General features: G+C 48.7%; 1 non-coding gene and 29 pseudogenes across 1 annotated transcript; 20 read left to right on the top strand and 10 right to left on the bottom strand.

Moving 5' to 3' along the window:
- Nucleotides 1-9513: 9513 nt before the first annotated feature.
- LOC143949747 (5S ribosomal RNA) lies at nt 9514-9632 on the bottom strand (annotated as a pseudogene).
- Nucleotides 9633-10171: 539 nt separating this feature from the next.
- Nucleotides 10172-10290, bottom strand: LOC143946071 (5S ribosomal RNA; annotated as a pseudogene).
- A 100-nt stretch (nt 10291-10390) lies between these two features.
- Nucleotides 10391-10509, bottom strand: LOC143949423 (5S ribosomal RNA; annotated as a pseudogene).
- Nucleotides 10510-14498: 3989 nt separating this feature from the next.
- Nucleotides 14499-14617, bottom strand: LOC143948088 (5S ribosomal RNA; annotated as a pseudogene).
- A 2530-nt stretch (nt 14618-17147) lies between these two features.
- Nucleotides 17148-17266, top strand: LOC143948436 (5S ribosomal RNA; annotated as a pseudogene).
- Nucleotides 17267-17586: 320 nt separating this feature from the next.
- On the top strand, nt 17587-17705 carry LOC143949502 (5S ribosomal RNA; annotated as a pseudogene).
- Nucleotides 17706-17796: 91 nt separating this feature from the next.
- Nucleotides 17797-17915, top strand: LOC143947808 (5S ribosomal RNA; annotated as a pseudogene).
- Nucleotides 17916-20000: 2085 nt separating this feature from the next.
- LOC143949796 (5S ribosomal RNA) lies at nt 20001-20119 on the top strand (annotated as a pseudogene).
- Nucleotides 20120-20279: 160 nt separating this feature from the next.
- LOC143949999 (5S ribosomal RNA) lies at nt 20280-20398 on the top strand (annotated as a pseudogene).
- Nucleotides 20399-24446: 4048 nt separating this feature from the next.
- Nucleotides 24447-24565, top strand: LOC143950064 (5S ribosomal RNA; annotated as a pseudogene).
- Nucleotides 24566-24667: 102 nt separating this feature from the next.
- Nucleotides 24668-24786, top strand: LOC143946870 (5S ribosomal RNA; annotated as a pseudogene).
- A 6363-nt stretch (nt 24787-31149) lies between these two features.
- On the top strand, nt 31150-31268 carry LOC143949324 (5S ribosomal RNA; annotated as a pseudogene).
- Nucleotides 31269-59801: 28533 nt separating this feature from the next.
- Nucleotides 59802-59920, top strand: LOC143948065 (5S ribosomal RNA; annotated as a pseudogene).
- Nucleotides 59921-62016: 2096 nt separating this feature from the next.
- Nucleotides 62017-62135, top strand: LOC143947566 (5S ribosomal RNA; annotated as a pseudogene).
- An 8544-nt stretch (nt 62136-70679) lies between these two features.
- LOC143950091 (5S ribosomal RNA) lies at nt 70680-70798 on the top strand (annotated as a pseudogene).
- A 9748-nt stretch (nt 70799-80546) lies between these two features.
- On the top strand, nt 80547-80665 carry LOC143946601 (5S ribosomal RNA; annotated as a pseudogene).
- A 274-nt stretch (nt 80666-80939) lies between these two features.
- Nucleotides 80940-81058, top strand: LOC143950908 (5S ribosomal RNA). The gene has a single exon (XR_013266230.1). It is a non-coding gene; the product is annotated as a 5S ribosomal RNA (ribosomal RNA).
- Nucleotides 81059-90019: 8961 nt separating this feature from the next.
- LOC143949678 (5S ribosomal RNA) lies at nt 90020-90138 on the bottom strand (annotated as a pseudogene).
- A 109-nt stretch (nt 90139-90247) lies between these two features.
- On the bottom strand, nt 90248-90366 carry LOC143946156 (5S ribosomal RNA; annotated as a pseudogene).
- Nucleotides 90367-102414: 12048 nt separating this feature from the next.
- LOC143949745 (5S ribosomal RNA) lies at nt 102415-102533 on the bottom strand (annotated as a pseudogene).
- Nucleotides 102534-103072: 539 nt separating this feature from the next.
- Nucleotides 103073-103191, bottom strand: LOC143946070 (5S ribosomal RNA; annotated as a pseudogene).
- Nucleotides 103192-103291: 100 nt separating this feature from the next.
- LOC143949841 (5S ribosomal RNA) lies at nt 103292-103410 on the bottom strand (annotated as a pseudogene).
- A 3988-nt stretch (nt 103411-107398) lies between these two features.
- Nucleotides 107399-107517, bottom strand: LOC143948087 (5S ribosomal RNA; annotated as a pseudogene).
- A 2530-nt stretch (nt 107518-110047) lies between these two features.
- LOC143948434 (5S ribosomal RNA) lies at nt 110048-110166 on the top strand (annotated as a pseudogene).
- A 322-nt stretch (nt 110167-110488) lies between these two features.
- On the top strand, nt 110489-110607 carry LOC143949501 (5S ribosomal RNA; annotated as a pseudogene).
- A 91-nt stretch (nt 110608-110698) lies between these two features.
- On the top strand, nt 110699-110817 carry LOC143947807 (5S ribosomal RNA; annotated as a pseudogene).
- Nucleotides 110818-113175: 2358 nt separating this feature from the next.
- LOC143949998 (5S ribosomal RNA) lies at nt 113176-113294 on the top strand (annotated as a pseudogene).
- A 4047-nt stretch (nt 113295-117341) lies between these two features.
- LOC143950063 (5S ribosomal RNA) lies at nt 117342-117460 on the top strand (annotated as a pseudogene).
- A 102-nt stretch (nt 117461-117562) lies between these two features.
- Nucleotides 117563-117681, top strand: LOC143946869 (5S ribosomal RNA; annotated as a pseudogene).
- Nucleotides 117682-124045: 6364 nt separating this feature from the next.
- On the top strand, nt 124046-124164 carry LOC143950047 (5S ribosomal RNA; annotated as a pseudogene).
- The last annotated feature ends 2265 nt before the right edge of the window (nt 124165-126429 follow it).

Genomic DNA, 126429 nt, shown 5'->3' with positions numbered 1-126429 from the left:
CCCTTCTTACGTGGGGACAGGGACCCACACCTCCCCTGGGGACTGGGACCCCTTCTCACCTGGGGGCAGTAACTTCATCTGCCCTGGAGAAAAAGGCCTCATCTCTTCTGGGGACGGGGACCCCATCCTGCCTAGGGACAGTCCCCCAATGGGGCACCTAAAAATTAAAAAAAAATTATAAAAAAAAACTACTGATACCAGTGGTGGAACTACAGGGCTCACAAAGGTCATACCTGTGACCACGCCCTGGAGTTCAACCGCCAGACTCGGAGGGAAGGGCCCTTCATTGTTTCTTGCATCGGGGCCCTGAAGGTTCTAGTTATGCCACTGCAGCAGGCGTCTGCCCGCACTGTTCCCTCACTGACACGGAGCCTGTTGATCCCTCCCTTTCAGAAAATCATAAGCACATCTGCAATTTGCTAGCTGACCCGTGCACACCGATAGGGAGAGATTAACCCATTTGCTAACTCATCACTTACTTCTCTCTAACATTTTATTGTTCACAAGCACCCTTATTCTTTGCAAATACGTTCCATACATCCAAATACTTTTCAGGCACCACACAGTCAATCAAGATCCACATATCTGTATATCTGGCTTGTTGAGTCCTTTCCATCCACATCATTTTCCCATATCATTTCTTAGGACATTTTTCCATATTGGGCAGTTTTGCCACAATTGCTCTTGTCTCACTAGGCTTCCATGGGACATAAACTTGAGCCATATTAGCTACATATTGATCTCCCACTACCCCTCCTGGCAGGGCCACTTCCCTTAGGGGCATCTGCTCTACCGGCTTTTCTACCGGCTTATCCTTTAATTAGGGACCTGACCAATTCCCTTGTTTCTCTTTCCCTATCTGGAGTGTGTAGTATCCCTAAAGCTCTCTGCTTTGCTGCTGCTTTTTGCCTCATAACCACTGGGGTATAAGTCTGGCTTGTCTGTTTTATGGGGGTGTGTAATCTATCTATTTTAGTGAACTTTGCTAAAGCATTTGATTTTGATGGAGTGTACTGCCAAATTTGTCCATCTTTATCAAATATTACCCCCTCACTTTTATCGAATGAAGATCCCAAACTACTCCTCCGCTGAGAAGTCCCTTGGGCTCCCTCTAACATTCGGCTCCTTCCCTCCTGTGAGAAGCTGGAAACAGCTTGCTGCTGCTGAGGGGTAGCCTGGAAAGGCATGTGGGGAGCACTCTGTTCTCCCGTGTCTTCTTTCCTTTCCTCCATAGGATCAACTTCATCTATAGGGGCAGACGCTGCTCTAGATGCTACTGCTAAATCCCTTCTTGCAAACTCATACGGGGATGCCCAAGCATTGGGAAGCTCCTCTTCATCTTCCAGATGCAGAGCAGCTTTTTCAGTACACATTTTATAAGGGGGTGGTTTTAAATTATTTCGGGACTCTTCTTCCCAAGCAGCTAGACATTCAATCCCCCCGCAATCAGACATTTTAAAGAGTAAATTAAATAATGCATCAATCGTTGGGGTATCAAGCGAACCCTCAGGGGGGCCACCATTTCGACGGGTCCTCTTTGTATTCCCTTTTTGTAATTTTACACCATTTTACATGATGCTTTAAAACATCCGGCTCTCCACTTACCATCATCTTTATGATAGGGGCGCTTGGATGCAATTTCGCTACACTTAACCCTGTTTTCTTTGCTATTTTTAATAATTTTATTGCCCTTTCTTTTGTTAACCCAAAAGTATTCATTACCGGTAAAATATTTTTTTCAAGCAAATTTCCCATTTTCTTTATGTTTCCCCTGTTACTCTTTTTCAGAAATGACAATATTTTAGAGCTCCGGGACTGTTTACTTCTCACGGCTGTGTACCAGCAGCCCAGTACATATATTGAGATATCTCACTTCGTTCTACTCTCAGAAGGACGTCTCCTTTCTGAGTGGTAATAGGCTAGTCCCTATCTCGACTCCCTATTCCAGAGAACATACAGCAGGTCATTCACCCATTTGTGGCTATCCGCTGAAGGCAAACCTATCCGCCTTAGGACCACAAACGTTTCTCAAAAAATCACACAAAAAATTCAACATCCACCACCTTCTATTCACTCATAGAAATTGTGGTACCTGCATTTTACACATCCCTTAATAACATGACTATATTCATTGTCATTTCTGAGAGTAAGAAGAAGGGCAAGTAAGTACTTTTGCACGCTTAAGTTGTAACTGGTACCATTAGTATTCTCAGTAATCGTACATAGACAGAATGCAGTAAAATCAAAAAGGAACGTGTTACCTTCTGTATTCCACAAGCCCCACCCGGCTCCTCAAAACCGCACAGAAAGACAGTACTTTCTAATATGAGAAATAAAAGGTTTCTCACCTGAGGCCTCTGTGCTGTCCCTCCTTTTGAGGGTTGAGAGCCGATGGTGGGGGTGCAGATAAGAAGACCGTCCGAGGGTCACCAACTGTTATGATGAGCTTTGAAATAAAGGACATCTACGAAGTAGCATTCGTCTCAATGCATGTTTACTTCAGAAATACTCACTGTACAGAGGACCACACCTTCCAAGGGGTTGTGGTACAGAATACAAACTGTTACAGCTTTTTATAAGAAAATTATAACATTACCGCTTATGGCGGGCACAGAACCAAGTTACAGAGTACGTAATACATTTCATAATAATTGGTCCCACATTACATATGGTCATCTTGACCCAAACACAAAAACAAGATAAACAAGATAAAGGTCAATTTGACAGGATAGTGATTAATTATGATAAGGGTAAAGTTTGTTATAAACAGGGACTTTCCATACCAACATTTTTACAACATTTCTGGGAATAATATCTTTTGTTATCTTACTGGCAGAACATTTCATGTCATCCAGAGAACAGAATACACAAGCAATCATATGTGTGGAAACATTTGACAAATACTCAAAGAATAGAGAAACATTTGAAAAAGAAATTCATTCTTATATTGAAGGGGAACTCTGAGTAACTTATATAGATATGTGTTGCATATGTCTTCATATCTTCACACTAGCCTATCTGTATAAACTAGCCTGTCTTTTGTACACATTAGCCTCTCTGTATAAACTAGCTGGTCTTCTGTATACACTAGTCCGTCTGTATACACTAGCAAGTCTGCATAGCCTCTCTGTGTAACACAGTCTCTCTCTCTGTATACCCTAGCCTCCATCTCTGCATGCCCAGAACGTTCGTCTGTATAATCTAGCCTATCTATATACACTAGCCTGTGTTTTGTACACTTTAGCCTATCTGTATAAACTAGCCGGTCTTCTGCATACATGAGTCTCTCTGTATACCCTTGGATGTCTTTTGTATACACTAGCTGCTCATTATACATTAGCTCTCTGTATACCCAAGCCTCTCTGTATACACTAGTCCGTCTGTATACACTAGCAAGTCTGCATACACCAGCCTCTCTGTGTAACCCAGCCTTTCTCTCTGTATACCCAAGATGTTCTTCTCTATAATCTAGCCTATTTATATACACTAGCCTGTCTTCTGTATACACTAGTCCGTCTGTATACACTAGCAAGTATGCATACTCTAGCCTCTCTCTCTGTATACCCTAGCCTCCATCTCTGCATACCCAGAACGTTCTTCTGTATAATCTAGCCTATCTGTATACACTAGTGTATACAGACGGACTAGTGTATACAGAGGACCGGCTAATGTGTACAAAAGACAGGCTGATGTATACAGATAGGCTAGATTATACAGAAGAACGTCCTGGGTATGCAGAGCGCTCAGCTTCAAGGTATGGCCAACATGAGTAATATGGGGGACACTCCTCACCCCCGCCCCCACCTACCAGATCTGACTTTCATCCCCTTGCCCTCTCTGCCCCGGTCATCTGGTGGCAGTTTTATGCACTCCCTGGCCCCCACCCATTCATAATCCTTACCGACCTTTCCTTCCGCTGCTCACTGGAACACACTGGATGACTTGTCTAATTAACCAACTTGTACAAGACACCGCTATCCTCCTGTCTGACACCGGTCCCCCTTGAAGGCTTTACCCCTCACTGTTTGGGTGGTCCCTGCCTCCCCCTGGATGCTCCACATATACCCTGACGACATTGTCGGAGGGGCACCACTTGACAGGACACGGGGCTGTCATGCCGGTGGCATCTCCCATTGGAGGAAGGGATGATGGCCCCAACCCCTTGGCAGCAGGTTCTTTCATGTACAGACCAGGGCAGCTCATCTTTCCTTCTGGAGTCTTGACCTTAGAGGGGGGAGTTGCACTTTGGGGGGTCTGAGTGATACCTAGTGTGCTGTACTGGAAGGGCTTGACATTCCCGCATATGTGTCCCCTCCCCCTGGTTGCGCCCCTCGCCCCCCCCTCTGGCCCCCACCTACTCTTTGCCGACATTGCCTTCTGCAGCTTTCGGGGACCCTGGACGACTTATTTATTGAGCCTATCGGTACGAGACACTGCTTCCCTCCAGTGTGACTCTGGACCCCCCTGGAGGATTTACCCCTTACTGTTTGGGCTGTCCCAGCCTCCCTCTGGATGCTCTACACAGCCCCCGATGGCGATGCAGGAGAGACACTAATTGGCGGGCCCCAGGACTGTTGCTCGGGTGAAGTTTCCCGTTGGATGGAGGGATGGTGGCCCCAGCCCCTTGCCTGCCGGATTTTCCATGCACCGACCAGGGCTGCTCCTCTTTCATCTTGATGTGGTGACCATGGAGGGGAGGAGTTGAAATTTATGGGGTCCGGGTGGTTGCTGGTGGGAGTGCGCTAAAGGACTTGACATTTCCGCATGTTTGTCCCCTCTCCCCTGTCTCCCCCCTCCCTCCCCCCCCTTCCCACCCTTCCCTTCCCTCCTTTCCCTCCCCCTTTCCCTCCTTCCACCCCCCCTTTTCCCCCCTTCCCTGCCCCTTTTCCCCCCGGGGCGTGGACAGGGGAGAGGGGGTAAGGAGAGGACAATCTGCCAAAGGGAGAAATGCATTTGTTCGGGGACTGCATGTACTTTTGGAGTATGGGACGGGGGGTGGTGGATCCCATTCTGTGATGCCTTTTCTGTTGTGACGGGCTCCCTTGTGCATGCCTACGTTTAGGGCGAGCCGAGGAGACCCCTCAGTGCTGACAGTTATGTGCTCTACCTCTGTTTTGATTATACTATTGTTTTTTGGTTCTATGATGTTACTGATTGTCTTTTATTTGCATACCGGTATCAGACGTGACATTTACCACTGCCGGGACTGGGGGGACTAGGATTCGGGGGCTCCCTCTCCGACCTGTCTACCCACCAACCCAAGTAGGACAGCGCTTTAAACCCAGTGTACATCTGGTAAGCGCTATAGCATAATTGTGCTGTTTTAGTATACCCTTCCTGTACTGTTGAGTGCGGACAACCCTTAATTTCCCTCTCCCCCTGGGGTTGAGGTGCCCGGCCTCTTTTTCCCCTTACCTTTCCTTCCATTTGCCCTTCCTTTCTCCCCCTTACTTCCCGCCATGCATTACCTACCCAAAACCTACCTTAATTAAACTTTCTTTGCTTTTCTCTGACATCCCCCTCCCCCTCCCCGAGGAGTGATGGCAGACTCAGTCAAGGTCACCTCTCTAAACGTTAAAGGACTGAACTCCCCTGAAAAACGGTGGATCCCCCTGTGAGAACTGAAGACTTCCTGTACTGATGTGGCCTTTATACAAGAAACACATTTTAAAAATACTAGCCTCCCCTTTCTATGGTCGAGATCCTTCCCTAAGGTCTACCACTCTACTAACCCCTCCTCTAAGACCAAGAGAGTCTCCATTCTGATCTCTAGCAGGCTCCCCTGGGTTCTCCAGGATTCTCTGGTGGACCCTGGGGGCCGATATCTTTTTCTTAGGGACCACATTGGAGAGTGCCTTTTTACATTTGCCACTGTGTACGCTCCCAATGATCACCAAGACACGTTCCTCAGAACTACCCTGCTCAGATTATGTGACTTTCGGGAGGGCCAGTTGATATTAGATGGGGACTTTAATGTCCCCTTTCGCCATCGGTTGACACTTCTGCCTCTTGCTCCTCGCTCCTCATTTCCTCTAGAAAGTGGATTACTAAGTGTTTACTGAATGACCAATTAGTTGATGTCTGGCGTCTGCAACACTCTGGGGAAAGGGACTACTCTTTTTGCTCTTCCCCTCACAAATCATACTTGAGGATAGACTTCTTCTTGATTCCACATGACCAACTGCACTTGGTGAGCTCTTCCTCCATCGGCCATATTACTTGGTCCGACCATGCTCCTGTAGCCCTTACCTACACCCTCTCTAGGAACCCCTCACCTAGGTCTCTATTCTGGCACCTTAATGAGAGCCTCCTCCAGATACCGGAAGTTTTAGCAGATGTGACCAGGGAATTGGACCTTTATTTCCAAGAAAACTAAACGCAGGACTGCGACCCGGGGATAATTTGGGAGGCTCACAAGTCAGTACTCCGCAGGGTACTTATCAGGCACGGGGCGCGCATCAAACAAACACGGAAGGAACAGCTTGCTAATCTGTTTCGTGAACTTGCCTCTGTGGAAGCGAAACATAAACATGCCCCCTCACGGACCTTAGAGATTGAATAGGGGACACTCCGTACCCAGATTGCTGACCTACTCCATTATAAAGCGAAAGCGGTACTCCAGTTTTGTCGTAAACTGACATAGGAGTCAAGGGACAAATGCAGAAAAATCTTAGCCAGGTCGGTAAAGGTGTTGAAATCTGCCTCTTACATACCACAGTTGATAGATGAGAATGGCCAGAGGGCCTCTACCCCAACCCAAATAGCCGAAGTCTTTGAAAAATGTTACTCTGATCTCTACAACCTGCCCGATTCAGGGTCTGGACAGGACAATATAGACAGATATGTAACCGGTTCTGGTCTACCAACCCTCTCATCAGACTCACGGGAGTACTTGGAGGACCCGATCACACTGGAAGAAGTCCAGACGGCCGTGGGACCTCCGAAAGTGGGTAAGGCTCCGGGCCCTGACGGATATACTGCACAATACTATAAGACCTTCCTCCCTATTCTCGACCCGTGCTTGGTGAATTTATTTAATACTCTGAGCTCGAATGGGGATTTTTCCTGAGGATACCTTTAGAGCCCACATCTCGTTGATACCTAAGGAGGGCAAAGACCCGGGCCTTTGTGAGAGCTACAGACCCATTTCCCTCCTAAATTCGGTCCTAAAACTATTCTCTAAAATCCTCGCCACGTGATTGGCACATCACTTGCAGTCCCTTATACATATTGGCCAGTTAGGTTTTATTCCCACCAGGGAAGATAGGGACAACACCATTAAGGTGCTTACCCTGGTCCATAAAGCAAAGTCATCTGGGACCCCTTGTCTTTTCGTGAGTACTGATGCCAAGAAGCCTTTTGATCGGGTCAAATGGACATTCATGTTCTTGGTCCTTCGCCATATAGGTCTGAGTGAACGGATGCTGGCATGGATAAGTAAGATATACTCACGCCCTTCAGCTCAAGTCAAAGCGAATGGGGTGCTCTCATCTCCCCTTGACATCGGGAATGGGACCAGACAGGGTTTCCCCCTGTCGCCCCTGTCATTGGAACCCTTTCTCTCCACTGACGAATCCCAGAGTTTCCTTTGCGAAATCTCCTTTGGGAATTCCAGATATACGGGATACTTCTTGAAATCAGAGGCCATGGGGGTTGCAGTCCCCCTGCAAACGTTACTAGACTTGCAGTCCAATTTTCGATTTAAATGGACCCATACAGCCCTTAAAACTTCCCCCCACCCCTTGTCACTAATATCCGCAGTTTGCTTCACGGGTGGCATTCTGGCCTCCATTCCTGGTTCAGGAGATGCAATCTCATTAAATGAACATACTCCCTAAATTTACCTATCTTTTCCAAGCTCTCCTGATCCAGATTCCAGTCCCGTTTTTTAAGCAAGCTCAATCCTTGCTCACTCAATTTAACTGGGCCCACGAAAATCCCAGACTTAAGCGGTCACAGCTGACATTGTCTAAACAACAGGGAGGGTTGGTTCTCCCTGACTTGCGACGCTACTACCTGGCCTCCCATCTGGGGCGTGTATTGGACTGGAATCGATACAAACTTTCTAAGCTCACTCCCGAATTCCGGGAGTGAATATACCATGTGGTGCTATAAGGATTTACCCACAGAATTGACGTCACATCCCACTATAGGGGCTTAGTTGAAAGTCAGTCACCTGATCGCTACCCAAAACACACTCACATCTTTGACTTCCCCCCTATTCCCTATACGTGGCCATCCGAACTTTGAACCGGGGACCCACTTAGAAATTCCAACCTAGACAATGCGTCTAAATTCGTCATTGATGGAAAATGGCCTTCTTTCTCAACCCTAACAGATCCGACAGGGCTTTTCCAACTGCCTTTTTGGAGAGCGGCGCAACAACATAATTTTCTCCATTCCATCCCCAATTCTCAAACGTTCGCCCGCCCTCAGACGGAGTTTGAGACTCTATGCAGGAGCGAAGGCCCTTTGGCCCACATTCTCTCTCAAACAGATTACCCACACTTAACCTGTCTGTCCAACTGGGAAAAGGACCTTAATTGCTTGTTTTCCCCAGCACAGAGACAACGCATTATCACTTTGGCTCTCAAAACCTCGCTGTGCACGAAGATACAGGAGACAAATTTTAAACTTCTCACCAGGTGGTATTTGACACCATCAAACATGCATTAATGTTTCCCTCTTCCTCGAACATATGCTGGAGGTGTGGAGAAGAAGAGGGCACGTTGCTCCACATTTTTTGGTCCTGCCCCAGCTTGGTGGACTTCTGGACAGAGGTCCGATGCATAACACAAATATTCACAGACTTCTCCATCCAGGAAGAGGCTGCATTCTTTCTCTTGCACCATTCACAGATTCCCATTAAGAAGTACAAAAAAATCAATTTTACGGCATGTGATAAATGCGGCAAAATCCTGCATCCCTCTCTATTGGAAAAAATGTCCCCCCCCCCTACTCACTGGCTTAGGAAAATAGAGGACATTAAAAAAAATGGAGGACTTGATCCTCACATCACAAGGTAAACAAGAATTTTTTAAACAAACCTGGGACATCTGGAATACCTTTATATTCTCGCTGGAAGGATGTCGCCTGCTATCGCCTTAGTGCTCTGAGCTTTCCAAGACTGGCCCCTTGGACGGTGGCTGCCATCGTGTCTCGTCACCTTTTTTCCTTTCCTGATCTTTCACCCCTTCTCTTTTCTGCCTTCCTCCCCTATCTCTCACCCCCTCCACCCCCTCTCTCTTTTGTAAAAAGTGGAAAATTGGGAATGACGACCCCACACCCCCCTCTGGATGGATTATGCCGGAGGGACCTGGGGTTTGTGTGACCCTTGATCTTGGTACAGTACTTTATTCATTGTGATTGATGGAAGGCAGACTCACAGTTGCGAATATACCTGTAGCAAGTATTGTTCAGCTGCCTTTTGCTCTGTATTTCTCTGTTGCATTATGTACTCGGGGGACCGTCTTCCCCTGTTTGGAGAAAAAATTATATTTGAAAACAAAAAGAAGCCTACGACACCTGGTATTCCCAGGCGGTCTCCCATCCAGGCATTAACCAGGCCCGACCCTGCTTAGCCTCCAAGATCAGATGAGATGGAACAGATTCAGGGTGATGTGGCCATAGCCAAAATCTTCAGGCACTCTCAACTCTCTTGACAAACGCCAAGATGGTCACCTTGGGAACATGCAGAAAAAAATAGGTTAACGGCAACAACATAAGTAGAAGCCTACGGCATCTGGAAATCCCAGGCGGTCTCCCATCCAGGTACTAAACTGGTCCCAACCCTGTTTAGCCTCTGAGATCAGAGGAGATCGGGCGCTTTCAGGGTTATGTGCCCATAGGCAATCTCTTTGGGCACTCTCAACCCTCTTGACAAATGCCATGATAGTCACTTTGAGATACAAGCAAAAAAAAAAACAGGTCAATGTCAACAACATAAAAAGAAGAATACGGTACCTGGTATTCCAACGCCATCTCCCATCCAGGTACTAACTAGGCCCAACCCTTCTTAGCCTCAGAGAAGAGAAGAGATAGGGCTCTGCAGGGTGATGCTGCTGTAAGCGATCTCTTTGGGCACTCTCAACCCTCTTGACAAATGCCAAGATGGTCACCTTGGGAAACAAGCGAAAAAAAAAAACGAATCAACGCCAACAACATAAAAAGAAGCCTACAATAACTGGTATTCCCAGGTGGTCTCCCATCCAGGTACTAACCAGGCCCGACTCTTCTTAGCCTCCAAGATCAGACGAGATTGGGTGCTTTCAGAGTGATGTGGCCATAGGCAATCTCTTCAGGCACTCTCAACCCTCTTGACAAACACCAAGATGGTCACTTTGGGAAACAAGCGAAAAAAAAACAGGTCAACGCCAACAACATAAAAAGAAGTCTACGACACCTGGTATTCCCAGGCGGTCTCCCATCCAGGTACTAACAAGGCCCGACTCTTCTTAGCCTCCAACATCAAACGAGATCGGGTGCTTTCAGGGTGATGTGCCCGTAGGCAATCTCTTCAGGCACTTTCAACCCTCTTGACAAACGCCAAGATGGTCACCTTAGAGACAATACGGTCCGAGTCCTCAATTTAATCCATGCGGCGCATGTACAGGGAAGGCCCTTGCTTATGTTGTCAACGGACGCGGAGAAGGCCTTTGACAGGGTGGCCTGGCACTTTATGCAGGCCACCCTGGAACATATAGATCTTGGCCCCAACATGATGAGCTGGGTAATGTCGCTTTACTCCACGTTGTCGGCAGCGGTATGGGTGAACGAGTGGTGCTCGGACTCTTTCCCCATCACTAATGGGACGAGGCAGGGGTGCCCTCTGTCTCCCCTAATTTTTATTCTGACACTGGAACCACTTATGTGTCACGTTCGGAATGACCCGAATATTACTGGCATATCCAAACCCTCGGCACACCACAATATTGCGGCGTACGCTGACGATCTAATTTTTTCCATCTCCACACATTTTGCTTCCCAATATACTCGCATCTCTCCGGCGATACGGCAGCCTATCAAACTATAAAATCAATTGCGCCAAGTCGGCTGTATTGAATATATCGGTCCCGGATGGTGAGGCCAAGAGGCTCCGCTCCACTTTTCCATTCTACTGGGCTGAAAAATCTATATGTTACCTGGGCGTTGACATCGCAGCGGATTTGGCGCAATTGTACCCGCTTAATTTTGTCCCTCTCCTGAATAGACTGAAATCTGATTTGGGAAACTGGCATGCTTTAACACTGACCTGGATCGGGCGCTGTAATGCATTCAAAATGACGGCCCTCCCCCGGATCTTATACTTGTTCCAGACATTACAGATCCGGTTACCCCCAATTTTTTTCAGACAACTGCAGGTGCTGCTCCGGGACTTTATTTGGGCGTGCAAACCGCCCAGAGCCCGTTTGCAATTGCTTGCCAGACCAAAGGACAAGGGGGGTCTGGGTCTCCCAGATCTGAGACAATACTACAGAGCGACTCTGCTAGCGAGAGTCGTTGATTGGCATTGTAATGGCCCACACAAGCAGTGGGTGGAGATGGAGATTGAGGATGGATCCATTCCCCTATTGACCTCCCCGTGGCTCCTGTCCTCCCTACCAAAAGACCTCAGAGATCACCCCGTAGTGGGAGCTACGTTGGCTGTTGTGCGGAGGTTGTTCCGCTGCACACACATTGCTCCCCTGCCGTCACCAATGACTCCGGTTATAGGTAATCCAGACTTCCCACCGGGATTTACCAACAATATACTGCGACAGTTGACAGTGGTGGGGAAACAGCGTCTGGGAGAGGTGTGGCCCTCGGGAGGGCTCCCGACCACGCAAACTGTCGCCGAGCTTTCTGACCCTCCGCTTGACTTGTTTAGTGCTTATCAACTTCATCACTTTCTTCTGGCCATACAAAGGGCCCTCTACACTCCTAGAGACCTGACGCCCTATGAATCCATCTGTCACAAAAGGGAACCTGTGCGACACACCCTCTCCCTCCTGTACAACCTATTGAGTAGTCAGGAGGAGGAGTCGACCCCACCATTTATCCACAAATGGGAGAGGGACTTAGGCATCACATTTACCCCACAACAGATAGGGAAGATCCTGACCTTAGTACATAAAGCTTCCATCGCAAACCAATATCAAGAATCAGGATACAAGATAGTCTCACGCTGGTATAGAGTCCCATACCTTCTGAATAAAATGAATAGATCGATCCTGGATGTTTGTTGGAGGTGCAATTCAGATACGGGGACCATGGGACACATTTTCTGGGCATGCCCGGCCTTACGGAACTTTTAGGTGGAGGTGACCGGGACGATAAAAACTCTCACAAATGTAGATATCGCAGACAACCAAGCAGCGTGCCTTCTACACTTGACCGAGCAGCCTGTTCGAAAATACAAAAAAACAAAAAAACCCTCACGATGCAACTCCTGAATGCCTCCCGGGCCTGCATTCCCACACTGTGGAGGCAGCCTCAGCCCCCATCCAAGGTGCTGTGGTATTCCAAAGTCAATCATATTCTCCGGATGGAAGAATTGACCGCCACCCTTCACAACACTGTAGAGACATTTAGTGTTACATGGAGGCCCTGGAGGTATTTTACTGGTACTCAAGACTACATTCGGGAGGTGAGCAGCGCCCCTGTCCCAGAAAACGACTGAACATCTAACGTTTACCTACGTAGGCCATGTCTGCCCTGGGTGGCATTCCCCCCCCCCCCTTTTTGTCTTTATTTTATTTTTTTTTCCCTGCCGCCATCCCCCCCCCTCCTCTCTCTCCGTCTTTGCACTCTCTTCTCCCCCCGTCCTCCCTTTTGCCTTGTCTCCTTACTAGCCTTCGGGACCCAGAAGAACCCCAGGGTTCTGGACACGACCGGCTCATATTTTACTCTGGTTCACAGAGGTCATGATAAGCTGGCTCGCTGTGGTCCCAGTTGTTCTCCATGATTAGATTTGTCCGAACGGAGCTGCACTAGTTATACTGTACTACATGTCGGAGATGGGGTTTCTCTCTTTTCTGCATGAAGCTGTAGCACTCCCCTCTGAGAACCCAGAGTTATTTGGCTGCCTATTTTTTGTTACCATGTAATTATGACCCTGGGTCATGCTGTATGGTTGACTGTTATAATTTTGTTGTTCTACTTATACTTAATAAAAGAATAAAAAAAAAAAAAAATAAGTCAATGCCAACAACTTAAAAAAAAAGCCTATGGCATCGAGAAATCCCAGGCGTTCTCCCATCCAGGTCCCAACCCTGCTTAGCCTTTGAGATCAAATGAGATTTGGCTCTTTCAGGGTGATGCAGCCATAGTAGATTTTTTCAGGCACGCTCAACCCTCTTGACAAACGCCAAGATGGTCACCTTGGGAAACAAACAAAAAAAACAAGTCAACGCCAACAACATAAAAAGAAGCCTACAGCACCTAGTATTCAGAGGCGGTCTCCCATCCAGGTATTAACAAGGCGCGACCCTTTCTAGCCTCTGAGATCAGCGGAGATTGGGCCCTTTTTAGGGTGATATGCCCATAGGTAATCTCTTTGGGCACTCTCATCCCTCTTGAAAAATGCCAAGATAGTCAGCCTGGGAAACAAGCGAAAAAGATAGCAGGTCAACGCCAACAACATAAAAAGAAGAATACGGCACCTGGTATTCCAAGGCCGTCTCCCATTCAAGTACTAACTAGGCCCAACCCTTCTTAGCCTCTGAGATCAGAAGAGATAGGGTGCTTTCAGGTTGATGCGGCTGTAAGCGATCTCTTTAGGCACTCTCAACCCTCTTGACAAATGCCAAGATGATCACTTTGGGAAACAAGCGAAAAAAACAGGTCAACACCAACAACATAAAAAGAAGCCTACAGCACCTAGTATTCCCAGGCGGTCTCCCATCCAGGTATTAACAAGGCGCGACCCTTTCTAGCCTCTGAGATCAGCGGAGATTGGGCACTTTCAGGGTGATATGCCCATAGGTAATCTCTTTGGGCACTCTCATCCCTCTTGAAAAATGCCGAGATAGTCAGCCTGGGAAACAAGCGAAAAAAAGCAGGTCAATGCCAACAACATAAAAAGAAGAATACGGCACCTGGTATTCCAAGGCCGTCTCCCATTCAAGTACTAACTAGGCCCAACCCTTCTTAGCCTCTGAGATCAGAAGAGATAGGGTGCTTTCAGGGTGATGCGGCTGTAAGCGATCTCTTTAGGCACTCTCAACCCTCTTGACAAATGCCAAGATGATCACTTTGGGAAACAAGCGAAAAAAACAGGTCAACACCAACAACATAAAAAGAAGCCTGCGGCATCTGGAAAACCCAGGCGGTCTCCCATCCAGGTACAAACCAGGCCCAACCCTGCTTAGCCTCTGAGACCAAACGAGATTGGGCGCTTTCAGGGTGTTGTGCCCATAGGCAATTTCTTTGTGCACTCTCAACCCTCTTGACACATGCCAAGATGGTCACCTTGGGAAACAAGGGAAAAAAAACAGGTCAACGCCGACAACATAATGAGAAGCCTACGGCACCTGGTTTTCCCAGGCTGTCTCCCATCCAGGTACTAACCAGGCCCATCGCTGCTTAGCCTCCGAGATCAGATGAGATTGGGCTCTTTCAGGGTGATTTGGCCGTAGCCACTCTCTTTGGGCACTCTGAAGCCTCTTGACAAAGGCCAAGATGGTCACCTTGGGAAACAAGCTAAAAAAAACAGGTCAAAGCCAACAACATAAAAAGAAGCCTACGGCATCCAGTATTCCCAGGCGATCTCCCAATCAAGACACTAACCAGACCAGATCCTTCTATGGCACCTGGTCTTCCCAGGCAGTCTCCCATCCAGGTATTAACCAGGCCTGACACTGCTTAGCCTCTGAAATCAGACGAGATCGGGTGCTTTCAGGTTGATGTGGCCGTAAGCGTTCTCTTCAAGACACGCCCAACCCTCTTGACAAATGCCAAGATGGTCGCCTTGAGAAACAAGCGAAAAAAACAGGTCAAAGCCAACAACATAAAAAGAAGCCTATGGGCTTACAGCGGACCTTAAAAGATGGGACCCACTAGCTCTGTCATGGTTCGGACGCTGTAATGTGTTGAAGATGAACGCGATGCCACGACTTCTGTATCAACTACAAGCCTTACCTATCAAAATACCCCAGACTTTCTTTCATGCGATTCGCTCAATCTTTATCAAGTTCCTCTGGCGCGGCAAACATACGCGTATTGGTAGGGCAATGCTATTGCGACCGAAATTGCGGGGAGGTATTGGCTTCCCTGACCCTGCTCTATATTACACAGCGACGCACATGACACGGGTGGTTGACTGGTCCCGGCATGGGGAACTGAAGCTATGGGTCAAGCTAGAGCAGGAGATGGCGTGGGTTCCACTGGCTGGTCTGCCTTGGGCGGGGAGGCCATTGGAGCCCTGTGTGACTACTCACCCGTTAATTGGCCCCTCGCTCGCCGAGATGGATCGTTTTTTTCACCTTCCCCACCTGACTAACTTCCCTTCTCCTATGACCCCAATTATTGGACATCCTAGATTCCCTCCGGGCCTGTCTGACCAGGCCTTTACCAGGCAAGCCCCGAAAGAGCTTCTGAGAGCAGCCCTATTTCTTGGACCCGCGGGCTGGATTCCCACGGGGACCATACTGCTAGAGCAAGTACCTGTTGCATTGGATAGCTGGAGAGCGCCCAATCTCGTCTGATCTCGGAGGCTAAACAGTGTCGGGCCTGGTTAGTACCTGGATGGGAGACCGCCTGGGAATACCAGGTGCCATAGGCTTCTTTTTATGTTGTTGGCTTTGACCTGTTTTTTTCGCTTGTTTCTCAAGGCGACCATCTTGGCGTTTGTCAAGAGGGTTGAGAGTGCCTAAAGAGATCGCTTACAGCCGCATCACCCTGAAAGCACCCTATCTCTTCTGATCTCTGAGGCTAAGAAGGGTTGGGCCTAGTTACTACTTGTATGGGAGACGGCCTTGGAATACCAGGTGCCGTATTCTTCTTTTCATGTTGTTGGCATTGACCGTTTTTTTTCCGCTTGTTTCCCAGGGTGACTATCGTGGCATTTTTCCAATGAGAGTGCCCAAAGAGATTGCCTATGGGCACATCACCCTGAAAGTGCCCAATCTCCTCTGATTTCAGAGGCTAGAAAGGGTCGCGCCTTGTTAATACCTGGATGGGAGACCGCCTGGGAATGCCAGATGCTGCAGGCTTCTTTTTATGTTGTTGGTGTTGACCTGTTTTTTTCGCTTGTTTCCCAAAGTAATCATCTTGGCATTTGTCAAGAGGGTTGAGAGTGCCTAAAGAGATCGCTTACAGCCGCATCACCCAGAAAGCACCCTATCTCTTCTGATCTCTGAGGCTAAGAAGGGTTGGGCCTAGTTACTACTTGTATGGGAGATGGCCTTGGAATACCAGGTGCCGTATTCTTCTTTTCATGTTGTTGGCGTTGACCGTTTTTTTTTCGCTTGTTTCCCAGGGTGACTATCTTGGCATTTTTCCAATGAGAGTGCCCAAAGAGATTGCCTATGGGCACATCACCCTGAAAGTGCCCAATCTCCTCTGATTTCAGAGGCTAGAAAGGGTCGCGCCTTGTTAATGCCTGGATGGGAGACCGCCTGGGAATACTAGGTGCTGTAGGCTTCTCTTAATGTTGTTGGCGTTGACTTGTTATTTTTGTTTGTTTCCCAAGGTGACCATCTTGGCGTTTGTCAAGAGGGTTGAGCGTGCCTGAAAAAATCTACTATGGCAGCATCACCCTGAAAGAGCCCAATCTCATTTGATCTCAGAGGCTAAGCAGGGTTGGGACCTGGTTAGTACCTGGATGGGACACCGCCTGGGATTTCTCGATGCCATAGGCTTTTTTTTTAAGTTCTTTTTTTTTTTTGCTTGTTTCCCAAGGTGACCATCTTGGCGTTTGTCAAGAGGGTTGAAAGTGCCTGAAGAGATTGCCTACGGGCACATCACCCTGAAAGCACCCAATCTCGTTTGATGTTGTCGGCTAAGAAGAGTCTGGCCTTGTTAGTACCTGGATGGGAGACCGCCTGGGAATACCAGGTGTCGTAGGCTTCTTTTTATGTTATTGGCGTTGACCTGTTTTTTTTTCCGCTTGTTTCCCAAGGTGACCATCTTGGTGTTTGTCAAGAGGGTTGAGAGTGCCTGAAGAGATTGCCTATGGCCACATCACTCTGAAAGCACCCAATCTCGTCTGATCTTGGAGGCTAAGAAGAGTCAGGCCTGCTTAGTACCTGGATGGGAGACCACCTGGGAATACCAGTTATTGTAGGCTTCTTTTTATGTTGTTGGCGTTGATTCGTTTTTTTTTTCGCTTGTTTCCCAAGGTGACCATCTTGGCATTTGTCAAGAGGGTTGAGAGTGCCTAAATAGATCGCTTACAGCAGCATCACCCTGAAAGAGCCCTATCTCTTCTCTTCTCTGAGGCTAAGAAGGGTTGGGCCTAGTTAGTACCTGGATGGGAGATGGCGTTGGAATACCAGGTGCCGTATTCTTCTTTTTATGTTGTTGACATTGACCTGTTTTTTTTTTGCTTGTTTCCCAAGGTGACTATTTTGGCATTTGTCAAGAGGGTTGAGAATGCCCAAAGAGATTGCCTATGGGCACATAAGCCTGAAAGCGCCTGATCTCCTCTGATCTCAGAAGCTAAACAGGGTTGGGCCTTGCTAGTATCTGGATTGGAGACCACCTGGGAATACTAGGTGCTGTAGGCTTCTTTTTATGTTGTTGGCCTTGACCTGTTTTTTTTTCCCAAGGTGACCATCTTGGTGTTTGTCAAGAGGGTTGAGAGTGCCCGAAGAGATCACCTACGGCCCCATCACCCTGAAAGCGCCCAATCTCATCTGATCTCGGAGGCTAAACAGTGTCGGGCCTGGTTAGTACGTGGATGGGAGACCGCCTGGGAATACCAGGTGCCATAGGCTTCTTTTTCTATTTTTATTTTTATTTTTTTATTTTGTAGTATGCGACATACAATGCAAAGGCAACTTCAAAGAATGTGTGATACAAATAGTTACAAACAAACGATCATATTGCATGGATATCAGAGCCAATGGTAAGAAGTCCGAGGAGAATAGCACGTGTACAGCTTTGCGGTCATATCAAGATGAGATTAAAGCTCCATCTCGTTGGGATCCTCTACCACTTAAAATATTATTGATACTAGCCCTGCTACCCTCGAAGAGTTTCGATATCCATAGATAGGGGAAGAGTATTGTGTAGTAGTCAAATGAGGTCGGAACATACCATTTTCTTTTCCCTTTTTTGAGTTAAGAAGGGAAATAGTAGAACTGAAAGGAGGGAGAAGGGGAAAGAGAAGATTGGGGAAGGAAATGGCAGAAAAGGAAAAGAAGGGGTAAGGGGGTGTCGTGGGTAGAGTGGATAGGGTGGGGTCCCCTCCCAGGGAGCAAGAGACGCCCTCGGTTTACCAGCTCATCAGCTGTCCAACGCTTGGAACAGCGATCTCCAACGATCACCATGAGCTTACTATGTCTCGCGGAGGTATTCTTCCGAAAAGCACAACTGTTCCAGTAGAACCATCTGTTCCCCTGCTCCTCCGTTTTATCCCTCATTGTGGCAGTCAGGTCTTCCATTCGTTCAATATCATTTACCCTTGCGAACCACTGGGTCACCTTTGGAGCAGTTGCTGTTTCCACTGACTTGGAATGCAGGCCCTAGCTGCATTGAGGAGATGTTTAAGTAAGGACTTATGATAACGCTTTCTCGACATAGGAGTTAGATTGAGAAGAACTGCTGTGGGATCATTGGCTAAGGAAATGTCTGTGAACTTGTGGATGAGTCTCAGGACAGGCTGCCAGAATGTTTGTAATTTAGGGCATTCCCAGAAAATGTGGAGAATGGTGCCAGCCTGTTGCTCACAGCGCCAGCAGCGGTCAGATTGACCGGGGAATATTTTGGCCAACACCGCCAGTGTACGATACCAGCATGTGATCAGCTTATATGAGATCTCCTGATATTTACTGCAGAGTGACGACTTATGGGCGAAAAAGAGTATTCTGTCCTTCTGTGGTTTGGAGAATGTAGTTTGTAAGTCCCTTTTCCATTTAGCTAGGAAGGGCGGATCCGTGGAGGATTGTGCGTCTGTCAGGATTTGGTAGGACCTAGAGAGGGAACCACGAATTGGGCCATCATCCAGGCAAAGTTTCTCGAAGGGGTGGAATTGTCTAGAGAAGAACGAATGGTTAGGTAGTGATCCGAGGAAATGGATGAGCTGTCTAGCTCTCCAGCTATCCAATGCAACAGGTACTTGCTCTAGCAGTATGGTCCCCGTGGGAATCCAGCCCGTGGGTCCAAGAAATAGGGCTGCTCTCAGAAGCCCTTTCAGGGCTTGCCTGGTAATGGCCTGGTCAGACAGGCCCTGAGGGAATCTAGGATGTCCAATAATTGGGGTCATAGGAGAAGGGAAGTTAGTCAGGTGGGAAAGGTGAAAAAAACGATCCATCTCGGCGAGCGAGGGGCCAATTAACGGGTGAGTAGTCACACAGGACTCCAATGGCCTCCCCGCCCAAGGCAGACCAGCCAGTGGAACCCGCGCCATCTCCTGCTCTAGCTTGACCCATAGCGTCAGTTCCCCATGCCGGCACCAGTCAACCACCCGTGTCATGTGCGTCGCTGTGTAATATAGAGCAGGGTCCGGGAAGCCAATACCTCCCCGCAATTTCGGTCGCAATAGCATTGCCCTACCAATACGCGTATGTTTGCCACGCCAGAGGAACTTGATAAAGATTGAGCGAACCGCATGAAAGAAAGTCTGGGGTATTTTGATAGGTAAGGCTTGTAGTAGATACAGAAGTCGTGGCATCGCGTTCATCTTCAACACATTACAGCGTCCGAACCATGACAGAGCTAGTGGGTCCCATCTTTTAAGGTCCGCTGTAAGCCCATAGGCTTCTTTTTATGTTGTTGGCTTTGACCTGTTTTTTTCGTTTGTTTCTCAAGGTGACCATCTTGGCGTTTTTGAAGAGGGTTGGGCGTGTCTTGAAGAGAACGCTTACGGCCACATCACCCTGAAAGCACCCGATCTCGTCTGATTTCAGAGGCTAAGCAGTGTCAGGCCTGGTTAGTACTTGGATGGGAGACTGCCTAGGAAGACCAGGTGCCATAGAAGGATCTGATCTGGTTAGTGTCTTGATTGGGAGATCGCCTGGGAATACTGGATGCCGTAGGCTTCTTTTTATGTTGTTGGCTTTGACCTGTTTTTTTTAGCTTGTTTCCCAAGGTGATCATCTTGGCCTTTGTCAAGAGGCTTCAGAGTGCCCAAAGAGAGTGCCTACAGCCAAATCACCCTGAAAGAGCCCAATCTCATCTGATCTCGGAGGCTAAGCAGCGATGGGCCTGGTTAGAACCTGGATGGGAGACAGCCTGGGAATACTAGGTGCCGTAGGCTTCTCATTATGTTATCGGCGTTGACCTGTTTTTTTTCCCTTGTTTCCCAAGGTGACCATCTTGGCATGTGTCAAGAGGGTTGAGAGTGCACAAAGAAATTGCCTACGGACACAACACCCTGAAAGCGCCCAATCTCGTCTGGTCTCAGAGGCTAAGCATGGTTGGGCCTGGTTTGTACCTGGATGGGAGACCGTCTGGGTTTTCCAGATGCCGCAGGCTTCTTTTTATGTTGTTGGTGTTGACCTGTTTTTTTCGCTTGTTTCCCAAAGTGATCATCTTGGCATTTGTCAAGAGGGTTGAAAGTGCCTAAAGAGATCGCTTACAGCCACATCACCCTGAAAACACCCTATCTCTTCTGATCTCAGAGGCTAAGAAGGGTTGGGCCTAGTTAGTACTTGAATGGGAGACAGCCTTGGAATACCAGGTGCCGTATTCTTCTTTTTATGTTGTTGGCGTTGACCTGTTTTTTTCCGCTTGTTTCCCAGGGTGACTATCTTTGCATTTTTCAAGAGGGAAGAGAGTGCCCAAAGAGATTGCCTATGGGCACATCACCCTGAAAGCGCCAAATCTCCGCTGATCTCAGTGGCTAGAAAGGGTCGTGCCTTGTTAATACCTGGATGGGAGACCGCCTGGGAATACTAGGTGCTGTAGGCTTCTTTTTATGTTGTTGGCGTTGACTTGTTTTTTTTGTTTGTTTCCCAAGGTGACCATCTTGGCGTTTGTCAAGAGGGTTGAGCGTGCCTGAAAAAATCTACTATGGCTGCATCACCCTGAAAGAGCCAAATCTCATTTGATCTCAGAGGCTAAGCAGGGTTGGGACCTGGTTAGTACCTGGATGGGAGACCGCCTGGGATTTCTCGATGCCATTGGCTTTTATTTTAAGTTGTTGGCATTGACTTATTTTTATTTATTTTTTTTAATTCTTTTATTAAGTATAAGTAGAACAACATAAATATAACAGTCAACCATACAGCATGACCCAGGGTCACAATTACACGGTAACAAAAAATAGGCAGCCAAATAACTCTGAGTTCTCAGAGGGGAGTCCTACAGTTTCATGCAGAAAAGAGAGAAACCCCACCTCCGACATGTAGTACAGTATAACTAGTGCAGCTCCGTTCGGACAAATGTAATCATGGAGAACAACTGGGACCACAGCGAGCCAGCTTATCATGACCTATGTGAACCAGAGTAAAATATGAGCCGGTCGTGTCCAGAACTCTGGGGTTCTTCTGGGTCCCAAAGGCTAGTAAGGAGACAAGGCATAGTCAAAAGGGAGGACGGGGGGAGAAGAGAGTGCAAAGACGGAGAGAGAGGAGGGGGGGATGGCGGCGGGGAAAAAAATAAAAATAAAGACAAAAAGGGAGGGGGGGGGGAATGCCACCCAGGGCAGACATGGCCTACGTAGGTAAGCGTTAGATGTTCAGTCGTTTTCTGGGACAGGGGCACTGCTCACCACCCGAATGTAGTCTCGAGTACCAGTAAAATACCTCCAGGGCCTCCATGTAACACTAAATGCCTCTTCAGTGTTGTGAAGGGTGGCGGTCAATTTCATCCGGAGAATATGATTGACTTTGGAATACCACAGCACCTTGGATGGGGGCTGAGGCTGCATCCACAGTGTGGGAATGCAGGCCCGGGCGGCATTCAGGAGTTGCATCGTGAGGGTTTTTTTGTATTTTCGAACAGGCTGTTCGGTCAAGTGTAGAAGGCACGCTGCTGGGTTGTCTGCGATATCTACATTTGTGAGAGTTTTTATCATCCCGGTCACCTCCACCCAAAGGTTCCTCAAGGCCGGGCATGCCCAGAAAATGTGTCCCATGGTCCCCGTATCTGAATTGCACCTCCAACAAACATCTGGGATCGATCTATTCATTTTATTCGGAAGGTATGGGACTCTATACCAGTGTGAGACTATCTTGTATCCTGATTCTTGATATTGGTTTGCGATGGAAGCTTTATGTACTAAGGTCAGGATCTTCCCTATCTGTTGTGGGGTAAATGTGATGCCTAAGTCCCCCTCCCATTTGTGGATAAATGGTGGGGTCGACTCCTCCTCCTGACTACTCAATAGGTTGTACAGGAGGGAGAGGGTGTGTCGCACAGGTTCCCTTTTGTGACAGATGGATTCATAGGGCGTCAGGTCTCTAGGAGTGTAGGGGGCCCTTTGTATGGCCAGAAGAAAGTGACAGTTTCCCCACCACTGTCAACTGTCGCAGTTTCTTGTTGGTAAATCCCGGTGGGAAGTCTGGATTACCTATAACCGGAGTCATTGGTGATGGCAGGGGAGCAATGTGTGTGCAGCGGAACAACCTCCGCACAACAGCCAACGTAGCTCCCAGTACGGGGTGATCTCTGAGGTCTTTTGGTAGGGAGGACAGGAAACACGGGGAGGTCAATAGGGGAATGGATCCATCCTCAATCTCCATCTCCACCCACTGCTTGTGTGGGCCATTACAATGCCAATCAACGACTCTCGCTAGCAGAGTCGCTCTGTAGTATTGTCTCAGATCTGGGAGACCCAGACCCCCTTTGTCCTTTGGTCTGGCAAGCAATTGCAAACGGGCTCTGGGCAGTTTGCGCGCCCAAATAAAGTCCCAGAGCAGCACCTGCAGTTGTCTGAAAAAAATTGGGGGTAACCGGATTGGTAATGTCTGGAACAAGTATAAGATCCGCGGGAGGGCTGTCATTTTGAATGCATTACAGTGCCCGAACCAGGTCAGTGTTAAAGCATGCCAGTTTCCCAAATCAGATTTCAGTCTATTCAGGAGAGGGACAAAATTAAGCGGGTACAATTGCGCCAAATCCGCTGCGATGTCAACGCCCACGTAACGTATAGATTTTTCAGCTCAGTAGAACCGATATATTCAATACAGCCGACTTGGCGCAATTGATTTTATAGTTTGATAGGCTGCCGTATCGCCGGAGAGCCGCGAGTATATTGGGAAGGGAAATGTGTGGATTGGAGACGAAAAAAATTAGATCGTCAGCGTACGCCGCAATTTTGTGGTGTGCCGAGGGTTTGGATATGCCAGTAATATTCGGGTCATTCCGAACGTGACACATAAGTGGTTCCAGTCACCCGTACCGCTGCCGACGGCGTGGAGTAAAGCGACATTACCCAGCTCATCATGTTGGGGCCAAGACCTATATGTTCCAGGGTGGCCTGCAAAAAGTGCCAGGCCACCCTGTTAAAGGCCTTCTCCGCATCCGTTGACAACATAAGCAAGGGCCTTCCCTGTACATGCGCTGCATGGATTAAACGGAGGACTCGAGCCGTATTGTCTCTAGCTTCCGACTTATTTTTTATTTTTTTGCTTGTTTCCCAAGGTGACCATCTTTGCCTTTGTCAAGAGGGTTGAAAGTGCCTGAAGAGATTGACTACGGGCACATCAGCCTGAAAGCACCCAATCTCGTTTGATGTTGGAGGCTAAGAAGAGTCAGGCCTTGTTAGTACCTGGATGGGAGACCGCCTGGGAATACCAGGTGTTGTAGACTTCTTTTTAGATTGTTGGCGTTGAGCTGCTTTTTTTCTCGCTTGTTTCCCAAAGTGACCATCTTGGTGTTTGTCAAGAGGGTTGAGAGTGCCTGAAGAGATTGCCTATGGCCACATCACTCTGAAAGCACCCAATCTCGTCTGATCTTGGAGGCTAAGAAGAGTCGGGCCTGGTTAGCACCTGGTTAGCACCTGGATGGGAGACCACCTGAGAATACCAGTTATTGTAGGCTTCTTTTTATGTTGTTGGCATTGATTCATTTTTTTTTTCGCTTGTTTCCCAAGGTGACCATCTTGGCATTTGTCAAGAGGGTTGAGAGTGCCCAAAGAGATCGCTTACAGCAGGATCACCCTGAAAGAGCCCTATCTCTTCTCTTCTCTGAGGCTAAGAAGGGTTGGGCCTAGTTAGTACCTGGATGGGAGATGGCGTTGGAATACCAGGTGCCGTATTCTTCTTTTTATGTTGTTGACATTGACCTGTTTTTTTTTCGCTTGTATCTCAAGGTGACTATCTTGGCATTTGTCAAGAGGGTTGAGAGTGCCCAAAGAGATTGCCTATGGGCACATAACCCTGAAAGCGCCCGATCTTCTCTGATCTCAGAGGCTAAACAGGGTTGGGCCTTGCTAGTACCTGGATTGGAGACCACCTGGGAATACTAGGTGCTGTAGGCTTCTTTTTATGTTGTTGGCCTTGATCTGTTTTTTTTTTTCACTTTTTTCCCAAGGTGACCATCTTTGCGTTTGTCAAGAGGGTTGAGAGTGCCGGAAGAGATCACCTACGGCCCCATCACCCTGAAAGCGCCCAATCTCGTCTGATCTCGGAGGCTAAACAGTGTTGGGCCTGGTTAGTACCTGGATGGGAGACCGCCTGGGAATACCAGGTGCCATAGGCTTCTTTTTATGTTGTTGGCTTTGACCTGTTTTTTTGCTTGTTTCTCAAGGCGACCATCTTGGCGTTTGTCAAGAGGGTTGGGCGTGTTCTTTTGGGGGCGTGGCCTGACACAAATGGCGACAGATGTTAGATTGTAAGCTCCTGATACCTGCGGAGCCATCCACGCGATCCGGTGCCCAATCCCTGCTCAAGCCACCTCGGCCGGCTAGTTGGAGCCCGCAGCGGTGTCCCAGGCCTATATTGCAGCGCTCGGCGGCCCGCTGACTCCGCGGATCCGCCGCATTGCCGTCCGCCGGCCGCCGCCATCTTTCTGCCCCGAGGCCTCCCGGAAAAGCCTTGGCCCTGCTGCCTGCAGAGGTGAGAGACCTCCATCGGTCCCCCCACGTTGTCCACCCTCCTGCCAGGATCCCTCCGGTGGCGTTCCCTGGACTCTGGGGCGCTCGGGGAGGCCGCGGCCGGTTCCGGCCCAGTGAGGCCTACTAAGGCCTACGGATCCCCGGTGTTTCCTGCGGCCCCCACCCGGGATCGTGCTCCGCGGCCGTTCCGGCCTACCACCACGGCCGAGGGTCCTGCAGTTCTACCGGACAGGTGGACTAGAGATGGCTGAGTAGGGGGCACTTTCTTTTTGGAGCGCCCGGTCGCCTCTCGACCACCCCGACCATTTCAGTGCCTTACAGAGCACTATGCACTTCGCTAAGAAGAAGGGAGCCAAGCGGAACAACAAACTGTTCAAATCGGCGCCTCAAACCCCGACCTCCGGAGAGCTTAGCCGGTTATTTCACCGCCAGCAATTTCTATCCCCGGAGGCCAAGATGGCGGCGACTCGCACGGAGGAGGAGAGCGTGTCCCCAGGTCCAGCACCACTCTCGCATACAGAGCATACACCAGCAGATGGCTATCGGGAATTTCCGCCGGACCTCCACCCCATGGACGACGAACTGAGGCGGGCTGCCGTGCCGACAGGCAGAGTGGACGCTGAACTGCGTATGCTGCTCCAAGCGTTGCCGACGAAGGCGGACATAACCGCTCTGATAGGGACTGTGGAGGCGGCTCACCGCAAAGAGATGGCGGCAGTTAAGGCAGACGTATCGGCGCTTAATTCTAGGGTGGAGGCGGGGGAGACCTCTCTGGCTGCTTTTGAACAACGTGTAGTGGCGGTGGATAGACTCCAGGAGGCACACGCAGAGACTCTGGTGGCACAACAACTCCACTTGGAGGAAATGGAGGATAGGAGTCGCAGGAACAACCTGCGACTCCGGGGCTTACCTGAGGCTACAGGCCCTGAAGACTTGCAGGATACCGCTCTTGCTATCTTCCGCGCTATAGAAGGCATCGATCTCCCGGACCGGGTGGAGATCGACCGGATACACAGAGCGCTAGGCCCTAAACCTACGGACCCCCTGCGGCCCCGAGATGTTATCTGCAGGATCCACCACTATCCTCATAAGGAACAGATCCTACGCAAAGCCTGGAACGCCGGGGACCTGGAATTTGATGGGGCCGACCATTAAGATCCTCCCGGACCTTTCCCGCCCCACCCTGCAAAGACGAGCCATGCTGCGGCCGCTGCTTGACCTTGCTCGCAGAAGAAATATAACTTACCGCTGGGGATATCCGCTTTCAGTGACATTTAAGAAAGATCAGAGATCGTTTACTTTGCGGAAACCTGAATCCCTGCCTGCCCTCTTTACCTTTCTTGGTTCAGAGCCGGTGAGGATGCCTGACTGGCTGGCTTTCCTCCCACGACCGCAAGGACAACCGAGTATGTCTGGACAAGGAGCTGCAGTGCCTCCCGGATTACAAAGAGGTCGTCGCCGACCTAGAGCGGTCTCTCAGGAGGATGTCCGTGAATCTTGATCTGGCTCCCGGGTGCTACCGCCCAACCTCGTTTGACCGTAATCGGATGATCCCAACCCCAGGTTCGGAACTCACCTGCTCAGTTAAGTTTTTGTTTCTTATCTTTGCCCCTACATTTCCAGTTACCTTTGCACCTTGACTGCCACCTGGCTCCCTCATGGTCCCCTGGCACCACCCCCCCCCCCTTTTTTTTTTTTTTTTTCTCTTTTTGGTGGGCTACCCGCCCCGAGGTGTTGAATGATCCTACCTGCATTTTATCAGCCCCCCCCCCTCCGGGGAACTGTGAGGAGCTACGCCCCCACCCCTCGGTTGACGTATTTGTCTTGCTGACTCTGCCCTGCCTGTCTGCCGTGGGACATCCCTTCTCAGTTACGGCAGGAACATTCCACGCTCCAGCGCCTAACCGGGGAGGACACCCTTTGCCACCGTTGGATGGGTGGGGATGGCTGCCGTGAAATCCCCCCATTGGCAACGGCCCTGAGAGTTGCAGTCATGTGAACCCCTCGGCTGGACATACGGACGGGTAGCCTGGACGGATGAGGAATGGGTTTGACATGTCTGCGCGCATGGAGCCCTGATGCCATGGGGGTTCTGGGGGCATGGGCATCCACTGGATTACGGACGCATTGAAAGACTCTGTCGCAGGTGTGTGTTTAGTTGGGGGCTCTGGTCGGGCTACCAGGCCGTTGGGCACCATTTGGCTGGCTACTTGTCCTGTATTAGGAGCCGATCTGGCTAACGATCGGCAGGCTCTCAGGGTATATCTGGGGAGGGTTGACAGTCTCCTACATGGCCTGGTAGATACAGGATTAACAGCCCTCTTGCTGCGGCAATTCCTACGTTTGGAGCCAGGTGTCTACCGAAAAGCAGGTACGAGGGGGACGTATACCGTGGGGAATGGGAACACCTGTTTCGTTCACTTTTTTCCGTTTTTATGCATTTGTTGTCTCCTTTTTTCTGGGTTGGGGGTTATCCCTGTTGCAATATTTTTGGAGTGATACATGTTTTTTCATTTTTATGATGTGTCGGGTGGGGAGGTGTGGCTGGGCGCTCTCTTTTTGAGCCCTGTCCTACCTCTCCCCCAAATAGGTTGGTATATGTCGCTGGGTTCTGCCACACGGCTACCAAGCGCCATATGCAAATATTATACTGTGTAAGGGACAAGGTGTTAGACTTTGTCCCATTTTCCTGACTCTTTTTCTCTTTCTTCTTTTAACGTTTTTTCCTTTTCTTTCTGGTATCTGTTTTAACCTTCTGTTTCCTTCCCCTCTCTTCCCTTGCCCTTTCCTTCCCGGCCTCTGGTGACAGCGCCCCAATCAGACATGGAGGAATACGTTGTGACCTCTCACATGCCCTCTCTCTCGCCTGACACGCAGAGGATCTTAGACTCTCCCATAACTTTACCAGAACTCCAAACGGCCATGAAGTCCCTTAAGCCCGGGAAAGCGCCGGGTCCTGACGGCTATACCTTACAATACTACAGAACCCTATTCCCAGTATTAGGCCCCCAACTACTCACGGTCTTTAATGCCATGGGGTCGGGAGAAACGTTCGCCTCCGCTACCCTGGGTGCCCATATCTCCGTGATCCCTAAGGAGGGGAAGGACCCGGCGTCCTGTGGCAGTTATAGACCTATCTCGCTGCTGAACGTAGATCTCAAACTATTCACCAAAATACTGGCTACTCGGCTGGCATCGCATCTCCAGCAACTTATCCATCTGGATCAGGTGGGTTTTGTCCCGTCGAGGGAAGCTAGGGATAGTACCACCAAAGTGCTTAATTTGTTACATATTGTGAAATCAAAGAAGACCCCGTGTCTATTTTTAAACACTGATGCCGAAAAGGCGTTCGACCGGGTTAACTGGTCGTTTATGTTTACAGTACTACGACATATCGGACTGGGGGAGGTGATGCTGAGCCGCATAGCTAGTATATATAGTAGTCCTACAGCCCAGGTGAAGGCCAACGGTATACTATCAGAACCTTTTAAGATCACCAATGGGACGAGACAGGGTTGCCCATTGTCCCCCCTCCTTTTCGCTCTGTCCTTGGAACCGTTTTTAGCCAAGATCAGAATGAACCCCGATATACAAGGGGTGGCAATTGGCCGACTGCACTGTAAGCTGTCAGCCTATGCGGATGATATGCTCTTCTCCATCACTAACCCAATAATTTCCCTTCTGAACCTCCTTAGTTCATTCGAGACTTACGGGAAACTCTCTAACCTTCGAATTAACTTTATTAAATCTGAGGCAATGGGGATATCTATTCCGGCACGTACTCTCTCGATGTTACAATCCACCTTCCGATTTAGATGGACGTCCTCTGCCTTCACTTACCTGGGCACGAAAATCCCAACTGACCTGTCTCGCATCTATGACTATAACTTTCCCCCTTTGTTGATACAGATTAGGGCACTGCTAGACACATGGCATAAGAAAAAAATGAGTGTGCTGCCCAAATTGTTATACCTCTTTCAGGCTCTCCCGATCAGAATACCTCCCACATATTTTAAACAGGTGCAGACCCTGTTTGTCCAATTTGTCTGGGCATACAAGAAACCGTGCATACCACGTGCCCAACTTTCTGCGCCCAAACGATATGGGGGACTGGCACTCCCCGATATTAGGAGATACTACCAAGCAATACACTTAGGCAGAATCGTGGACTGGGGGAGACATCAAGAATTGAAATTATGGGTACAGATAGAACAACGGCAGGTAAACATTCCCCTGCATTCTGCGCTATGGTGTGGTGGCTCCCTCCCCCCTGAGATAAAATCGCATCCCTTGATAGGGAACACTCTGACGCAATGTCTTCAGGTGACACTCCAAAACTCCCTGACTACCAAAACCTCTCCCTTGACCCCGATTCTAGGTAACCACCGGTTCCCCCCCGGGAACTCACCTACACGCTTTCAGGCGCTGAGGGAGTCAGATTGTGTAACGGCTGCACGATTTGTGCGGCGAGATAGGTGGCCCTTGTTAACGGAGCTAACCGACCCAGCGGGCTCCTTCCAGCTCTCCTTCTGGGACGCAGTACAGATACACCATTTTCTTCAAAGCATCCCAAATCCCCAGTCTTATACACGACCGCTGACCCCATACGAGGAATTCCTCACAGGCACGGAACCAGTTTCTCGAGTCCTCTCTAAAATGTACTCGACACTGAATACACCAGCCCACCCGCCGAGCCTGGCGTGCTTGGACAAGTGGGAGGCGGAGCTTCAATGCACCTTTACTGCAGTCCAGAAACAGAATATAATTGACCATTCTCTTAAAACGTCACTGTGCACTAAAATACAAGAGACCAATTATAAAATCATGACCCGGTGGTATCTTACACCTAGTCGCCTACATGCCATTTTCCCAGACACGTCAGCAAGTTGCTGGCGATGTCATGAAGAGAGGGGGTCCATGTTACACATGTTTTGGTCCTGCCCTAAGTTGACGCCTTTCTGGACTGCAGTGCGAACGGTGTCTCAAAATTTTATGGACCTGCTGATTCCCAACGACCCGGCGTTCTTTCTACTCCATGTGTCCACCCTGCCCCCCCGAAGATACAAGAGATCTATACTGCGACACTTGACTAACGCTGCCAAATCCTGTATCCCCCTACTTTGGAAACAAGACTGTCCTCCGACCGTAGCAATGTGGTTGAGGAGGGTAGAAGACATGAATAAAATGGAGGACTTGGTGTTGACAGCGCAACACAGACAGGACACCTACAGGAAAACCTGGTCTCTCTGGAATATGTTCATACTTTCAGATGAAGGAAAGTCGCTGCTTGCGACTTGAGCTGTTGTGATTACATGGACACTAGGCAGTACACGGAGGTTCCAACCCCATGGACAGGTATCTCAGTCGCACGCCTCCCATTGTCCCTCCATGCCCCCCTTCTCTCCGATCCTCCCCCCTCTCCCCTGTAACTTACCTTTCTTTCTTCTCTCATTCTTTTCTGGTAGCGATATGTCGGCCTATATTGTTTAGATTTTGGCTATACCAACAAACTGGACCTCGGGGACATATGGACCCTGGTTATATTCTCTTTCTTGTGCTGTTGGAATATGCACTGTATTTTATATCTTGTCAAGATGAGTGACTTGGAGGCTGCGACCTCCATTTTTTTGCTACCGCTGTATGTTAAACGGGCCCTTGTCCCATTGTTGAAAACTAATAAAATATATATTTGAAAAAAAAAAGAGGGTTGGGCGTGTCTTGAAGAGAACGCTTACGGCCACATCACCCTGAAAGCACCCGATCTCCTCTGATTTCAGAGGCTAAGCAGCGTCAGGCCTGGTTAGTACCTGGATGGGAGACTGCCTGGGAAGACCAGCTGCCATAGAAGGATCTGGCCTGGTTAGTGTCATGATTGGGAGATCGCCTGGGAATACCGGGTGCCGTAGGCTTCTTTTTATGTTGTTGGCTTTGACCTGTTTTTTTTAGCTTGTTTCCCAAGGTGACCATCTCTGCCTTTGTCAAGAGGCTTCAGAGTGCCCAAAGAGAGTGCCTACGGCCAAATCAACCTGAAAGAGCCCAATCTTATCTGATCTTGGAGGCTAAGCAGCGATGGGCCTGGTCAGTACCTGGATGGGAGACAGCCTGGGAATACCAGGTGCCGTAGACTTCTCATTATGTTGTCGGCGTTGACCTGTTTTTTTTTCCTTGTTTCCCAAGGTGACCATCTTGGCATTTATCAAGAGGGTTGAGAGTGCACAAAGAAATTGCCTACGGGCACAACACCCTGAAAGTTCCCAATCTCGTCTGGTCTCAGAGGCTAAGCAGGGTTGGGCCTGGTTTGTACCTGGATGGGAGACCACCTGGGTTTTCCAGATGCCGCAGGCTTCTTTTTATGTTGTTGGTGTTGACCTGTTTTTTTCGCTTGTTTCCCAAAGTGATCATCTTGGCATTTGTCAAGAGGGTTGAGAGTGCCTAAAGAGATCGCTTACAGCCGCATCACCCTGAAAGCACCCTATCTCTTCTGATCTCTGAGGCTAAGAAGGGTTGGGCCTAGTTAGTACTTGTATGGGAGACGGCCTTGGAATACCAGGTGCCGTATTCTTCTTTTTATGTTGTTGGCGTTGACCTGTTTTTTTTCGCTTGTTTCCCAGGGTGACTATCTTGGCATTTTTCAAGAGGGATGAGAGTGCCCAAAGAGATTGCCTATGGGCACATCACCCTGAAAGTGCCCGATCTCCTCTGATCTCTAAACAGGGTTGGGCCTTGGGAATACTAGGTGCTGTAGGCTTCTTTTTATGTTGTTGGTGTTGACTTGTTTATTTTTTTTTGTTTACCAAAGGTGACCATCTTGGTGTTTGTCAAGAGGGTTGAGAGTGCCCGAAGAAATCTGCTATGGCCACATCACCCTGAAAGAGCCCAATCTCATCTGATCTCAGAGGCTAAGCAGGGTTGGGATCAGTTTAGTACCTGGATGGGAGACCGCCTGGGATTTCCAGGTGCCGTAGGCTTCTTTTTATGTTGTTGCCGTTGACCTATTTTTTTCTGCTTGTTCCCAAGGTGACCATCTTGGCGTTTGTCAAGAGAGTTGAGAGTGCCTGAAGATATTGGCTGTGGCCACATCACCCTGAATCTGTTCCATCTCGTCTGATCTTGGAGGCTAAGCAGGGTCGGGCCTGGTTAATGCCAGGATGGGAGACCGCCTGGAAATACCAGGTGTCGTAGGCTTCTTTTTTTTTTCAAATATAATTTTTTCTCCAAACAGGGGAAGATGGTCCCCCGAGTACATAATGCAACAGAGAAATACAGAGCAAAAAGCAGCTGAACAATACTTGATACAGGTATATTCGCAACTGTGAGTCTGCCTTCCATCAATCACAATGATTCGAGGCACGAATAAAGTACTGTACCAAGATCCAGGGTCACACAAACCCCAGGTCCCCCCTGCATAATCCATCCAGAGGGGGGTGTGGGGCCGTAATTCCCAATTTTCCACTTTTTCCAGAAGAGAGAGGGGGTGGAGGGGGTGATAGATAGGGGAGGAAGGCAGAAAAGAGAAGGGGTGAAAGATCAGGAAAGGAGAAGAGGGGACGAGACACGATGGCAGCCACTGTCCAAGGGGCCAGTCAAGGAAAGCTCAGAGCACTAAGGCGATAGCAGGCGACATCCTTCCAGCGAGAATATAAAGGTATTCCAGATGTCCCAGGTTTGTTTAAAAAATTCTTGTTTACCTTGTGATGTGAGGATCAAGTCCTCCATTTTTTTTAATGTCCTCTATTTTCCTAAGCCAGTAAGTAATGAAAGGGGGGGGACATTTTTTCCAATAGAGAGGGATGCAGGATTTCGCCGCATTTATCACATGCCGTAAAATTGTTTTTTTTGTACTTCTTATTGGGAATCTGTTAATGATGCAAGAGAAAGAATGCAGCCTCTTCCTGGATGGAGAAGTCTGTGAATTTTTGTGTTATGCATCGGATCTCTGTCCAGAAGTCCACCAAGCTAGGACAGGACCAAAAAATGTGGAGCAACGTGCCCTCTTCTTCTCCACCAGGGGTCAAGTCCTGGGGAAAAAAGTGTGGGAACTCCCACCCAAGATCCACTCCCCCCACCAAAAAAAAAAAATGATACGCTCATATGCATATTTATATTTCACATAAAATACAGTGACTGCAAATGCAACATGCTACAAGAGATGACCAGACTGCGAATGCTACTACAGGAGATGACCAGACTGCAAATGCGTCATAGTACAGGAGTTGACCAGACTGCAAATGCGACATAGTACAGGAGATTACCAGACTGCAAATGCGACTACAGGAGATGACCAGACTGCGAATGCGACTACAGGAGATGACCAGACTGCGAATGCGACTACAGGAGATGACCAGACTGAAAATGCGACTACAGGAGATGACCAGACTGTGAATGCGACATACTACAGGAGATGACCAGACTGCAAATGCGACTACAGGAGATGACCGGACTGCAAATGCGACTACAGGAGATGACCAGACTGAAAATGTGACATAGTACAGGAGATGACCAGACTGCGAATGCAACATACTACAGGAGATGACCAGTCTGCGAATGCGACTACAGGAGATGACCAGACTGCGAATGCGACTACAGGAGATGACCAGACTGTGAATGCGACATACTACAGGAGATGACCAGACTGCGAATGCGACATACCACAGAAGATGACCAGACTGCGAATGTGACTACAGGAGATGACCAGACTGCGAATGCGACATACTACAGAAGATGACCAGACTGCAAATGCGACTACAGGAGATGACCAGACTGCAAATGCGACTACAGGAGATGACCAGACTGCAAATGCGACTACAGGAGATGACCAGACTGAAAATGTGACATAGTACAGGAGATGACCAGACTGCAAATGCAACTACAGGAGATGACCAGACTGCGAATGCGACATACTACAGGAGATGACCAGACTGCGAATGTGACTACAGGAGATGACCAGACTGTGAATGCGACATACTACAGGAGATGACCAGATTGCAAATGTGACTACAGGAGATGACCAGACTGCAAATGCGACTACAGGAGATGACCAGACTGAAAATGTGACATAGTACAGGAGATGACCAGACTGCGAATGCAACATACTACAGGAGATGACCAGACTGCGAATGCGACTACAGGAGATGACCAGACTGCGAATGCGACTACAGGAGATGACCAGACTGTGAATGCGACATACTACAGGAGATGACCAGACTGCGAATGCGACATACCACAGAAGATGACCAGACTGCGAATGTGACTACAGGAGATGACCAGACTGCGAATGCGACATACTACAGAAGATGACCAGACTGCAAATGCGACTACAGGAGATGACCTGACTGCAAATGCGACTACAGGAGATGACCAGACTGCAAATGCGACTACAGGAGATGACCAGACTGCAAATGCGACTACAGGAGATGACCAGACTGCAAATGCGACTACAGGAGATGACCAGACTGAAAATGTGACATAGTACAGGAGATGACCGGACTGCAAATGCGACTACAGGAGATGACCAGACTGCGAATGCGACATACTACAGGAGATGACCAGACTGCGAATGCGACTACAGGAGATGACCAAACTGTGAATGCGACATACTACAGGAGATGACCAGATTGCAAATGTGACTACAGGAGATGACCAGACTGCAAATGCGACTACAGGAGATGACCTGACTGAAAATGTGACATAGTACAGGAGATGACCAGACTGCGAATGCGACATACTACAGGAGATGACCAAACTGCGAATGCGACTACAGGAGATGACCAGACTGCGAATGAGACATACTACAGAAAATGACCAGACTGCGAATGCGACTACAGGAGATGACCAGACTGCAAATGCGACTACAGGAGATGACCAGACTGTGAATGCGACATACTACAGGAGATGACCAAGTAGCCAGTTTTAAAATTTAAACCTGTCCTCAGCCCCTTTATAGCACCCTTCTTCACATTCCTGTCCTCACCCCCTTTGTAGAACCCCCCTTCACATTCCTGCCCTGCCTCCCTTTTATATCACCCCTCCTCATTCCTTTCAGTTTCTGATACTTTCCCCCTCCCTCCTTCATAACAGTGCCGTCTTCCCTTTCTTACCTTACTCAGGATACAGCAGATGACATCGGAGGCACAGAGCTGACATCGGAAGTGCAGCAAAGGGATAGACAGAGGGCGGGACCGGCCCCAGTTAACTGATTGGTGGATAGAATGCAGAGCGGTTCTATTAACCAGTCAGTTAACTGGGCCAGCCCCTGCCCTCCGTGCATCGCTGTGCTGCTCTTCCGATGTCAGCTATGTGAAGACAATACAGCTAGCAGGCTGTGCTAGAGCCTCGGGCGGCTCCGGTCCTGCAAATGGGAACGGCGTTCCTGCTGTGAAAAAAGTGCAGGGACGCCGTTCCCACGCGTTCCCGCAGGACTCGAGCCCTGTTCTCCACACCTCCAGCATATGTTCGAGGAAGAGGGGAAACATTTATGCAGCTTTGATGGTGTCAAATACCACCTGGTGAGAAGTTTAAAATTAGTCTCCTGTATCTTCGTGCACAGCCAGGTTTTGAGAGCCAAAGTGATAATGCGTTGTCTCTGTGCTGGGGAAAACTAGCAATTAAGGTCCTTTTCCCAGTTGGACAGACAGGTTAAGTGTGGGTAATCTGTTTGAGAGAGAATGTGTGCCAAAGGGCCTTCGCTCCTGCATAGAGTCTCAAACTCCGTCTGAGGATTGGCGAACGTTTGAGGATTGGGGATGGAATGGAGAAAATTATGTCGTTGCGCCGCTCTCCAAAAAGGCAGTTGGAAAAGCCCTGTCGGATCTGTTAGGGTTGAGAAAGAAGGCCATTTTCCATCAATGATGAATTTAGACGCATTGTCTAGGTTGGAATTTCTAAGTGGGTCCCCGGTTTAAAGTTCGGATGGCCACGTATAGGGAATAGGGGGGAAGTCAAAGACGTGAGTGTGTTTTGGGTAGCGATCAGGTGACTGACTTTCAACTAAGCCCCTATAGTGGGATGTGACGTCAATTCTGTGGGTAAACCCTTATAGCACCACATGGCGCTTCTTAGCAGAATTCGGGAGTGAGCTTAGAAAGTTTGTTTGGATTCCAGTCCAATACACACCCCAGATGGGAGGCCAGGTAGTAGCGACACAAGTCAGGGAGAACCAACCCTCCCTGTTGTTTAGACAATGTCAGCTGTGACCGCTTAAGTCTGGGATTTTCGTGGGCCCAGTTAAATTGAGTGAGCAAGGATTGAGCTTGCTTAAAAAACGGGACTGGAATCTGGATCAGGAGAGCTTGGAAAAGATAGGTAAATTTAGGGAGTATGTTCATTTTAATGAGATTGCATCTCCTGAACCAGGAATGGAGGCCAGAATGCCACCCGTGAAGCAAACTGCGGATCTTAGTGACAAAGGGTGGGGGAAGTTTTAAGGGCTGTACGGGTCAATTTAAATCGAAAATTGGACTGCAAGTCTAGTAACGTTTGCGGGGGGACTGCAACCCCCATGGCCTCTGATTTCAAGAAGTATCCCGTATATCTGGAATTCCCGAAGGAGATTTTGCAAGGAAACTCTGGGATTCGTCAGCGAGAACAGCATGTCATCCACGTAGGCAGATATCTTGCACTCAGTAGTACCCATTTGGAGTCCCGTTATGTCTGAGTTTTGTTGAATTGTGGAGAGAAAGGGTTCCAATGACAGGGGCAACAGGGGGCAACCCTGTCTGGTCCCATTCCCGATGTCAAGGGGAGATGAGAGCACCCCATTCGCTTTGACTTGAGCTGAAGGGCGTGAGTATATTTTACTTATCCATGCCAGCATCCGTTCACTCAGACCTATATGGCGAAGGACCAAGAACATGAATGTCCATTTGACCCGATCAAAAGCCTTCTCGGTATCAGTACTCACGAGAAGACAAGGGGTCCCAGATGACTTTGCTTTATGGACCACGGTAAGCACCTTAATGGTGTTGTCCCTATCTTCCCTGGTGGAAATAAAACCTAACTGGTCAATATGTATATGGGACTGCAAGTGATGTGCCAATCACATGGCAAGGATTTTAGACAATAGTTTTAGGACCGAATTTAGGAGGGAAATGGGTCTGTAGCTCCCACATAGGCCCAGGTCTTTGCCCTCCTTAGGTATCAACGAGATGTGGACTCTAAGGGTATCCTCAGGAAAATCCCCATTTGAGCTCAGAGTATTAAATAAATTCACCAAGCGCGGGCCGAGAATAGGGAGGAAGGTCTTATAGTATTGTGCGGTATATCCGTCAGGGCCCGGAGCCTTACCCACCTTCGGAGGTCCCACGGCCGTCTGGACTTCTTCCAGTGTGATCGGGTCCTCCAAGTACTCCCGTGAGTCCGATGAGAGGGTTGGTAGACCAGAACCGGTTACATATCTGTCTATATTGTCCTGTCCGGACCCTGAATCAGGCAGGTTGTAGAGATCAGAGTAACATTTTTCAAAGACTTTGGCTATTTGGGTTGGGGTAGAGGCCCTCTGGCCATTCTCATCTATCAACTGGGGTATGTAAGAGGCAGATTTAAACTCCTTTACCGACCTGGCTAAGATTTTTCTGCATTTGTCCCCTGACTCCTACGTCAATTTACGACAAAACTGGAGTGTCGCTTTCGCTTTATAATGGAGTAGGTCAGCAATCTGGGTGCAGAGTGTCCCCAATTCAATCTCTAAGGTCCGTGAGGGGGCATGTTTATGTTTGGCTTCCACAGAGGCAAGTTCACGAAACAGATTAGCAAGCTGTTCCTTCCATGTTCGTTTGATGCCTGCCCCGTGCCTGATAAGTACCCTGCGGAGTACTGACTTGTGAGCCTCCCAAATTATCCTCGGGTCGCAGTCCTGCGTTTAGTTTTCTTGGAAATAAAGGTCCAATTCCCTGGTCCATCTGCTAAAACTTCCGGTATCTGGAGGAGGCTCTCATTAAGGTGCCAGAATAGAGACCTACGTGAGGGGTTCCTAGAGAGGGTGTAGGTAAGGGCTACAGGAGCGTGGTCAGACCAAGTAATATGGCCGATGGAGGAAAAGCTCACCAAGTGCAGTTGGTCATGTGGAATCAAGAAGAAGTCTATCCTCAAGTATGATTTGTGAGGGGAAGAGCAAAAAGAGTTGTCCCTTTCCCCAGAGTGTTGCAGACGCCAGACATCAACTAATTGGTCATTCAGTAAACACTTAGTAAATGAGGAGCGAGGAGCAAGAGGCAGAAGTTTCAACCGATGGCGAAAGGGGACATTAAAGTCCCCACCTAATATCAACTGGCCCTCCCGAAAGTCACATAATCTGTGCAGGGTAGTTCTGAGGAACGTATCTTGGTGATCATTGGGAGCGTACACAGTGGCAAATGTAAAAAGGCGCTCTCCAATGTGGCCCCTAAGAAAAAGATATCGGCCCCCAGGGTCCACCAGAGAATCCTGGAGAACCCAGGGGAGCCTGCTAGAGATCAGAATGAAGACTCCCTTGGTCTTAGAGGAGGGGTTAGTAAAGTGGTAGACCTTAGGGAAAGATCTCGACCATAGAAAGGGGAGACTAGTATTTTTAAAATGTGTTTCTTGTATAAAGGCCACATCAGTACAAGAAGTCTTCAGTTCTCACAGGAGGATCCACCGTTTTTCAGGGGAGTTCAGTCCCTTAACGTTTAGAGAGGTGACCTTGACTGAGTCTGCCATCGCTCCTCGGGGAGGGGGAGGGGGACGTCAGAGAAAAGCAAAGAAAGTTGAACCAAGGTAGGTTTTGGGTAGGTAATGGATGGGGGGAACTAAGGGGGAGAAAGGAAGGGCAAATGGAAGGAAAGGTAAGGGGAAAAAGAGGCCGGGCACCTCAACCCCAGGGGGAGAGGGAAATTAAGGGTTGTCCGCACTCAACAGTACAGAAAGGGTATACTAAAACAGCACAATTATGCTATAGCACTTACCAGATGTACACTGGGTTTAAAGCGCTGTCCTGCGTGGGTTGGTGGGTAGACAGGTCGGAGAGGGAGCCCCCAAATCCTAGTCCCCCCAGTCCCGGCAGTGGTAAATGTCACGTCTGATACCGGTATGCAAATAAAAGACAATCAGTAACATCATAGAACCAAAAAACAATAGTATAATCAAAACAGAGGTAGAGCATATAACTGTCAGCACTGAGGGGTCTCCTCAGCTCACCCTAAACGTAGGCATGCACGAGGGAGCCCATCACAACAGAAAAGGCATCACAAAATGGAATCCACCACCCCCCGTCCCATACCCCAAAAGTACATGCAGCCCCCGAACAAATGCATTTCTCCCTTTGGCAGATTGTCCTCTCCTTACCCCCTCTCCCCCGTCCACACCCCGGGGGAGAAGGGGCAGGGAAGAGGGGAAAAGGGGGGTGGAAGGGGGGAAGGGGGAGGGAAAGGGGGAGGGAAGAGGGAAAGGGGGAGTGAAGGGGGAAAGGGGGGAGGAAAGGGAAGGAGGGAAGGGGGAAGGAGGGAGGGAAAGGGGCAGCAAGGGAGAGGGGACAAACATGCGGAAATGTCAAGTCCTTTAGCGCACTCACACCAGCAACCACCCGGACGCCATAAATTTCAACTCCTGCCCTCTATGGTCACCACATCAAGATGAAAGAGGAGCAGCCCTGGTCGGTGCATGGAGAATCCGGCAGGCAAGGGGCTGGGGCCACCATCCCTCCATCCAACGGGAGACTTCACCCGAGCAGCAGTCCTGGGGCCCGCCAATTAGTGTCTCTCCTGCATCACCATCGGGGGCTGTGTAGAGCATCCAGAGGGAGGCTGGGACCGCCCAAACAGTAAGGGGTTAATCCTCCATGGGGGTCCAGAGTCACACTGGAGGGAAGCAGTGTCTCGTACCAATAGGCTCAATAAATGAGTCATTCAGGGTGTCCCCGAAAGTTGCAGAAGGCAATGTCGGCAAAGAGTAGGTGGGGGCCAGAGAGGGGGGACGAGGGGCGCAACCAGGGGGAGGGGACACATATGCGGGAATGTCAAGCCCTTCCAGTACAGCGCACTAGGTATCACTCAGACCCCCCAAAGTGCAACTCCCCCCTCTAAGGTCAAGACGCCAGAAGGGAAGATGAGCCGCCCTGGTCTGTACATGAAAGAACCTGCTGCCAAGGGGTTTGTTGCCATCATCCCTTCCTTCAATGGGAGATGCCATCGGCATGACAGCCCCATGTCCTGTCAAGTGGTGCCCCTCCGACAATGTCGTCGGGGTATATGTGGAGCATTCAGGGGGAGGCAGGGACCACCCAAACAGTGAGGTGTAAAGCCTCCAAGGGGGACCGGTGTCAGACAGGAGGATAGCGGTGTGTTCCTGTGAGCAGTGGAAGGAAAGGTCGGTAAGGATTATGAATGGGTGGGGGCCAGGGAGTGCATAAAACTGCCACCAGATGACCAGGGCAGAGAGGGCAAGGAGATGAAAGTCAGATCTGGTAGGTGGGGGCGGGGTTGAGGAGTGTCCCTCATATTACTCACGATGGCCATCCCTTGAAGCTGAGCGCTCTGCATACACAGGACGTTCTTCTGTATAATCTAGCCTATCTATATACATTGGCCTGTCTTTTGTACACATTAGCCTGTCTGTATCAACTAGCCGGTCCTCTGTATACACTAGTCCGTCTGTATACACTAGTGTATACAGATAGGCTAGATTATACAGAAGAATGTCCTGGGTATGCAGAGATGGAGGCTAGGGTATACAGAGAGAGAGGCTAGAGTATGCATACTTGCTAGTGTATACAGACGGACTAGTGTATACAGAAGACCAACTAGTTTATATAGAGAGGCTAATGTGGGCAAAAGACAGGCTAGTGTATACAAATAGGCTAGATTATTGAGAAGAACATCTTGGGTATGCAGAGATGGAGGCTAGGGTATACAGAGAGAGAGGCTGGTGTATGCAGACTTGCTAGTGTATACAGACGGACTAGTGTATACAAGGAGGCTTGGGTATACAAAGAGCTAATGTATAAAGAGCAGCTAGTGTATACAAAAGACTTCCAAGGGTATACAGAGAGACTCGTGTATGCAGAAGACCGGCTAGTTTATACAGAGAGGCTAAAGTGTACAAAACACAGGCTAGTGTATATAGATAGGCTAGATTATACAGAAGAACGTCCTGGGTTGCCGAGATGGAGGCTGGGGTATACAGAGAGAGAGAGACTGTGTTACACAGAGAGGCTAGAGTATGCAGACGTGCTAGGGTATACAGACGGACTAGTGTATACAGAATATCAGCTGGTTTATACAGAGAGGCTAATGTGTACAAATGACAGGCTAGTTTATACAGATAGGCTAGATTATACAGAAGAATGTCCTGGGTATGCAGAGATGTAGGCTAGAGAGAGAGAGGCTGGGTTACACAGAGAGGCTTGGTTACACAGACTTGCTAGTGTATACAGACGGACCAGTGTATACAGAGGACCGGCTAGTTTATACAGAGAGGCTAATGTGTACAAAAGACAGGCTAGTTCATACAGATAGGCTAGATTATACAGAAGAACGTCCTGGGTATACAGAGAGAGAGGCTGGGTTACACAGAGAGGCTAGTGTATGCAGACTTGCTAGTGTATACAGACGGACTAGTGTATACAGTAGACCAGCAAGTTTATACAGGGAGGCTAATGTCTACAGAAGACCGGCTAGTGTATACAGATAGGCTAGATTATAGAGAAGAACGTCCTGGGTAGGCAGAGATGGAGGCTAGGGTATACAGAGAGAGAGGATGGGTTACTAAGAGAGGCTAGTGTATGCAGACTTGCTAGTGTATACAGGCGGACTAGTGTATACAGAGAGGCTTGGGTATACAGAGAGATAATGTATAAAGAGATGCTAGTGTATACAAAAGACAACCAAGAGTAGACAGTGAGGCTCGTGTATACAGAAGACCGGCTACAGAGAGGCTAATTTGTACAAAAGACAGGCTAGTGTATACAGATAGGCTAGATTATACAGAGGAAGGTCCTGCGTATGCAGAGATGGAGGCTAGGGAAGCCAAAGTTAGACTGTGTTACACAGAGAGGCTAGAGTATGCAGAAGACTGGCTAGTTTATACAGAGAGGCTAATGAGTAAAAAAGGCAGGCTATTTTTTACAGATAGGCTTGTGTATACAGAAGATAGTCTGGGGAATTCAGTGAGGCTAGTGTATGCCAAGAGAATGGGACACCGAGATTATTGTAAAAAGAAGGCAGGCTAGTGAATATAGATTACGGGCACGTGTATACAGAAGACAGAGAGGCTAGTCTATATAGAGTGGCTGGTGTACACAGAGAGATTAATGTATACAGAAAGGCTAGCGTGTAAAGAAGACAGGACTTTATTTTTTGCTAATAAAGTAGTTACTTCTGAAACATGTAAAGAGTTACAGTGCTTTTTTCATATTTTGGTGCTTTTAAAAAGTGGTGTGTTGTCAGTGGTGATATCAATGTGACAGTTAATGTGGAGAACTACAAATATACAAAATAGAGCAAAAGAGTGCTAAGTGTATTTTGTTAAGTCATTGACTGATAGACGTTAAGTAATTGGCCGTTATTGGTTTGGCAGTACATGGTTTATTTTGATAAATATATTCTCTAATTATAGCCGAGTTTTAGGCGACTTTATTATTAGCATTATTCGCATTATTCATATTTATTATGCAGAGTGTAAGTATTACAGTGAGACGATATTGCTTTTGAAAGTTTTGTATTATTATACATAGCATTGTTAAGAGACCAATTTTACATTGCTTAATATTGCAGAGCGTAATTTAACAGGAAAGAAAACCAAAACGTTAGTTGTAGTAGCTTCATAAAACTGAGAAATCGTTGCATTACTCTAAATTTAAAAGTTGTTGCGGTAGCGCTGAGAAGACGATATTAGATGAGTGATCTACACATTTCGTTTACTATTGCAGAGAGATACCGGCTAAATGTTAATATCTTAATATGTGCTGCGTGTAAGGTAGAAATAAGATGGTTTTGTGTGAGTTGGTTTACCAGGATTTAGAGATAGTAATCTGTTTATTCTAATAATAAATATAGCAAAATAACTCCGATTAATATTGAGACAGTATATACAGGTTGGGTTTAAGTGGAAATACACGAAATAACAGCAACGACGTGTGTCAATCATTACGTGTCTTTAATCATGTAGTGAATATACCCCAAATATAGCATAAGGATGAGAAAAGATAATAACTGGCAGAGGATGACATGGCAAAAAGACAAACTGCATTAGAAATGTGAAAATGAATTAGAGATGAAATGTCAATCCCCATTGGTTACTTGCAGGTATTAATACTGTTAACACGGCTACGTACAGCAAAGTATGAGCTAAGCAGCTAAATATTCTGCAATAGCAAAGATTAAGTATTGCAGTTGAAAAGAGATCGGAAGCGTTAGTTGCAGTAGCTTCAAAATGACTGAGAAATCATTTCATTACTCTAAATGTAAAAGTTATCCCGTTAGCACTGAGTGGACTGATATTAGATGAGTGATCGTTGTAGTACAAATTCAGTTTCCTATAGCAGAGAGATACCAGCTAAATGTGAGAAGAGCAATTAAACTGTACACGGTAGCATTGCATTACTCTTAATATGTGCAGCGTGTAAAGAAGCAATAAGATGATTTTGTATTATCCTAAAATTAGCCGTATACGTGATTAAGGTGAGTAGGTAACCTGGATTTAGACATAGCAAACTCTACAATCTAATTTAGCAAAATTAGAACGGATAATATTGAGACGGTATATACAAGTCGAGTTTAAGTGGAAATACACAAAATATCTAGCTTACCTTTACATTGTTCAATAGAGCGTTGCAAAATAATACCAGGGCAGAATGTCGGAATAGCAATTAGATGAGATGATTGCTGTAATCATGAAATATCAGCAACGACCTGACTAGGTTTTTATCGTTCTTCAGGATCATTACGTGTCTTTAAGGATGAGAAAGTATAATAACTTGCAAAGTATGACATGACAAAGAGACAAATTGCATTAGAGATGTGAGATAGACATAAAATGTCAATCCCCATTGGTTATTTACATGTAGCCATTAATACAGTTAACGCGGCTACATACAGCAAAGTGTGAGCTAAGCAGCTAAAGGGTTTACATTATTACAGAGTAAATTGACGTAGCTTGAAAATTCCAACGTGTAAATAGTTCCATTAATTTTGTTACGCACGAAGATGGCTTTCACTGACTGTTTTCCGATTCCACTGGAAAGAGAATCCTATTGCATAGAGGTAGCGAGAGATGGTTGCATTACCCTTAATGTGTAAAGGTTTTAAAGACATGGTTTTGTGTGAATTTTGCTTTAACGTAAAATTAGCTGTAGACATTATAACTATGGTTAGGTTTACAATGATTTAGAGATAGTTATCTCTATAATATAATAATAATAACTATAGCAAAACAAATTAGGAAAATATTGAAGCAGTATATATAGGTCGAGATAAAGTGAATACACAAAAGGGATCAAGTGATAGTTGCAAAGTAATATCCTCATTAAGGCAGAATGTCGGAATAGCAATGAGATTCGATGGTTGCAAATTAAATAACTCTGAGCTGATGATTAATTTCCCACTGGTATAGTCATAATGTAATATCAGTAATTGCTATCAATAAATGTTAAAATTGTAAGACGGTTCACGGTTCTGTGGAATTGATATGGATTTAAAAGCGGTACATTAATTTTCTGAAGCATATGGCAGAAAGACGGCTTACACTGCTTTTCTTACATTTTGCTGCGGTAAAAAGAAATGTTTTGTCACTGTGTTTTAACTGTGACAGTTAAGGTGGAGAAAAATAAGTAATACAGAAAAAGAGTCAAACAGTGGAAACGTTTATTTGCTTATGTTCTGAGATACTGGTTGAGCAAAAAAACTGTTTTATTAAGATGTAAGACTAGTTTAATTGTCTACATATATGCTTTTCAGAGAGTTGTATAATATAGGCGACAAATAGGACATTTAAATGGCATAATATTGCAGGGAGGAAGTATCGCTGTTCAACGGTAAGAGATTGAAAGTTTAGCTTGAAAATGGCAGAGAAATAGTTGCGTTAGTCTAAATTTAAAGGATATGCAGGTACCAATGAGAAAGCTTATATTAGACTAGTTAATCTTTGCATTACACAATCCTATTATTATTATTATTATTATTATTAAGATCATAGTGCAGAGAGATACTCAGTTAATGTCAGAGATACTCGGTTAATGTCAGAAAAGCAATAAAACGGTTTACATCGTTAGCGAGCGATAGTTACATTACTCTTAGTATGTGCAGCATGTCTAGTAGCAAATGAATGGTTTTGTGAACATTACCGTACAATTAGCGGTATAACTCATCGAAGTGAATAATTTTAACCGGATTTTGAGGTAGTAAAAAGAAATAAAGCAAAATAAGTCAGGATGGTGTGTCAGGACTGTCACATACTCAATGTGACAGTTGATGTGGAGAATTACAAATATGCAAAATAGAGCAAAAGAGTACATGATTCATTTTGATGTATGATAGTTTTATTGCATGCTTGATGTGGATGATTAAAATCGTGTAGTGAGTATAATCTATATTTAGCATAAGAATGAAAAGACATAACATGGCAATGAGACAAACTCCATTAGAGATGTGAGCTAGATGAAATGATGAAATGTCTCTGTATAGCCCAGATTGTCTTCTGTTATCACTTAGCCTACCCTCTAAATTCACTAGCCTCTCTATATACAACAGCATGTTTACACTAGCCGGTCTTCTGCATACAATAGCCTGTCTTCGATAGACACTTGCCTAGGTCTGAATACACTAGCCCGTCTTCTGTATGCCCTAGCCTCTCTTCTGTATACATTAGTCTCTCTGTAAAAACTAGCATCTCTGTATACCCCAAACTGTCTTCTGTAAACACTTATCTCTCTTTATAGCCTGTCTAGCCTTTCTTCTGTACACACTAGCTTCTCTGTATACACTAACCAGGCTTTTATATACAATAGCTTCACTCTATGCACTAGCCTCTCTGTATAATCTAGCCTCTCTGTATACCCTAGATAGTGTTCTGAAAAAACTAGCCTCTCCGCAAAAGCCAGCCTTTATTCTGTATTCACTAGCCTTTCTTCTGTATGCTGTAGTCTTCTATATATACTAGCTTCTCTGTAAACCTTTGCATCTCTGTAAACACTGTGTAAACTAGCCAGTCTTATGTATACACTCGCCAACTGTATACACTAGACTCTCTGAATACACTAAATCTCTGAGTAACACAGCCTGTCTTCTGTAGTGTCCACTAGACTATCTGTATGCACTACCCAGTCTTCTGTATACACTGTCAGCTTTGATGTATACCCAAGCCTGTCTTCTGTATACACTAGTTTCTCTATATGCACTGTCCTTTCTGTATACACTCGACTCTCTCTATACACTAACCTCTCTATATACACTAACATCTTTTTATATACTAGCCTCTCTTTACACTAGCCTCTCTGTGTACCCCAGCCTCACTGTTTACTCTAGCATCTCTGTATACTCAAGCTTATCTGCATACACGAGTCTGTATTCTGTATTCACTAGCCTTTCTTCTGTATGCTGTAGTCTTCTATATATACTAGCTTTTCTGTACACCCTTGCATCTCTGTCAACACTGTGTAAACTAGCCAGTCTTATGTATACACTCGCCGTCTGTAAACACTAGACTCTCTGAATACACTAAACCCTCTGTATACCACAGCCTGTCTTCTGTATACACTAGACTGTAAAAACTAGCTAGAATACACCAGCCTGTCTTCTGTACCCACTAGACTCTCTGTATACACTACCCAGTCTTCTGTATACACTGTCAGCTTGGATGTATACCCAAGCCTGTCTTCTGTATACACTAGTCTCTCTATATGCACTGTCCTATCTGTATACACTCGACTCTCTCTATACACTAACCTCTCTATATACACTAACATCTTTGTATATACTAGCCTCTCTTTAAACTAGCCTCTCTGTGTACCCCAGCCTCACTGTTTACTCTAGCATCTCTGTATACTCAAGCTTATCTGCATACACGAGTCTGTATTCTGTATTCACTAGCCTTTCTTCTGTATTCTGTAGTCTTCTATATATACTAGCTTTTCTGTACACCCTTGCATCTCTGTCAACACTGTGTAAACTAGCCAGTCTTATGTATACACTCGCCGTCTGTATACACTAGACTCTCTGAATACACTAAACCCTCTGTATACCACAGCCTGTCTTCTGTATACACTAGACTGTAAAAACTAGCTAGAATACACCAGCCTGTCTTCTTTACCCACTAGACTATCTGTATGCACTACCCAGTCTTCTGTATACACTGTCAGCTTTGATGTATACCCAAGCCTGTCTTCTGTATACACTAGTTTCTCTATATGCACTGTCCTTTCTGTATACACTCTAACCTCTCTATATACACTAACATCTTTGTATATATTAGCCTCTCTTTAAACTAGCCTCTCTGTATACCCCAGCCTCACTGTTTACTCTAGCATCTCTTCTGTATGCTGTAGTCTTCTATATATACCAGCTTCTCTGTACACCCTAGGTACAGTGCTAGGTTCCTGTATTACAGAAACAGAACACCAGCAATAAGGTGTATACTGTGTAGGAGGCACACAACACCCACTCTAACTTCTGCACTGCAGATGCGTGTATTGCAGAAATTGAACACCAGTAATAAAGGGAAGCTTCAGGTGTGTACTGTGCAGGAGGCACATAACACCCACTGTAATAGTGCTAGGTTCCCAAGCAGTAAAGACACTGTCCCTGCCTATCGTCCTCTTTCCCTGACCACCGCAACACACTATGCAAGGCCGCCGCGCTGGCGGCCTTATATAGTGTGGGGTGTGTACTAAACCCCCCTGAGCTATAATTGGCCACAGGAATCCTGCCTGTGGTGAATTGTGGCTCTCCTCACAGAGGATGTCACATCTGTTCTTATTATATAGAACCTATTATGCTCCTCGTAAACTTTTTCAATTTGGCCAAACGGCAGGACGCAAGTTGCCCCCGGTGCGGGAACATGGGGGGATACATGATGCACATGTTTTGGAGATGCCCGAAGTTGATCCGCTACTGGACGGAGGTGACAGGAACCATTGATCGGGTGTTTGGAACCTCCACCAGGATGGAGGTGAAGTATTGTCTCCTGGGATTAGTTGAAGGAGTCGGAAACCCGGGAAGCAGCCAGATGGCAGTTCTGAGATGCCTATTTCAGGCAAGGAAACTGATTGCCCAACCCTGTTAGCTTCCAATGTTGGCAATGACTTGGTTTTTTTCGCTTGTTTCCAAAGATGACCATGTTGGCGTTTGTCAAGATGGTTGAGAGTGCCCGCAAAGATCGCCTATGGCTCCATCACCTTGAAAGTGCCTGATCTTGTCTGATCTCGGAGGCTAAGCATTGTCGGGATTGATTAGTAACTGTTGGCGTTGACATGTTTTTTTTTCCGCTTGTTTCCCAAGGTGATCATCTTGGCATTTGTCAAGAGGGTTGAGAGTGCACAAAGAAATTGCCTATGGGAACAACACCCTGAAAGCGCCCAATCTCGTTTGGTCTCAGAAGCTAAGCAGGGTTGGGCCTGGTTTGTACCTGGATGGGAGACCGCCTGGGTTTTCCAGATGCTGCAGGCTTTTTTTTATGTTGTTGGCGTTGACTTGTTTTTTTTGTTTGTTTCCCAAGGTGACCATCTTGGCGTTTGTCAAGAGGGTTGAGCGTGCCTGAAAAAATCTACTATGGCCGCATCACCCTGAAAGAGCCCAATCTCATTTGATCTCAGAGGCTAAGCAGGGTTGGGACTTGGTTAGTACCTGGATGGGAGACCGCCTGGGATTTCTCGATGCCATAGGCTTTAGTTTTAAGTTGTTGGCATTGACTTATTTTTTTTTTTTTTTATTCTTTTATTAAGTATAAGTAGAACAACATAAATATAACAGTCAGCCATACAGCATGACCCAGGGTCACAATTACATGGTAACAAAAAATAGGCAGCCAAATAACTCTGGGTTCTCAGAGGGGAGTCCTACAGTTTCATGCAGAAAAGAGAGAAACTCCACCTCCGACATGTAGTACAGTATAACTAGTGCAGCTCCGTTCGGACAAATGTAATCATGGAGAACAACTGGGACCACAGCGAGCCAGCTTATCATGACCTATGTGAAGCAGAGTAAAAGATGGGCCGGTCGTGTCCAGAACCCTGGGGTTCTTCTGGGCCTCGAAGGCTAGTAAGGAGACAAGGCATAGTCAAAAGGGAGGACGGGGGGAGAAGAGAGTGCAAAGACGGAGAGAGAGAGTGGTGGCGGCGGGGAAAAAAAGAAAAATAAAGACAAAAAGGGAGGGGGGGGAATGCCACCCGCCCTAGACATGGCCTACGTAGGTAAACGTTAGATGTTCAGTCATTTTCTGGGACAGGGGCACTGCTCACCTCCCGAATGTAGTCTCGAGTACCAGTAAAATACCTCCAGGGCCTCCATGTAACACTAAATGCCTCTTCAGTGTTGTGAAGGGTGGCGGTCAATTCTTCCATCCGGAGAATATGATTGACTTTGAAATACCACAGCACCTTGGATGGGGGCTGAGGCTGCCTCCACAGTGCGGGACTGCAGGCCCGGGCGGCGTTCAGGAGTTGCATCGTGAGGGTTATTTTGTATTTTCGAACAGGCTGTTCGGTCAAGTGTAGAAGGCATGCTGCTGGGAACCGAAAAGTTCCTCAAGGCCGGGCATGCCCAGAAAAGGTGTCCCATGGTCCCCGTATCTGAATTGCACCTCCAACAAACATCCGGGATCGAGCTATTCATTTTAATCAGAAGGTATGGGACTCTATACCAGCATGAGACTATCTTGTATCCTGATTCTTGATATTGGTTTGCGATGGAAGCTTTATGTACTAAGGTCAGGATCTTCCCTATTTGTTGTGGGGTAAATGTGATGCTTAAGTCCCTCTCCCATTTGTGGATAAATGGTGGGGTCGACTGCTCCTCCTGACTACTCAATAGGTTGTACAGGAGGGAGAGGGTGTGTCGCACAGGTTCCCTTTTGTGACAGATGGATTCATAGGATGTCAGGACTCTAGGAGTGTAGGGGGCCCTTTGTATGGCCAGAAGAAAGTGACGAAGTTGATAAGCACTAAACAAGTCAAGCGGAGGGTCAGAAAGCTCGGCGACATTTTGCGTGGTCGGGAGCCCTCCCGAGGGCCACACCTTTCCCAGACGCTGTTTCCCCACCACTGTCAACTGTCGCAGTTTCTTGTTGGTAAATCCCGGTGGGAAGTCTGGATTACCTATAACCGGAGTCATTGGTGACGGCAGGGGAGCAATATGTGTGCAGCGGAACAACCTCCGCACAACAGCCAATGTAGCTCCCACTACAGGGTGATTTCTGAGGTCTTTTGGTAGGGAGGACAGGAGGTCAATAGGGGAATGGATCCATCCTCAATCTCCATCTCCACCCACTGCTTGTGTGGGACATTACAATGCCAATCAACGACTCTCACTAGCAGAGTCGCTCTGTAGTATTGTCTCAGATCTGGGAGACCCAGACCCCCCTTGTCCTTTGGTCTGGCAAGCAATTGCAAACGGGCTCTGGGTGGTAAAGGCCTCTCCACGGGCTGGTCCTCCATGAAGGCCGATTCAATCGGTGTTAAATCAGCCAGTGAGCGCAATGGTTTCAGCAGGGAGTGTACAAAGGCAGCCAATTGATGGTAGGTCCAGTGATCCATGGGCGTTGCCCGTGAGGGAGGAATTAGTTGAGATAAAGGCACAATGCCATCCTGGTTGGCGACGTGGTGTAGCAGGGGTGTATTACTCAGATTCCAGGAATGAATTCTGGGGTCAATGTTTCCTGGTGGGAAGTAATTATGACCCGTCAGAGGCATAATGGGAGAGTGATATAACCACTTGTGCTGTTTACATATCGAGTCCCAGATCTGTAGAGTAGAATAGGTGAGAGGAGAGGAGCTAGGTGCTAACGACCTATGTTTCCTGGGAATCCACACTTGGGTGTAGAGGTCCGTGCCACTGAGCGCCAATTCAAGGGCAACCCATAGTTTAGAATGTTTGTGATATTTCCAGTCTGATATCCTGTTGAAAACAACGGCTAAAAAGTAAAGTTTCACGTTAGGTAAAGCCAGGCCCCCCAGCCGTTTAGGTCTGGTTAGAAGGCCTTGGGACAGTCTCGGACGCTTTCTGTTCCAAACATATCTGCAGATCAGTGAATCTATGAGTGTTAAGAAACTAGCTGGAATACCCACTGGAATCATCTGGAATAAAAACAGAATCCGGGGTAGGATATTCATCTTAATCACACTAATTTTCCCTAACCACGAATGTGCGACTTGGGACCATCTTTGTAAGTCCATTCGAATTGCATTAAGAAGGGGTATATAGTTAACGCGAAATAGAGTCTGGGGTTTAGGTGTGAGGTAGATGCCTAAATATTTCATTTTGTGTGTTTGCCAGCTAAAAGGGAAGGAGTCTCTAAGATGAACCACAGTTTCCCCGGGGATAGAGACGTTAAGAATCTCCGATTTGGACATGTTCATTTTAAAATTAGATATGAGACCGAATTGTGAGAAGGCAGACATCAGATTGGGAAGGGAAATCAGGGGTTGTTGTATGTAGAACAGAATATCATCCGCATAAGCAGCGTATTTGTGTTCTCGATCACCAACAGTGATCCCATGGATGTTTGGATTGTGTCTAACTGTAGAGAGGAAGGGTTCCAGGGATAGAGCGAGAGGGGGCAGCCCTGACGTGTACCATTATAGAGTGTAAATGATTCACTTAGGGTACCATTAACACGAATTTGAGCTGTAGGGGAATGGTATAGTGCTGAAATGTGAGATAGAAAAGTTTGGCTGATTCCCAAGTGAGACGGGGTCGCCATGAGATACTCCCAGTCCACCCTGTCAAACGCCTTTTCCGCGTCTGTAGAAAGTAACAGGGTGGGCTGGGCGGACCCCCTAGCACAAGCCATCAGGGACAGGGTGCGGAGAGCATTGTCGCATGCCTCCCTACCCGGGATAAACCCAGTCTGATCACTGGAAACCCAGCGTGGAAGTAGGGGTAGAAGCCTGTTTGCTATACCTTTGGCATACAGTTTAGCGTCTAGATTCAAGAGAGATATAGGTCAATAACTCCCGCATAAACTAGGGTCCTTCCCTGACTTAGGAATCACCGAGATATGTGCACGCAGCGTCTCCGGACGGGGTGTCCCCCCCTGTGAGATCGTGTTAGCATAAGAGGTGAGGCGCGGCAGCAGGGTCTCCGCAAAGGCCTTATAGTAAAAGGCCGTAAAGCCATCCGGTCCAGGGGCCTTGCCACTCGCCATAGCCTTCAGTGCTACTTTGAACTCCTGGACAGAAAACTCTCCGTCCAATGAGGCGAGGGCGTCAGAGTTCAGTTTGGGCAAGTTGGCCTGCTGTAGATATTCTTGGATCAGAGTTCTCCTAACCACCAAGTCCGGCACAGCGTGAGGGACATGGTATAGGCGTTTTTAATAAGCATGAAATTCCTTGGCTATAGTTGTGGTCTCATGCGTGAGAGCGTCAGAAGCTGTCTTAATTTTATCAATGAAAGCCCTGGTTTTTGCCTGTTGTAGGGAGCGAGCCAAAAGCCTCCCCGGTTTATTACCCCATTCATGGAATTTTTGTGACACCCTACGGGCTTCCCGTTTCCATTGCTCATGGTACATGGCCTTCAACTCCTCCCTCTTCATTGTTAGGTTATGTAGTGTGGCTTGAGCGAGACTGGCCTTGTGTTTTGACTCAAGGGCGCTAATTTCTAACAATAGTTTAGATTGTTGCTGCTCAAATTCCTTTTTCCTTCTGGAGCCCAACTCCATGAATTTACCTTGCATATGGGCCTTATGGGCTTCCCACAGTACTCCTGGGGAAATGTCTGGGTGGGTATTATCTTTGAAATACTGATTTAGTTCCTCTTGCATGTGTATTTTGTCTGCCTCCTCACTAATAAGGTTCTCATTTAATTTCCAATTGGCTGGTTTTCGGGGCAACAAAGAGATATTAATGGTAAGCAAAATGGGGGCATGATCAGATATGGTTGATGAAGCAATTAATGAATTTGTCAATAGGGAAAGGTGGTGGTGATCAAGAAAAAAAAATCAATCCTGGAATAGGATTGGTGGGCGCTCGAGTAATACGTATAGTCTCTTGCTCGCGGATGCATTATCCTCCATGTGTCCATTAACTGGGTGTCACACAAGCGTTTACGAATGTATGCAAGACGCTTACGAGGAACCGAAGACCTGCCCACGGACGTATCAAACACTGGTTCCAAGGGGACATTAAAGTCTCCAGCCAGGATAACACATCCACTAGCAAAGTCCCTCAATTTCGCAAGCGTAGTGGCAATAAAAGTGGCCTGATCTCGATTAGGAGCATAGAGGGTCGACAACGTACATGGCATCCCGACCAGGCTGCCCCTGAGGAACAGAAAGCGTCCGTGAGGGTCACTCAACATCTCTAGCATGTTAAAAGGGGTACCTCCACGGAACCCAATGGCCACACCCTTTGCCTTATGCACATCAGAGAGACTATAATACCAGACTGGGTATTGCGGGGAGAATAATTTCACCGAAGTGGTGTGGGTAAGATGGGTCTCTTGCAAGAAGACAATGTCCCCCCGCAGGCGACCCAGTTCCCGGTATAGACTATGACGTTTACCAGGGGCATGGAGGCCCCTCACGTTTAACGATAACAATTCCACCGCGGCCATGGGGATCCGTCAGAGAACTCCAAATACAGCCCGTTACCAGGAAACAGGACCAGAGGCAGGGGAAGTAAAGGGCAGGGGGATGAAAGAAAAAGTGTGAAAAGGAGAGGAAAGAGAAGGAGAGTAGTGAGAAGGTAAGTATTACAGGTTATGACCTGCAACCCCTGCAGCACACACAACCCAGACCCAATTGGGTCTACCGCGGCATGCGCACACAGCAGATTGCAGTGCAGTAAAGGAGCAATTGACCGGGCCACCCCCCCCCCCGGAGCCCCAGCCATCGAAACGGCCGGAGCCCGGGGGCCAAGATCCGCCCAACACCCCCCGGAGGGAAAACACATGTGGCCAGGCAGCAGCAACCCGCAACAGTCTAAAACAGAAGTCGCAGGCCGCAGCTCCGGCTCCAACCCCAAATTACAAATTATATAATAACACATAAATGAAAGAAATAGCACAGAGTTCATGTACACTTAGGGAAACACAAGAACCGAGAACACCAGCCAACAACGTTCACAATAGGGGATCCAAGTGTCATGAGGTAGAGACAGTCAGAGGCATGTCCCAAGTGTCCCCGGTGCAGGACCACCCGTAGGCACTCCAACACTTCGTTCCCATTAAATTAGACACCCCGTAGGCAGCTGAGAGAGTATGACGTTAAACACCAAAACAGAAATAAAAATGAAAGGTAACATAAACAACTTCTTATACTTGCGGGACCAGGGAAGCCGCGCCATCAGTGCGGAATACTGGACAGAAGAGCGCCATCAGACGTGCCATCTATGCATGCATATTAGCTGGGCTAAAAGAGGGGACGCGTTGCTTGCGGGACACTCTCTGCCATGGCTCCTCAGGATTATTCGGTAGGGGTGGGATGCCTTCCTGCCAACCCGGTAAATCCGGCGGGGATATGCTCACATCCATGCAGAATTTTTCCAGATCTTCTGGGAACCGCAGAACCGCCGTCTTCCCATCTCTGTGTGCGATCAGGGCGGCAGGGAAACTCCACCGGTAGTTGATGGAGGACAAGCGCAGTTTCTCAGTTAGGGGACGCAGGGCCCTGCGTCTCTCCAGAGTCTCCCTGGCCAAATCAGGAAAAAAAGAGAGTGACGCCCCATAAAAGTCCAGGACTCGGGTCCCCTTGAGTTTTTTCATGATGCGTTCCTTCTCTTCAAAATAGTGCACTCTGCAGATCACATCACGCGGAGTCTCCGCCGCCAGGTTACGAGGGCGGAGGGCCCTGTGAACTTGGTCAATTTTCAAAGGATGGTCAGCCGCATTCCCCAATAGGCCGTTAAAGATGCCTCTTACCATTGGGAGGAGGTCCTCGTCCCCGGTCGCCTCCGGGAGCCCCTGGATCCGGATGTTGTTCCGTCTGTTACGGTTCTCTGGTCCTCGATCTTATAGAGGGAAGACCGATGAGCGATAGCGAGAGAGCGGGTAGTTGCTTACAGAGACCTAATGGCGGTAGCATGCCTGTCCAGCCTCTGCTCGGTCTCCTCTACGCGGTCCAAAACTTGCGCGAGATCCGAACGGACAGCGGACACTTCTCTCTTGATGGATTTCTCTAGCCCCAAGAGCATCGATGCCAGTTCAGACTTAGTAGGAAGTCCGCTCACCAGCGCTGCCACTTCCGATCGGCTTGTCTCACTCTCTTCCCCGTCAGAACCCGCTGACGAGGCCGGGGATTGAGATCTGCATTCAGGCCTGGGGCGGGGGCGGGGCCTGCGGGGGGCGGGGCCTGTGGCCGCGTTTGTGGTAAGCAGAGAGCGGCCTAGGCCATCCATGTCCCCCACCTCATCAGGCTCCGCCAGGAACCGTTTGATCGATCCCTCGGGCGCGCCCTTCTTCGGCAGGGACTTGCCGGTTCTCCTACCCATCGTTCCCAGGCATGTGGAGTAGTTCATGCGGCGAATAAGTGCTAAAATACCGGGGTCAGCGCCGGAGCTCAGGGACAGTGCGTCCTCACCGCTACATGCCGAGACCACGCCCCGAGGAAATCCTTTGATTACGTGAAAGCGGCTTTGAGAGCACGTTACATCCGCTATAGTGTTCTTTTTCCGGCCCGGATGGAGAGACGACCCGCTTCTTTAACACCCCCGGAGAGGCATCCGCCTGGATTGATTCGCTGGCGCCAGCCCGCTGATCGACTAACTACCTCTTCGGAATTGTTTACAACCCATTCTACTGTTGGGATGCCCACGGCCTTTGTTGCACCTGTTGTGCCCTGTTTGCACCGATGGTGGGCTCACCTTTAATGCTGGCAGCAACCTCCCCGGTAGCGGGAGTTCAAGTTGATACCCCTGACCTGAGATACGGTCGGGAGAAGGCTGTGACATGCCGCTCCTCTTTGCCCTTTCCTGCTCCCTCCTGGAGCATGGGGGCTCATACCATATGTTCCTTCTTCCCCTTTTTGGATCATTTTCACTGATGGGACAAACTGCAATTTTTCTTTATCCTCCCAGATCCATGTCCCTGTCAGCCTCCTTCATAGAGCAGGCGGTTGCCTCACGCCTAGTGAGCCGCTCACTTGGTTACCTAAACCCCCCCAGGATGTCTGGGGGGGTGGAACTTGCCTCCTGCACGGACCCCCAGTTACAGCAGGCGAGCTGATACACTTTGGGATGAATACCCTCCTCAGTTTAAGGGGGTTGGGTGGGGTGGGGAGTGGGGACTGTTCCCCTAACGGGGCCAGGGACTTTTGTTTCCCTTTTTCTTTTTTCATGTATGGTTATTGGGGTTATCTGTTTGTTCTCTGTTTAGTTTTGTTGTACTTGTTTACTAAAAATATTGATATTTCAGTGTTGCATTGTCCTCGGATATGTATGTCCCGGGTCCAGCGGTCCAATCCGGGAGCAGGGTTCCACAATGATCCTGATCCTTCCACTGCCCCCAGAATCCATGTCTACACTTAACATTGTATCCTGGAACACCAGGGGATTGAACTCCCCGGTTAAGCGATCCCTGGTGTTTCAATTTCTTCAAAGTTATAACCCACACATATGCGTACTCCAGGAAACGCACCTCATCGGCAGTAGACTTCTTTCCCTCAAAAAACCCTGGGTGGGGTACCATTACCACTCCACCCACTCTAGTTTTGCCAGGGGGGTAAGTGTCCTAGTATTGAAGTCCCTCCCCTTTCGGCTCCTGGATCTGGCCTTGGACCCGGACGGCAGGTATGTCATTATTCATGCGACAATTTACTCAATGACCTGGACCATTGTGGGATTATACTTACCCCCGCCGGCCTCATTGCTGGTGCTGAACCAAATCACTAGCAAGATGGCCGAGTTTGCCTCTGATAATGCTCTTATCCTGGGTGATTTTAATCTAGTTCCTGACCCAGACATGGACAGACTGACTCCGGGGGGACACCATGGACCTGGGCTGGCTGCCTGGGCAGACACATATGGCCCCGACGGATGTCTGGAGGTGGAGACACCCCGGGTCTCGGGCATTTACATGTCACTCTGCCACCCATAAAACATTCTCCCGCATTGACTTGGTCTTTGCGCGGAGCCCAGTCCTCCCAAGGGTCGTAGACATACAAATATTGCCCAGGGGGATATCGGACCATGCACCTCTGTTTCTGACATTGGATCTTTCCCTGGGACCAGCGGTTAGACTATGGAGGCTTTCCAGGTTCTGGATCTCAGATGCCGCTGTGGATGCTCATTTTAGGACCGAATTGAACAGCTATTGGGAGGAGAATGCAGGTTCGGCTGGGGCCACGGTAGTCTGGGATGCCTTTAAGGCTACCACGAGGGGGCACTATCAGACTATCATTGGCAAAATACGCAGGGAACGTAGAGCAGAGCTAAAAAAAGCTGAGGGAGAGGCGGTCTGCGCGGAGGCTCTTTTTGTCCGCACTCGGGACCCCCAACATTATTGGCAACTGCAAATCCTGACCAGAGAGGCTGTTGATCTTCATACCTCTCTCACCCAGAAGAGAATGCTAGCTCAGTCCCAGCGGATCTTTGAGCAGGGGGAGAGGTCGGGGAGGATGCTGGCCTGGCTCTCCAGGGAACAGGCAGGGGGGTTGAGCATTTCACATATCAGGGACAAATCCGGTCAGTTGCTTCACACCCCAGACGGGATTAATAACTGTTTTGCGGAGTTTTATACATCTCTCTACACCTCTAGGTCGGATTACAGTAAGGAAGAACTAACGACCTACTTGGCCGACATAGATATACCAATCCTCACGGAAACGTACCGAAATAGGCTGGACGCCCCTATCACGGTTCTGGAGATTCTCCAGGCGGTTAAATCTATGCAGGCGGGTAAGATGTCGGGACCGGACGGAATCCCGGCGGAATTCTATAAGCACTACGCTACGGAGCTCTCTGAAAGACTCCACCATCTATTCTCTGCGTCGTCGCATATTGATAAACTTCCCGACACCATGAGCGAGGCGATCATAGTGGTGATCCCCAAGCCGGGGAAAGACCCCACCTTGTGTTCGTCATACCGCCCTATATCACTGTTAAATGTGGACGCGAAAATACTGGCCAAAATCCTGGCCAACAGACTAACTTAGTCATCACGGCCCTTGTCCATAGTGACCAAACAGGTTTTATGCCAGGCAGAGGCACAGACATTAATATCAGACGCCTACTCACGCACATAGATAGCGGCCGGGGGGAGACGGGTGTAGTGGCCTCGCTCGACGTGGAGAAGGCTTTCGACTCTGTTGAGTGGGGTTACCTATGGGAGGCGCTCTCGCAATTCAGATTTGGCCCAGGATTTAAGAATTGGATCCGCATGCTGTACCACAGCCCCTCTGCTAGAATCCGTACCAATGGCTGTCTCTCCGGGCAGTTTCAGCTGGCACGGGGTACGAGACAGGGGCACCCCCTCTGACCAGCCTTATTTGTCCTTGCGATGGAGCCCTTGGCTATTTTGCTGAGAGCGGATACTGGGATAAAGGGGATACAAGTAGGGCCCATCGAGGAAAAGCTGTCCTTGTATGCAGATGATGCTCTGCTTTATTTAGTGGACGCGTCGTCTTCTTTGGGCACTGCACTGGAACTGATTAATCGATTCGGTCAGTACTCAGGTATCCGCATCAATTGGGACAAACCGGTTGTTTTCCCACTCCACTCCTCGACCCCTCGCATGCCTCATCCACAGCTTAAATGAGTGGAAAGTTTTATATACCTGGGGATTAAGGTCAGTGGTAGAGTTCAGAGCTATCTGGAGGACAATATACAGCCACTCATGACACAATTAGGGGCTAGGTGCGCGGCATGGCGATCTCTCCCTTTATCCCCAGTGGGCAGAGTCAATTTGTTAAAAATTAACAAAAAATTACTTCTTTCGTAATACCCCCATCCACATTCCCAGGACTTTTTTCCAGAGACTGGAGAGTCTGTTTATATCCTTTGTCTGGGCTGGGAGACCCCCCAGGGTAGCTAAGCAGATACTATATCTCCCACTATCGGGGGGGGGGGGGGCCTGGCGCTCCCAAACTTTCAGATCTACTACTGGGCGGCCGTTTTGGTCACAATTCGGTGGTGGTTCTCCCAGCCCACACAAAACCCGGCGGTCACCCTGGAGGCAGCCATCCTTGGCTCCTATGCAGCTCTGAGTAACCTACCATTTCGGGGGCTTAGGGCGAGCTCCTCCATGACGGGCTTGATGCGTACCACGGTGAGGGTCTGGCGGGAGACAAGGAGGAGCTATGGAAAGCCCAACCACATCTCCCCACATATGCCCCTATGGGGCAACCCCATGCTCCCTCACCTGAATAGTATCCCAGACCCTTCTCTGTGGGCGAAAAGAGGAATCGTCACTTTAAAGCACATAGTTTATCAGGGTAGGCTAATGATCGCCTGGGAATACTGGATGCCGTAGGCTTCTTTTTATGTTGTTGGCTTTGACCTTTTTTTTTAGCTTGTTTCCCAAGGTGACCATCTTGGCCTTTGTCAAGAGGCTTCAGAGTGCCCAAAGAGAGTGCCTACGGCCAAATCACCCTGAAAGAGCCCAATCTCATCTGATCTCGGAGGCTAAGCAGCGATGGGCCTGGTTAGTACCTGGATGGGAGACAGCCTGGGAATACCAGGTGCCATAGGCTTCTTTTTTTATTTTTATTTTTATTTTTTTATTTTGTAGTATGCGACATACAATGCAAAGGCAACTTCAAAGAATGTGTGATACAAATAGTTACAAACAAACGATCATATTGCATGGATATCAGAGCCAATGGTAAGAAGTCCGAGGAGAATAGCACGTGTACAGCTTTGCGGTCATATCAAGATGAGATTAAAGCTCCATCTCGTTGGGATCCTCTACCACTTAAAATATTATTGATACTAGCCCTGCTACCCTCGAAGAGTTTCGATATCCATAGATAGGGGAAGAGTATTGTGTAGTAGTCAAATGAGGTCGGAACATACCATTTTCTTTTCCCTTTTTTTGAGTTAAGAAGGGAAATAGTAGAACTGAAAGGAGGGAGAAGGGGAAAGAGAAGATTGGGGAAGGAAATGGCAGAAAAGGAAAAGAAGGGGTAAGGGGGTGTCGTGGGTAGAGTGGATAGGGTGGGGTCCCCTGCGGTCCCCTCCCTGGGAGCAAGAGACGCCCTCGGTTTACCAGCTTATCAGCTGTCCAACGTTTGGAACAGCGATCTCCAACGATCACCATGAGCTTACTATGTCTCGCGGAGGTATTCTTCCGAAAAGCACAACTGTTCCAGTAGAACCATCTGTTCCCCTGCTCCTCCATTTTATCCTTCATTGTGGCAGTCAGGTCTTCCATTCGTTCAATATCATTTACCCTTGCGAACCACTGGGTCACCGTTGGAGCAGTTGCTGTTTCCACTGACTTGGAATGCAGGCCCTAGCTGCATTGAGGAGATGTTTAAGTAAGGACTTATGATAACGCTTTCTCGACATAGGAGTTAGATTGAGAAGAACTGCTGTGGGATCATTGGCTAAGGAAATGTCTGTGAACTTGTGGATGAGTCTCAGGACAGGCTGCCAGAATGTTTGTAATTTAGGGCATTCCCAGAAAATGTGGAGAATGGTGCCAGCCTGTTGCTCACAGCGCCAGCAGCGGTCAGATTGACCGGGGAATATTTTGGCCAACACCGCCAGTGTACGATACCAGCGTGTGATCACCTTATATGAGATCTCCTGATATTTACTGCAGAGTGACGTCTTATGGGCGAAAAAGAGTATTCTGTCCCTCTGTGGTTTGGAGAATGTCGTTTGTAAGTCCCTTTTCCATGTAGCTAGGAAGGGCGGATCCGTGGAGGATTGTGCGTCTGTCAGGATTTGGTAGGACCTAGAGAGGGAACCACGAATTGGGCCATCATCCAGGCAAAGTTTCTCGAAGGGGTGGAATTGTCTAGAGAAGAACGAATGGTTAGGTAGTGATCCGAGGAAATGGATGAGCTGTCTAGCTCTCCAGCTATCCATTGCAACAGGTACTTGCTCTAGCAGTATGGTCCCCGTGGGAATCCAGCCCGTGGGTCCAAGAAATAGGGCTGCTCTCAGAAGCCCTTTCAGGGCTTGCCTGGTAATGGCCTGGTCAGACAGGCCCGGAGGGAATCTAGGATGTCCAATAATTGGGGTCATAGGAGAAGGGAAGTTAGTCAGGTGGGAAAGGTGAAAAAAACGATCCATCTCGGCGAGCGAGGGGCAAATTAACGGGTGAGTAGTCACACAGGACTCCAATGGCCTCCCCGCCCAAGGCAGACCAGCCAGTGGAACCCGCGCCATCTCCTGCTCTAGGTTGACCCATAGCGTCAGTTCCCCATGTCGGCACCAGTCAACCACCCGTGTCATGTGCGTCGCTGTGTAATATAGAGCAGGCTCCGGGAAGCCAATACCTCCCCGCAATTTCGGTCGCAATAGCATTGCCCTACCAATACGCGTATGTTTGCCACGCCAGAGGAACTTGATAAAGATTGAGCGAACCACATGAAAGAAAGTCTGGGGTATTTTGATAGGTAAGGCTTGTAGTAGATACAGAAGTCGTGGCATCGCGTTCATCTTCAACACATTACAGCGTCCGAACCATGTCAGAGCTAGTGGGTCCCATCTTTTAAGGTCCGCTGTAAGCCCATAGGCTTCTTTTTATGTTGTTGGCTTTGACCTGTTTTTTTCGTTTGTTTCTCAAGGCGACCATCTTGGCGTTTTTGAAGAGGGTTGGGCGTGTCTTGAAGAGAACGCTTACGGCCACATCACCCTGAAAGCTCCCGATCTCGTCTGATTTCAGAGGCTAAGCAGTGTCAGGCCTGGTTAGTACCTGGATGGGAGACCGCCTGGGAATACCAGGTGCCATAGGCTTCTTTTTATGTTGTTGGCTTTGACCTGTTTTTTTGCTTTTTTCTCAAGGCGACCATCTTGGCGTTTGTCAAGAGGGTTGGGCGTGTTCTTTTGGGGGCGTGGCCTGACACGAATGGCGACGGATGTTAGATTGTAAGCTCCTGATACCTGCGGAGCTATCCGTCGCCATCCACACGATCCGGTGCCCAATCCCTGCTCAAGCCACCTCGGCCGGCTAGTTGGAGCCTGCAGCGGTGTCCCAGGCCTATATTGCAGCGCTCGGCGGCCCGCTGACTCCGCGGATCCGCCGCATTGCCGTCCGCCGGCCGCCGCCATCTTTCTGCCCCGAGGCCTCCCGGAAAAGCCTTGGCCCTGCTGCCTGCAGAGGTGAGAGACCTCCATCGGTCCCCCCACGTTGTCCACCCTCCTGCCAGGATCCCTCCGGTGGCGTTCCCTGGACTCTGGGGCGCTCGGGGAGGCCGCGGCCGGTTCCGGCCCAGTGAGGCCTACTAAGGCCTACGGATCCCCGGTGTTTCCTGCGGCCGCCACCCGAGATCGTGCTCCGCGGCCGTTCCGGCCTACCACCACGGCTGAGGGTCCTGCAGTTCTACCGGACAGGTGGACTAGAGATGGCTGAGTAGGTGGCACTTTCTTTTTGGAGCGCCCGGTCGCCTCTCGACCACCCCGACCATTTCAGTGCCTTACAGAGCACTATGCACTCCGCTAAGAAGAAGGGAGCCAAGCGGAACAACAAACTGTTCAAATCGGCGCCTCAAACCCGACCTCCGGAGAGCTTAGCCGGTTATTTCACCGCCAGCAATTTCTATCCCCGGAGGCCAAGATGGCGGCGACTCGCACGGAGGAGGAGAGCGTGTCCCCAGGTCCAGCACCACTCTCGCATACAGAGCATACACCAGCAGATGGCTATCGGGAATTTCCGCCGGACCTCCACCCCATGGACGACGAACTGAGGCGGGCTGCCGTGCCGACAGGCGGAGTGGATGCTGAACTGCGTATGCTGCTCCAAGCGTTGCCGACGAAGGCGGACATAACCGCTCTGATAGGGACTGTGGAGGCGGCTCACCGCAAAGAGATGGCGGCAGTTAAGGCAGACGTATCGGCGCTTAATTCTAGGGTGGAGGCGGGGGAGACCTCTCTGGCTGCTTTTGAACAACGTGTAGCGGCGGTGGATAGACTCCAGGAGGCACACGCAGAGACTCTGGTGGCACAACAACTCCACTTGGAGGAAATAGAGGATAGGAATCGCAGGAACAACCTGCGACTCCGGGGCTTACCTGAGGCTACAGGCCCTGAAGACTTGCAGGATACCGCTCTTGCTATCTTCCGCGCTATAGAAGGCATCGAGCTCCCGGACCGGGTGGAGATCGACCGGATACACAGAGCGCTAGGCCCTAAACCTACGGACCCCCTGCGGCCCCGAGATGTTATTTGCAGGATCCACCACTATCCTCATAAGGAACAGATCCTATGCAAAGCCTGGAACGCCGGGGACCTGGAATTTGATGGGGCGACCATTAAGATCCTCCCGGACCTTTCCCGCCCCACCCTGCAAAGACGAGCCATGCTGCGGCCGCTGCTTGACCTTGCTCGCAGAAGAAATATAACTTACCGCTGGGGATATCCGCTTTCAGTGACATTTAAGAAAGATCAGAGATCGTTTACTTTGCGGAAACCTGAATCCCTGCCTGCCCTCTTTACCTTTCTTGGTTCAGAGCCGGTGAGGATGCCTGACTGGCTGGCTTTCCTCCCACGACCGCAAGGACAACCGAGTAAGTCTGGACAAGGAGCTGCAGTGCCTCCCGGATTACAAAGAGGTCGTCGCCGACCTAGAGCGGTCTCTCAGGAGGATGTCCGTGAATCTTGATCTGGCTCCCGGGTGCTACCGCCCAACCTCGTTTGACCGTAATCGGATGATCCCAACCCCAGGTTCGGAACTCACCTGCTCAGTTAAGTTTTTGTTTCTTATCTTTGCCCCTACATTTCCAGTTACCTTTGCACCTTGACTGCCACCTGGCTCCCTCATGGTCCCCTGGCACCACCCCCCCCCCCTTTTTTTTTTTCTCTTTTTGGTGGGCTACCCGCCCCGAGGTGTTGAATGATCCTACCTGCATTTTACCAGCCCCCCCCCCTCCGGGGAACTGTGAGGAGCTACGCCCCCACCCCTCGGTTGACGTATTTGACTTGCTGACTCTGCCCTGCCCGTCTGCCGTGGGACATCCCTTCTCAGTTACGGCAGGAACATTCCACGCTCCAGCGCCTAACCGGGGAGGACACCCTTTGCCACCGTTGGATGGGTGGGGATGGCTGCCGAGAAATCCCCCCATTGGCAACGGCCCTGAGAGTTGCAGTCATGTGAACCCCTCGGCTGGACATACGGACAGGTAGCCTGGACGGATGAGGAATGGGTTTGACATGTCTGCGCGCATGGAGCCCTGATGCCATGGGGGTTCTGGGGGCATGGGCATCCACTGGATTACGGACGCATTGAAAGATTCTGTCGCAGGTGTGTGTTTAGTTGGGGGCTCAGGTCGGGCTACCAGGCCGTTGGGCACCATTTGGCTGGCTACTTGTCCTGTATTAGGAGCCGATCTGGCTGACGATCGGCAGGCTATCTGGGGAGGGTTGACAGTCTCCTACATGGCCTGGTAGATACAGGATTAACAGCCCTCTTGCTGCGGCAATTCCTACGTTTGGGGCCAGGTGTCTACCGAAAAGCAGGTACGAGGGGGACGTATACCGTGGGGAATGGGAACACCTGTTTCGTTCACTTTTTTCAGTTTTTATGCATTTGTTGTCTCCTTTTTTCTGGGTTGGGGGTTATCCCTGTTGCAATATTTTTGGAGTGATACATGTTTTTTCATTTTTATGATGTGTCGGGTGGGGAGGTGTGGCTGGGCGCTCTCTTTTTGAGCCCTGTCCTACCTCTCCCCCAAATAGGTTGGTATATGTCACTGGGTTCTGCCACACGGCTCCCAAGCGCCATATGCAAATATTATACTGTGTAAGGGACAAGGTGTTAGACTTTGTCCCATTTTCCTGACTCTTTTTCTCTTTCTTCTTTTAACGTTTTTTCCTTTTCTTTCTGGTATCTGTTTTAACCTTCTGTTTCCTTCCCCTCTCTTCCCTTGCCCTTTCCTTCCCGGTCCTTTCCGCCACCCGCCCAACCCCCCCCCCCCCCCCCCGGGTCCCCTATGGCATTCGACAGACTTACAGTGATGTCCCTGAACGTTAAGGGTCTTAACACGCCGGAGAAGAGGCGTATTTTGTTAGATGATTTAAAACGGTCCCAGGTAGACGTAGCTTTTCTCCAGGAGACCCACTTTAAGGATAATAAGCTACCTTATTTACGAAATAAGCTTTTCCCGATTGCCTATCATTCCACAAACCCAACGGCTAAGTCCAAGGGAGTCTCCATACTGATATCCAGTAGGGTTCCCTGGAACTGCCAGAGCTACAATCTGGACCCCTCAGGACGGTTTGTCTTCCTTAAGGGTACGGTAGGCCTCACGCAGCTTACACTGGCAGCGATATATGCCCCTAATGACCACCAGGCCACCTTTCTGGAAGAGACTTTAGAACGTCTCCAAGACTTCAGAGAGGGCCAGTTGATTATAGGGGGAGACTTTAATGCCCCATTGACTCCCTCAGTGGACACTTCCTCCGGAAGGACCTCCATCCCCATAGGCCAACTCAAACGTATGTCTAAGACGTTCCATAAATCACAGCTGATAGACGTTTGGCGTCTGCAGCATTCGGGAGAGCGTGACTATACCTACTATTCCTCTGTACACCAGGTATACACTAGGATAGACTACTTCCTGATCCCCCATGCGCACCTACATGCCATTGAACACACGTCTATTGGACTTAGGACCTGGTCTGACCATGCACCTATATTTTTGACATACCGTATATCTGATCACGCCTCTTCCAGACACCGATTCTGGCGTCTGAACGAGAGCCTCCTGCAGGCACCGGAGGTGCTGGCGGAGGTGTCTAGGGAGCTGCATTGTTACTTCCAGGAGAATGCCCGACCTGGTTGTACGCCTGGGATTTTGTGGGAGGCTCACAAACCAGTGATTAGGGGGATCCTTATTAAGCATGGGGCCCGCATTAAACGGGAGCGTACCCAACAACTTACCCAACTCTTACAGAAACTTGCTGTTGCTGAGGGCAAACATAAGCATAATCCCACACTGTCCTCGGAGTCTGACTTGACAACCTTACGGAAACAGATCAACGATCTCCTCCACTACAGAGCTAAGGCACATTTACAGATCTGCCGTAGAACGACATATGAATCAGGGGACAAATGCGGGAAATTGTTGGCAAGAATGGTCAGAGACTTAAAACTTTCCACATACGTCCCTCATATTAACAAGGCAGGGGGCGAAAGGGCAATCCTGCCCACACATATTACACGGGAGTTTCACTCTTTCTACTCCACCCTGTACAACCTGCCTCTGGTGACAGCGCCCCAATCAGACATGGACGAATACGTTGCGACCTCTCACATGCCCTCTCTCTCGCCTGACACGCAGAGGATCTTAGACTCTCCCATAACTTTACCAGAACTCCAAACGGCCATGAAGTCCCTGAAGCCCGGGAAAGCGCCGGGTCCTGACGGCTATACCTTACAATACTACAGAACCCTATTCCCAGTATTAGGCCCCCAACTACTCACGGTCTTTAATGCCATGGGGTCGGGAGAAACGTTCGCCTCCGCTACCCTGGGTGCCCATATCTCCGTGATCCCTAAGGAGGGGAAGGACCCGGCGTCCTGTGGCAGTTATAGACCTATCTCGCTGCTGAACGTAGATCTCAAACTATTCACCAAAATACTGGCTACTCGGCTGGCATTGCATCTCCAGCAACTTATCCATCTGGATCAGGTGGGTTTTGTCCCGTCGAGGGAAGCTAGGGATAGTACCACCAAAGTGCTTAATTTGTTACATATTGTGAAATCAAAGAAGACCCCGTGTCTATTTTTAAACACTGAAGCCGAAAAGGCGTTCGACCGGGTTAACTGGTCGTTTATGTTTACAGTACTACGACATATCGGACTGGGGGAGGTGATGCTGAGCCGCATAGCTAGTATATATAGTAGTCCTACAGCCCAGGTGAAGGCCAACGGTATACTATCAGAACCTTTTAAGATCACCAATGGGACGAGACAGGGTTGCCCATTGTCCCCCCTCCTTTTCGCTCTGTCCTTGGAACCGTTTTTAGCCAAGATCAGAATGAACCCCGATATACAAGGGGTGGCAATTGGCCGACTGCACTGTAAGCTGTCAGCCTATGCGGATGATATGCTCTTCTCCATCACTAACCCAATAATTTCCCTTCCGAACCTCCTTAGTTCATTCGAGACTTACGGGAAACTCTCTAACCTTCGAATTAACTTTATTAAATCTGAGGCAATGGGGATATCTATTCCGGCACGTACTCTCTCGATGTTACAATCCACCTTCCGATTTAGATGGACGTCCTCTGCCTTGACTTACCTGGGCACGAAAATCCCAACTGACCTGTCTCGCATCTATGACTATAACTTTCCCCCTTTGTTGATACAGATTAGGGCACTGCTAGACACATGGCATAAGGGACTACACTCATGGTTTGGGAGATGCAATCTACTAAAAATGAGTGTGCTGCCCAAATTGTTATACCTCTTTCAGGCTCTCCCGATCAGAATACCTCCCACATATTTTAAACAGGTGCAGACCCTGTTTGTCCAATTTGTCTGGGCATACAAGAAACCGCGCATACCACGTGCCCAACTTTCTGCGCCCAAACGATATGGGGGACTGGCACTCCCCGATATTAGGAGATACTACCAAGCAATACACTTAGGCAGAATCGTGGACTGGGGGAGACATCAAGAATTGAAATTATGGGTACAGATAGAACAACGGCAGGTAAACATTCCCCTGCGTTCTGCGCTATGGTGTGGTGGCTCCCTCCCCCCTGAGATAAAATCGCATCCCTTGATAGCAATGACTTCAGGCGACACTCCAAAACTCCCTGACTACCAAAACCTCTCCCTTGACCCCGATTCTAGGTAACCATCGGTTCCCCCCCGGGAACTCACCTACACGCTTTCAGGCGCTGAGGGAGTCAGATTGTGTAACGGCTGCACGATTTGTGCGGCGAGATAGGTGGCCCTTGTTAACGGAGCTAACCGACCCAGCGGGCTCCTTCCAGCTCTCCTTCTGGGACGCAGTACAGATACACCATTTTCTTCAAAGCATCCCAAATCCCCAGTCTTACACACGACCGCTGACCCCATACGAGGAATTCCTCACAGGCACGGAACCAGTTTCTCGAGTCCTCTCTAAAATGTACTCGACACTGAATACACCAGCCCACTCACCGAGCCTGGCGTGCTTGGACAAGTGGGAGGCGGAGCTTCAATGCACCTTTACTGCAGTCCAGAAACAGAATATAATTGACCATTCTCTTAAAACGTCACTGTGCACTAAAATACAAGAGACCAATTATAAAATCATGACCAGGTGGTATCTTACACCTAGTCGCCTACATGCCATTTTCCCAGACACGTCAGCAAGTTGCTGGCGATGTCATGAAGAGAGGGGGTCCATGTTACACATGTTTTGGTCCTGCCCTAAGTTGGCGCCTTTCTGGACTGCAGTGCGAACGGTGTCTCAAAAATTTACGGACCTGCTGATTCCCAACGACCCGGCGTTCTTTCTACTTCATGTGTCCACCCTGCCCCCGCCGAAGATACAAGAGATCTATACTGCGACACTTGACTAACGCTGCCAAATCCTGTATCCCCCTACTTTGGAAACAAGACTGTCCTCCGACCGTAGCAATGTGGTTGAGGAGGGTAGAAGACATGAATAAAATGGAGGACTTGGTGTTGACAGCGCAACACAGACAGGACACCTACAGGAAAACCTGGTCTCTCTGGAATATGTTCATACTTTCAGATGAAGGAAAGTCGCTGCTTGCGACTTGAGCTGTTGTGATTACATGGACACTAGGCAGTACACGGAGGTTCCAACCCCATGGACAGGTATCTCAGTCGCACGCCTCCCATTGTCCCTCCATGCCCCCCTTCTCTCCCGATCCTCCCCCCTCTCCCCTGTAACTTACCTTTCTTTCTTCTCTCATTCTTTTCTGGTAGCGATATGTCGGCCTATATTGTTTAGATTTTGGCTATACCAACAAACTGGACCTCGGGGACATATGGACCCTGGTTATATTCTCTTTCTTGTGCTGTTGGAATATGCACTGTATTTTATATCTTGTCAAGATGAGTGACTTGGAGGCTGCGACCTCCATTTTTTTGCTACCGCTGTATGTTAAACGGGCCCTTATCCCATTGATGAAAACTAATAAAATATATATTTGAAGAAAAAAAAAGGGTTGGGCGTGTCTTGAAGAGAACGCTTACAGCCACATCACCCTGAAAGCACCCGATCTCCTCTGATTTCAGAGGCTAAGCAGCGTCAGGCCTGGTTAGTACCTGGATGGGAGACTGCCTGGGAAGACCAGCTGCCATAGAAGGATCTGGCCTGGTTAGTGTCATGATTGGGAGATCGCCTGGGAATACCGGATGCCGTAGGCTTCTTTTTATGTTGTTGGCTTTGACCTGTTTTTTTTAGCTTGTTTCCCAAGGTGACCATCTCTGCCTTTGTCAAGAGGCTTCAGAGTGCCCAAAGAGAGTGCCTACGGCCAAATCAACCTGAAAGAGCCCAATCTTATCTGATCTCGGAGGCTAAGCAGCAATGGGCCTGGTCAGTATCTGGATGGGAGACAGCCTGGGAATACCAGGTGCTGTAGACTTCTCATTATGTTGTCGGCGTTGACCTGTTTTTTTTCCTTTTTTCCCTTGGCATTTATCAAGAGGGTTGAGAGTGCACAAAGAAATTGCCTATGGGCACAACACCCTGAAAGTTCCCAATCTCGTCTGGTCTCAGAGGCTAAGCAGGGTTGGGCCTGGTTTGTACCTGGATGGGAGACCACCTGGTTTTTCCAGATGCCGCAGGCTTCTTTTTATGTTGTTGGTGTTGACCTGTTTTTTTCGCTTGTTTCCCAAAGTGATCATCTTGGCATTTGTCAAGAGGGTTGAGAGTGCCTAAAGAGATCGCTTACAGCCGCATCACCCTGAAAGCACCCTATCTCTTCTGATCTCAGAGGCTAAGAAGGGTTGGGCCTAGTTAGTACTTGTATGGGAGACGGCCTTGGAATACCAGGTGCCGTATTCTTCGTTTTATGTTGTTGGCGTTGACCTGTTTTTTTTCGCTTGTTTCCCAGGGTGACTATCTTGGCATTTTTCAAGAGGGATGAGAGTGCCCAAAGAGATTGCCTATGGGCACATCACCCTGAAAGTGCCCGATCTCCTCTGATCTCTAAACAGGGTTGGGCCTTGCTAGTACCTGGATTGGAGACCACCTGGGAATACTAGGTGCTGTAGGCTTCTTTTTATGTTGTTGCCGTTGACCTATTTTTTTCTGCTTGTTCCCAAGGTGACCATCTTGGCGTTTGTCAAGAGAGTTGAGAGTGCCTGAAGATATTGGCTGTGGCCACATCACCCTGAATCTGTTCCATCTCGTCTGATCTTGGAGGCTAAGCAGGGTCGGGCCTGGTTAATGCCAGGATGGGAGACCGCCTGGGAATACCAGGTGTCGTAGGCTTCTTTTTTTTTTCAAATATAATTTTTTCTCCAAACAGGGGAAGATGGTCCCCCGAGTACATAATGCAACAGAGAAATACAGAGCAAAAAGCAGCTGAACAATACTTGATACAGGTATATTCGCAACGGTGAGTCTGCCTTCCATCAATCACAATGATTCGAGGCACGAATAAAGTACTGTACCAAGATCCAGGGTCACACAAACCCCAGGTCCCTCCTGCATAATCCATCCAGAGGGGGGTGTGGGGCCGTAATTCCCAATTTTCCACTTTTTCCAGAAGAGAGAGGGGGTGGAGGGGGTGAGAGATAGGAGAGGAAGGCAGAAAAGAGAAGGGGTGAAAGATCATGAAAGGAGAAGAGGGGACGAGACACGATGGCAGCCACTGTCCAAGGGGCCAGTCAAGGAAAGCTCAGAGCACTAATGCGATAGCAGGCGACATCCTTCCAGCGAGAATATAATGGTATTCCAGATGTCCCAGGTTTGTTTAAAAAATTCTTGTTTACCTTGTGATGTGAGGATCAAGTCCTCCATTTTTTTTAATGTCCTCTATTTTCCTAAGCCAGTGAGTAATGAAAGGGGGGGGACATTTTTTCCAATAGAGAGGGATGCAGGATTTCACCGCATTTATCACATGCCGTAAAATTGATTTTTTTGTACTTCTTAATGGGAATCTGTTAATGATGCAAGAGAAAGAATGCAGCCTCTTCCTGGATGGAGAAGTCTGTGAATTTTTGTGTTATGCATCGGATCTCTGTCCAGAAGTCCACCAAGCTGGGACAGGACCAAAAAATGTGGAGCAACGTGCCCTCTTCTTCTCCACACCTCCAGCATATGTTCGAGGAAGAGGGGAAACATTTATGCAGCTTTGATGGTGTCAAATACCACCTGGTGAGAAGTTTAAAATTAGTCTCCTGTATCTTCGTGCACAGCCAGGTTTTGAGAGCCAAAGTGATAATGCATTGTCTCTGTGCTGGGGAAAACTAGCAATTAAGGTCCTTTTCCCAGTTGGACAGACAGGTTAAGTGTGGGTAATCTGTTTGAGAGAGAATGTGTGCCAAAGGGCCTTCGCTCCTACATAGAGTCTCAAACTCCATCTGAGGATTGGTGAACGTTTGAGGATTGGGGATGGAATGGAGAAAATTATGTCGTTGCGCCGCTCTCCAAAAAGGCAGTTGGAAAAGCCCTGTCGGATCTGTTAGGGTTGAGAAAGAAGGCCATTTTCCATCAATGACGAATTTAGACGCATTGTCTAGGTTGGAATTTCTAAGTGGGTCCCCGGTTTAAAGTTCCGATGGCCACGTATAGGGAATAGGGGGGAAGTCAAAGACGTGAGTGTGTTTTGGGTAGCGATCAGGTGACTGACTTTCAACTAAGCCCCTATAGTGGGATGTGACGTCAATTCTGTGGGTAAACCCTTATAGCGCCACATGGCGCTTCTTAGCGGAATTCGGGAGTGAGCTTAGAAAGTTTGTTTCGATTCCAGTCCAATACACACCCCAGATGGGAGGCCAGGTAGTAGCGACACAAGTCAGGGAGAACCAACCCTCCCTGTTGTTTAGACAATGTCAGCTGTGACCGCTTAAGTCTTGGATTTTCGTGGGCCCAGTTAGATTGAGTGAGCAAGGATTAAGCTTGCTTAAAAAACGGGACTGGAATCTGGATCAGGAGAGCTTGGAAAAGATAGGTAAATTTAGGGAGTATGTTCATTTTAATGAGATTGCATCTCCTGAACCAGGAATGGAGGCCAGAATGCCACCCGTGAAGCAAACTGCGGATCTTAGTGACAAAGGGTGGGGGGAAGTTTTAAGGGCTGTACGGGTCAATTTAAATCGAAAATTGGACTGCAAGTCTAGTAACGTTTGCGGGGGGACTGCAACCCCCATGGCCTCTGATTTCAAGAAGTATCCCGTATATCTGGAATTCCCGAAGGAGATTTTGCAAGGAAACTCTGGGATTCGTCAGCGAGAACAGCATGTCATCCACGTAGGCAGATATCTTGCAATCAGTAGTACCCATTTGGAGTCCCGTTATGTCTGAGTTTTGTTGAATTGTGGAGAGAAAGGGTTCCAATGACAGGGGCGACAGGGGGCAACCCTGTCTGGTCCCATTCCCGATGTCAAGGGGAGATGAGAGCACCCCATTCGCTTTGACTTGAGCTGAAGGGCGTGAGTATATTTTACTTATCCATGCCAGCATCCGTTCACTCAGACCTATATGGCGAAGGACCAAGAACATGAATGTCCATTTGACCCGATCAAAAGCCTTCTCGGTATCAGTACTCACGAGAAGACAAGGGGTCCCAGATGACTTTGCTTTATGGACCAGGGTAAGCACCTTAATGGTGTTGTCCCTATCTTCCCTGGTGGGAATAAAACCTAACTGGTCAATATGTATAAGGGACTGCAAGTGATGTGCCAATCACGTGGCGAGGATTTTAGAGAATAGTTTTAGGACCGAATTTAGGAGGGAAATGGGTCTGTAGCTCCCACATAGGCCCAGGTCTTTGCCCTCCTTAGGTATCAACGAGATGTGGACTCTAAGGGTATCCTCAGGAAAATCCCCATTTGAGCTCAGAGTATTAAATAAATTCACCAAGCGCGGGCCGAGAATAGGGAGGAAGGTCTTATAGTATTGTGCGGTATATCCGTCAGGGCCCGGAGCCTTACCCACCTTCGGAGGTCCCACGGCCGTCTGGACTTCTTCCAGTGTGATCGGGTCCTCCAAGTACTCCCGTGAGTCCGATGAGAGGGTTGGTAGACCAGAACCGGTTACATATCTGTCTATATTGTCCTGTCCGGACCCTGAATCAGGCAGGTTGTAGAGATCAGAGTAACATTTTTCAAAGACTTTGGCTATTTGGGTTGGGGTAGAGGCCCTCTGGCCATTCTCATCTATCAACTGGGGTATGTAAGAGGCAGATTTAAACTCCTTTACCGACCTGGCTAAGATTTTTCTGCATTTGTCCCCTGACTCCTACGTCAATTTACGACAAAACTGGAGTGTCGCTTTCGCTTTATAATGGAGTAGGTCAGCAATCTGGGTGCAGAGTGTCCCCAATTCAATCTCTAAGGTCCGTGAGGGGGCATGTTTATGTTTGGCTTCCACAGAGGCAAGTTCACGAAACAGATTAGCAAGCTGTTCCTTCCATGTTCGTTTGATGCCTGCCCCGTGCCTGATAAGTACCCTGCGGAGTACTGACTTGTGAGCCTCCCAAATTATCCTCGGGTCGCAGTCCTGCGTTTAGTTTTCTTGGAAATAAAGGTCCAATTCCCTGGTCCATCTGCTAAAACTTCCGGTATCTGGAGGAGGCTCTCATTAAGGTGCCAGAATAGAGACCTACGTGAGGGGTTCCTAGAGAGGGTGTAGGTAAGGGCTACAGGAGCGTGGTCAGACCAAGTAATATGGCCGATGGAGGAAGAGCTCACCAAGTGCAGTTGGTCATGTGGAATCAAGAAGAAGTCTATCCTCAAGTATGATTTGTGAGGGGAAGAGCAAAAAGAGTTGTCCCTTTCCCCAGAGTGTTGCAGACGCCAGACATCAACTAATTGGTCATTCAGTAAACACTTAGTAAATGAGGAGCGAGGAGCAAGAGGCAGAAGTTTCAACCGATGGCGAAAGGGGACATTAAAGTCCCCACCTAATATCAACTGGCCCTCCCGAAAGTCACATAATCTGTGCAGGGTAGTTCTGAGGAACGTATCTTGGTGATCATTGGGAGCGTACACAGTGGCAAATGTAAAAAGGCGCTCTCCAATGTGGCCCCTAAGAAAAAGATATCGGCCCCCAGGGTCCACCAGAGAATCCTGGAGAACCCAGGGGAGCCTGCTAGAGATCAGAATGAAGACTCCCTTGGTCTTAGAGGAGGGGTTAGTAAAGTGGTAGACCTTAGGGAAAGATCTCGACCATAGAAAGGGGAGACTAGTATTTTTAAAATGTGTTTCTTGTATAAAGGCCACATCAGTACAAGAAGTCTTCAGTTCTCACAGGAGGATCCACCGTTTTTCAGGGGAGTTCAGTCCCTTAACGTTTAGAGAGGTGACCTTGACTGAGTCTGCCATCGCTCCTCTGGGAGGGGGAGGGGGACGTCAGAGAAAAGCAAAGAAAGTTGAACCAAGGTAGGTTTTGGGTAGGTAATGGATGGCGGGAACTAAGGGGGAGAAAGGAAGGGCAAATGGAAGGAAAGGTAAGGGGAAAAAGAGGCCGGACACCTCAACCCCAGGGGGAGAGGGAAATTAAGGGTTGTCCGCACTCAACAGTACAGGAAGGGTATACTAAAACAGCACAATTATGCTATAGCACTTACCAGATGTACACTGGGTTTAAAGCGCTGTCCTACGTGGGTTGGTGGGTAGACAGGTCGGAGAGGGAGCCCCCAAATCCTAGTCCCCCCAGTCCCGGCAGTGGTAAATGTCACGTCTGATACCGGTATGCAAATAAAAGACAATCAGTAACATCATAGAACCAAAAAACAATAGTATAATCAAAACAGAGGTAGAGCATATAACTGTCAGCACTGAGGGGTCTCCTCAGCTCGCCCTAAACGTAGGCATGCACGAGGGAGCCCATCACAACAGAAAAGGCATCACAAAATGGAATCCACCACCCCCCGTCCCATACCCCAAAAGTACATGCAGTCCCCGAACAAATGCATTTCTCCCTTTGGCAGATTGTCCTCTCCTTACCCCCTCTCCCCCGTCCACACCCCGGGGGAAAAGGGGCAGGGAAGAGGGGAAAAGGGGGGTGGAAGGGGGGAAGGGGGAGGGAAGGGGGAAAGGGGGGAGTGAAGGGGGAAAGGGGCGAGGGAAGGGAAGGAGGGAAAGGGGCAGCAAGGGAGAGGGGACAAACATGCCGAAATGTCAAGTCCTTTAGCGCACTCACACCAGCAACAACCCGGACGCCAAAAATTTTAACTCCTCCCCTCCATGGTCACCACATCAAGATGAAAGAGGAGCAGCCCTGGTCGGTGCATGGAGAATCCGGCAGGCAAGGGGCTGGGGCCACCATCCCTCCATCCAACGGGAGACTTCACCCGAGCAGCAGTCCTGGGGCCCGCCAATTAGTGTCTCTCCTGCATCGCCATCGGGGGCTGTGTAGAGCATCCAGAGGGAGGCTGGGACCGCCCAAACAGTAAGGGGTTAATCTTCCATGGGGGTCCAGAGTCACACTGGAGGGAAGCAGTGGGTGGGTTATGGTGCTGCTTCCCCACCCGTGAATTGCAGGACTACTACCTCCTCTGTCTGCATCGCTGCGCGGGGAGGAAGGCTCGGCGAGGGAGACTAATTAGTATGGCCGTCAGGCTGCTTATATTAAAAAAAAAGGTTTTTAAGGGGGCGGAGCTCCGCGGGTGGGCGTTGCTTATACGGGCGGCACGAGATGGCACAAGATGGCGGTGGAAGGACGAGGTTGACCTTCCAGGTCACAGTATGTGAGGGCATTTGTAGAACCATGGCAGGAGGCAGAGCTTCGGGGGTGAGACAGGCACTACAACAGAGGGACTCCACGGCCCCCAGGACCTCTTTGCCTGGGGGGCTGATGACACCACCGGTCCTGGTCTAGGATGACAGGTCAGAAGGCGAGCTGACAGTGTGCGAGGAGGAGGAGCCGCAGGAATGCGAGCCAGCAATGGAGGCAAGCACGGCGGCTGTTGGGGTTCCAGTCAGCCCGGTAAGTCAAATAATGTCTAAATGTTTTTCGTTTAAGTTGCATTACAGGATTTGTTGGGGGGTTGGAAAGGGGGGTGCAATGTCGGCGGCAGTTGCTCCTCCGGGAACAGAGGTGGTGGATGCTGGCCCACAAATGGCGGGCGGTGCGTCTGCAGTTTGGGGACAGTGGTGCAGTGGTGGGGTTGTCAGGTAATGGTAGGATGGAGATGGTAAGGATTGCAGATGCAAAAAAAATAAATAAATAAAAAAATGTGAGATGTACGGGTGCTTTGAGGGTCCCCTGGGAACACAATTAAATAGGAATTCCGGGATATGATTTGAAAAGGTAAGTGTGTGGAGATCTTCTCGTTATGGCCCCCTTTAAAAAAAATAAAAATAAAAGGGGGGGAATTTACATTTTAAGTGTGTAGGGTCATGCAGGAAGATTAAGGGAAAAGGGATGAAGGTAAGAGGAGGTACCGATTGATTTTGTGGAAGGCGGTCGCCATTATGCGATTGCCATGGGGGGGAAGAACCTGTTGTTCTGTTATATGTAGGCCATTGCACACGTTAAAAAGGGGGATCTGATTGGCTACGGGATGATGAGCAGTTTAGACCGCGCAGGTAGGTATGGCCGCCTCTTAATGGGGATCAAAGGATAGCGGCTTCTGGATGCGGTTTCTGTAGTCGAGGCCCCCGAAGCAGTTCCTTCAGGGGGGTATACCCAGGGCCGTCTTTAATATTGATTGGACGCTGGGCAAACATTTTCTTAGGGCCCCCCCCTCCATGCAATTTCGCTCTCCACCTTCTCTGAGACATACAATAAATAGCAGCAAGACTTAAAATCACTTTACTGTATCAGATCAGGCAGCGATTGTGATTGGTTGCCAGAAGTTACAGCATATTATTACTGCTTACTGACTGGTTGCTAGAGGTTACAGCACTCCTTAAGGCTCACTGATTAGTTGCTAGAGGTTACAGCACATTTCTGCTTGTTGATTCGCTGCTAGAGATTACTGTACAGTAATACTGCTCACTGGTTGCAATAGGTTACAGCACACACACTGCAGTGGGGTATGATATACTTATGAATGCTGCCTTTATTTACATATGAATGCCGTTGGCCTTGGCTATTTACATATGCACGTGACTGATATTTACATATGAATGTCAGTATTTATAGGTAAACACAGGTCTGCAGGTGATGCCTGCCCATAGGTTGCTCAATTTAGTGGGCCATGATTAGATGTTTAGGTAATTACCGGAGTGGGGGGGGGGGGGGGGGGTAGAGACGTGTCGGTCCCTGATTCAATCGTACATGGCTTGGACATTTTTGTGTGTTGGGCCGCCTTCTTCCGATGTTTGTGCGATTATACTTTATACATTGCAGCACATTGCAGGTAGGTTCATTAGTGCCATTGGCTGCAAAACACGGGGGGCCGACGAGGGATATTGTACTATTTTGTTCTGGCATTGTGATTGTTTCAGGGGTTACGGAGGGTCATCTGCCAGTGACCAAGGTGGAGGTACTATAGAAGGGGGTGGGGGAGGCCCAGGGATGGCGTGAGGTACAGTTGAGGACTTTGCATTCGTTGCTGGGTAAGTTCAATTATACCTGCCGGTTTTATTCTGATGAGTGGGTTTTGGCCGACGGCTGCCGTCTGCTACAGTGGGGGTTTCAGGCCCTGGCTAATTTAAACAGTTAAATGTGGAACATAGGGAGGGTTAGAAGGTTTGGTATGAGTTCTTGGCCACATATAACGGACGATAGGTGGATGCCAGGTCAATGGGAAAAGGGGTCACGAACACGGCAGGGTAAACAGGTTTGGGGGAAATTTTTTCTTTCAGGGGCAATAGAGTGAGGAAATTTGGCCCCAATTTTGTTGGGTGGAAGTGGGGTGTTCATTCGTAAACGTGTGCTATTGGAATTTTTCCAGTGGTTCCGGCTATGGAGCTGGGGTAAGGGTCATGCAGGAACCTGACATTGAATTGTGATTATGTGGGTGTGGTTTACGTGGTCAACCACATGTCCGCGTTGTCACAACTGGTCATACGGCAGCTACGCCACTTTGTGGTGCGTTAGGTGCAGTTGAACATTTTCTATATGCTATTCATCTTGCAGGCTTCGGAAACACGGGGGGCTTACTCCTTGCATCTATTTTTGGTGGGAGTTAGCTGGCCACAGAGGGGGAGGAATTCCCTACTCGGGCTGGGTATGGGAGATGGCATTGGAGTGACCACGGGAGGTAACAGGGCGGTCAGCCAGTGAGTCCACATGGGCGGCTTACGTGAAGGTATGAAAAGAAGGGTGGGTTGTTGGGTGCAAGAGTCTGAGGTCAAACATGGCTATGTGGGGGGTAAGTTTGTTGGTGGTACTATGGTTCTAGGAACTTGGTAAACGGGGGTCGGTATCTGCCATTGAGCGGAAACTGGTGGGTTTTTGGCTTTTGTTTAACCTGCGGTGCAGGGTGGATTGAAAAAAAAAGAGTTTGGGTTGGACAATTGAAAAAAAATGAATAAAAAAATGATCAAAGGGTTAGAGGGGTGGAGGTGTTGCTGTTTGTGTTACCAGGATTCAGGGTAAAAAAAAAAAAAAAAAAGAGATAAAACGTTTAGGGAGTTTCTAGGGTTTGGAACAGATGGCATGGGGGGCAGTTCATGTGGCACAAGGCTGAGAAGTATTGGTCGAGATTCCAGTTCGGATCGGCGTTCTGAAAATGCCACTGGGACGCAAGGTTAGATGGTGCAGAATACGCTTCACACTCCTTCCGCATCGGGGCGGCTGTAGAAGATGCCAGATGTGGGTTGGATGAGGCAGCAGTAAGGAGGAATGGTAGGTGGGAAGCAAAGCGATTACGCACTTACCTATGCCTTCATGTGGTGGTGGAATAAATAATAAAAATAAATAAATAAAAATAAAACACGAGTGGGGGAGTAGTCTGTATATACAAGCTGTGTTGTTTGTGGTAAGGGGTACATTGGTTTACTTTAAAGTTGGTGCTGCCTTTGTTTGGCGTTTTTTTTGTCCAGATGGAGGACTTATACGCCTTGTCTGGATTTTCTTTGTTATCTGTATGTTTGTTGGGGGGCCAGGAGAGCAGATGCGAGATCCGTTGGCAGACAGTTGGGTAGTTAGAGGAGGGAGGCATGTGTTCACTGGCTAGGTGTAGGGGGGTTGAGGTGGAGCAAGGTGGTATGGGAAATGGAACGTTAGGCATGGCGGGATAAACCGCCGGCCATCTGGGTTATGCATGCAAGGGGTAATGCTTTTGGGTTCGAATGATCAGGGAGCTGATCTCGGACATTAAGTCAGATATTTTACGACTTCGTACAGTTGTCTAACACTCAGGTGGTGGGGAGGCTGTGGCTCAGAATGGGGTGCCTGGTGATCAGGCAAGTAGAGGGGGAAACTAATTTGGGCCTGTAATTGAGGGTGTTAGAATACACCTCTAGGGAGTGGGGATTGTTTTCTGGGCTCTGGGGCTGCAAGATGGGATCCAGCGGGCCCCCGGGGGTGTGGGGGAGCCCTTAAGGGTAAGGTGTCATCCTTGCAGGCTGTGGCGGTGTTTTGTTGGTCTTTGACGGTGGCAGTAAACATATGTGATGGAAAGGGGAGGGGGGCTCATCGGTAGTATGTGCCCCTCCGGTGTATTCCAGAGAAAGGTTAGCTGGAATACTGTAATAGTTGCACTGCGGGAAGGGGGTTGTCTCCGAGCTGATTATCCGCTGGAGACCTATCGTGTGAATAAAGGTCCCGCTGTGTATTGGTGGAATATGTGTTGGAGTTCGGGGGTGCCCTCAAAGACCAACAGACTGGAGTTAAACAAGTTGTTACGGAGGTGATATTTTGGTATATATTTGATATTGGAGTTATTTATATGGTGTGAATAATAAATAGGCTGCTATGGCCATTTATACTCCAAAATTAAGGTGTGGTCTCATCATTTTAGAAGGGTAAGAAATGGGGATGTTGGAGTACAAGTGGTATAGCAGGTTGGGTACCTCTGAACTACACTGGTTAGTACCTGATGTTTTATTTTTCTGCTTGTTTGCTGAGGTGACCATCTTGGCGTTTGTCAAGAGGATTGAGAGTGGCCAGCAACATCGCCTATGGCCACATTACCCTGAATGCACCCATTCTCGTCTGATCTTGGATGCCAAGCAGGGTCAGGCCTGGTTAGTAAATGGATGGGAGACCGCCTGGGAATACCAGGTGCCGTAGGCTTTTTTTCAATATGTTGTTGGCGTTGACGACCTGTTTTATTTTTCTGCTTGTTTGCCGAGGTGACCATCTTGGCGTTTGTCTCGTCTGATCTCGGATACTAAACACGGTCGGGCCTGGTTAGTACCTGGATGGCAGACCGCCTGGGAATACTAGGTGAAGTAGGCTTTTTTTCAATATGTTGTTGACGTCGACGACCTGTTTTTATTTTTCTGCTTGTTTGCCGAGGTGACCATCTTGGCGTTTGTCAAGAGGGTTGAGAGTGGCCAGCAAGATCGCCTACAGCCATGTCACCCTGAATGCGCCCGATCTCGTCTGATCTCGGCTGCTAAGCAGGGTCGGGCCTGGTTTGTACCTGGATGGGAGACCGCTTGGGAATACCAGGTGCTGTAGGCTTTTTTTTTAATATGTTGGTGGCGTCGACGACCTGTTTTATTTTTTTGCTTTTTTGCCGGGGTGATCATCTTGGCGTTTTTCAAGAGGGTTGAGAGTGGCCAGCAAGATTGCCTATGGCCACATCACCCTGAATGCGCCCAATCTCGTCTGATCTCGGATGCTAAGCAGGGTCGGACCTGGTTAGTACCCGGATGGGAGACCGCCAGGGCCGGACTGGGAATAAAACCAGCCCAACAGCATAACGTCGTTATTTTCTTGTTCATGAAAGGGAAAGCCATACATTTTAAAGAACATTTGATGAAGAGTGTATTATATATAGATATGAAGTCACATAGGGATATATATATATATATATATGCAAATTCCAGTTAAAAGTGGTAAGTGGACAATTATCAAGGGGGACCCCAGGAACTCAGAACGTGGGGGGGGACCACCTTCCACAGAAAGAATACACTAAGGTAAAGGGGACGGGTGCTCACCAAATGCAGCTTTACTCTGCCTGTGAGTGCAGTCTCACTGTGCCCACAAATGCGGCCTCACCGTGCCCACCATTGCAGCCTCACTGTGCCCATTATTGCAGCCTCGCTGTGCCCATCAAATGCAGTTTTACTGTGCCCATGAATGCAGCCTTACTGAGCCCATGAATGCAGCCCCTCCTGTGCCCCATGTCCCAGTCTGCAGTCCCTGTCTGTGGGAAGGTGTGTTGTTGATGCTCAGTACGGTACCTTGCATGCCAGCAGGATATCCATGACGGCCAGCAGCAGGCAGGGTCTGTTCTCGTTTTGGATGGGGACAGTGCTCCTTCCAGAGGATCTGTTTGCTGTGAGATGGAGTGGTCCCTGGATACCTGCACCTTCAGCCGTCCCCATTTTCCAGCCCCAGTCAGCCTGTCCTCTGGTCCTGGGGAAGTGGAGAGTACTGGGTGGGAGGTGGAGAGAAGGAGGAGCAGAGAGTATTGGCGGGGTTGGAGAACACATGGGTGGGGGCAAAGAGCAGGGGGTAGTGGAGATCACAGGGGTGGGGAGCAGAGAGTGCTGGGGGGAACTTGAGAGTACTGGCGGGGCCAAAAAGAACAGGGGTGGAGAGCATGGTGGGCTGAAAGCACTGAGGGGGCTAAGAATGTGGGGTGGCGAAGAGCACTGGGGGGGGGGCAGAAAAACAGGGATGGAGAGCACGGGGCTGGAGAGTACTGGGGGGGTACAAAGAGTAGGGGTGAGAGCTTGAGAGCACCAGTGGGGACCAGAAAGAACAGGGGGAAAAGCACGGGGGATTGGAGAGCATTATGGGAGGTGGAGAGAATTGGCAGGGTTGGAGAGCACATGGGTGGGGGCAAAATGCAGGGGGGAGTGGAGAGTACAGGGGTGAGGAGTGGAAAGTGCTGGGGGAGCCAAAAAGAACAAGAGTAGAGAGCACGGGGGTAGAGAGAACGGGGGGGCTGGAGAGAGATGGGTGGAGCTTGAGAGCACCAGGGGGCCATAATGAACAGGGGTGGGGAGAATGGAGGGATGGAGAGCACTGGGGTGGTGAGAAAGAACAGGGAGGAGAGCACTGGGGGGAGTGGAGAGCACTGAGGGGAGAACAGGGGGGAGAGCACTGGGGGGAGTGGAGAGCACTGGGGAGGAGAACAGGGGGAGAGCACTGGGGGGAGGAAGAACAAGGGGGAGGGGGAAAACAAGGGCAGAGAGCACTGGGGGGAGTGGAGAGCACGGGGGTAGAACAGGGGGGGAGTGAAGAGCACTGGGGGGGAAGAACAGGGGGGAGAGCACTGGGGGGAGTGAAGAGCACTGAGGGGGAAAGAACAGGGGGGAGAGCACTGGGAGGAGTGGAGAGCACTGGGGGGGGGGGGTAGGACAGGGGGGAAGTGAGAGCCTGCAAAGAACTTAACAATTGTGACAGCGAATCACAATTGCAAGACTTTCTCCAAGACGGAGGATGTACATTGGTCTTTAATCCTCCACACTCCTCACATATGGGTGGCATCTGGGAGAGACTTATAGGTATTGCCAGGTCGAATCTTGGATGCTATGTTGCTACAAATCAAACCTGCTCAGTTGACCCATGAGACTTTACGCACCTTTATGGCAGAGGTTACGGCTATTGCCAGGCCTATAGTTCCTGTGTCCTCAGACTCAGATACACCTATGGCCCTTAACCCAGCAATGTTGTTGGCTCAAAAGGTGAACTCTCTGTCTGCTCCATCTGGAACCATAAGTACAACACAATTTCATGCAAAACAATGGAAGTACAATGCTTGGCAGACATATTTTGGAAAAGATGGAAAAGAGTATCTGTCAAATCTGCAACGCCTTAGGAAATGGACTGAGGATCGTCCAAATATAAAAGTGGGTGATGTTATGTTGAAGGACAGCCAAGAGGGCAGGAATGAGTGGCCCGTAGGACTTGTTAATGCTCTAAGCAGGGATGGCAAGGTTAGAAAGGTGGAGGTCAAGATTGTGAAAAATGAGACCGCCAGAATTTATCTCAGACCTGTAACTGACAGTTTTGATCTTGGACTAGCTAGGATTCCATTTTGCTGTTTATATGTTTTTTCTGCATAGCAGTGGTTATTTAGGTAGTGACATAATAAATTATGCCAGACAGAGTGTTCTGCCCATATTTTTTATGTGCTGTTACAGATTATACTGCAATGTTGGTTTCACGTTGCTGCCATCTAGTGGTCAGAGTTAGTAATTATTTTGCCACAGCTTGACAGGAAGTGATATTTTCTTCACAGTGAAAGCTGGAACAGTACTTCCTTAATTTCATGATTGCTCCTTGATCCAAGCTGACTGAATGCAGTAGAGCTCTTAACTATTCTTGGGCTAATGGTGGAATTGTCCGTGAGTACTTTCACTGATAGAGTGAGGCTGCTGTATAATGGTTTTAATGCAATGACACATTTGTTTATGCTTATGTTGTAGTTTTACAAAGTTATTTGGAAAAAAGAATACATACAGATCTGATGTCTCGTGTTTCTTGACTTCAGAGTTATTTTTAATCTGTCTGACTAGTGTTATACAACAGTTTAATAACGCAAAGCAGAACAGTGGGCGTTGCAGCGCGTTTTCAAACCGCACAGCAAACTGCATTTTCTGGGTGGGTTGCGTGTTCAGAAATGTGTAGATGGATTCAGACACTGCCTAAATGGAAGCGCATACGCTATGCACATTTGTTGCCTTTTTGGAAACATGCAGAAAGGTTTTGCTGCCAAAACGCGCAATGCTCCATGACCAAAAAGTTTCTTTAAACTACTTTGGGGCGTTTGTCGCTTATAGGGCAGCCCATTCAAGTGATGCTTGTTTACATGGGAAAAACACAAAAAAAAGTGAAGCAGGAACATGCATTTCCACTATGCTCGGGTGTGGATGGGATGTGCTGGGGAGTAAGCTTTTAGGCAGCAAGGATAACTAGGGAGGAGAGAGGGGTGGGTCAAAAAACAAAAACACTACATCAGAAGTCTCAAAGATTAAGACAAAACGTACCCCTATGTCATCTCAAGCCTTCTCTTCTCTACTCTGCTATTGACAACCTCTACGACAAAATCTCACCCCTATCCTGCACCAACCTAGCCACTTCTGTCTACAACACTTCACTTCTGGCCTCTCTGGACTCACTGGCCCCCCTCACTACACACAGAATCAAGCCCCGACCCCTTCAACCTTGGCAAACAGATGCCACTAGAAGTCTGAAAAAACTTGGTCTTGCGCCACAGGCGCTCATGAGCACGACTAAGTCTCAGAGAGATTTCAACCAATATAAATCTGCCCTCCAAAATTACAATTCTAGCCTCCTCTCTGCCAAGCAGAACTATTTTATCACTCAACAGCAACCTATCATCCCGTCCCCGTCAACTCTTCTCTACTTTCAACTCTCTACTTCGTCCTCCACCGCCTCCACCCGCCAACTCACTCACTGCCCAGGAGATTGCTAATCACTTCAAACAGAAGATTGATACAATTCGCGTGGAGATTTCTACTGTTCTGATACCCTCCACGCTTTACACATCATGCCCACAGGCACAATCATTACTTCCCTCTTTCAACCCCACCGCTATAGACGAAGTTGCTAAACTACTTGGTAATGTCCACCTTACCACCTGCCCTCTGGATCCTGTTCCCTCGCAAATGCTGCGTTCACCCTCTGACTCTATGCTACACTCTCTAACTCACATCTTCAATCTCTCCCTCTCTTCTGGCATCGTCCCCAACTCTCTAAAACATGCACTTGTCAAACCCATACTTAAAAAACCCTCACTGGACCCATCCAATCCAAACAACCTACGCCCCATCTCCTTGCTCCCCTTTTTATCCAAACTACTCGAACGTCTGGTCTACAACCGACTGAGCGTCCACCTCGCTGATAATAGCCTTCTTGATCCCCTTCAGTCTGGATTTCGTCCTCAACACTCCACAGAAACTGCTCTCCTAAAACTAACAAACGATCTACTAACGGCCAAAACCAATCGACATTATTCTGTACTCCTCCTCCTGGACCTCTCTGCTGCCTTTGATACGGTTGACCACCCCCTCCTTCTCAAAAAACTCCACACCTTTGGTCTCCGTGACTGTACTCTACGATGGTTCTCTTCCTACTTATCCAACCGCACCTTTAGCGTTTCTTACAACTCTACTTCCTCCTCTCCTCTTCCTTTCTCTGTTGGGGTCCCCCAAGGTTCTGTTCTTGGACCACTCCTATTTTCAATCTATACCTCCTCCCTGGGTCAACTGATAGCCTCCCACGGCTTCCAATACCACCTCTATGCTGACGACACCCAAATCTATTTCTCTACCCCTCAGCTCACTCCCTCTGTCTCCTCACGTATCACTAATTTACTATCAGATATATCAGTCTGGATGTCACACCACTTCCTCAAAATCAATCTATCCAAAACCAAACTTATAATTTTTCCTCCCCCATATGCCCCTTCCCCTGATCTCACTGTCAAAATTGATGGCACAACCATAAGCCCATCCCCTCATGCCAAGGTTCTAGGTGTAGTACTGGACTCTGAACTCTTCTTCAAGCAACACATCCAATCACTGTCCAAATCCTGCCGCCTCAACCTCCGCAACGTCTCCAAAATACACCCCTTTCTAACCAATGAGACAACAAAGCTCTTAATTCACTCGCTGGTCATCTCTCGCCTCGACTACTGCAACTCCCTTCTCATTGGCTTACCTCTACATAGTCTATCACCTCTTCAATCCATTATGAATGCCGCTGCCAGACTCATCCACCTTACCAATCGCTCGGTGTCTGCTACTCCTCTCTGTCAATCCCTCCACTGGCTTCCACTCAGCCAAAGAATTAAATTCAAAATACTAACAATTACATACAAAGCCATCCACAACTCTGCCCCCAGCTACATCACTAGCTTAGTCTAAATACCAACCTACTCGTCCTCTTCGTTCCTCTCAAGAACTCCTGCTCTCTAGCTCCCTCATCACCTCCTCCCATACTCGCCTCCAGGACTTTTCCAAAGCCTCCCCAATCCTATGGAATGCCCTACCCCAATCTGTCCGCTTATCTCCTACTTTATTAGCTTTTAGACGATCCCTGAATACACTTCTCTTCAGAGAAGCCTACCCCACCCACACCTAACTGTATTTTCATTTTCTCCATCAGCTCACCCCCCACAGTTATTACCTTTTGTTTCAACTTGACTCTCCCTTCTAGATTGTAAGCTCTAACGAGCAGGGCCCTCTGATCCCTCCTGTATTGATTTGTATTGTAAGTGTACTGTCTGCCCTCATATTGTAAAGCGCTGCGCAAACTGTTGGCGCTATATAAATCCTGAATAATAATAATAATAATTCAGACACTGCCTAAATGGAAGCGCACACGCTATGCACATTTGTTGCCTTTTTGGAAACATGCAGAAATGTTTTGCTGCCAAAACGCGCAATGCTCCATGACCAAAAAGTTTCTTTAAACTACTTTGGGGCGTTTGTCGCTTATAGGGCATCCCATTCAAGTGATGCTTGTTTACATGGGAAAAACACAAAAAAAAGTGAAGCAGGAACATGCATTTCCACTATGCTCGGGTGTGGATGGGATGTGCTGGGGAGTAAGCTTTTAGGCAGCAAGGATAACTAGGGAGGAGAGAGGGGTGGGTCAAAAAACAAAAACACTACATCAGAAGTCTCAAAGATTAAGACAAAACGTACCCCTAGCTGGTGATTTTACAATGGGAGTCGTGCTACACCAGAGTCACCAAAAAATACTGCAAGACTCAAGTCACTGAATTTAAGACAGCACCTATTGAAATCTGTGTGTTTTCACTTTACCTGAGTAGCAGGTCACCAATAAATAGTCAATATGTATCAGTTCACAGGAACCATGAGGTAGATCAAAAACAGATTATAGGTGACTCACCTATAATCTGTTTTTGATCTACCTCATGGTTCCTGTGAACTGATACATATTGACTGAGCACATTATTTATATAGCTGGTAGCCTTATTTGGCATATATAAAACAGCTTTGCTTTGCTCAGTTTTTTCCACAGTTTTTTGCATATACATATTTTTTTTTTTTGCATTATTTGCACATATTTTTGGGATTTTTTTTGCACTCTGCACTTTATGGACACAAGAGATATACAGTTTTGCACAATTTTTGGACTTTTATTGATCCTTGATTAACGTTGGATGTTATATACAATATACGATATTTAAGACACTTATATTCTAGTCCACATTAACCACTTGCCACCCGCCCATTGTCAAATGAAGGCGGCAAAGTGGTTTCAAAATCCTGACTGGACGTCATAGACCGTCCTCAGGATTTTGAGCCGCTGCGCGCCCCCGGGGGTGCGCATCACGGCGATCATTGTTGCGGGGTGTCAGTCTGATCCAATGATGGCTGATCACAGTGTAAATAGGAAGAGCCGGTGATTGGCTGTTCCTCACTCGCGTCTGTCAGACGCGAGTAGAGGAAAGCCGATCGGCTGCTCCTCTGAGAGGGGGGTCTGTGCTGCACACTGGACCACCAGGGACTCCACCAGACCACCAGGGATGCCCAGCAGCAGGTATGCCACCCTAGACCACCAGGGATTCCAATCAGTGCCCACGATGTATGCCAATCAGTGCCCACAATGGGCATCACTGATTGGCATGCATTATTATTTTTTTTAACAGAAACATTTTTATTGGTCTCTTAACGGATACAGCAATGCATCACATCATATTTTTTACATATAAAATATAAAATACAATGTAACAAGCACAAAAAAAAAGAAAAAAAAAAAAGGATCAGAGCAGAATCAAGCTATGTAGTATAGCGTACATTCAGATTTAGCAGTCATATTCCACAAAACATATCCGCACTGCACTTATCCCAGTATTCGTAGGGGACAACTCCTTAATTTGGCTGCTATAAAGGGTCAGGCCGTTTGATCATAATACAGCACCTAACCATCTACAGTAGGTCGGGGTGAGGGGACCAACGCATCAATACAGGTCAGCCCTGTGTCTCATAGTGCGCTTCTCTCTTGCACCCAACATCCCCAGATCTTAGTAAACTTTGTACCTTGTACAGCTGGAGGGCAGAATCAATCAGGGATTTCCAGTGGGCTACACTAGGTGGGTCTGATTTCTTCCACTGCATAAGAATAGTCTTTCTGGCATAGAACGCCGTATAAAACACAAACAGCTGTTTATATGTATTTGGCGCCACCCTGTCACACACGCCCAGCAGTAAAACTACCGGATCTAACCCCAACGAGAGGTCCCCAACTTCGTTGATCTCCCGCACCACACCTTCCCAAAATCGTCTTATAACCGGGCACTCCCACACCACATGTATAAAGTGGTACACTTCGGGCATCTATCCGAGTATCCCGGGTATATTCTGGAAAGGCGTTGCGGGGTATAGTATGCCCTATGAATACATTTCAACCGTATGTACCTGTCCTTAGCTGATATCATCAATGGCAAATATTGTTGTATCCCCTCTTCCCAATCATCAGTCGCCAGGATGGGGAGGTCCTCCTGCCATTTCTGGAAGAGGCTAGGCCCCCCCCTGGCCGACCCCGTCGAGATCCTAAGATAAAGAGAGGAGAGGACACGATCCGCCTCCTGGGCCATGAGAAATTTCTCGACAATGTGGGAGTGTAAGATTACTCCTGAAGGAAATTGTGCTCTCAGTGTGTGGCGTAATTGTATGTAGCGAAAAATCATTCTGGAGGGGAATTGGTATTCTTCTCTAAGGGAATCAAAGGGGATAAGGGATCCCCTCGGCATCACCTGTTGCAGAGTTGTGACACCATACCTAGCCCAAAGGGCAGGGTCCGGGACCGAGCTGAGGTGTTTCAACTTTGGGTTTTCCCACAGTGGGGTGTATGGCGACAGTGCGGCGGGCGGGTTCAATCGAGTTGTAACCTGATTCCAAACCCGAAGCATAGTTCGCATAGGGGTAGTGACCTCAGGGTGAGCCTTCGGCCCTCTAAAGACTAAGTTACTCAATGCAGGATAGGAGCCTAAAATTGCCGCCTCCAGATTAACAGACGGGTTGGAGCGGAGCTGCATGAACCACCACCGTAACCAGTACCGCTGCCCAATAATATTCCTTCAGACAGGGAAGGGCTAGACCCCCAAGTGACAGGGGCAATTGGAGGGTAGTTTGTGCTATTCTTGGGGTTGCCCCGGCCCATATAAAGGTGTTCACTATCTGTTCTACCTTCTTAAAAAATGAAGGTATCTGTCATTTGTGGGAGGAGCCTCGCCGTTATAAGACGGCCTCGGTTCCTCCCTGCCCTGTTGGATGTTTCCGGAGGTTGTCCCACCCTCTCGTTCCCCCTTTTTCTTTGTATCCCCTTTTCTTTTTTAGTACTACTTGGGAATGCCCCCTTTTAGGCATACTGACCACGTGACCACGGCACAAATTCAGGTCACTTTCTTTCAGTATCTGTCATTCCCATTTCATCATTGTTATTAGAGTCTCCAAGCACAAATTAAAAAAAAGCCTACGGCACCTGGTATTCCCAGGCACTCTCCCATCCAAGTACTAACCAGGCCTGATCCTGCTTAGCATACAAGATCAGACGAGATCGGGCGCATTTAGGGTGATGTAGCCATAGGCAGTCTTGCTGGCCACTCTCAACCCTCTTGACAAACGCCAAGATGGTCACCTCGGCAAACAAGCAGAAAAATAAAACAGGTCGTCGACGCCAACAACATATTAAAAAAAAAGCCTACGGCACCTGGTATTCCCAGGGGGTCTCCCATCCAGGTACTAACCAGGCCTGACCCTGCTTAGCATTCAAGATCAGACAAGATCGGGTGTATTCAGGATGATGTGGCCATAGGCAATCTTGCTGGCCACTCTCAACCCTCTTGACAAACGCCAAGATGGTCACCTCGGCAAACAAGCAGAAAAATAAAACAGGTCGTCAACGTCAACAACATATTTAAAAAAAAGCCGGGAGGGCGTGGCTTGCCTAGAGAGAGGATGGCTGCTTAAGCTTTTTGCTCCGTCTTACCTCAGCCTAAAAAAGATCGATCACCGAGGATTTTACCTGAAAAACACTTTCACATCATGGGGACCTCCTCAAGTGGACCCTCTGCATCTAGATCCCACTCACCAAGGGACCTGGGATCCCGTATACCAAGAGAATACCGCATCTTTTCAGGAACCAGGGGGCCCACATGGCGGCCTGTTCTCCCACCACCAACCACATCGGGATTACCCTGACGCCGACTGATCCACAGCACACTATGGCAGACAGTCCATCTCCCCATCACCAACAACTAAATATCCACGACCTGAGGACTGTCGCGGCTGATATAAAGAGCACTCTAACCGCCGCCATCTCAGACTTCCGCCACGAGATACAAGCAATCACAGGGAGAGTAAACTCCATGGAGCTAATGGCGGCGCAACAACAGCATTAATTGCAGATGGCTCAAGGCAAAGTCGACACACACACCTGGCAGCTCAGAGACCTCCAGCACCATGTCGAAGATATCGACAATAGGGGACGAAGACACAATCTGAGGTTTAGAGGCCTCCCGGAGTCGATGGAGCCCGAGCAAATCCTCCCAGCGGTCACATCCCTATTCAGCCAGCTGCTAGTCTGAACCTCCGGTACACCTATAGCTATGGAGAGGATACATAGAGCCCTTAGGCCTAAGGGCAAAGATTCTGATCCCCCACGGGAGGTCATCTGTTATGTTAACGACTATACCCTCAAAGAAGAGGTTCTTAAAAAAACTAGGAGCAATCTGAACCTGACATTTGAAGGCCATTTGATCCAGATATATCAGGATCTTTCGGCGATCATGCTGAAACATCGAAGAGACTTGCGCCCATTACTTGACGTGCTGAGGCATAGAGACATCCGCTATCGCTGGAAGTTTCCGTTCGCTCTGCAAGCCTCTTACCAGGGCCGCACTGCAATCTTAAAAGTGCCAGAATATCTAGAAACCTTCTGCAAAACGCTGGACCTGCCACTGGTTGAAATACCTAATTGGTATGCTGATTTTCGGGTCCACATTTCACCCAACACCCGGAGCACTGAAGATCTCATGGAAACTCAACTGTCCAGATATCGCAGACATAGGTTGCCATCCACCTTCAGACCACTTGGGGGACACCGACCCCGCCACACACCGACGAGCCCGACTTCGGTCCCGCTACCTCGCAGAGCATGCAGGGACCGCTAGACCTGTCGCCTCACGAGAGCTCTGGGACACCCATGCGACGGTGGATTAGCCTACATGCTTCATACCCTGCCTAGTGCCGCTCTCCTTTCCTCTGCCATGCATATGGACCATTCCCTTACTTACCTGCCTTGAAAGACTACAGACACTTACACTAGCTTCAATATCCCTGACTCCGGTTACCACCATGATTTCTACCTGGAACAGTCCTGGGCCTCCAACCCATCAGACGAGAGAGCATTCAACGCACGCACTCGACTAGACACCAGACCTGCTCGGATCCCATATAGTTGTAGCCTTTTACTCTCTAACTGAACACTACCATGGCCGAATGAGCGCCCAGAAGAACCCGAGACACCTATCGGTAAAGTATACATCGAACGGAGCACTTGGTATATTTTAGTGACTGATCCGATCTTGTGCCCTGCTGCGACATTTATATTGGCGCTTACCTCTATGCCTTATATGAACTATTCTTCATATTGCAGACCTCATATCATCATAGAGGAGCTAGTAATTCTTTATACTTTACTAAACATCATACTACCCTGAAAGCAGGGGCCCGTTCACTACCTTACAATATTGCAGGCATTGGGTGGTCAATTTATCAAGTGATACCCCCCTTACTAGCCTTATCCCTGATCCAGAATATACAGGAGCCATGATTTATATGATTTTTAGGCCCACCCAAACCTACCCCCCAGTACCCACCTCTTACAACCCTATAACATCTATCAGGTGTAGGGCAGGGGTCAGGGGCGTAACTATAGGGGGTGTAGCAGTCGTGACCGCAACCGGGCCCTGTGATGCAGGGGGCCCATGCAGCCCCCTCTACATATGGCCAGCAGCAGCATAGGCAGCTAGGGGTAAACAAACTTTAAGCACACAGATGCAGTGCAGCCCTATGAGAGCCAGCTCCCCGGAGGACACTGCAGGCTTGTCTGCCAGCCCCCCTCCTCCCCCGTCATACACAGATGATGAAAGGTCTTTCTGGGCGATATGCTGATCGCCCATCCAGCACACTGGATGGAGCCCAGGCCAGCATGGATGAGTGCGTGGCCTACAGCTTGGTCATGGTGAGTGAGAGGACCCCATCCCCCACACACCATTATATACCCCCTCCCTCTCCCCCTGGGGACAGGGACCCCTTCTTACGTGGGGACAGGGACCCACACCTCCCCTGGGGACTGGGACCCCTTCTCACCTGGGGGCAGTAACTTCATCTGCCCTGGAGAAAAAGGCCTCATCTCTTCTGGGGACGGGGACCCCATCCTGCCTAGGGACAGTCCCCCAATGGGGCACCTAAAAATTAAAAAAAAATTATAAAAAAAAACTACTGATACCAGTGGTGGAACTACAGGGCTCACAAAGGTCATACCTGTGACCACGCCCTGGAGTTCAACCGCCAGACTCGGAGGGAAGGGCCCTTCATTGTTTCTTGCATCGGGGCCCTGAAGGTTCTAGTTATGCCACTGCAGCAGGCGTCTGCCCGCACTGTTCCCTCACTGACACGGAGCCTGTTGATCCCTCCCTTTCAGAAAATCATAAGCACATCTGCAATTTGCTAGCTGACCCGTGCACACCGATAGGGAGAGATTAACCCATTTGCTAACTCATCACTTACTTCTCTCTAACATTTTATTGTTCACAAGCACCCTTATTCTTTGCAAATACGTTCCATACATCCAAATACTTTTCAGGCACCACACAGTCAATCAAGATCCACATATCTGTATATCTGGCTTGTTGAGTCCTTTCCATCCACATCATTTTCCCATATCATTTCTTAGGACATTTTTCCATATTGGGCAGTTTTGCCACAATTGCTCTTGTCTCACTAGGCTTCCATGGGACATAAACTTGAGCCATATTAGCTACATATTGATCTCCCACTACCCCTCCTGGCAGGGCCACTTCCCTTAGGGGCATCTGCTCTACCGGCTTTTCTACCGGCTTATCCTTTAATTAGGGACCTGACCAATTCCCTTGTTTCTCTTTCCCTATCTGGAGTGTGTAGTATCCCTAAAGCTCTCTGCTTTGCTGCTGCTTTTTGCCTCATAACCACTGGGGTATAAGTCTGGCTTGTCTGTTTTATGGGGGTGTGTAATCTATCTATTTTAGTGAACTTTGCTAAAGCATTTGATTTTGATGGAGTGTACTGCCAAATTTGTCCATCTTTATCAAATATTACCCCCTCACTTTTATCGAATGAAGATCCCAAATTACTCCTCCGCTGAGAAGTCCCTTGGGCTCCCTCTAACATTCGGCTCCTTCCCTCCTGTGAGAAGCTGGAAACAGCTTGCTGCTGCTGAGGGGTAGCCTGGAAAGGCATGTGGGGAGCACTCTGTTCTCCCGTGTCTTCTTTCCTTTCCTCCATAGGATCAACTTCATCTATAGGGGCAGACGCTGCTCTAGATGCTACTGCTAAATCCCTTCTTGCAAACTCATACGGGGATGCCCAAGCATTGGGAAGCTCCTCTTCATCTTCCAGATGCAGAACAGCTTTTTCAGTACACATTTTATAAGGGGGTGGTTTTAAATTATTTCGGGACTCTTCTTCCCAAGCAGCTAGACATTCAATCCCCCCGCAATCAGACATTTTAAAGAGTAAATTAAATAATGCATCAATTGTTGGGGTATCAAGCGAACCCTCAGGGGGGCCACCATTTCGACGGGTCCTCTTTGTATTCCCTTTTTGTAATTTTACACCATTTTACATGATGCTTTAAAACATCCGGCTCTCCACTTACCATCATCTTTATGATAGGGGCGCTTGGATGCAATTTCGCTACACTTAACCCTGTTTTCTTTGCTATTTTTAATAATTTTATTGCCCTTTCTTTTGTTAACCCAAAAGTATTCATTACCGGTAAAATATTTTTTTCAAGCAAATTTCCCATTTTCTTTATGTTTCCCCTGTTACTCTTTTTCAGAAATGACAATATTTTAGAGCTCCGGGACTGTTTACTTCTCACGGCTGTGTACCAGCAGCCCAGTACATATATTGAGATATCTCACTTCGTTCTACTCTCAGAAGGACGTCTCCTTTCTGAGTGGTAATAGGCTAGTCCCTATCTCGACTCCCTATTCCAGAGAACATACAGCAGGTCATTCACCCATTTGTGGCTATCCGCTGAAGGCAAACCTATCCGCCTTAGGACCACAAACGTTTCTCAAAAAATCACACAAAAAATTCAACATCCACCACCTTCTATTCACTCATAGAAATTGTGGTACCTGCATTTTACACATCCCTTAATAACATGACTATATTCATTGTCATTTCTGAGAGTAAGAAGAAGGGCAAGTAAGTACTTTTGCACGCTTAAGTTGTAACTGGTACCATTAGTATTCTCAGTAATCGTACATAGACAGAATGCAGTAAAATCAAAAAGGAACGTGTTACCTTCTGTATTCCACAAGCCCCACCCGGCTCCTCAAAACCGCACAGAAAGACAGTACTTTCTAATATGAGAAATAAAAGGTTTCTCACCTGAGGCCTCTGTGCTGTCCCTCCTTTTGAGGGTTGAGAGCCGATGGTGGGGGTGCAGATAAGAAGACCGTCCGAGGGTCACCAACTGTTATGATGAGCTTTGAAATAAAGGACATCTACGAAGTAGCATTCGTCTCAATGCATGTTTACTTCAGAAATACTCACTGTACAGAGGACCACACCTTCCAAGGGGTTGTGGTACAGAATACAAACTGTTACAGCTTTTTATAAGAAAATTATAACATTACCGCTTATGGCGGGCACAGAACCAAGTTACAGAGTACGTAATACATTTCATAATAATTGGTCCCACATTACATATGGTCATCTTGACCCAAACACAAAAACAAGATAAACAAGATAAAGGTCAATTTGACAGGATAGTGATTAATTATGATAAGGGTAAAGTTTGTTATAAACAGGGACTTTCCATACCAACATTTTTACAACATTTCTGGGAATAATATCTTTTGTTATCTTACTGGCAGAACATTTCATGTCATCCAGAGAACAGAATACACAAGCAATCATATGTGTGGAAACATTTGACAAATACTCAAAGAATAGAGAAACATTTGAAAAAGAAATTCATTCTTATATTGAAGGGGAACTCTGAGTAACTTATATAGATATGTGTTGCATATGTCTTCATATCTTCACACTAGCCTATCTGTATAAACTAGCCTGTCTTTTGTACACATTAGCCTCTCTGTATAAACTAGCTGGTCTTCTGTATACACTAGTCCGTCTGTATACACTAGCAAGTCTGCATAGCCTCTCTGTGTAACACAGTCTCTCTCTCTGTATACCCTAGCCTCCATCTCTGCATGCCCAGAACGTTCGTCTGTATAATCTAGCCTATCTATATACACTAGCCTGTGTTTTGTACACTTTAGCCTATCTGTATAAACTAGCCGGTCTTCTGCATACATGAGTCTCTCTGTATACCCTTGGATGTCTTTTGTATACACTAGCTGCTCATTATACATTAGCTCTCTGTATACCCAAGCCTCTCTGTATACACTAGTCCGTCTGTATACACTAGCAAGTCTGCATACACCAGCCTCTCTGTGTAACCCAGCCTTTCTCTCTGTATACCCAAGATGTTCTTCTCTATAATCTAGCCTATTTATATACACTAGCCTGTCTTTTGCACACATTAGCCTCTCTATATAAACTAGCCGGTCTTCTGTATACACTAGTCCGTCTGTATACACTAGCAAGTATGCATACTCTAGCCTCTCTCTCTGTATACCCTAGCCTCCATCTCTGCATACCCAGAACGTTCTTCTGTATAATCTAGCCTATCTGTATACACTAGTGTATACAGACGGACTAGTGTATACAGAGGACCGGCTAATGTGTACAAAAGACAGGCTGATGTATACAGATAGGCTAGATTATACAGAAGAACGTCCTGGGTATGCAGAGCGCTCAGCTTCAAGGTATGGCCAACATGAGTAATATGGGGGACACTCCTCACCCCCGCCCCCACCTACCAGATCTGACTTTCATCCCCTTGCCCTCTCTGCCCGGTCATCTGGTGGCAGTTTTATGCACTCCCTGGCCCCCACCCATTCATAATCCTTACCGACCTTTCCTTCCGCTGCTCACTGGAACACACTGGATGACTTGTCTAATTAACCAACTTGTACAAGACACCGCTATCCTCCTGTCTGACACCGGTCCCCCTTGAAGGCTTTACCCCTCACTGTTTGGGTGGTCCCTGCCTCCCCCTGGATGCTCCACATATACCCTGACGACATTGTCGGAGGGGCACCACTTGACAGGACACGGGGCTGTCATGCCGGTGGCATCTCCCATTGGAGGAAGGGATGATGGCCCCAACCCCTTGGCAGCAGGTTCTTTCATGTACAGACCAGGGCAGCTCATCTTTCCTTCTGGAGTCTTGACCTTAGAGGGGGGAGTTGCACTTTGGGGGGTCTGAGTGATACCTAGTGTGCTGTACTGGAAGGGCTTGACATTCCCGCATATGTGTCCCCTCCCCCTGGTTGCGCCCCTCGCCCCCCCCTCTGGCCCCCACCTACTCTTTGCCGACATTGCCTTCTGCAGCTTTCGGGGACCCTGGACGACTTATTTATTGAGCCTATCGGTACGAGACACTGCTTCCCTCCAGTGTGACTCTGGACCCCCCTGGAGGATTTACCCCTTACTGTTTGGGCTGTCCCAGCCTCCCTCTGGATGCTCTACACAGCCCCCGATGGCGATGCAGGAGAGACACTAATTGGCGGGCCCCAGGACTGTTGCTCGGGTGAAGTTTCCCGTTGGATGGAGGGATGGTGGCCCCAGCCCCTTGCCTGCCGGATTTTCCATGCACCGACCAGGGCTGCTCCTCTTTCATCTTGATGTGGTGACCATGGAGGGGAGGAGTTGAAATTTATGGGGTCCGGGTGGTTGCTGGTGGGAGTGCGCTAAAGGACTTGACATTTCCGCATGTTTGTCCCCTCTCCCCTGTCTCCCCCCTCCCTCCCCCCCCTTCCCACCCTTCCCTTCCCTCCTTTCCCTCCCCCTTTCCCTCCTTCCACCCCCCCTTTTCCCCCCTTCCCTGCCCCTTTTCCCCCCGGGGCGTGGACAGGGGAGAGGGGGTAAGGAGAGGACAATCTGCCAAAGGGAGAAATGCATTTGTTCGGGGACTGCATGTACTTTTGGAGTATGGGACGGGGGGTGGTGGATCCCATTCTGTGATGCCTTTTCTGTTGTGACGGGCTCCCTTGTGCATGCCTACGTTTAGGGCGAGCCGAGGAGACCCCTCAGTGCTGACAGTTATGTGCTCTACCTCTGTTTTGATTATACTATTGTTTTTTGGTTCTATGATGTTACTGATTGTCTTTTATTTGCATACCGGTATCAGACGTGACATTTACCACTGCCGGGACTGGGGGGACTAGGATTCGGGGGCTCCCTCTCCGACCTGTCTACCCACCAACCCAAGTAGGACAGCGCTTTAAACCCAGTGTACATCTGGTAAGCGCTATAGCATAATTGTGCTGTTTTAGTATACCCTTCCTGTACTGTTGAGTGCGGACAACCCTTAATTTCCCTCTCCCCCTGGGGTTGAGGTGCCCGGCCTCTTTTTCCCCTTACCTTTCCTTCCATTTGCCCTTCCTTTCTCCCCCTTACTTCCCGCCATGCATTACCTACCCAAAACCTACCTTAATTAAACTTTCTTTGCTTTTCTCTGACATCCCCCTCCCCCTCCCCGAGGAGTGATGGCAGACTCAGTCAAGGTCACCTCTCTAAACGTTAAAGGACTGAACTCCCCTGAAAAACGGTGGATCCCCCTGTGAGAACTGAAGACTTCCTGTACTGATGTGGCCTTTATACAAGAAACACATTTTAAAAATACTAGCCTCCCCTTTCTATGGTCGAGATCCTTCCCTAAGGTCTACCACTCTACTAACCCCTCCTCTAAGACCAAGAGAGTCTCCATTCTGATCTCTAGCAGGCTCCCCTGGGTTCTCCAGGATTCTCTGGTGGACCCTGGGGGCCGATATCTTTTTCTTAGGGACCACATTGGAGAGTGCCTTTTTACATTTGCCACTGTGTACGCTCCCAATGATCACCAAGACACGTTCCTCAGAACTACCCTGCTCAGATTATGTGACTTTCGGGAGGGCCAGTTGATATTAGATGGGGACTTTAATGTCCCCTTTCGCCATCGGTTGACACTTCTGCCTCTTGCTCCTCGCTCCTCATTTCCTCTAGAAAGTGGATTACTAAGTGTTTACTGAATGACCAATTAGTTGATGTCTGGCGTCTGCAACACTCTGGGGAAAGGGACTACTCTTTTTGCTCTTCCCCTCACAAATCATACTTGAGGATAGACTTCTTCTTGATTCCACATGACCAACTGCACTTGGTGAGCTCTTCCTCCATCGGCCATATTACTTGGTCCGACCATGCTCCTGTAGCCCTTACCTACACCCTCTCTAGGAACCCCTCACCTAGGTCTCTATTCTGGCACCTTAATGAGAGCCTCCTCCAGATACCGGAAGTTTTAGCAGATGTGACCAGGGAATTGGACCTTTATTTCCAAGAAAACTAAACGCAGGACTGCGACCCGGGGATAATTTGGGAGGCTCACAAGTCAGTACTCCGCAGGGTACTTATCAGGCACGGGGCGCGCATCAAACAAACACGGAAGGAACAGCTTGCTAATCTGTTTCGTGAACTTGCCTCTGTGGAAGCGAAACATAAACATGCCCCCTCACGGACCTTAGAGATTGAATAGGGGACACTCCGTACCCAGATTGCTGACCTACTCCATTATAAAGCGAAAGCGGTACTCCAGTTTTGTCGTAAACTGACATAGGAGTCAAGGGACAAATGCAGAAAAATCTTAGCCAGGTCGGTAAAGGTGTTGAAATCTGCCTCTTACATACCACAGTTGATAGATGAGAATGGCCAGAGGGCCTCTACCCCAACCCAAATAGCCGAAGTCTTTGAAAAATGTTACTCTGATCTCTACAACCTGCCCGATTCAGGGTCTGGACAGGACAATATAGACAGATATGTAACCGGTTCTGGTCTACCAACCCTCTCATCAGACTCACGGGAGTACTTGGAGGACCCGATCACACTGGAAGAAGTCCAGACGGCCGTGGGACCTCTGAAAGTGGGTAAGGCTCCGGGCCCTGACGGATATACTGCACAATACTATAAGACCTTCCTCCCTATTCTCGACCCGTGCTTGGTGAATTTATTTAATACTCTGAGCTCGAATGGGGATTTTTCCTGAGGATACCTTTAGAGCCCACATCTCGTTGATACCTAAGGAGGGCAAAGACCCGGGCCTTTGTGAGAGCTACAGACCCATTTCCCTCCTAAATTCGGTCCTAAAACTATTCTCTAAAATCCTCGCCACGTGATTGGCACATCACTTGCAGTCCCTTATACATATTGGCCAGTTAGGTTTTATTCCCACCAGGGAAGATAGGGACAACACCATTAAGGTGCTTACCCTGGTCCATAAAGCAAAGTCATCTGGGACCCCTTGTCTTTTCGTGAGTACTGATGCCAAGAAGCCTTTTGATCGGGTCAAATGGACATTCATGTTCTTGGTCCTTCGCCATATAGGTCTGAGTGAACGGATGCTGGCATGGATAAGTAAGATATACTCACGCCCTTCAGCTCAAGTCAAAGCGAATGGGGTGCTCTCATCTCCCCTTGACATCGGGAATGGGACCAGACAGGGTTTCCCCCTGTCGCCCCTGTCATTGGAACCCTTTCTCTCCACTGACGAATCCCAGAGTTTCCTTTGCGAAATCTCCTTTGGGAATTCCAGATATACGGGATACTTCTTGAAATCAGAGGCCATGGGGGTTGCAGTCCCCCTGCAAACGTTACTAGACTTGCAGTCCAATTTTCGATTTAAATGGACCCATACAGCCCTTAAAACTTCCCCCCACCCCTTGTCACTAATATCCGCAGTTTGCTTCACGGGTGGCATTCTGGCCTCCATTCCTGGTTCAGGAGATGCAATCTCATTAAATGAACATACTCCCTAAATTTACCTATCTTTTCCAAGCTCTCCTGATCCAGATTCCAGTCCCGTTTTTTAAGCAAGCTCAATCCTTGCTCACTCAATTTAACTGGGCCCACGAAAATCCCAGACTTAAGCGGTCACAGCTGACATTGTCTAAACAACAGGGAGGGTTGGTTCTCCCTGACTTGCGACGCTACTACCTGGCCTCCCATCTGGGGCGTGTATTGGACTGGAATCGATACAAACTTTCTAAGCTCACTCCCGAATTCCGGGAGTGAATATACCATGTGGTGCTATAAGGATTTACCCACAGAATTGACGTCACATCCCACTATAGGGGCTTAGTTGAAAGTCAGTCACCTGATCGCTACCCAAAACACACTCACATCTTTGACTTCCCCCCTATTCCCTATACGTGGCCATCCGAACTTTGAACCGGGGACCCACTTAGAAATTCCAACCTAGACAATGCGTCTAAATTCGTCATTGATGGAAAATGGCCTTCTTTCTCAACCCTAACAGATCCGACAGGGCTTTTCCAACTGCCTTTTTGGAGAGCGGCGCAACAACATAATTTTCTCCATTCCATCCCCAATTCTCAAACGTTCGCCCGCCCTCAGACGGAGTTTGAGACTCTATGCAGGAGCGAAGGCCCTTTGGCCCACATTCTCTCTCAAACAGATTACCCACACTTAACCTGTCTGTCCAACTGGGAAAAGGACCTTAATTGCTTGTTTTCCCCAGCACAGAGACAACGCATTATCACTTTGGCTCTCAAAACCTCGCTGTGCACGAAGATACAGGAGACAAATTTTAAACTTCTCACCAGGTGGTATTTGACACCATCAAACATGCATTAATGTTTCCCTCTTCCTCGAACATATGCTGGAGGTGTGGAGAAGAAGAGGGCACGTTGCTCCACATTTTTTGGTCCTGCCCCAGCTTGGTGGACTTCTGGACAGAGGTCCGATGCATAACACAAATATTCACAGACTTCTCCATCCAGGAAGAGGCTGCATTCTTTCTCTTGCACCATTCACAGATTCCCATTAAGAAGTACAAAAAAATCAATTTTACGGCATGTGATAAATGCGGCAAAATCCTGCATCCCTCTCTATTGGAAAAAATGTTCCCCCCCCCTACTCACTGGCTTAGGAAAATAGAGGACATTAAAAAAAATGGAGGACTTGATCCTCACATCACAAGGTAAACAAGAATTTTTTAAACAAACCTGGGACATCTGGAATACCTTTATATTCTCGCTGGAAGGATGTCGCCTGCTATCGCCTTAGTGCTCTGAGCTTTCCAAGACTGGCCCCTTGGACGGTGGCTGCCATCGTGTCTCGTCACCTTTTTTCCTTTCCTGATCTTTCACCCCTTCTCTTTTCTGCCTTCCTCCCCTATCTCTCACCCCCTCCACCCCCTCTCTCTTTTGTAAAAAGTGGAAAATTGGGAATGACGACCCCACACCCCCCTCTGGATGGATTATGCCGGAGGGACCTGGGGTTTGTGTGACCCTTGATCTTGGTACAGTACTTTATTCATTGTGATTGATGGAAGGCAGACTCACAGTTGCGAATATACCTGTAGCAAGTATTGTTCAGCTGCCTTTTGCTCTGTATTTCTCTGTTGCATTATGTACTCGGGGGACCGTCTTCCCCTGTTTGGAGAAAAAATTATATTTGAAAACAAAAAGAAGCCTACGACACCTGGTATTCCCAGGCGGTCTCCCATCCAGGCATTAACCAGGCCCGACCCTGCTTAGCCTCCAAGATCAGATGAGATGGAACAGATTCAGGGTGATGTGGCCATAGCCAAAATCTTCAGGCACTCTCAACTCTCTTGACAAACGCCAAGATGGTCACCTTGGGAACATGCAGAAAAAAATAGGTTAACGGCAACAACATAAGTAGAAGCCTACGGCATCTGGAAATCCCAGGCGGTCTCCCATCCAGGTACTAAACTGGTCCCAACCCTGTTTAGCCTCTGAGATCAGAGGAGATCGGGCGCTTTCAGGGTTATGTGCCCATAGGCAATCTCTTTGGGCACTCTCAACCCTCTTGACAAATGCCATGATAGTCACTTTGAGATACAAGCAAAAAAAAAAACAGGTCAATGTCAACAACATAAAAAGAAGAATACGGCACCTGGTATTCCAACGCCATCTCCCATCCAGGTACTAACTAGGCCCAACCCTTCTTAGCCTCAGAGAAGAGAAGAGATAGGGCTCTGCAGGGTGATGCTGCTGTAAGCGATCTCTTTGGGCACTCTCAACCCTCTTGACAAATGCCAAGATGGTCACCTTGGGAAACAAGCGAAAAAAAAAAACGAATCAACGCCAACAACATAAAAAGAAGCCTACAATAACTGGTATTCCCAGGTGGTCTCCCATCCAGGTACTAACCAGGCCCGACTCTTCTTAGCCTCCAAGATCAGACGAGATTGGGTGCTTTCAGAGTGATGTGGCCATAGGCAATCTCTTCAGGCACTCTCAACCCTCTTGACAAACACCAAGATGGTCACTTTGGGAAACAAGCGAAAAAAAAACAGGTCAACGCCAACAACATAAAAAGAAGTCTACGACACCTGGTATTCCCAGGCGGTCTCCCATCCAGGTACTAACAAGGCCCGACTCTTCTTAGCCTCCAACATCAAACGAGATAGGGTGCTTTCAGGGTGATGTGCCCGTAGGCAATCTCTTCAGGCACTTTCAACCCTCTTGACAAACGCCAAGATGGTCACCTTAGAGACAATACGGTCCGAGTCCTCAATTTAATCCATGCGGCGCATGTACAGGGAAGGCCCTTGCTTATGTTGTCAACGGACGCGGAGAAGGCCTTTGACAGGGTGGCCTGGCACTTTATGCAGGCCACCCTGGAACATATAGATCTTGGCCCCAACATGATGAGCTGGGTAATGTCGCTTTACTCCACGCCGTCGGCAGCGGTATGGGTGAACGAGTGGTGCTCGGACTCTTTCCCCATCACTAATGGGACGAGGCAGGGGTGCCCTCTGTCTCCCCTAATTTTTATTCTGACACTGGAACCACTTATGTGTCACGTTCGGAATGACCCGAATATTACTGGCATATCCAAACCCTCGGCACACCACAATATTGCGGCGTACGCTGACGATCTAATTTTTTCCATCTCCACACATTTTGCTTCCCAATATACTCGCATCTCTCCGGCGATACGGCAGCCTATCAAACTATAAAATCAATTGCGCCAAGTCGGCTGTATTGAATATATCGGTCCCGGATGGTGAGGCCAAGAGGCTCCGCTCCACTTTTCCATTCTACTGGGCTGAAAAATCTATATGTTACCTGGGCGTTGACATCGCAGCGGATTTGGCGCAATTGTACCCGCTTAATTTTGTCCCTCTCCTGAATAGACTGAAATCTGATTTGGGAAACTGGCATGCTTTAACACTGACCTGGATCGGGCGCTGTAATGCATTCAAAATGACGGCCCTCCCCCGGATCTTATACTTGTTCCAGACATTACAGATCCGGTTACCCCCAATTTTTTTCAGACAACTGCAGGTGCTGCTCCGGGACTTTATTTGGGCGTGCAAACCGCCCAGAGCCCGTTTGCAATTGCTTGCCAGACCAAAGGACAAGGGGGGTCTGGGTCTCCCAGATCTGAGACAATACTACAGAGCGACTCTGCTAGCGAGAGTCGTTGATTGGCATTGTAATGGCCCACACAAGCAGTGGGTGGAGATGGAGATTGAGGATGGATCCATTCCCCTATTGACCTCCCCGTGGCTCCTGTCCTCCCTACCAAAAGACCTCAGAGATCACCCCGTAGTGGGAGCTACGTTGGCTGTTGTGCGGAGGTTGTTCCGCTGCACACACATTGCTCCCCTGCCGTCACCAATGACTCCGGTTATAGGTAATCCAGACTTCCCACCGGGATTTACCAACAATATACTGCGACAGTTGACAGTGGTGGGGAAACAGCGTCTGGGAGAGGTGTGGCCCTCGGGAGGGCTCCCGACCACGCAAACTGTCGCCGAGCTTTCTGACCCTCCGCTTGACTTGTTTAGTGCTTATCAACTTCATCACTTTCTTCTGGCCATACAAAGGGCCCCCTACACTCCTAGAGACCTGACGCCCTATGAATCCATCTGTCACAAAAGGGAACCTGTGCGACACACCCTCTCCCTCCTGTACAACCTATTGAGTAGTCAGGAGGAGGAGTCGACCCCACCATTTATCCACAAATGGGAGAGGGACTTAGGCATCACATTTACCCCACAACAGATAGGGAAGATCCTGACCTTAGTACATAAAGCTTCCATCGCAAACCAATATCAAGAATCAGGATACAAGATAGTCTCACGCTGGTATAGAGTCCCATACCTTCTGAATAAAATGAATAGATCGATCCTGGATGTTTGTTGGAGGTGCAATTCAGATACGGGGACCATGGGACACATTTTCTGGGCATGCCCGGCCTTACGGAACTTTTAGGTGGAGGTGACCGGGACGATAAAAACTCTCACAAATGTAGATATCGCAGACAACCAAGCAGCGTGCCTTCTACACTTGACCGAGCAGCCTGTTCGAAAATACAAAAAAACAAAAAAACCCTCACGATGCAACTCCTGAATGCCTCCCGGGCCTGCATTCCCACACTGTGGAGGCAGCCTCAGCCCCCATCCAAGGTGCTGTGGTATTCCAAAGTCAATCATATTCTCCGGATGGAAGAATTGACCGCCACCCTTCACAACACTGAAGAGACATTTAGTGTTACATGGAGGCCCTGGAGGTATTTTACTGGTACTCAAGACTACATTCGGGAGGTGAGCAGCGCCCCTGTCCCAGAAAACGACTGAACATCTAACGTTTACCTACGTAGGCCATGTCTGCCCTGGGTGGCATTCCCCCCCCCCCTTTTTGTCTTTATTTTATTTTTTTTTCCCTGCCGCCATCCCCCCCCCTCCTCTCTCTCCGTCTTTGCACTCTCTTCTCCCCCCGTCCTCCCTTTTGCCTTGTCTCCTTACTAGCCTTCGGGACCCAGAAGAACCCCAGGGTTCTGGACACGACCGGCTCATATTTTACTCTGGTTCACAGAGGTCATGATAAGCTGGCTCGCTGTGGTCCCAGTTGTTCTCCATGATTAGATTTGTCCGAACGGAGCTGCACTAGTTATACTGTACTACATGTCGGAGGTGGGGTTTCTCTCTTTTCTGCATGAAGCTGTAGCACTCCCCTCTGAGAACCCAGAGTTATTTGGCTGCCTATTTTTTGTTACCATGTAATTATGACCCTGGGTCATGCTGTATGGTTGACTGTTATAATTTTGTTGTTCTACTTATACTTAATAAAAGAATAAAAAAAAAAAAAAATAAGTCAATGCCAACAACTTAAAAAAAAAGCCTATGGCATCGAGAAATCCCAGGCGTTCTCCCATCCAGGTCCCAACCCTGCTTAGCCTTTGAGATCAAATGAGATTTGGCTCTTTCAGGGTGATGCAGCCATAGTAGATTTTTTCAGGCACGCTCAACCCTCTTGACAAACGCCAAGATGGTCACCTTGGGAAACAAACAAAAAAAACAAGTCAACGCCAACAACATAAAAAGAAGCCTACAGCACCTAGTATTCAGAGGCGGTCTCCCATCCAGGTATTAACAAGGCGCGACCCTTTCTAGCCTCTGAGATCAGCGGAGATTGGGCCCTTTTTAGGGTGATATGCCCATAGGTAATCTCTTTGGGCACTCTCATCCCTCTTGAAAAATGCCAAGATAGTCAGCCTGGGAAACAAGCGAAAAAGATAGCAGGTCAACGCCAACAACATAAAAAGAAGAATACGGCACCTGGTATTCCAAGGCCGTCTCCCATTCAAGTACTAACTAGGCCCAACCCTTCTTAGCCTCTGAGATCAGAAGAGATAGGGTGCTTTCAGGTTGATGCGGCTGTAAGCGATCTCTTTAGGCACTCTCAACCCTCTTGACAAATGCCAAGATGATCACTTTGGGAAACAAGCGAAAAAAACAGGTCAACACCAACAACATAAAAAGAAGCCTACAGCACCTAGTATTCCCAGGCGGTCTCCCATCCAGGTATTAACAAGGCGCGACCCTTTCTAGCCTCTGAGATCAGCGGAGATTGGGCACTTTCAGGGTGATATGCCCATAGGTAATCTCTTTGGGCACTCTCATCCCTCTTGAAAAATGCCGAGATAGTCAGCCTGGGAAACAAGCGAAAAAAAGCAGGTCAATGCCAACAACATAAAAAGAAGAATACGGCACCTGGTATTCCAAGGCCGTCTCCCATTCAAGTACTAACTAGGCCCAACCCTTCTTAGCCTCTGAGATCAGAAGAGATAGGGTGCTTTCAGGGTGATGCGGCTGTAAGCGATCTCTTTAGGCACTCTCAACCCTCTTGACAAATGCCAAGATGATCACTTTGGGAAACAAGCGAAAAAAACAGGTCAACACCAACAACATAAAAAGAAGCCTGCGGCATCTGGAAAACCCAGGCGGTCTCCCATCCAGGTACAAACCAGGCCCAACCCTGCTTAGCCTCTGAGACCAAACAAGATTGGGCGCTTTCAGGGTGTTGTGCCCATAGGCAATTTCTTTGTGCACTCTCAACCCTCTTGACACATGCCAAGATGGTCACCTTGGGAAACAAGGGAAAAAAAACAGGTCAACGCCGACAACATAATGAGAAGCCTACGGCACCTGGTTTTCCCAGGCTGTCTCCCATCCAGGTACTAACCAGGCCCATCGCTGCTTAGCCTCCGAGATCAGATGAGATTGGGCTCTTTCAGGGTGATTTGGCCGTAGCCACTCTCTTTGGGCACTCTGAAGCCTCTTGACAAAGGCCAAGATGGTCACCTTGGGAAACAAGCTAAAAAAAACAGGTCAAAGCCAACAACATAAAAAGATGCCTACGGCATCCAGTATTCCCAGGCGATCTCCCAATCAAGACACTAACCAGACCAGATCCTTCTATGGCACCTGGTCTTCCCAGGCAGTCTCCCATCCAGGTATTAACCAGGCCTGACACTGCTTAGCCTCTGAAATCAGACGAGATCGGGTGCTTTCAGGTTGATGTGGCCGTAAGCGTTCTCTTCAAGAAACGCCCAACCCTCTTGACAAATGCCAAGATGGTCGCCTTGAGAAACAAGCGAAAAAAACAGGTCAAAGCCAACAACATAAAAAGAAGCCTATGGGCTTACAGCGGACCTTAAAAGATGGGACCCACTAGCTCTGTCATGGTTCGGACGCTGTAATGTGTTGAAGATGAACGCGATGCCACGACTTCTGTATCAACTACAAGCCTTACCTATCAAAATACCCCAGACTTTCTTTCATGCGATTCGCTCAATCTTTATCAAGTTCCTCTGGCGCGGCAAACATACGCGTATTGGTAGGGCAATGCTATTGCGACCGAAATTGCGGGGAGGTATTGGCTTCCCTGACCCTGCTCTATATTACACAGCGACGCACATGACACGGGTGGTTGACTGGTCCCGGCATGGGGAACTGAAGCTATGGGTCAAGCTAGAGCAGGAGATGGCGTGGGTTCCACTGGCTGGTCTGCCTTGGGCGGGGAGGCCATTGGAGCCCTGTGTGACTACTCACCCGTTAATTGGCCCCTCGCTCGCCGAGATGGATCGTTTTTTTCACCTTCCCCACCTGACTAACTTCCCTTCTCCTATGACCCCAATTATTGGACATCCTAGATTCCCTCCGGGCCTGTCTGACCAGGCCTTTACCAGGCAAGCCCCGAAAGGGCTTCTGAGAGCAGCCCTATTTCTTGGACCCGCGGGCTGGATTCCCACGGGGACCATACTGCTAGAGCAAGTACCTGTTGCATTGGATAGCTGGAGAGCGCCCAATCTCGTCTGATCTCGGAGGCTAAACAGTGTCGGGCCTGGTTAGTACCTGGATGGGAGACCGCCTGGGAATACCAGGTGCCATAGGCTTCTTTTTATGTTGTTGGCTTTGACCTGTTTTTTTCGCTTGTTTCTCAAGGCGACCATCTTGGCATTTGTCAAGAGGGTTGAGAGTGCCTAAAGAGATCGCTTACAGCCGCATCACCCTGAAAGCACCCTATCTCTTCTGATCTCTGAGGCTAAGAAGGGTTGGGCCTAGTTACTACTTGTATGGGAGACGGCCTTGGAATACCAGGTGCCGTATTCTTCTTTTCATGTTGTTGGCATTGACCGTTTTTTTTCCGCTTGTTTCCCAGGGTGACTATTGTGGCATTTTTCCAATGAGAGTGTCCAAAGAGATTGCCTATGGGCACATCACCCTGAAAGTGCCCAATCTCCTCTGATTTCAGAGGCTAGAAAGGGTCGCGCCTTGTTAATACCTGGATGGGAGACCGCCTGGGAATGCCAGATGCTGCAGGCTTCTTTTTATGTTGTTGGTGTTGACCTGTTTTTTTCGCTTGTTTCCCAAAGTAATCATCTTGGCATTTGTCAAGAGGGTTGAGAGTGCCTAAAGAGATCGCTTACAGCCGCATCACCCAGAAAGCACCCTATCTCTTCTGATCTCTGAGGCTAAGAAGGGTTGGGCCTAGTTACTACTTGTATGGGAGACGGCCTTGGAATACCAGGTGCCGTATTCTTCTTTTCATGTTGTTGGCGTTGACCGTTTTTTTTTCGCTTGTTTCCCAGGGTGACTATCTTGGCATTTTTCCAATGAGAGTGCCCAAAGAGATTGCCTATGGGCACATCACCCTGAAAGTGCCCAATCTCCTCTGATTTCAGAGGCTAGAAAGGGTCGCGCCTTGTTAATACCTGGATGGGAGACCGCCTGGGAATACTAGGTGCTGTAGGCTTCTCTTAATGTTGTTGGCGTTGACTTGTTATTTTTGTTTGTTTCCCAAGGTGACCATCTTGGCGTTTGTCAAGAGGGTTGAGCGTGCCTGAAAAAATCTACTATGGCAGCATCACCCTGAAAGAGCCCAATCTCATTTGATCTCAGAGGCTAAGCAGGGTTGGGACCTGGTTAGTACCTGGATGGGACACCGCCTGGGATTTCTCGATGCCATAGGCTTTTTTTTTAAGTTCTTTTTTTTTTTTGCTTGTTTCCCAAGGTGACCATCTTGGCGTTTGTCAAGAGGGTTGAAAGTGCCTGAAGAGATTGCCTACGGGCACATCACCCTGAAAGCACCCAATCTCGTTTGATGTTGTCGGCTAAGAAGAGTCTGGCCTTGTTAGTACCTGGATGGGAGACCGCCTGGGAATACCAGGTGTCGTAGGCTTCTTTTTATGTTATTGGCGTTGACCTGTTTTTTTTTCCGCTTGTTTCCCAAGGTGACCATCTTGGTGTTTGTCAAGAGGGTTGAGAGTGCCTGAAGAGATTGCCTATGGCCACATCACTCTGAAAGCACCCAATCTCGTCTGATCTTGGAGGCTAAGAAGAGTCAGGCCTGCTTAGTACCTGGATGGGAGACCACCTGGGAATACCAGTTATTGTAGGCTTCTTTTTATGTTGTTGGCGTTGATTCGTTTTTTTTTTTTCGCTTGTTTCCCAAGGTGACCATCTTGGCATTTGTCAAGAGGGTTGAGAGTGCCTAAAGAGATCGCTTACAGCAGCATCACCCTGAAAGAGCCCTATCTCTTCTCTTCTCTGAGGCTAAGAAGGGTTGGGCCTAGTTAGTACCTGGATGGGAGATGGCGTTGGAATACCAGGTGCCGTATTCTTCTTTTTATGTTGTTGACATTGACCTGTTTTTTTTCCGCTTGTTTCCCAAGGTGACTATTTTGGCATTTGTCAAGAGGGTTGAGAATGCCCAAAGAGATTGCCTATGGGCACATAAGCCTGAAAGCGCCTGATCTCCTCTGATCTCAGAAGCTAAACAGGGTTGGGCCTTGCTAGTATCTGGATTGGAGACCACCTGGGAATACTAGGTGCTGTAGGCTTCTTTTTATGTTGTTGGCCTTGACCTGTTTTTTTTCCCCAAGGTGACCATCTTGGTGTTTGTCAAGAGGGTTGAGAGTGCCCGAAGAGATCACCTACGGCCCCATCACCCTGAAAGCGCCCAATCTCATCTGATCTCGGAGGCTAAACAGTGTCGGGCCTGGTTAGTACGTGGATGGGAGACCGCCTGGGAATACCAGGTGCCATAGGCTTCTTTTTCTATTTTTATTTTTTTATTTTGTAGTATGCGACATACAATGCAAAGGCAACTTCAAAGAATGTGTGATACAAATAGTTACAAACAAACGATCATATTGCATGGATATCAGAGCCAATGGTAAGAAGTCCGAGGAGAATAGCACGTGTACAGCTTTGCGGTCATATCAAGATGAGATTAAAGCTCCATCTCGTTGGGATCCTCTACCACTTAAAATATTATTGATACTAGCCCTGCTACCCTCGAAGAGTTTCGATATCCATAGATAGGGGAAGAGTATTGTGTAGTAGTCAAATGAGGTCGGAACATACCATTTTCTTTTCCCTTTTTTGAGTTAAGAAGGGAAATAGTAGAACTGAAAGGAGGGAGAAGGGGAAAGAGAAGATGGGGGAAGGAAATGGCAGAAAAGGAAAAGAAGGGGTAAGGGGGTGTCGTGGGTAGAGTGGATAGGGTGGGGTCCCCTCCCAGGGAGCAAGAGACGCCCTCGGTTTACCAGCTCATCAGCTGTCCAACGCTTGGAACAGCGATCTCCAACGATCACCATGAGCTTACTATGTCTCGCGGAGGTATTCTTCCGAAAAGCACAACTGTTCCAGTAGAACCATCTGTTCCCCTGCTCCTCCGTTTTATCCCTCATTGTGGCAGTCAGGTCTTCCATTCGTTCAATATCATTTACCCTTGCGAACCACTGGGTCACCTTTGGAGCAGTTGCTGTTTCCACTGACTTGGAATGCAGGCCCTAGCTGCATTGAGGAGATGTTTAAGTAAGGACTTATGATAACGCTTTCTCGACATAGGAGTTAGATTGAGAAGAACTGCTGTGGGATCATTGGCTAAGGAAATGTCTGTGAACTTGTGGATGAGTCTCAGGACAGGCTGCCAGAATGTTTGTAATTTAGGGCATTCCCAGAAAATGTGGAGAATGGTGCCAGCCTGTTGCTCACAGCGCCAGCAGCGGTCAGATTGACCGGGGAATATTTTGGCCAACACCGCCAGTGTACGATACCAGCATGTGATCAGCTTATATGAGATCTCCTGATATTTACTGCAGAGTGACGACTTATGGGCGAAAAAGAGTATTCTGTCCTTCTGTGGTTTGGAGAATGTAGTTTGTAAGTCCCTTTTCCATTTAGCTAGGAAGGGCGGATCCGTGGAGGATTGTGCGTCTGTCAGGATTTGGTAGGACCTAGAGAGGGAACCACGAATTGGGCCATCATCCAGGCAAAGTTTCTCGAAGGGGTGGAATTGTCTAGAGAAGAACGAATGGTTAGGTAGTGATCCGAGGAAATGGATGAGCTGTCTAGCTCTCCAGCTATCCAATGCAACAGGTACTTGCTCTAGCAGTATGGTCCCCGTGGGAATCCAGCCCGTGGGTCCAAGAAATAGGGCTGCTCTCAGAAGCCCTTTCAGGGCTTGCCTGGTAATGGCCTGGTCAGACAGGCCCTGAGGGAATCTAGGATGTCCAATAATTGGGGTCATAGGAGAAGGGAAGTTAGTCAGGTGGGAAAGGTGAAAAAAACGATCCATCTCGGCGAGCGAGGGGCCAATTAACGGGTGAGTAGTCACACAGGACTCCAATGGCCTCCCCGCCCAAGGCAGACCAGCCAGTGGAACCCGCGCCATCTCCTGCTCTAGCTTGACCCATAGCGTCAGTTCCCCATGCCGGCACCAGTCAACCACCCGTGTCATGTGCGTCGCTGTGTAATATAGAGCAGGGTCCGGGAAGCCAATACCTCCCCGCAATTTCGGTCGCAATAGCATTGCCCTACCAATACGCGTATGTTTGCCACGCCAGAGGAACTTGATAAAGATTGAGCGAACCGCATGAAAGAAAGTCTGGGGTATTTTGATAGGTAAGGCTTGTAGTAGATACAGAAGTCGTGGCATCGCGTTCATCTTCAACACATTACAGCGTCCGAACCATGACAGAGCTAGTGGGTCCCATCTTTTAAGGTCCGCTGTAAGCCCATAGGCTTCTTTTTATGTTGTTGGCTTTGACCTGTTTTTTTCGTTTGTTTCTCAAGGTGACCATCTTGGCGTTTTTGAAGAGGGTTGGGCGTGTCTTGAAGAGAACGCTTACGGCCACATCACCCTGAAAGCACCCGATCTCGTCTGTTTTCAGAGGCTAAGCAGTGTCAGGCCTGGTTAGTACTTGGATGGGAGACTGCCTAGGAAGACCAGGTGCCATAGAAGGATCTGATCTGGTTAGTGTCTTGATTGGGAGATCGCCTGGGAATACTGGATGCCGTAGGCTTCTTTTTATGTTGTTGGCTTTGACCTGTTTTTTTTAGCTTGTTTCCCAAGGTGATCATCTTGGCCTTTGTCAAGAGGCTTCAGAGTGCCCAAAGAGAGTGCCTACAGCCAAATCACCCTGAAAGAGCCCAATCTCATCTGATCTCGGAGGCTAAGCAGCGATGGGCCTGGTTAGAACCTGGATGGGAGACAGCCTGGGAATACTAGGTGCCGTAGGCTTCTCATTATGTTATCGGCGTTGACCTGTTTTTTTTCCCTTGTTTCCCAAGGTGACCATCTTGGCATGTGTCAAGAGGGTTGAGAGTGCACAAAGAAATTGCCTACGGACACAACACCCTGAAAGCGCCCAATCTCGTCTGGTCTCAGAGGCTAAGCATGGTTGGGCCTGGTTTGTACCTGGATGGGAGACCGTCTGGGTTTTCCAGATGCCGCAGGCTTCTTTTTATGTTGTTGGTGTTGACCTGTTTTTTTCGCTTGTTTCCCAAAGTGATCATCTTGGCATTTGTCAAGAGGGTTGAAAGTGCCTAAAGAGATCGCTTACAGCCACATCACCCTGAAAACACCCTATCTCTTCTGATCTCAGAGGCTAAGAAGGGTTGGGCCTAGTTAGTACTTGAATGGGAGACAGCCTTGGAATACCAGGTGCCGTATTCTTCTTTTTATGTTGTTGGCGTTGACCTGTTTTTTTCCGCTTGTTTCCCAGGGTGACTATCTTTGCATTTTTCAAGAGGGAAGAGAGTGCCCAAAGAGATTGCCTATGGGCACATCACCCTGAAAGCGCCAAATCTCCGCTGATCTCAGTGGCTAGAAAGGGTCGTGCCTTGTTAATACCTGGATGGGAGACCGCCTGGGAATACTAGGTGCTGTAGGCTTCTTTTTATGTTGTTGGCGTTGACTTGTTTTTTTTGTTTGTTTCCCAAGGTGACCATCTTGGCGTTTGTCAAGAGGGTTGAGCGTGCCTGAAAAAATCTACTATGGCTGCATCACCCTGAAAGAGCCAAATCTCATTTGATCTCAGAGGCTAAGCAGGGTTGGGACCTGGTTAGTACCTGGATGGGAGACCGCCTGGGATTTCTCGATGCCATTGGCTTTTATTTTAAGTTGTTGGCATTGACTTATTTTTATTTATTTTTTTTAATTCTTTTATTAAGTATAAGTAGAACAACATAAATATAACAGTCAACCATACAGCATGACCCAGGGTCACAATTACACGGTAACAAAAAATAGGCAGCCAAATAACTCTGAGTTCTCAGAGGGGAGTCCTACAGTTTCATGCAGAAAAGAGAGAAACCCCACCTCCGACATGTAGTACAGTATAACTAGTGCAGCTCCGTTCGGACAAATGTAATCATGGAGAACAACTGGGACCACAGCGAGCCAGCTTATCATGACCTATGTGAACCAGAGTAAAATATGAGCCGGTCGTGTCCAGAACTCTGGGGTTCTTCTGGGTCCCAAAGGCTAGTAAGGAGACAAGGCATAGTCAAAAGGGAGGACGGGGGGAGAAGAGAGTGCAAAGACGGAGAGAGAGGAGGGGGGGATGGCGGCGGGGAAAAAAATAAAAATAAAGACAAAAAGGGAGGGGGGGGGAATGCCACCCAGGGCAGACATGGCCTACGTAGGTAAGCGTTAGATGTTCAGTCGTTTTCTGGGACAGGGGCACTGCTCACCACCCGAATGTAGTCTCGAGTACCAGTAAAATACCTCCAGGGCCTCCATGTAACACTAAATGCCTCTTCAGTGTTGTGAAGGGTGGCGGTCAATTTCATCCGGAGAATATGATTGACTTTGGAATACCACAGCACCTTGGATGGGGGCTGAGGCTGCATCCACAGTGTGGGAATGCAGGCCCGGGCGGCATTCAGGAGTTGCATCGTGAGGGTTTTTTTGTATTTTCGAACAGGCTGTTCGGTCAAGTGTAGAAGGCACGCTGCTGGGTTGTCTGCGATATCTACATTTGTGAGAGTTTTTATCATCCCGGTCACCTCCACCCAAAGGTTCCTCAAGGCCGGGCATGCCCAGAAAATGTGTCCCATGGTCCCCGTATCTGAATTGCACCTCCAACAAACATCTGGGATCGATCTATTCATTTTATTCGGAAGGTATGGGACTCTATACCAGTGTGAGACTATCTTGTATCCTGATTCTTGATATTGGTTTGCGATGGAAGCTTTATGTACTAAGGTCAGGATCTTCCCTATCTGTTGTGGGGTAAATGTGATGCCTAAGTCCCCCTCCCATTTGTGGATAAATGGTGGGGTCGACTCCTCCTCCTGACTACTCAATAGGTTGTACAGGAGGGAGAGGGTGTGTCGCACAGGTTCCCTTTTGTGACAGATGGATTCATAGGGCGTCAGGTCTCTAGGAGTGTAGGGGGCCCTTTGTATGGCCAGAAGAAAGTGACAGTTTCCCCACCACTGTCAACTGTCGCAGTTTCTTGTTGGTAAATCCCGGTGGGAAGTCTGGATTACCTATAACCGGAGTCATTGGTGATGGCAGGGGAGCAATGTGTGTGCAGCGGAACAACCTCCGCACAACAGCCAACGTAGCTCCCAGTACGGGGTGATCTCTGAGGTCTTTTGGTAGGGAGGACAGGAAACACGGGGAGGTCAATAGGGGAATGGATCCATCCTCAATCTCCATCTCCACCCACTGCTTGTGTGGGCCATTACAATGCCAATCAACGACTCTCGCTAGCAGAGTCGCTCTGTAGTATTGTCTCAGATCTGGGAGACCCAGACCCCCTTTGTCCTTTGGTCTGGCAAGCAATTGCAAACGGGCTCTGGGCAGTTTGCGCGCCCAAATAAAGTCCCAGAGCAGCACCTGCAGTTGTCTGAAAAAAATTGGGGGTAACCGGATTGGTAATGTCTGGAACAAGTATAAGATCCGCGGGAGGGCTGTCATTTTGAATGCATTACAGTGCCCGAACCGGGTCAGTGTTAAAGCATGCCAGTTTCCCAAATCAGATTTCAGTCTATTCAGGAGAGGGACAAAATTAAGCGGGTACAATTGCGCCAAATCCGCTGCGATGTCAACGCCCACGTAACGTATAGATTTTTCAGCTCAGTAGAACCGATATATTCAATACAGCCGACTTGGCGCAATTGATTTTATAGTTTGATAGGCTGCCGTATCGCCGGAGAGCCGCGAGTATATTGGGAAGGGAAATGTGTGGATTGGAGACGAAAAAAATTAGATCGTCAGCGTACGCCGCAATTTTGTGGTGTGCCGAGGGTTTGGATATGCCAGTAATATTCGGGTCATTCCGAACGTGACACATAAGTGGTTCCAGTCACCCGTACCGCTGCCGACGGCGTGGAGTAAAGCGACATTACCCAGCTCATCATGTTGGGGCCAAGACCTATATGTTCCAGGGTGGCCTGCAAAAAGTGCCAGGCCACCCTGTTAAAGGCCTTCTCCGCATCCGTTGACAACATAAGCAAGGGCCTTCCCTGTACATGCGCTGCATGGATTAAACGGAGGACTCGAGCCGTATTGTCTCTAGCTTCCGACTTATTTTTTATTTTTTTGCTTGTTTCCCAAGGTGACCATCTTTGCCTTTGTCAAGAGGGTTGAAAGTGCCTGAAGAGATTGACTACGGGCACATCAGCCTGAAAGCACCCAATCTCGTTTGATGTTGGAGGCTAAGAAGAGTCAGGCCTTGTTAGTACCTGGATGGGAGACCGCCTGGGAATACCAGGTGTTGTAGACTTCTTTTTAGATTGTTGGCGTTGAGCTGCTTTTTTTCTCGCTTGTTTCCCAAAGTGACCATCTTGGTGTTTGTCAAGAGGGTTGAGAGTGCCTGAAGAGATTGCCTATGGCCACATCACTCTGAAAGCACCCAATCTCGTCTGATCTTGGAGGCTAAGAAGAGTCGGGCCTGGTTAGCACCTGGTTAGCACCTGGATGGGAGACCACCTGAGAATACCAGTTATTGTAGGCTTCTTTTTATGTTGTTGGCATTGATTCATTTTTTTTTTCGCTTGTTTCCCAAGGTGACCATCTTGGCATTTGTCAAGAGGGTTGAGAGTGCCCAAAGAGATCGCTTACAGCAGGATCACCCTGAAAGAGCCCTATCTCTTCTCTTCTCTGAGGCTAAGAAGGGTTGGGCCTAGTTAGTACCTGGATGGGAGATGGCGTTGGAATACCAGGTGCCGTATTCTTCTTTTTATGTTGTTGACATTGACCTGTTTTTTTTTCGCTTGTATCTCAAGGTGACTATCTTGGCATTTGTCAAGAGGGTTGAGAGTGCCCAAAGAGATTGCCTATGGGCACATAACCCTGAAAGCGCCCGATCTTCTCTGATCTCAGAGGCTAAACAGGGTTGGGCCTTGCTAGTACCTGGATTGGAGACCACCTGGGAATACTAGGTGCTGTAGGCTTCTTTTTATGTTGTTGGCCTTGATCTGTTTTTTTTTTTCACTTTTTTCCCAAGGTGACCATCTTTGCGTTTGTCAAGAGGGTTGAGAGTGCCGGAAGAGATCACCTACGGCCCCATCACCCTGAAAGCGCCCAATCTCGTCTGATCTCGGAGGCTAAACAGTGTTGGGCCTGGTTAGTACCTGGATGGGAGACCGCCTGGGAATACCAGGTGCCATAGGCTTCTTTTTATGTTGTTGGCTTTGACCTGTTTTTTTGCTTGTTTCTCAAGGCGACCATCTTGGCGTTTGTCAAGAGGGTTGGGCGTGTTCTTTTGGGGGCGTGGCCTGACACAAATGGCGACAGATGTTAGATTGTAAGCTCCTGATACCTGCGGAGCCATCCACGCGATCCGGTGCCCAATCCCTGCTCAAGCCACCTCGGCCGGCTAGTTGGAGCCCGCAGCGGTGTCCCAGGCCTATATTGCAGCGCTCGGCGGCCCGCTGACTCCGCGGATCCGCCGCATTGCCGTCCGCCGGCCGCCGCCATCTTTCTGCCCCGAGGCCTCCCGGAAAAGCCTTGGCCCTGCTGCCTGCAGAGGTGAGAGACCTCCATCGGTCCCCCCACGTTGTCCACCCTCCTGCCAGGATCCCTCCGGTGGCGTTCCCTGGACTCTGGGGCGCTCGGGGAGGCCGCGGCCGGTTCCGGCCCAGTGAGGCCTACTAAGGCCTACGGATCCCCGGTGTTTCCTGCGGCCCCCACCCGGGATCGTGCTCCGCGGCCGTTCCGGCCTACCACCACGGCCGAGGGTCCTGCAGTTCTACCGGACAGGTGGACTAGAGATGGCTGAGTAGGGGGCACTTTCTTTTTGGAGCGCCCGGTCGCCTCTCGACCACCCCGACCATTTCAGTGCCTTACAGAGCACTATGCACTTCGCTAAGAAGAAGGGAGCCAAGCGGAACAACAAACTGTTCAAATCGGCGCCTCAAACCCCGACCTCCGGAGAGCTTAGCCGGTTATTTCACCGCCAGCAATTTCTATCCCCGGAGGCCAAGATGGCGGCGACTCGCACGGAGGAGGAGAGCGTGTCCCCAGGTCCAGCACCACTCTCGCATACAGAGCATACACCAGCAGATGGCTATCGGGAATTTCCGCCGGACCTCCACCCCATGGACGACGAACTGAGGCGGGCTGCCGTGCCGACAGGCAGAGTGGACGCTGAACTGCGTATGCTGCTCCAAGCGTTGCCGACGAAGGCGGACATAACCGCTCTGATAGGGACTGTGGAGGCGGCTCACCGCAAAGAGATGGCGGCAGTTAAGGCAGACGTATCGGCGCTTAATTCTAGGGTGGAGGCGGGGGAGACCTCTCTGGCTGCTTTTGAACAACGTGTAGCGGCGGTGGATAGACTCCAGGAGGCACACGCAGAGACTCTGGTGGCACAACAACTCCACTTGGAGGAAATGGAGGATAGGAGTCGCAGGAACAACCTGCGACTCCGGGGCTTACCTGAGGCTACAGGCCCTGAAGACTTGCAGGATACCGCTCTTGCTATCTTCCGCGCTATAGAAGGCATCGATCTCCCGGACCGGGTGGAGATCGACCGGATACACAGAGCGCTAGGCCCTAAACCTACGGACCCCCTGCGGCCCCGAGATGTTATCTGCAGGATCCACCACTATCCTCATAAGGAACAGATCCTACGCAAAGCCTGGAACGCCGGGGACCTGGAATTTGATGGGGCCGACCATTAAGATCCTCCCGGACCTTTCCCGCCCCACCCTGCAAAGACGAGCCATGCTGCGGCCGCTGCTTGACCTTGCTCGCAGAAGAAATATAACTTACCGCTGGGGATATCCGCTTTCAGTGACATTTAAGAAAGATCAGAGATCGTTTACTTTGCGGAAACCTGAATCCCTGCCTGCCCTCTTTACCTTTCTTGGTTCAGAGCCGGTGAGGATGCCTGACTGGCTGGCTTTCCTCCCACGACCGCAAGGACAACCGAGTATGTCTGGACAAGGAGCTGCAGTGCCTCCCGGATTACAAAGAGGTCGTCGCCGACCTAGAGCGGTCTCTCAGGAGGATGTCCGTGAATCTTGATCTGGCTCCCGGGTGCTACCGCCCAACCTCGTTTGACCGTAATCGGATGATCCCAACCCCAGGTTCGGAACTCACCTGCTCAGTTAAGTTTTTGTTTCTTATCTTTGCCCCTACATTTCCAGTTACCTTTGCACCTTGACTGCCACCTGGCTCCCTCATGGTCCCCTGGCACCACCCCCCCCCCCCTTTTTTTTTTTTTTTTTCTCTTTTTGGTGGGCTACCCGCCCCGAGGTGTTGAATGATCCTACCTGCATTTTATCAGCCCCCCCCCCTCCGGGGAACTGTGAGGAGCTACGCCCCCACCCCTCGGTTGACGTATTTGTCTTGCTGACTCTGCCCTGCCTGTCTGCCGTGGGACATCCCTTCTCAGTTACGGCAGGAACATTCCACGCTCCAGCGCCTAACCGGGGAGGACACCCTTTGCCACCGTTGGATGGGTGGGGATGGCTGCCGTGAAATCCCCCCATTGGCAACGGCCCTGAGAGTTGCAGTCATGTGAACCCCTCGGCTGGACATACGGACGGGTAGCCTGGACGGATGAGGAATGGGTTTGACATGTCTGCGCGCATGGAGCCCTGATGCCATGGGGGTTCTGGGGGCATGGGCATCCACTGGATTACGGACGCATTGAAAGACTCTGTCGCAGGTGTGTGTTTAGTTGGGGGCTCTGGTCGGGCTACCAGGCCGTTGGGCACCATTTGGCTGGCTACTTGTCCTGTATTAGGAGCCGATCTGGCTAACGATCGGCAGGCTCTCAGGGTATATCTGGGGAGGGTTGACAGTCTCCTACATGGCCTGGTAGATACAGGATTAACAGCCCTCTTGCTGCGGCAATTCCTACGTTTGGAGCCAGGTGTCTACCGAAAAGCAGGTACGAGGGGGACGTATACCGTGGGGAATGGGAACACCTGTTTCGTTCACTTTTTTCCGTTTTTATGCATTTGTTGTCTCCTTTTTTCTGGGTTGGGGGTTATCCCTGTTGCAATATTTTTGGAGTGATACATGTTTTTTCATTTTTATGATGTGTCGGGTGGGGAGGTGTGGCTGGGCGCTCTCTTTTTGAGCCCTGTCCTACCTCTCCCCCAAATAGGTTGGTATATGTCGCTGGGTTCTGCCACACGGCTACCAAGCGCCATATGCAAATATTATACTGTGTAAGGGACAAGGTGTTAGACTTTGTCCCATTTTCCTGACTCTTTTTCTCTTTCTTCTTTTAACGTTTTTTCCTTTTCTTTCTGGTATCTGTTTTAACCTTCTGTTTCCTTCCCCTCTCTTCCCTTGCCCTTTCCTTCCCGGCCTCTGGTGACAGCGCCCCAATCAGACATGGAGGAATACGTTGCGACCTCTCACATGCCCTCTCTCTCGCCTGACACGCAGAGGATCTTAGACTCTCCCATAACTTTACCAGAACTCCAAACGGCCATGAAGTCCCTTAAGCCCGGGAAAGCGCCGGGTCCTGACGGCTATACCTTACAATACTACAGAACCCTATTCCCAGTATTAGGCCCCCAACTACTCACGGTCTTTAATGCCATGGGGTCGGGAGAAACGTTCGCCTCCGCTACCCTGGGTGCCCATATCTCCGTGATCCCTAAGGAGGGGAAGGACCCGGCGTCCTGTGGCAGTTATAGACCTATCTCGCTGCTGAACGTAGATCTCAAACTATTCACCAAAATACTGGCTACTCGGCTGGCATCGCATCTCCAGCAACTTATCCATCTGGATCAGGTGGGTTTTGTCCCGTCGAGGGAAGCTAGGGATAGTACCACCAAAGTGCTTAATTTGTTACATATTGTGAAATCAAAGAAGACCCCGTGTCTATTTTTAAACACTGATGCCGAAAAGGCGTTCGACCGGGTTAACTGGTCGTTTATGTTTACAGTACTACGACATATCGGACTGGGGGAGGTGATGCTGAGCCGCATAGCTAGTATATATAGTAGTCCTACAGCCCAGGTGAAGGCCAACGGTATACTATCAGAACCTTTTAAGATCACCAATGGGACGAGACAGGGTTGCCCATTGTCCCCCCTCCTTTTCGCTCTGTCCTTGGAACCGTTTTTAGCCAAGATCAGAATGAACCCCGATATACAAGGGGTGGCAATTGGCCGACTGCACTGTAAGCTGTCAGCCTATGCGGATGATATGCTCTTCTCCATCACTAACCCAATAATTTCCCTTCTGAACCTCCTTAGTTCATTCGAGACTTACGGGAAACTCTCTAACCTTCGAATTAACTTTATTAAATCTGAGGCAATGGGGATATCTATTCCGGCACGTACTCTCTCGATGTTACAATCCACCTTCCGATTTAGATGGACGTCCTCTGCCTTCACTTACCTGGGCACGAAAATCCCAACTGACCTGTCTCGCATCTATGACTATAACTTTCCCCCTTTGTTGATACAGATTAGGGCACTGCTAGACACATGGCATAAGAAAAAAATGAGTGTGCTGCCCAAATTGTTATACCTCTTTCAGGCTCTCCCGATCAGAATACCTCCCACATATTTTAAACAGGTGCAGACCCTGTTTGTCCAATTTGTCTGGGCATACAAGAAACCGTGCATACCACGTGCCCAACTTTCTGCGCCCAAACGATATGGGGGACTGGCACTCCCCGATATTAGGAGATACTACCAAGCAATACACTTAGGCAGAATCGTGGACTGGGGGAGACATCAAGAATTGAAATTATGGGTACAGATAGAACAACGGCAGGTAAACATTCCCCTGCATTCTGCGCTATGGTGTGGTGGCTCCCTCCCCCCTGAGATAAAATCGCATCCCTTGATAGGGAACACTCTGACGCAATGTCTTCAGGCGACACTCCAAAACTCCCTGACTACCAAAACCTCTCCCTTGACCCCGATTCTAGGTAACCACCGGTTCCCCCCCGGGAACTCACCTACACGCTTTCAGGCGCTGAGGGAGTCAGATTGTGTAACGGCTGCACGATTTGTGCGGCGAGATAGGTGGCCCTTGTTAACGGAGCTAACCGACCCAGCGGGCTCCTTCCAGCTCTCCTTCTGGGACGCAGTACAGATACACCATTTTCTTCAAAGCATCCCAAATCCCCAGTCTTATACACGACCGCTGACCCCATACGAGGAATTCCTCACAGGCACGGAACCAGTTTCTCGAGTCCTCTCTAAAATGTACTCGACACTGAATACACCAGCCCACCCGCCGAGCCTGGCGTGCTTGGACAAGTGGGAGGCGGAGCTTCAATGCACCTTTACTGCAGTCCAGAAACAGAATATAATTGACCATTCTCTTAAAACGTCACTGTGCACTAAAATACAAGAGACCAATTATAAAATCATGACCCGGTGGTATCTTACACCTAGTCGCCTACATGCCATTTTCCCAGACACGTCAGCAAGTTGCTGGCGATGTCATGAAGAGAGGGGGTCCATGTTACACATGTTTTGGTCCTGCCCTAAGTTGACGCCTTTCTGGACTGCAGTGCGAACGGTGTCTCAAAATTTTATGGACCTGCTGATTCCCAACGACCCGGCGTTCTTTCTACTCCATGTGTCCACCCTGCCCCCCCGAAGATACAAGAGATCTATACTGCGACACTTGACTAACGCTGCCAAATCCTGTATCCCCCTACTTTGGAAACAAGACTGTCCTCCGACCGTAGCAATGTGGTTGAGGAGGGTAGAAGACATGAATAAAATGGAGGACTTGGTGTTGACAGCGCAACACAGACAGGACACCTACAGGAAAACCTGGTCTCTCTGGAATATGTTCATACTTTCAGATGAAGGAAAGTCGCTGCTTGCGACTTGAGCTGTTGTGATTACATGGACACTAGGCAGTACACGGAGGTTCCAACCCCATGGACAGGTATCTCAGTCGCACGCCTCCCATTGTCCCTCCATGCCCCCCTTCTCTCCGATCCTCCCCCCTCTCCCCTGTAACTTACCTTTCTTTCTTCTCTCATTCTTTTCTGGTAGCGATATGTCGGCCTATATTGTTTAGATTTTGGCTATACCAACAAACTGGACCTCGGGGACATATGGACCCTGGTTATATTCTCTTTCTTGTGCTGTTGGAATATGCACTGTATTTTATATCTTGTCAAGATGAGTGACTTGGAGGCTGCGACCTCCATTTTTTTGCTACCGCTGTATGTTAAACGGGCCCTTGTCCCATTGTTGAAAACTAATAAAATATATATTTGAAAAAAAAAAGAGGGTTGGGCGTGTCTTGAAGAGAACGCTTACGGCCACATCACCCTGAAAGCACCCGATCTCCTCTGATTTCAGAGGCTAAGCAGCGTCAGGCCTGGTTAGTACCTGGATGGGAGACTGCCTGGGAAGACCAGCTGCCATAGAAGGATCTGGCCTGGTTAGTGTCATGATTGGGAGATCGCCTGGGAATACCGGGTGCCGTAGGCTTCTTTTTATGTTGTTGGCTTTGACCTGTTTTTTTTAGCTTGTTTCCCAAGGTGACCATCTCTGCCTTTGTCAAGAGGCTTCAGAGTGCCCAAAGAGAGTGCCTACAGCCAAATCAACCTGAAAGAGCCCAATCTTATCTGATCTTGGAGGCTAAGCAGCGATGGGCCTGGTCAGTACCTGGATGGGAGACAGCCTGGGAATACCAGGTGCCGTAGACTTCTCATTATGTTGTCGGCGTTGACCTGTTTTTTTTTCCTTGTTTCCCAAGGTGACCATCTTGGCATTTATCAAGAGGGTTGAGAGTGCACAAAGAAATTGCCTACGGGCACAACACCCTGAAAGTTCCCAATCTCGTCTGGTCTCAGAGGCTAAGCAGGGTTGGGCCTGGTTTGTACCTGGATGGGAGACCACCTGGGTTTTCCAGATGCCGCAGGCTTCTTTTTATGTTGTTGGTGTTGACCTGTTTTTTTCGCTTGTTTCCCAAAGTGATCATCTTGGCATTTGTCAAGAGGGTTGAGAGTGCCTAAAGAGATCGCTTACAGCCGCATCACCCTGAAAGCACCCTATCTCTTCTGATCTCTGAGGCTAAGAAGGGTTGGGCCTAGTTAGTACTTGTATGGGAGACGGCCTTGGAATACCAGGTGCCGTATTCTTCTTTTTATGTTGTTGGCGTTGACCTGTTTTTTTTCGCTTGTTTCCCAGGGTGACTATCTTGGCATTTTTCAAGAGGGATGAGAGTGCCCAAAGAGATTGCCTATGGGCACATCACCCTGAAAGTGCCCGATCTCCTCTGATCTCTAAACAGGGTTGGGCCTTGGGAATACTAGGTGCTGTAGGCTTCTTTTTATGTTGTTGGTGTTGACTTGTTTATTTTTTTTTGTTTACCAAAGGTGACCATCTTGGTGTTTGTCAAGAGGGTTGAGAGTGCCCGAAGAAATCTGCTATGGCCACATCACCCTGAAAGAGCCCAATCTCATCTGATCTCAGAGGCTAAGCAGGGTTGGGATCAGTTTAGTACCTGGATGGGAGACCGCCTGGGATTTCCAGGTGCCGTAGGCTTCTTTTTATGTTGTTGCCGTTGACCTATTTTTTTCTGCTTGTTCCCAAGGTGACCATCTTGGCGTTTGTCAAGAGAGTTGAGAGTGCCTGAAGATATTGGCTGTGGCCACATCACCCTGAATCTGTTCCATCTCGTCTGATCTTGGAGGCTAAGCAGGGTCGGGCCTGGTTAATGCCAGGATGGGAGACCGCCTGGAAATACCAGGTGTCGTAGGCTTCTTTTTTTTTTCAAATATAATTTTTTCTCCAAACAGGGGAAGATGGTCCCCCGAGTACATAATGCAACAGAGAAATACAGAGCAAAAAGCAGCTGAACAATACTTGATACAGGTATATTCGCAACTGTGAGTCTGCCTTCCATCAATCACAATGATTCGAGGCACGAATAAAGTACTGTACCAAGATCCAGGGTCACACAAACCCCAGGTCCCCCCTGCATAATCCATCCAGAGGGGGGTGTGGGGCCGTAATTCCCAATTTTCCACTTTTTCCAGAAGAGAGAGGGGGTGGAGGGGGTGATAGATAGGGGAGGAAGGCAGAAAAGAGAAGGGGTGAAAGATCAGGAAAGGAGAAGAGGGGACGAGACACGATGGCAGCCACTGTCCAAGGGGCCAGTCAAGGAAAGCTCAGAGCACTAAGGCGATAGCAGGCGACATCCTTCCAGCGAGAATATAAAGGTATTCCAGATGTCCCAGGTTTGTTTAAAAAATTCTTGTTTACCTTGTGATGTGAGGATCAAGTCCTCCATTTTTTTTAATGTCCTCTATTTTCCTAAGCCAGTAAGTAATGAAAGGGGGGGGACATTTTTTCCAATAGAGAGGGATGCAGGATTTCGCCGCATTTATCACATGCCGTAAAATTGTTTTTTTTGTACTTCTTATTGGGAATCTGTTAATGATGCAAGAGAAAGAATGCAGCCTCTTCCTGGATGGAGAAGTCTGTGAATTTTTGTGTTATGCATCGGATCTCTGTCCAGAAGTCCACCAAGCTAGGACAGGACCAAAAAATGTGGAGCAACGTGCCCTCTTCTTCTCCACCAGGGGTCAAGTCCTGGGGAAAAAAGTGTGGGAACTCCCACCCAAGATCCACTCCCCCCACCAAAAAAAAAAAATGATACGCTCATATGCATATTTATATTTCACATAAAATACAGTGACTGCAAATGCAACATGCTACAAGAGATGACCAGACTGCGAATGCTACTACAGGAGATGACCAGACTGCAAATGCGTCATAGTACAGGAGTTGACCAGACTGCAAATGCGACATAGTACAGGAGATTACCAGACTGCAAATGCGACTACAGGAGATGACCAGACTGCGAATGCGACTACAGGAGATGACCAGACTGCGAATGCGACTACAGGAGATGACCAGACTGAAAATGCGACTACAGGAGATGACCAGACTGTGAATGCGACATA

This window comes from Lithobates pipiens, unplaced genomic scaffold (genome assembly GCF_037356315.1).
Source record: "Lithobates pipiens isolate NorthernLeopardFrog02 unplaced genomic scaffold, aLitPip1_a1.2 Scaffold_30, whole genome shotgun sequence".
Lineage (NCBI taxonomy): Eukaryota > Metazoa > Chordata > Amphibia > Anura > Ranidae > Lithobates > Lithobates pipiens.
This window is presented reverse-complemented; position numbering and strand designations above follow the sequence as displayed.